This window comes from Phyllobates terribilis, unplaced genomic scaffold (assembly GCF_046119375.1).
Source record: "Phyllobates terribilis strain yellow unplaced genomic scaffold, ASM4611937v1 Scaffold_11__3_contigs__length_659146591, whole genome shotgun sequence".
Taxonomy (NCBI): domain Eukaryota; kingdom Metazoa; phylum Chordata; class Amphibia; order Anura; family Dendrobatidae; genus Phyllobates; species Phyllobates terribilis.
In genome coordinates this window covers 151,329,042-151,452,963 of record NW_027362771.1, presented here as the reverse complement: position 1 = coordinate 151,452,963, position 123,922 = coordinate 151,329,042, and the positions used below count along the sequence as shown (strand labels likewise).

At 44.7% G+C, this 123,922-nt stretch overlaps 1 protein-coding gene across 1 annotated transcript; it reads right to left on the bottom strand.

Moving 5' to 3' along the window:
* Window positions 1-14,350: 14,350 nt before the first annotated feature.
* LOC141165040 (uncharacterized) lies at window positions 14,351-116,094 on the bottom strand. Its single transcript, XM_073650690.1, has 18 exons — window positions 115,973-116,094; window positions 106,551-106,613; window positions 95,209-95,312; window positions 94,074-94,636; window positions 89,919-89,993; window positions 88,268-88,367; window positions 77,271-77,488; window positions 76,796-76,940; window positions 76,447-76,567; window positions 75,914-76,045; window positions 75,715-75,825; window positions 60,861-61,014; window positions 59,095-59,341; window positions 53,249-53,341; window positions 50,737-51,064; window positions 27,261-27,377; window positions 24,647-24,789; window positions 14,351-15,748 (listed from the first exon to the last, which is right to left on the bottom strand). Exons 2-18 carry the CDS (start codon window positions 106,596-106,598, stop codon window positions 15,673-15,675), a joined length of 2,775 nt encoding a protein of 924 aa, XP_073506791.1. The 5' UTR covers window positions 106,599-106,613; window positions 115,973-116,094; the 3' UTR covers window positions 14,351-15,672.
* Between the last annotated feature and the right edge of the window lie 7,828 nt (window positions 116,095-123,922).

Here is a 123,922-nt window from a genome sequence, read left to right as displayed (position 1 = left end):
TAAGATTACATCATAATCTTTTTGTTTTACACTGTCTACCGTTTAACATAGGGAAAATATATATATTATTGTACTGTGTTTCCTACAGTTTAACATCAATTTATCTTTATATTAGACAATGCTTCACAATTCCAGCTGAAAACCCCAGGAATAATAATCATGCAACTTTCTGACTTTTCATGATATTCTCACTTTTTGTGTTTTTATTCTTGCTCTTCCAAATAAAAACCCTGTGCTGTACAAATACTCTATTACTTCTCTTATTGAGAAGCTAAAATACAAGTGACAGCCGGTATGACAGCACTTCCTAATGGCCACCAATGACTATGCCATAGTAAAATAATACCTCTGGATCTAAGAAAACAATGTTGCTGTTACATTTGATTTGCTAATTTAAGGCCCTGTGTAGAAGTTTAAGTTTGCCTCCCAAAACACAACATACAGGGCCACATTAATAAACCTAAAGCAAGAGAATGGTTACTAGTGTTGAGCGAGTATGTTCTATTAACCCTTTCTCCTAGTATGCTCGGGCGAGCTCAGAGAATTTACAGCTGCTCGGTGATCAGGTTAAATCGCTCCCGTGTGCATGATTTGCGACTGTTTGACAGCTTTATTACATGTGAGGATTGTCTATTTCTTACACATTCCTCCCATGTAATAAAACGGTCAAACAGTTGCAAATCATGAGCACGGGAGCGATTCAACCATATCACCGAGCAGCTGTAAATACTCGAAGCTCGGCCCGAGCATACTCGGAACAGATCATACTCGCTCAACACTAAATTGGTTACCCATAGTGGAAAGGAAAGAAAACTTTAACTTTATTAGTGCACATTCACTCGCAGTATGTTTTTTATGTTTTTGCCTGCTTTTTCTTCCTATCTTTCCACTTTATACTGGCAATGTGGCAATCCTACAGATATACAAATTAAAAGGGCCTATTTTTGTAGCAGTAAATTGGGGCAGCGTTCAGTCTTGTTTCTGTTTGCAGACTTTACATTAACAAAAGCTTCTAATTCCTGGCAGTGGAAAAAAAGAAAACATTGGTAATTAATCCCGAAGCTTGCCAGCCCTGCCTAGGGGCTGTGTTGGCACGCAGACACTCAAGGCTGGACGTATGGGATCACACAATACAGCATTTTTGTAAACAGTATTTTCTTCTGCCATTTTACTAAAGAGAAAGAAAATTCAAAATGTGACCGGAATAAATGGATATCTTTTGCACTGAGGTTGTGTGAGGTGAACCCATTTAGTAAGAATTAATAGTCTCCTGGTGTCACATGACCCAAATTATTCTTCCTTGGCGATGCCGAAAACAAAGACAAAATAGCACTATGTTGCTTAAAACTAAAACGTCTTGTGCCAGTTAAAGCCTATCAAACTCAACTGTTAAAATATAAGGTTTTAATTCCTCAAGACCTATGATATGAGTTATTTTCCTCCAAATATGAAGAAAAACAAAACATCTGATGAAAACATTGATATAACGCTAAAAGGCAGATTCAATTTACATTTGTGCTTGAAAGTTTGTGAACACGTCATAGTTTTCAGAAAAGAAAACACATAGTTGCACTCTGAAATGCTAAGAATGGTAAATCTAGAACATTGGAACTGCATTGCTGCCATAGATAATAAGAAAGTGCTACATGATGTACATATGGAATGTTGGAAAAATAGTACTGCAATATTGCTATAGAAAAAAGAAGGTACTTAGCACATAAATTGGCCGATGTATATGAGCCCAGTAGCCACCGTCAAGGCGTACCTCATTACTGGGTCCCTGTCCTGAAAAGACACCTCTCTTAGACTAAAAAGCCTACAATATATGGGGCAAGAAGGAACCAGCTAATTAAAACCACCTAAGGCTAATGGGAGTAGGAGTGCACATGTCACAGGAGTTTGTTACAAACAGAAAAAATGACCAGCACATCCAAGCTAGTGTGAACAGGTGCCAGCTAACACAACAGTTGTAAGAAAAAACATAGCCGCACTCTGAAATGCTAAGAATGGTAAAGCTAGAACATTGGAATTACATTACTGGCATTAATAATAATTTCTACATTATGTGCATATAGAATTTTGTAAAAAATAGAACTGCAATATTGCTATAGAAATATTAGCCTTAGGTGGTTTTAATTAGCTGGTGCTAAATTTTTAAAATTTCCTGGTATAATTCAGAATTCATTGTTCCATAAATGATGACTAGCCATCCTGGTCAGAATACAGCAAAAGAGGCTCAATACATGATACTACCACTGTGCTTCACTGATTGTATGAGTTTTATTTGTGTCCTTCTGATGGTGCACGCATGAACATTAATATTAGCCAATATGAGAGGCCTTGAATTGATTAGAGGTTATCTGGGGTACATTTGTGACCTAGTGGACTATTATACTCTCTGCTTTTGGAGTGATTTTTGCTTGACCATTCATGTGTATTGTAATAATGGTATTGAATTTACTCAATTGGTACATAGTCTGCTTGACTGTGGATTGGTGGAGTCCATAGTCTTTAGAGATGGTTTTGTAACCTTTTCCAACCTGATCATCAAGAACTCTTCTTCTGAGGTGCTCAAAAATCTCCTTTGTTCATGCCATGATACACTTTCATAAACATGTTGTGAAGATCAAAATTTGATAGATCCCTGTTTTTTTTTTTTGTTTTTTTTTTAACTAAAACAGGTTGCCCACCCATACCTGATTGTCATCCCATTGATTGAAAACACCAGACTCTCACCTTCAAATTATCTGCTAGTCCTAAAGGTTCACATACTTTTGCCACTCACACCTGATATTGGATAATTTTCCTTAGTCTAATATTTTTAACTCCTTTTGTTTAATTTGGTTTTCTGTATTGATTTTTAGGATTTGTGTGCAAATCTGATGAAATTTTAGGTCAAACTTATGCAGAAATGTGGAAATTTTGAGGGAGTCACAAACTTTCAAGAACAAGATAAAGTTTAAGAAGCCATTTCTGGCTAGGTAAAGGATAGCTGTAGTGTCCTTCAATAAGATTACTGAAAAATATCTGTCCTATGATGCCTACTTTGCCTTGGTCTGAAACTAAAATTTGGGGGGACACTTAGAAAAATATATCGTATTGTTAAATTTAGACTGGGGTGCAGTGCAGCTATCTCTGCAATGGAGGTAATTGAATTGAGCTGAGCTGAGCGCACCTCCAATGTGTAGCAGCCTCTGCAAGGTACTGCAGCACAGCTCCTGTTCAAAACAGTAGGTGCTGTTCTGCAATACTCATCAGTAGCTGTTACACATTGAACAGAGCAGCTCCATTCAATGTGTTTACATCCAGCGGCCACCAGAGCTGTTTATTAGGACCCCATCCGATCTCATACTGAGGACCTCTTATCAAAGGTCATCAATATTGTCTGCCCGCACAACCTGTTTAATGTGTAAAATCTATTGCATAATAGAAACAAGTGGAAGCAGAGGGGCCCCAATGATTATCATGGGGTCTATATGGGTTTCGTTATGTGTACATGTTTAGAAGTCCTGCATACAAACTTTTTCTTTATTTTAAAAACAGACTTAGAACCCAAATGGACACATTTCTACCTACATACCAGAATGCACTATTACATGGACACACAGAGACACATTATAGAAACACACATACTTACAATTCCATATACATTGTAGGGATTCACAATAAGTAGTAGATGGCATTCACACAGGCACTGGATTCTTGTGTCAAAATAATGTGACATTTATTTCCACAGGTTGCACAGCCCCGAAAAACAAAACCATAAACCTAAAATCCCTAGCCTTGTCAAGGTGCTAAACTATGTAGACCCTGGCTACTCAGACACAGCTGAGCTAGTCTCAGTTCGGTCACACAAGACAGCTATTGTCCATAGCAACCACTGATACTTGCGGTTTGGTGCACACGGCAGCCTGTGCAGTCTCTTTTCAGAGATTCTGGCTTGTCTCCCCTGCCCCTGATGTGCCTAAACAGTGAAAACCCCCGACATATGACCCCATTTTGGAAACTAGACCCCTCAGGGAACTTATCGAGATGTGTGGTGAGCACCTTGAACCCCAAGGTGCTTCACAGAAGTTTATAATGTAGAGCCGTGAAAATAAAGAATCAAACTTTTTCCACAAAAATTATCTTTTAGCCCCAAATTTTTCATTTTTCCAAGAGTAAGAGGAGAAAATTGTTGTGCGATTTCTCCGGTGTACGCCGATACCCTATATGGAAGGAGCACTGTGTGACTTTTTGAACGCAAAATTGGCTGGAATAGAGAGCGGACACCATGACACGTTTGGAGAATTCCTGATGTGCCTAAACAGTGGAAACCCCCCACATGTGACCCCATTTTGGAAACTACACACCCCAAGGATTTTATCAAGGGGTATAGTGAGTATTTTTAACCCATCGGTATGACACAGAATTTGATAACATATTCAATTTGACAATCTAATGTTGTCATTAATGTTGAGCGCAAGTGCTCGCTACTTGAGTTTGCATTGGTTGCTTGGGTATGCACCATGTATCGCGGGTGCTCGAGTGAGATGCTAGAGTCCCAACCCTGCATGTTTTACGGCTGTTAGACACCCCAAAAAAATATACGGGGATAGCCGTTGTTTTTTTTGGCTTATAACAACATGTGGGGTGGGGACTCGAGCATGTCACTCGAGCACCCGTGATACTCGCTGCATACCCAAGCATCCGATGCAAACTCAAGTAGCAAGCACTTGCGCTCAACACTAGTCGTCATATCGTCATCATTTTTTTTTTTTTTTTTTTTTTAAATACCAACCCCAAATACAGTAGAACCCCAACTACAACCCCAACACAACCCTAATACTAACCTCAACCCTAACAGCAAAGAATGGAAAAAAATAAAAATAAAAAATATATATCTAACTAAGGAGGTGACAGAGGCGGATTTGATTTACTATTGTTTTGCTATGATCACTGTGATAGGGTCTATTCCCCATTGTGGCCGGGTACTGGCCGGCAGATCTTGGCAGGCGCACTGAGCCTGCCATTTTCTTTTTTTTTTTTTTACAGGAAGATGACTGAGGGCTGAGGGACAGATCAGGAGGATCTGGGGCACGGCGGAGGTACCGGGTGGGTTTGGGGGGGGGCATCATTTTTCTCTCCTCTGACATGTATATCATGTCAGAGGAGAGAGAAATCATTGTAACCACGAGCGCACCTTTTTTTTTGTGATCACCGTTGTAAACTGAATAACGGCGATCACGTGATCGGGGACTGGAAAAACTGGCTCGGATCATGTTCTCCAGGGTCTCAGCTACCTCTTGGGGTCGACCCCAGAGAATTTTCAACTCTGGGGGATGCTACAGCCTTTTTCCGATAGCTGTTTTAAAACTGCAATGAGGGAATAAGGCCCCTTAATGGCCGCCGTTTTAATGCGTAATGGCGGTTGTTAAGGGTTTACAACATGACATAAAAATGAGATAAAAAACATGTTAAAAATGCATTGAAAAAAATACAAAGTAACCTAATTTGCTTAATCGGTGCAGAAAATCTGCAACATCGAGAACGCACCAAAAGCTCATCATGGGAATGTAGCCTAAAAGTATTTTAGTGCCTGAGTGTTTTGAGGGCTTATTTATGCATTTTAACACTACAAATTGTGATTTAAACATATTCTGTCAAAAGTGAGATAAAAGATACTCTGATCCATTGCACAATGATATTACACTGGTATTCATGTCATGAACAAGTTGGCATAAGCCTCGTGTAGGAACATCACATTAAGCATTAACCTAACGTGATTGTGTGGTAAATGGAGGAAGAGAGAACTAGACTGGATATTAAGTAACCATTGCACAGCTCATAGATGGCTTGCTCATATGCATGAGGGTTTAATTAACGCCAACAATGCTTCCTGCCTACAGATTGGATGAAGAAATCAGCAATATCAACCTACACAGCCATAACAACTTGTTTCTTGATGAGACTGGTTATAATGCAGGTGCATTATGGTACAGATAATGTCTACATTATTCATTTTTCTGAAGCACAATGTTTATTGTTGGGCCATGCACAAATAATTATGCTGTCAATTTTCACATTTATTTATATGGTTAAGTATCAATTTCACCTATTAAAAATAAGGTGCACTATCTTGAATTGTGTATTCACAAAAATATAATAATTGTTGCCCATTGGGCGAAATTTCCCAGGTGACATCTAAATGCACGTCAGCCAAGCTAAAACATGGGTATTACCAGCAATTCAAACATCTTCAATGTTCCCCTATGATAGAAAAAGTCTGCAACAGTGTTCACTTTGGGGAAAGATGGAGTCTGGCACAAATTATGAAAATGCCGGAATTTATCTATGAATGACGAGCATCACTTTGTCACCTACAGCCTCACAGAAAAAGATACATATTTACTAAACACCAGGTCAAAATACCAATGCACTGCAGGATGCAGCAGACCCCCATGATAAAAGTGGGGGCAGCACAGGTGCAAAATACTGATGGAACAACCACTCACAAACCTACCAATTCATGGAGGGGGTGGTTGCCTAGTATTAAAAATGCACACAGATGAGGCTTGCATAGGTCACCAATCACACAGGTACCTGTTGTGATGCACCATGTCTACGGCCTCATTCACACAACGTATTATTATTTATTACACATCCATTATACAGATTTGCAAAAGGAATGTATAATGCAACAAAATGCTTCACTATTTGGTCAATAGTCTGTCAATATTTACATATATATTATTAATAGTTCATTAGTTGCTATTTTTTCTATTGGGCAAAAACTGATCAATTTTTGCTCCATGGATAATAATAGAAATAAATGCAAACAAGGATGCAAAAAAATTGAATACAGAATCATCTATAAGCATTAGCCATAAACTTTAATGGGCGTATTTGATCAGTAAATCAGACTGAAGTAGCACACACTGTTTTGGAAAGACAGACATGGAAAAGCCCATGTGAATAACCCTATTGGGAAAAAAAAAACAACTGAGGCGCACCTCCTAACAGAATCCGAATAAAGCAATTGTGAACAGACACAAGCTACTATAACTGCATAATATACAAACCAAAGAATGCAGCAGCACTCTGTATACGGAAAGATTTAAGCAAACCTTGATTATATGAAATTTAGACTGCATTACTGCTATATAGAATATACTGTATTTTGCGGTATTTTAGAAGCACTGGACAAGACTCAACCCAAATTTTGGGGAGGAAAATAGAAAAAATATATTTTTAATTAAAATGCTTGTGCATCTCCTAGTCCGCTTTTATTGTAGCATACTAGGGGATGCGGCTGTGGTGAAGCGGGGTTCCAGGAAATAGGGTCACTGCTGCAGTAAGCTGGCAGCGGCAGGCGTGGGGCGATGCTGTAGGCCTCTGGCTGGGAGGAGGGGGTGTTCGGCGGTGCCAGGCTGCAGTGGGCACCGGACTTGAAGAAAATGTCGGCTGAGTCCCCGCACTTCCCATCGCTTTCACTGTGGTAGACTTTGGGAAAATGGTCGCCGGAGGTGGAGCATGCGCAGATTGAGATCTCGGTAGCACCCCCTTCCTCCCCGGTAAGCAACATTCGGTTTATAAGACGCACCACCATTTCCCCCCAAATTTGGGGGGAAAAAAGTGTGTCTTATAATCCGAAAAATATGATACTTATAAAAATGAGGGTACTTAGCCCATAAATTGGCCAATTTATGTGATCCCAGCAGCCATGACATGGCGTACCTTTCTCTGGTAGGACCCTAAGCCTAATATTTATCAAACATACCTTTCCTGGGCTGTGAGCTAAGTACCTTCATTTTATAACTTTATTCCATATGACAGTAAAGATAGTTAAATTCCATATAATCAATGTTTACTTACATCTTAAGGCTTACAGAACGCTGCTGTATTCTTTTGTTTGCGTAGCCTTAGTGGTTTACATTAGCACTGCTTTTCGATCTGCAAAAAAAAAGGATGAAATATGAATGAAAAGTTTTTTCGTGTGAAAGAGGCTTTAGATCCCTAGTCTTTTTTTTTTCTATGATGTCAAAGGTGCTGTTAGTGATTTCATCAATAGTAAAATATGGTAGTCAACTCCTAATTTCAAAAATGCTTATGTTATAAACTGGGTAGAAAAAAAGACAAGAAGGGGGAAACAAAAGAAAATGTTTATTTCTTTGACCTTCACCTTATAATAAAATGTACAGTACATATACAGGTCAGATAGTAGTACCAGCATTAATGTCTTGGTCTGAATGATGAACCGTGCTAGATTAATTATGACATGTACAAGATATGAAAAGCAAATTAGAAACAATTTGTCCATTTAAAAGTAGAAACCAATAGTTAATTGATATAAACCACTAGTGATATTTCGGGATTCTGAAGGATGGGCGCTTTTGTGGGCTCATCACATCCTTCTCTACCATGTCTGCTGATTTAATGGAGCAACCTGTGGTGAGATGACAAAACAGAAGTTAAACTCGTGCCTCATGATTCAGTCAGTGATGACTACACATTGTTCTTGTGAATATCCTTAGTGCTGCCACTTAAGCAATCTAAAACATAGATGCTATAAATGCTTATTCCACTTAGGGATTCGCTGACACCACCAATGGTGATTGTCCTCATGGTAACATAATGCTATGTGAATGGCCATCTTAAGTATTGCTGCTTCTCGTGACCATCATAAAAGTCTGCCCATATATATCATTAGTTTTAATTCACTAAGGGGAATCTGTCACTAGGTTTTTGCTACCCCATCTGAGAGTAGCATAATGTAGAGACAGAGACCCCGATTCCAGTGATGTATCACTTACCGAGCTGCTTGCTGCAGTTTTAGGCTATGTGCCCACGAAGCAGAAATGCTGCATATTTTTTCTGCATCATCCTGGCAGGAAAAACACATGCGGATTTTACATGTGTTTTTCCTGCCAGGTAGAAGCGTTTGTCAAGCATTCTTCACTTGCATTTCTGCATGCGGGTTATCAAGCGCTTTTCCAAACGATTTTAGCATCACTTGGAAAGTGCTTGACAACTTAGTCACACTATATAAATCCATGCAACCGGCATGGATTTATATAGTGTGACCAAGTAATAGTTAAAAAAAAAAGAACAAAAATGGTAAAAAATAAAGATTGTACTTACCGTATTTTTCGGACTGTAAGACGCACTTTTTTCCTCCCAAATTTTGGAGGAAAATGGAGGGTGCGTCTTATAGTCAGAATGTTGCTGGGGGGGGGTATATTATTTATATATATATAATATATATATATATATATATACATACACAGTACAGACCAAAAGTTTGGACACACCTCATTTAAAGATTTTTCTGTATTTTCATGACTTTGAAAATTGTACATTCACACTGAAGGCATCAAAACTATGAATTAACACATGTGGAATTATATACTTAACAAAAAAGTGTGAAACAACTGAAAATATGTCTTATAGTCTAGGTTCTTCAAAGAAGCCACCTTTTGCTTTGATGACTGCTTTGCACACTCTTGGCATTCTCTTGATGAGCTTCAAGAGGTAGTCACCGGAAATGGTCTTCCAACAATCTTGAAGGAGTTCCCAGAGATGCTTAGCACTTGTTGGCCCATTTGCCTTCACTCTGTTGTTCAGCTCACCCCAAACCATCTCTATTGGGTTCAGGTCTGGTGACTGTGGAGGCCAGGTCATCTGGTGTAGCACCCCATCATTCTCCATCTTGGTCAAATAGCCCTTACACAGCCTGGAGGTGTGCTTGGGGTTATTGTCCTGTTGAAAAATAAATGATGGCCCAACTAAACGCAAACCGGATGGAATAGCATGCCGCTGCAAGATGCTGTGGTAGCCATGCTGGTTCACTATGCCTTCAATTTTGAATAAATCCCCAGCAGTGTCACCAGCAAAGCACCCCCACACCATCACACCTCCTCCTCCATGCTTCACGGTGGGAACCAGGCATGTAGAGTCCATCCGTTCACCTTTTCTGCGTCGCACAAAGACACGGTGGTTGGAACCAAAGATCTCAAATTTGGACTCATCAGACCAAAGCACAGATTTCCACTGGTCTAATGTCCATTCCTTGTGTTCTTTAGCCCAAACAAGTCTCTTCTGCTTGTTGCCTGTCCTTAGCAGTGGTTTCCTAGCAGCTATTTTACCATGAAGGCCTACTGCACAAAGTCTCCTCTTAACAGTTGTTGTAGAGTTGTGTCTGCTGCTAGAACTCTGTGTGGCATTGACCTGGTCTCTAATCTGAGCTGCCAAGAGAATGCCAAGAGTGTGCAAAGCAGTCATCAAAGCAAAAGGTGGCTACTTTGAAGAACCTAGAATATATGACATATTTTCAGTTGTTTCACACTTTTTTGTTAAGTGTATAATTCCACATGTGTTAATTCATAGTTTTGATGCCTTCAGTGTGAATGTACAATTTTCATAGTCCTTAAAATACAGAAAAATCTTTAAATGAGAAGGTGTGTCCAAACTTTTGGTCTGTACTGTATATGTATATATATATATATATATATATATATATATATATATATATATATATATATATATACACACATACACACACACACACACACACACACACACACACACACACACATATATATACACTGTGCTGGGGGGAGTGGTTGGGGCGGAGGAGCGGGCACAAGAGGCAGCCTACACTGTCCCCACTGCTAAAGAAAATGATTATTCAGTGCCCCCCATGCCCATAGGCATGGGGAGCACTGAATATTCATGCTCTTTAATAGCGGCACACAGTGTATCAGCAGCGCGGCTCCTGCTGGGCGATCGCGTGTGCCCGCTATTAAAGGGCATGAATATTCAACCCTCTCCACGCCCATGGGCGTGGGGAGGGGGTGAATATTCATGCCCTTTAACAACCGCGCTGTGGCTACGCTGTTTGCCGGCTATTAAGGAGCATGAAGTCACTGCTCCCTGCGCACACAGTTCCGGGGTGGGGAGCAGTGACTTCCGGCAGCTGATCTCTCCTTGTGAGCCACGCATGGCACCGCAGCTCACTGTCAATAGCTTTGGTGTGGGCGGGGTTAGCTTTTGAGCTCTGCTACATCTAAAAACTCTGATAGTTTACTGGGTGCAGGAGTTGTGACACAAAGTGATACATTGTTGGAATCAGGGTCTCTTTTCCTACATTATGCTGCTCTCAGATGAGGTAGCAAAAACTTGGTGACTGATTCCCTTTAAAGGGCTAACAGCATGTGATCTTACTTAGCCACCCAAAATCAGTGAAAACAGCATCAAATAAAGTAGATACCGTATTTTTCGGACTATAAGACACACTTTTTTCCTCCAAAATTTTGGAGGAAAATGGGGAGTGCATCTTATAGTCCGAATGTTGGGGGGGTGTATATATTTGTGGGGTGTGGGGGGAGCGGTAGCAGTGGAGGAGCGGGGCACAGGAGGCAGCAGCCACCCGCTGCAGCCAACACTGTCCCCGCTGCTAAAGAAAATGAATATTCACTGCTCCCCACGCCCATAGGCCTGGGGAGCACTGAATATTCATGCTCCTTAATAGCAGCACACACTGTAGCCGCGCTGCGGCTCCTGCTGTTGCCAGAATCGCCTGTGCCTGCTGTTTAAGGGCATGAATATTCAACCTCTCTCATATTCATGCCCTTTAATAAGCGCGGCTACACTGTGTGCCGTCTATTAAGCAGCATGAAGTCACTGCTCTGCGCACACAGTTCCGGGGTGGGGAGCAGTGACTTCCGGCAGCTGATCTCTCCATGTGAGCCGCGCATGGTAGTGACGCCATGCGTGGCTCACATGGTGAGATCAGTGCGGGCAGACAGGATGCAGCGCTGGAGGAGAGAGAAGAAAGGTGAGTAGGAGTGTTGATTTTTTTATGTGCAGCCTGATAAGGATGAGGGGTGTCATGCATACCAGGATAAGGATGAGGGGTGTCATGCATACCAGGATAAGGATGAGGGGTGCCATGCATACCAGGATAAGGATGAGGGGTGCCATGCATACCAGGATAGGGATGAGGAGTGCCATGCATACCAGGATAAGGATGCAGGGTGCCATGCATATCAGGATGGAGGGGTGCCATGCATATCAGGATGGGGATGGGAGCCACGTATAATAGGAATGGGGGACTTATCTACCAGGATGGGGGATATCAGAATTGGGGGACATTACCCCTATTCCAGTGTCAGCAGCAGACCTGCTCTCCCTTAACAGTGCATCGTGACCACATTTTTTGCTTAAAGTTTTTTCTATTTTCCTCCTTTAAAACCTAGGTGCGTCTTATGGTCCGGTGAATCTTATAGTCCGAAAAATACGGTACCTTCCGATGGCCCCCGGTATTTTCTCCGCTCCGTCCGGTTTGTTGGATGGGTCACGGTGGTGTGAAAGGACCTGCGATGACGTCATTGAGTCATGTGATGACAGGTCACGCGACCGCCAACGTCAGCGGTCGCGTGACCTGTCACATAACTAAATGACGTCATGGTAGGTCCTTTCACACCACCGCGACCCATACAACAGACCAGACGGAGCGGAGAAAACACGGGGGCCATCAGAAGGTAAGTATAATCTTTATTTTTTATTTTAAATTCTTTTTTTTACAGGTTCTATGGTACCCGGGTCCGGAGGAGAGTCTCCTCTTCTCCAAACCCGGGTACCATCCGCACATAGAATCGCATAATATCCGTATGTGCAAATGTGCTGACACGGATAATATGCGTTTCAATGCAAGTCAATGGCGGCAATTACGCTGCGTGTCCGCAAAATTAATGGACATGCTGCGTATTTTTCCACAATGATAATCCGCAGCAGAAATTTCCGCAGCATGTGCACAGCACATGCGGATTATCATTGGGGACCATGGGGCACATATTACCAAGCGTTTTTTTAAGCGTTTTCGCTGTGGAAATTCCGCGGCAAAAACGCTTGAAAAAATGCATAGTGGGCACGCAGCCTCTATAAAATCACTTATCTGCTACAGATCTAGCAGTTCTCTGAAGTCTGAGCTCTATAAAACCCCGCCCACATCACTGATTGGCAGCTTTCTGCATATGCACAGTGTACACAGAAAGCTTTCAATCAGTGGTGGGGTCGGGGTTATACAGAGATCAGGAACATAGAGGACTACATGGCAGCAGGTTTACTAGTCCTCCTGTGATAAGTTCCTGCTGATAAAACAGTGATTTTATCAAAACTACAGGAAGCTGCCCAATAAGTGACACATTGCTGGAATCAGAGCTTCTATATCTACATTACGCTGCTCTCAGATTAGGTGAAAAAAAAAACTGGTGGCAGATTCACTATTAATCTCCAATGGTTTGGTCCTGGTGGTCAGTTGTCCTGACGATTACAATAGGATTAAATGAAATCTTTACTCTTTGAATCATTGCACAATAGTATATACACTGATTAGTGTCATGTTCTAGTTAGTATACATAAGTGTGTGTCTACAAGATAGATATGACGTTGAAGGTAAATTCAAAAGGGTTTGGTAAATATATTACATTAATTAAAGGGAACCTGTGATGTCTTATCTACTAAGTAAACTGCCCCCATAGTGATGTTAATGATGAAATGTGCATCACTAACACACTTTTTTCATTAAAATTAGTGATGATATAATTAGGAAATAACATGTTATCTATAATATAACCGGGGATGTGTACCTCTGTCTGAAGCCTCGATAGACTGCGCATGCGTGACGCGCAGTCTGGCTCCAGAGAGAAGCAGGCATCCAGCCGTTACAGGTAAGAGGAGGTGTATGGCGCCGGAGATTGCGGTATGCGTAGACACTGAACGCATACCGCGATCTCCGGCGCCATACTTACATACTTACCTGACCAGGAGGAGCGTTGCCGCGGCGCCTCTCTTCTGGCCGGAGACCAGGGGCAGGAGTGAGGCGTCGGATCGTCACGTGCGCATAGCGCTATCCTTCGCCATTTTACTGAAGACACATTTACAGTGTGTCTTCAGCAAAATGGCGCTGGACAGCGCGGTTCTCCGGCGCCGCTCTCCTCCCCCGGCCTCCGGCAGAACAGGATGCAGCAGTGCTGGAGCACAGAGAAGAAAGGTGAGTATAACTGTTTATTTTTTTTGTATGTGTGTACAGTGTGAAAGGAATGAGGGGTACCACGCATACTGGAATTGGAGGGTGAGGGGTACCACGCATACCGGGATTGGGGGGTGAGGGGAGCCAAGCATACCGGGATTGGGGGTGAGGGGTGCCACGCATACCGGGATTGGGGATGAGGGGAGCCACGCATACCGGGATTGGGGATGAGGGGAGCCACGCATACCGGGATTGGGGATGAGGGGAGCCACGCATACCGGGATTGGGGATGTGGGGTGCCACGCATACCGGGAATGGGGATGAGGGGGGCCACGCATATCGGGATTCGGATGAGGGGCCACGCATACCAGGATAGGGATGAGGAGTGCCACGCATACCAGGATTCGGATGTGGGGCCATGCATACCAGTATGGGGATGAGGGATGAGGTACCATGCATACCAGTATGGGGATGAGGGATGAGGTACCATGCATACCAGTATGGGGATGAGGGATGGGGTACCATAAATACCAGGATAGGGGATGAGGGGTGCCACGCATACCGGGATTCGGATGTGGGGCCATGCATACCAGTATGGGGATGAGGGATGAGGTACCATGCATACCAGTATGGGGATGAGGGATGAGGTACCATGCATACCAGTATGGGGATGAGGGATGGGGTACCATGCATACCGGGATAGGGGATGAGGGGTGCCACGCATACCGGGATTGGGGATGAGGGGTGCCATGCATACCAGAATAGGGATGAGGGGTGCCATGCATACCAGAATAGGATGATGGGGGCAGCACATACCACACATACCAGCATGGGAGACCATATACCAATAAAATTGCTCGCCACCCGGACGTAGGACGGGTTCAATAGCTAGTGTACTTATAATCTTACCTGCTCTTTCAGTCATAGGGGTGTGATACTCACATTCAGTCAGGGCTGGCGCCGCCCACGTATTTGAATTTTGCTCCCGGCAAGCGCTGAAGTTGTGGGGCGCTTGGCTGGTAACTACACAGCCTCACTGTGCAGGCGCGGGGAGCCGCTCATCATAAAGGATGCGTGGCTCCCAGCGCTGAAAGCTTTACTACCTGGCCATAAATTTTTTTTTTATAATATAGAGAGGGAAATGGAAAAGCTTATCAACATGGAGAACAAATGAATCTGGTGTTATAATTCAGACTACCAATCCTTATCTCCTACAAAATAATGTGCAAGGTTAGAGTCGGATGACCTCCATAAACATTAGTGGGTCTGATGTTGCGGTCGAATTGGTGAATTGGGTCAACTTTAATGTGCATAGGAACACTTTATTTTGTTCATTTGTCATTAAATAATGAGTTAACAGGCAACACCAGGACACAAAACAGCCTATCAGTTAATTGTCCAATTTGATCCAGTGAAAATAGTGAGACTATAAAACAAAAACTTGCCAAAATTTCCAGTCTAATAATGTAATATTCTGTAAACACTTCAACCACATCTTGATGACTTTATTTCTAATCCATGCTACTGCTGTACAAAGGCTATAATATGACATTTGTCACTATCTAAATACTTCTGGACACAACTGAGTGTGCATACATGTATAGAATACACATACAAGCTGTGAGATGCTACACAATATTGCCTACAATGATTTGTAATACCTAGGGGCAGACTTCCTCAACAGTTCTGGTTGTTCGGGGTATATCTGAAGATGAATAGTCCACATGTTCTTCGTAGCTTTAAAAAACAAAATAACTATGAAATCAGTATTACTAAATAGTTAAATTAACTTTAGAAATAAAAAAAGCAGCCAATATATAATGCAGTAAACTGATATGATCTTTAGGTTACCTTCACATGTTGCGCCACTTTGTGTGTGTGTGTGGGGGGTGTTTCTGCAAAAACTGTGGTTTTACAACAATTGCAGAAGAAAATGTTCCACGGTCGCAATGGTTAAATACAGCCTTATGGTTGTGCACATCTTTATCAACAGTGTTTTACTTGTAGAATTAGTTGAATAGACTTAGACTGGACCATAGCATAGTTAGTATTGGCAACAGGCTTGGTCTGGCCCACAGAACAGGAGCATCCTCTGGTAGGCCCCTGTGAAGAAGCGCTAATGAGCAGTGTAGAAAAAATATCATCTTATCATTAATTAAACAAGCTAGCCAAATTAATATTACATAGAAGAAAAAGTACATTTGTTTACTAGGGTCAGGCTATTTTTGCATGTAGCTGAACAGTGGGCCCCAAGAATCACTGTTACTGGTGGGCCTTTGTCAAGCCAGTCCAAAACCGACTGGCAATGAACCTTAAAAAAGTGGAGGGTTGACACATCTGTTTTGAGAGTTTCAATTTTTCAGAGAACTCATCAAAATAACTTTTTTTTTTATCATATCTACTATCCCGGCTTATCCCGTCTGTCTGTCCCTCCACGAAATCCTGCGTCGCTGATTGGTCCGGCCGCGGCCAATCAGCGACGCGGGATTTCAGAACAAGATGGCGGCCGTTAGCGGCTCATCTGCCGCACGGAGGTCAGCGGCGATGCAGCCGGGAGATGACCAATCAGCGATTTTGGCGCCAAATTTAAACACGCTCTCCGGCCAATTGCCGCCGGATTTAAAATAAGTAGGCCACCGTCGGGAGATAGCTGGGCTGACTCCGCCCTTGTGGTCATGTGACTCACCAACTGCCCATGACGTACTGAACATGTTTTGTCAGTCACAGTGTATGATGTACTTCTGTCACGTTCAGTGAACACGTTCTGTCTGTCACAGCGCGCTGAACAGATACTTCTTTACTGCACGTTATCACGATTTACGCTTCCTGTCTTCCAATGGGTCGTAAGCGAAAATACGCCACTGAGTATGACAGAAAAGCAGCAAGGAAACAACAACGTCGAGAGCAACAGACACCACAACACACTGCTGCCACAGAAGCCCAGAATGCGGCATCTCAATTCATTAGGGGCCCCGGGGGGATACATTGACGTGTTAATTTAAAGTAGTGCACAACCCATTTAAAATCTGCTTTGCTGATTAGTCGCGCCCGGTCGGACGCATACATATTCTAGAATACCCGATGAGTTAGAATCGGGCCACCATCTAGTTTATTATAACTAGGCACCAACCTTAATTTGTAATTGTATCATTCACAGAAATGCGAATGGACAAGTGTGCACAAGTACGGAGAAGGCTAAAAGCCTAAAAAGTAGGTGGCAAATTGTAACAGGGCGAATAGTATTTGTATGTGATTCTTTACTATGCAGCATAAAAGCACTCAAAGAGTTCACAAGTGCAAACGACACTGAACATCTGGTAGGACGCAACGTTCCAGGCTGCTGGACATTGGCGGGAGTCCATATGTAACACAGAGATGTTTTACAAGCAGGGGAAAATAATGAGCTCAGAATCTGTTTAAGGGATTCAGATTTCAGTCTCTTCAGTTTGTAGATGATTGGACTTTGTGTAATGTGCTACCTGCTGTTTTCTGGTTTGAGTCACAGTGTGACTCTACAGTGGGCATTAATAGATGCCTCCAGGTCATGGTCCTACCTCTCTGATCTTTACACGCCTTAAGCAACTAGCATGTATCAAAGCACAGGATATCTTACAGGACCATAATCTAAGTAGTAAAGAGCAAACAAAGGGCTATGTGCCCTCCTAAATGGAATGACATTGTTTCATTAATATCTGATACATTTTCAAAATGTAACACGTGCAAAATATAAATGTATGCACCCATTATTTCTATTGGCCAGCTATACCACACGTCATGCAATTTGCCAGACAAATGATTTCATTTATTCTCATTTATTTTCATTACAATACGATCTGCAATTTTGACAAACAAAATTTAGGTTTTTCACTCAAGTTATTAATGAGCTCTTGGAACAAAGTTTACCTTCTTGGAGTCAGAGGCTCTAACAGATTCTGTATATAGGCCAAGAGCTACTTACTGCAATGTTTGCACTTTATATACTTACTCCTTTCCCTCTTGAAAATACAGATGGCAATGTCGCTGTACAAAAATATTTTTTCCAGCTAAGTCACAGTGTAATGAACACTAGTCTCTCTGCTCAGGGAAGATAAAGTTGGCCATACACACTAGATAGCAGGATTGATATCTCTCCCAACCAACAGTTGGCCGGCGGCCCCATTAGACCGTGAGCCGAACCCATCGATATCTGCGGGTTCAGCTAACTTAAGCTTAATGTGTATGGGGCATGTAGTGATGTCACAACGCAGGAGCAATGGCTTAAGTGAGCTTATTGTTTTGGAATTATAGTCACAGTCAGTGGCGTACCGCCAATGGCGGCAGACCACGCGACTGCTATGGGGCCCGTGAGCCGGGGGGGCCCCATAGCAGTTCAGGGGTGGACATAACGCTGCCGGTGCAGCTGCGCCGGGTCCCCACCATGCAGCTGCACCAAGGGGCCCGCAAGGTGCAGCAGTCTCTGCACACGGCGGTCAGGGAGCGATCCCTGCAGCTCCGCTGCTGTCAGGAGGAGAATAGCAGCGGAGATGGAGGGTTCGTCCTCTGCTTCCTCCCTGACCCAGGCGCGCGCAGCTTGATGACGTCATCATGCAGCGCACGCCTGGGTCAGGAAGAAAGCTGCCGGCAACCAGGAGGATGCTGCTGCAGGGGAGCGAGCTAAGGTAAGTTGTTGGTTTTTTTTTTTTTTTTTTTTTTACTGAAATGCTGGGGAGGGGAGGTGGAGGGAGAGCAATGGTGGAATGGTGGGGCTGGGGAGAGGAATGATGGGGCTGGGAAGAGCAATAATGGGGCTGATGGGACTGGGGAGAGCAATGATGGGGCTGGGGAGAGGGCTGATGGGGCTGGGGAGAGGAATAATGGGGTTGATGGGGCTGGGGAGAGCAATAATGGGGCTGATGGGGCTGGGGAGAGGAATAATGGGGTTGATGGGGCCGGGGAGAGCAATAATGGGGCGGCTGGGGAGAGGAATGATGGGGCTTGGAATAGGAATAATGGGACTAATAGGGCTGGGAAGAGGAATAATGGGACTGGGGAGAGGAATAATGGGGTTGATGGGGCTGGGGAGAGGAATAATGGGGTTGATGTGGCTGGGGAGAGGAATAATGGGATGGTGGGGCTAGGGAGAGCAATGATGGGGCTGGGGAGAGGAATGATGGGGCTGGGGAGAGGAATGATGGGGATGGTGGGGCTGGGGGGAGCAATAATGGGGCTGATGGGGCTGGGGAGAGGAATAATTGAGTTGATGGGGCTGGGGAGAGGAATGATGGGATGATGGGGCTGGGGAGAGCAATAATGGGATGGTGGGGCTAGGGAGAGCAATGATGGGGCTGGGGAGTGGAATGATGGGGCTGCGGAGAGGAATGATGGGGATGGTGGGGCTGGGGAGAGCAATGATGGGATGGTGGGGCTGGGGGGAGTAATAATGGGGCTGATGGGGCTGGGGAGAGGAATAATTGAGTTGATGGGGCTGGGAAGAGGAATGATGGGATGATGGGGCTGGGGAGAGCAATAATGGGCCTAATGGGGCTGGGGAGAGGAATAATGGAGTTGATGGGGCTGGGGAGAGCAATAATGGGGCTGATGGGGCTGGGGAGAGCAATAATGGGGCTGGGGAGAGGAATGATGGGGCTGGGAAGAGCAATAATGGGGCTGATAGGGCTGGGGAGAGCAATGATGGGGATGGTGGGGAAGGGGAGAGCAATGACGTGTTGCTGGGAGAGAGCAATGATGGGGGTGCTGGGAGAGAGCAATGATGGGGGTGCTGGGACAGCGCAATGGTGGGGGGCTGGGAGAGAGCAATGATGTGGGGCTGGGAGAGAGTAATGATGGGGGTGCTGAGAGGAAATGATGGGGGTACTGGGAGAGCGCAATGATGGGGGTGCTGGGAGAGCGCAATGATGGGGGTGCTGGGAGAGCGCAATGATGGGGGTGCTGGGAGAGCGCAATGATGGGGGTGCTGGGAGAGCGCCATGATGGGGGTGCTGGGACAGAGCAATGATGGGAGTGCTGGGACAGAGCAATGATGGGGTGCTGGGACAGAGCAATGATGCGGGTGCTGAGAGAGAGCAATGATGGGGGTGCTGGGAGAGAGCAACGATGAGGGTGCTGGGACAGAGCAATGACGGAGGGTGCTGGGACAGAGCAATGACGGGGGTGCTGGGAGAGAGTAATGATGGGGGTGCTGAGAGAGAGCAATGATGGAGGTGGTGGGAGAGAGCAATGACAGGGGTGCTGGGAGAGAGCAATTAAGGGGGTTTCACTTTGCTTGTACTGTGAAGCCTTGTATGTTTTCCTTGTGCACATAGCCTTACAGTTAATTGGGAAGAGTCACAGAGACTGAATAATTTATATTATTGGCCGGTGCAGATTATAGTTAATGGGGGGCACAGTGCTGCTTACCACTTTATATTTTGATTACTAAGTGGCTAATAGTATATTACTGGGGGGGGGGGGGGTTACATATCTGTATTCGAGGACGCAGAGCGGGGGAGACACGCGTATGCATACAATATGTGACCCTGTTATTTTCTAGGCTGGAGATCATCGTGACAAGACAAGTCGTGGCTGGGAGATGTCGACATTAAGGTCTGACCAGATGGAGAAGAAGCAGCAGAAACCGACTCTGATCAGATGAGACGTCAGTGGTAAGTGCCTGGATGTAAATATTATTCTGTATCTGCACTGTGTGACTTGAAGTGATAATGTTATCTGTAAAATTCCTTAGGCCACATTCTCACATTTGTGTGAAATGTCCGTGTGCTGCCAGATCTTTTTATCGGATGGTCCACGGACTCGTACAGTTTTATAGATCCATTCACACATCCATGAAAATCATGGATCTGAGAATGAGATCTAAGAGGGTCAGAGAATGTCCTGTTCTGATCCGATTTTGAGGATCAGAATAGGACATGCTCAATGCGTCAGTAAAACAGGGCAGCACACCGACACTGCACACAGATGCAGGAATGTAGCCTTATTATGTATAGCACAGTCCCTTAGTATATAGTGTACTCACTTATTATGTGTAGCGCCATCCTTAGTTATATAGCTTCCTCTTTTATTATGTTTAACACCCTCCCTTATTATGTACCATCCTCTCTAGTGGCTCACAGTTTGGGGATCATACTGTGTTGGGGTCAGCATACTTTACCCTGGGAGTTGAGGTGGGGTACAGTAGGGTCATTATACTGTGCATGTGGAGGAATTCACCATGGGGGTTTCATACTGTGTTTGGGGGGCCCTTTTATTGGCATCACACTTTATGGGGCAATGAAAGATCTAGGACGTCAGCAGGAGGAAAATTACTATGTAAAGGATGGAAAGTTGTGAGATCTGATCTTTGGTGACCCCGACAATTATTTAATTTTTTTTTTTGGGGGGGGGGCCCAATTAGAGCTTCTGCTATGGGGCCCCATGATTCCTATGTACACCCCTGGTCACAGTGATATCATGGTGTGATGATGATTCATATAAAAATTAATTGTCTATGCTATTATACAGAAATAATGCACAAAGCGATGTCGCAAAAAGAAATAAACAGTGATTGTCATAAAAGAATGGAAAAAAAACAAAGCATCACGATACAAGGATTATGCACATATTGATGTCATAGAACAGTTGTAATAAACATGGTGATGTCATAGTGCAGGAATAAACACCATTGGGTCCCCCCCCCCCCCTCAGGACCTAGGGTTCAAATGCAATGGCAACTCTGGCAGTTCAATGATGCAAGGATTGTGTCCCACCTATACCATTAATGGAGGATAAGGCTGTGCTCAACCGATAATTATTCTGGTGCTGAGGAAAAAGACGTCCAATATATAGTATACTATCCTGGCACACAAATTAGGAAGACAAGGAGATAATATGCAAAAAGAAGATCCTTTTATTAATTTGATCCAAAAAAAATCCGACGATCATTTCAATCATAACATGATTTTCATCAGGGATGAGGATCTGTGCATATGAACGGTTCTGTTTAGACAGGATCAGTGTTCCATTACTTTCAGCATAGGGTATGCAGTAGATACCAGGCTTTCGTGTGCCACGTCTCGGGTATGCGTGCCGCCGCGCAGTGTTAGACATCCTATTCAGGTCAGAAAAAAAGGCATTCATCGATGTTGCATCTCCCTGCCACACTAGGAAAATGTCGTCTATATAACGTTTCCATGTTATCACATGAGCTCTAAAGGCATGGTGCGCATAGACGAATATCTCCTCAAAGTGTGACATAAATATGTTCGCATAGGGTGGTGCGACATTGGAACCCATTGCTGTACCCCTGCGTTGGAGATAAAATTGGTCACCAAATAGAAAAAAATTCTGTTCTAAAACGATTTGGAGAGCTTCGAGACAGAATGTTTTTTGCTTTGAATTCAATGAGTCACATTTATCAAGAAACCAGGAAACCGCTGTGAGTCCCTGGTGGTGGTGAATACTCGTGTATAGACTATTGACGTCCAACATCACGAGAATGCAGTGGTCTGGTGGAAAGACCAATTGTTTAATTTGAGCGAAAAAGTCGTTTGTGTCCTTAATATAGGATGGTATTCGAGGACTCAGAATTTTTTCTAGTGTGACCACCAATGGTGACAATATGGATTCTGTCGAGGCCACTATAGGGCGTCCTGGTGGCCTCCACAGATTTTTGTGCACTTTGGGCAGTGTATAGAACACTGGAGTAATTGGGTACTTTTTTATTAAAAACTCTGCGAGTTTAGTATCTATTGAGCCCAATGAAAGGTGTCTTTCAACGAGTGCCTTAATGAGAGTTTGGATGGACGCTGTGGGATTATTAGGAATGGCGGAATAGGTGTTAGTGTCAGATAGCTGTGATTTGATTTCATTCACATAATATGTCTTATCCAATATCACCAATGAACCACCTTTATCGGCAGGATTTATAATAATGTTTTTATTAGACTGGAGGGATTTAATGGCCTGTAATTCCACCTTACTTTGATTATGTTTGAGGGGTAGATCACCCTTCGAGATAGAGGACATGATATCTTTGGCTTCCGCTGAGACTAAACCAATATATGTCTCTATTGGGTGATAATGCCGTGGGGGACAGAAGTTACTTGGAATACGTAAATTTAATGCGTCTAGTGAAAAACTAGAGCGATCATGGGTGGGTAGTGGCTCCCCAGGGGCCCCAACCTGTGTGGAAAAATGGGCCTTCAAACGTAGCGTCCTGAAGAAGCGTCTAAGTTCCTGGTCCAAGGTAAATGTACTGAAACTGGGGGTGGGGCAGAACATGAGGCCCTTCTGAGGGACCCCAAGTTCGCTCGGTGACAAGATGTAGGATGAGACGTTGTACACCAAGTTTGACCCATCTGTGACCGTGTTTTGACCCCGTTCTGTCTTGGACGAACGCCTCTGCCCCTGCCTCGTCTTCCCTTTCTTGTTGGCCTAAAAAATTCGAAGAGTTGTCCGATCCGTACTCGCTGCCGCTGCTTGATGGTCCATAAGTGGTCTTTGATGTAGACGGAAAATCGCCACAGCGCCATCGATATACACGTTTGTTTGTATAATTGTCCTGATCTCGGATGAATTTGTTACGTTTCCTTGATTGTAGGACTTTTTTGAAATCCGCAACCGTAGTTGTGGTCAAAGTTTTTAAGTCTGTAAATTCAGAGCTGGAAAGAGTTCCTGATAACTGATCTTTCATTGCACGTATTGAGTTCTCTAGTGTAGAGATTTCTTTACAGAGTCTCTCTATGGTCAAAAGGATAATGTCCATAGAGCATTTGTTTAATATTTGTTTGAATCTGTCACAGAACTCATCATCATCAGAAAAAAGTGTCGGTCTCAGTTGTACACGAAGACCTCGTGGTATCCTTTGGGCTCGGTGGTATTCTGCCAAAGTAAAGCAGTGAAGTTCTAACGCTATCCGGCGTTTGTTGATATTGATGTATTCTTTTGTTCTGGTTTCAGCAGGAGGTATAGTCAAAAAAGGGTCTGTCGAAACAGCTCTAGACAGAATTGCAGTCGTCTCCTCATCATTATAGGAGAAAACTGAAAAGGACATTTATGTAGATCGGGTGCTACAGCGAAAAGACAGTCAATAATAGAGGATAAGGCTGAGCTCAACCGATAATTATTCTGGTGCTCAGGAAAAAGACGTCCAATATATAGTATACTATCCTGGCACACAAATTAGGAAGACAAGGAGATAATATGCAAAAAGAAGATCCTATACCATTGTCACCTGCTCTGAGCGGTGTCACAATCTCTCCAATCCCCTTTAAAAAATACATATCACAGGAAGAGGTCGGGAGGGGGAGTATGTATAATGCATCACACTAGGGGCCCAGGTCAATATATCAAAGGGTTTACCAGCAAGAAATATTTATCACCAGTCTGCTGGGTGGATGACAAATAACAATTCATTAGGGGTTTGACTATTTGGACCCCACAATGGTAAATTTGTTTCTGTGGAGCATGCATGGTGCCACTCCATATAATTCCAAGAGAGTTATGGAAATAGCAGTGACAGATCACGTAAACATTTTTCTTAAAATAAAAGTTAACAAACTTAGCATATGAACCGATATGCCATTGAAAATATTTTGCCACGTGAAAAGTTAAAAAGGAAATTTGCACATAAGGGATTACATGTCAAAAAATTATAGATACCTAAATTTGAAATCCTTGGGTAAATAGCATCCAGTTTGGTAGTCGCTCCTAGTTTTTATTATCTGTTTCTGAAGGTCTTTTACTGATCGGCTGTAGCCATTGAAAATGTAGTTTGCAAACATCAATTTGCCACATATATACATCTAGAAAACAAAATACAAGAAAAAAGTATAAGTGTGGCTGGAGTACTTTTGGCATATGGAAGCTCTTCTCAAGCCTCTGTCACTCCAGCTCTATTCCTCGTCCAGCACTGCTCATCCTACTTGGCTTATGGCTCCTTTGCCTGAAGTTGGAGGAGTTGGCAAATGAGTTGTCAAACAAGCAGGAGCAAGCAGTACGCTGACCGGGATATAGAGCTGGAGTGACAAAGGCTTGAGAAGAGCTTCCAAGCGCCAAAAGCGCTCCAGCCTCATTTGCATATAATTTCAAACGCTGATTTCTCAGTAATGGAGGAACGGACTGTCCATGTATTGCTGGACATTTCTTTGGAAGAGCTACATGTGCATATAAACAGTTTATTTTTGATGGGAAGGGGTGAAATCTTGCTGATAGATTCCTTTTAAATACTACTAGTCCCCATATCTTTCAAATAGAGAGATCAATACTCAGCTTGTTTATCAGAAGACCTCATTCACATAGTTGTTACACATGACACCCTGTGTAAGGGCCTTTTGTTTTGTATCAATAGTAGGATTGGATCACATCAGATGATATTGGAGAAGCCTGCTTTTTGGTGAAGGATCTCAGTGCTTTCCTCTGGCAGACTCCATCTCCTGTTTTGGCAGATAACTTACAGTTCTCACATGGACACAGTACATCTTTCTCTCTACATATGGCATTTGTACTGTGCTACGCTACGTCAGGGACTTGGTTAGCAATGTATACATTCACATTGCAATGTTTGCTCATATTTGTAACAATCACTCATGGATTATATCATGTAATGGGCCATGCACTTAGTTAATTCAGGGGCAGCACCTTACAAGTGTGGACTATTGATTGGGATGTATTCATACAGCCAAGTATGAAAAAAACATGCAGCAAAACAATCAATATGGAAAACCATGGCAAAACCTGAGATGAGTTTTTTGACTAGGTGTTTTTACACCTGCCCATGTGAATAAACTCCTATTAAAAAGAAAACACGTTTTCCTAAATACAAGTTTGCAGGAGTGTATTTCCGGTCTGAGTGTGCAAAGGCTCACACACGGATCAATGTTAGCAGGTCAATAGAAGGCAGCTGGTGCATCCATCCGCTATGTGGCCGAGCACACGAACTGCACACCACACAACCGGTCATGATATTTGCAGATGTGACAGGTCCATAAGGTTCAGCTCACATCTAAACTCAGCAGTAAAGCTAATAATTAGTGTTGAGCGAGTATGTTCTATTAACCCTTTCGCTGAGTATGCTCGGGCCGAGCTCAGAGTATTTACAGCTGCTCGGTGATATGGTTGAATCACTCCCGTGTGCATGATTTGCGACTGTTTGACAGCTTTATTACATGTGAGGAATGTCTATTTCTTACACATTCCTCACATGTAATAAAGCAATCAAACAGTTGCAAATCATGCACACGGGAGCGATTCAACCATATCACCGAGCAGCTGTAAATACTCTGAGCTCGGCCCGAGCATACTCGGACAGAACATACTTGCTCAACCCTACTAATAATCCTTCCACACACTTCTAGCTACTATGTAATTAGCTAAATTGCTGAGTCTGGAAGAATATAACTACAAGTATCTGCAGGCTCCATGTCACCTGCTGGTGCTCCGACTCCATAACTCAAGGGTGCATGGGTGATGTTTTATGCTACGTCCTCATGTGTACCCTTCTTTGACCTAGGACTAAACAGTGCAAGTTAAACACAGTGGGACTGAAATGAGGTCAGCACTAAATCCCATTCTTCTGTACACAATGTTTTCAAGATTATTCCTGCTGGATCTCGGCCAAATATTAGGTCCTTGACTGAAGAATGCACTTAGCAATGTACGTGGAAATATGCTCACTCTATGGGACGAGTCTGTGTATAAAGTCTGTGTATATATACAATGCTGAAAACTATAATATAATATAATATAGCAATTAAAGTTCATTGAAATGTCATTGAAGACACATTATGTAAAATTAACAAAGGATTGGGAAAGACAACTTACATTCTACATTGAAAAAAAATCATTGTTAAAAGGAACAATGGAAAAAAAAATTGCAAGGCAAAAAGTGCATAAAAGGAAAAATGAGTATACAGCTCTCAATGGTACAATAAAATGCTCTGTGAGCTGTGGCTGACTAATGACTGCACTGCCACCCAGTGGACACCATGAGAAGGCCTCATACATGACCACATAATATCATATTATATACACGGGGTTATTATGTCTCAGCCTGGGTCTGTGGTTGTCTGGTTGTGCTGCGTTGTACATATAAACACACACTTGTGCTGGATTGTAATACAAGTATGAAAAACCTATTTAAACACATGTTTTGGAACCAACATAGAAGGCAACATGATAGTAAATTGGCCCCATAATAGGGCGCCCCATTCATTTCACACCCACATCTATGGTTAATGCATGAGTATATAGAACACACCAAAAAATCTGCTCTTACCAGAATCATTCCTGAAGCAGCATTGTGTCGCTGAACCAGTAAAGGTTGTTTATGGCCTGTGGCAATATTGCATGTGTTTATGTCATACTTTAATAGACGGAAGGAGTCCACTCGGCTCTGTAACAGAAAGACATTTAATTACAAGTGTAGAAACTGAAACACCGCAGAAGCTATATAATCTATATGCAACTCTAGAGGCGCGTCTACACTGCGCGATAAACGACCGCTGAACGGGTAACGTGCGAGCCGGTCGGAAATGGTTTAATAACCTGTTTATACACAATAAGGGCTCTTTCACAAGTCCGTGTTTCCAGTACGTGTGGTGACAGTTTCCACACGTACTGGAGACATTGACCCATTGAAATCTATAGGTCTGCGCACGTCAGTGTGTTTCCACCGACCGTGTGTCCATGTGATCCACACGCTGACATGTCAGTTTTTTTGCGGATGCACATCCCGCAAAAGTGTCTCACGCTGAACACACACGGATGTCATCAGTGTGTCATCATTGTGACACGTACCAGCTCCTGGGGATCAGTGTACAGTTAGCGCAGTTTCCAAGCGCCGGGTGCTGAACGCTGCCCTTATCATGGTTACCTGCTAAGCAACAGCAGGGACAATTATGAGGGTAGTCATAGGCGGATTATAATGAGGGCAATCCGGGCGACCGCCCGGGGCCCCGAGCCTCCGGAGGGCCCGCGGCTCCGGGCGGGGTATCTAATGCCGGATTGCCCTCATTATATGTGCGGGCCGCCGCGGCACATACCGGTAGCAGTGGCGGGAGGGGGGGCCCCGTAAAGCTCCCCCAGCAGCGGCCGCCGCTACTTCTTCATCGGCCGGGCCAGCACTGCAGCAGTTAACTTCCCTGTACTGGCCCGGCCGCGTCACTGCTAGGAGACACGGCCCTGTGACGTCACGCAGTGCGCACCCGGCCTGCACTGCTGCACCGAAGAGCCTGAGGACTGGAGCCGAGCCGGGGGATGGTGTGTGTGTGTGTATGTGTGTGTGTGTGTGTGTGTGTGTGTGTGTATGTATGTATGTATGTATGTATGTATGTATGTATGTATGTATGTGTGTGTGTGTGTGTGTGTGTGTGTGTGTGGGCAGATGTCATTGTGTGATGTCTGTGTGTGGGCAGATGTCATTGTGTGATGTCTGTTTGTGTGATGTCTGTGTGTGTGTGTGTAGGCAGATGTCATTGTGTGATGTCTGTTTGTGTGTGTGTGTGTGTGTGTGGGCAGATGTCATTGTGTGATGTCTGTTTGTGTGTGTGTGGGCAGATGTCATTGTGTGATGTCTGTTTGTATGTGTGTGGGGGGGCAGATATCATTGTGTGATGTCTGTTTGTGTGTGTGTGGGCAGATATGATTGTGTGATGTCTGTTTATATGTATTTTTGTGTTTCAAATGTGTTTATGCGTGTATGTTTATGTCTGTATATGTTTGTGTGTGTGCGTGACTGCGTGCGGCCACCTGCTGAGTATAGTTGGCGCCGTGCGGCCTCCTGCTGTATCTGGGGGGGGCGCCGTGCGGCCCCCCGCTGTGTATAGATGGCTACGTGCGGCCCCCCGCTGTGTATAGATGGCTACGTGCGGCCCCCCGCTGTGTATAGATGGCTACGTGCGGCCCCCCTCTGTGTATAGATGGCGCCGTGCGGCCCCCCGCCGTGTATTGATGGCGCCGTGCGGCCCCCTGCTGTGTAGAGATGGCACCGTGCAGCTCCCCGCTGTGTATAGATGGCTACGTGCGGCCTCCCGCTGAGTATAGATGGCACTGTGCGGCCTCCTGCTGTCTCTGGGGGGGCGCCGTGTGGCCTCCCGCTGTGTATAGATGGCTACGTGCGGCCTCCCACTGAGTATAGATGGCGCTGTGCGGCCTCCTGCTGTCTCTGGGGGGGGCGCCGTGCGGCCTCCCGCTGTGTATAGATGGCTACGTGCGGCCTCCCGCTGAGTATAGATGGCGCTGTGCGGCCTCCTGCTGTCTCTGGGGGGGGGCGCCATGCGGCCTCCCGCTGTGTATAGATGGCTACGTGCGGCCTCCCGCTGAGTATAGATGGCGCTGTGCGGCCTCCTGCTGTCTCTGGGGGGGGCGCTGTGCGGCATCTATACTCAGCAGAAGACCGCACGTAGCCATCTATACACGTATACTCAACAGGAGGCCGCACGTAGCCATCTATACGGTGCCATCTATACACAGCGGGAGGCCGCACGTAGCCATCTATACACAGCGGGAGGCCGCACGGCGCCATCTATACACAGCGGGAGGCCGCACGGCGCCATCTATACACAGCGGGAGGCCGCACGGCGCCATCTATACACAGCGGGAGGCCGCACGGCGCCATCTATACACAGCGGGAGGCCGCACGGCGCCATCTATACACAGCGGGAGGCCGCACGGCGCCATCTATACACAGCGGGAGGCCACACGTAGCCATCTATACACAGCGGGAGGCCGCACGGCGCCATCTATACACAGCGGGAGGCCACACGGCGCCATCTATACACCGCGGGAGTCTCAGTGCTTTGCAAGAGCAGTCAATAAAATCTGCTTGACTAATTCTGAGCACCATAAAGTCTGGTTCGCTTCTAACCTGCTGTCTTCATTTTCAGCTTGCTGAATTCTAACTCATTTACTGTCATTCGAGACAATGCCTTTGCTGGTCTCTTTCACCTTGAATACCTGTAAGTGCTCCACTTAATGTCATATTTTAGATTCTGTTCTTCTTCATCTTTTGGCATGTGCAATTGTATGAGCAAGTATTCATATGAATTTATGACCTATTTAAACCTTCGAGGACCTTAAATTTTATTCAATCAAATTTTTGTCCAGTTTAAAGCTATGGGACATATATGTGCCTTGGTCCTCAAAGGGTTTTTAAAGGGGCTGTAAACATAAATACGAAAAAAATAATTCAATTAGTGCTTTTTGTGTTCATTTAATTTTTATTTGAAGTCCATTTTTTTTTATATACCTTGAAATTAAGCCCTACCCCATGGAATGAAGCCCTACCTACACGACATCTGAGAGCTACATGGATCCCGCTTGTGAGGTGCCTGTCCGTCACTACTATTCAGTTTTAGGGTCCACTCACTAAGCCATATATTCTCTCATGCAAGAGAATAAGGCCAATTATGCTAATGACACTCGGCTCAAACTCTGTCAGAGCTTCAACTGAGTGTGATCCGATTCTCTCGCAGCACAGATATGGAGAAGATGGAGAACTTACTTTCTCCATCTTCTCCATAGTCTCTGTGAGTGTTCATCAGACTGCACTTGGATGACATCCGAGTGCAGTCTAATGTTTTACGTGCACCCATAGACTTGTATGGGTGCACATGGTCCGAATATCGAATGAGATTATTTTCTTATGCCGATAATCGCAGATCTGCACTGTCCCATAGTATAACATAGGGCCGAGTCCTATCCGATAAAACATCACATAGCATTCGGCCGTGTTATACGACAGTGTGAGCGAGCCCTTAGAGTCAAGGAATATTTACATGCAGATTATGATATTACTCTCCCAGTGTATATTTTTTTAGGCGAGTTCATAGTAAATGCTTTGCCTTTTTGACATGTGATCAACTAAAGAACAAGAAAGATTTAGGACCTCCCCTATAGAGAAACGGAAAATAGTTTGGAGGACTTGCATGTCCTTTTTTATTTATTATGAAAAAATCATAAAAGATCCCATTTTTTAACCATGCTGTGACTTTCTGCTGAGGGAGAGGAAGAGAGCTGCCCTATTCAGAGTCTGTAATAAGACCTGCTGACAAAAGTGTTGAAGATACAGTCTAATGTGAATTAACAATGAAAAAAAGTTAATTTCACAAATGGCTTGTATTTTTTTTAATACAAACTTTTTTGTGTTTACAGCTCCTTTAAAGGGAATCTGTCATCAGGTTTTTGCCACCTAATCTGAGAGCAGCATAATGTAGGGTTAGAGGCACTGATTCCAGTAATGTGTCACTTACTGGGCTGCTTAGTGTTGTTTTGATAAAATCATTGATTTGTCAGAAGGTAATTATCACTAGATGACTAGTAAGTTCTGTAGGACCCCACCCCCATCACTGATCAGTAGATTTCTGTGTACACTGAGCATGGGCAGAAAGCTGCCAATCAGTGGTGTGGGTGGGGCTATACAGAGCGCAGCATTCAGAGAGCTGCTAGATCTGCAGCAGATGAAACGGTGATTTTCTCAAAATGACAACAAGCAGCTGAAAAAGTGACACATCGCTGGAATCAGGGTATCTGCCCCAATATTGTGCTGCTCTCAGATGAGGCAGCACAATTAATATTCTGCCAAATTAATTTCCCATGAACTATCACATGATCTATCACAGGGGATCATGTGACATGTCATGTGATAATTCAGGTGTGGGGGGGGGGGGGCCCGCGCCTTCTAAACTGCCCGGGGCCCTTGCTACTCTTAATCCACCCCTGAGGGTAGTAGTGTCTTCTCCCGCAGTGTCCCTGTGTAAAAATAAAATAATAAAATCCATATACTCACCTAAGTGTCCCCCGCTGTAATCCATGTGACCAATCAGCAGAGGAGTCGGGGAGAATGAGCCACTGCAGGAGAGGCCCCAGAGCTGCGCTCAGTGAGTGACAGGACACCGCTCCTGAGCTCAACGCAGCTCCGGGCCCCGCTCCAGCTCATTCTCCCCGGCTCCTCGGCATCAGCAGTCAGAGCATTACAGTGGGGGACACCTAGGACAGGTGACTATATGGATTTTATTATTTTAATCTTATTTTTACACAGGGACACTGCGGGAGCAGACTACTACTACCCTCATAATTGTCCCTGCTGGTCCTGTTCGCAGCACCGGCAGGAACCATGATGAGGTCAGCGTTCAGCACCCGGCGCTTGGGAACAACGCTAACTGTAGTGCTGATTCCCAGGCGCCGGTACATGTGACCCTGATGCGGCACATGGGCGGCACACAGCTGACAACATGTGTGACACACACAGACACTCAGGACATGGGTATCTCCAGTACTGTTTTTTCCGGTGCCGGAAATATACGGACATGTGAAACCGGCCTTAGTGCCAGTGTCATTGCTCAGTTCACACAGTATGATGTACTAAGGACTGGTCTTTTGTGCAGCACAAAAGATCATTTCACCTGATGAACGAGCAGTTTACACATTCATCAGGATGATCAGCAGACTACACGACTAACGTGAATGAGCATTCATAGGTACACTCATTCACAATAATCATTCAGTGTATATATTCACCTTAATTTTTCCATTCATAGTCTGCTCCATAAATCTGACCAAACTAGCACAAAATGCGATTTTTTTTAATGGAGACCTGAGGTGCATGTGGCAAACCCACCATGTGTACTGGCAGGTAGACTAACACTGGTCTGTGTGGGGTCCATTGCACACACAGACAGCACCCAGACCGGAAATACGCTTGTCTGAACTTTGTAATATTTTTTTGCCCTCTAAGGCTGTGTGCCCACGTAGCGTTTTTCAAGCGTTTATGCTGCGGAATTTCCGCAGCGGAAACGCTAGGTAATCAGCACCCCATGGTCCCCAAGGGGATTCCGCATGTTCTATGCACATGCTGCGGATTTTTCCGCAGCGTTAATGCTGCGTACAAAAATCCGCAGCATGTCATTTAATTTTGCGGAAGCGCAGCGGAACTCCCGCCATTGACTTGCATTGAGACGCACAGAAACCGCGACTGTACATTTTTACAAGCGGCTTCTATGCGTCTCTATGTGCGGATGGTACCCAGTTCTGGAGGAGAGGAGACTCTCATCCAGACCTGGGTACCATTGTACCTGTAAAAAAAGAATAAAATAACAAATAAATTTTATACTTACCTGTCCGGCGTCTTCTCTCTGAATGCCAGCAGCGCTGAAGGACCTTCGGTGACGTCACAGTCATGTGACCGCAGGCCCTTCACCGCTCTGTCTCGCGATATGCCGGCAACCGGGAACCAGCCAGGAAGCAGCGCTGCAGCCACGCCGGGGCCTCGGGGGTGAGTATAGCTTTATTTGTTTTAATTTTTACGGTTCACACTGTATAAATCCATGCTGTTTGCATGGATTTATACAGTGTGACCTAGTTGTCAAGCACTTTCCAAGTGATGCTATCGCCTGGAAAGCGCTTGTCAATCTGCATGCGGAAACGCATGTATTCCGCATCTATTCTGCAGGAAAAACGCATGCACAATCTGCATGTGTTTTTTTCTGCCAGGGAGATGCAGAAATGCTGCAGAAATTTTCTGCTTCATTTCTGCATCGTGGGCACATAGCCTTAATGGCAAGCAGATCGGTGGAGGGCCAAGTCCTGAGAGCCCCACTGATCATTCAGAAAACCCCTGTGAAGTGTGCAGTTCAGGAGGCAGGCGTGCACAGCTTCTGCATTAGCGGGCACACAGAGCGGAGTATGGATGCAATAGAAAGCATACACTACAAAGCCTATGCTTCAGATTGAATCACTTCTGTGTGTGCGTGCCTGTCTCCTGAGCTGCGCACTTCACAGGGGTTTGTCTGAGTGATAGACAAACTAAGGTCACGACCCCACTATCAGTACTTGGTCAGTATTCGGTCAGTACTTTACATCAGTATTTGTAAGCCAAAACGTGGTGAGGAACAATCAGAGAAAAGCTTTTTTTTTTTTTTTTTTTTAAGCTTTTTTCACTGTTTTCAGAACATTAACAATAAGAACATGGAAGAGTCCAGGAGCCATTTGGTGAGCTGCATATCCTGCTACATGTTCACAGACTTGCCAGTGGAAAAGCCAAACTTCACATGCCAGAAATGCAAGCTTGTGTCCCTGTTGGAGGAAAAGTTGCGAAATCTAGAAGAGAGGTTAACTACCTTGAAAATCATTAAGGAAGGTGAAGAGTTCTTAGACAGAGCAGAATTATCTCTTCATGATTCAGAAAGAGAAGAAATTCGAACTGCACCTGACGAAACAGAGGAATGGAAGCATGTGACCCAGAGAAGCAGGAGGATCGAGAGGCAGTCAGCACCCATACTGCTCAGGAACCAGTACCAGGCTCTCACGCAGGAGAACCATGAAGAAATACAGCAAAATAAGACTTTGCCAGCAATGAATAACCTTGTAAGCCCTCAGAATCCTCCTGGATGGAGAAAGAAGAATGTTGTGAAGAAAAAACGGAGAGTGGTGGTCATACAGGATTCCCTGTTAAGAGGAACAGAGGCCGCTATCTGCAGACCAGACATAACCTCAAGAGAAATGTGCTGTCTTCCAGGAGCAAAAATTAAAGATGTGTCTGACAGGATATCAAGACTTTTCAGACCTACAGATCACTACCCATTCCTGCTAATACATGTGGGGACAAATGACACCGCAAGAAAGGACCTGGAAACCATCTGCAGTGACTTTGAAGACTTAGGCAAGAAAGTGAAAGAATTGGGAGCGCAGGTGGTCTTCTCATCCATCCTCCCAGTGGATGGCCATGGAACAATGAGGTGGAATAAGATTCTACAGGTGAACAACTGGCTACGTCGATGGTGCCGTCAACATGGATTTGGATTTCTGGATCACGGAATGAATTACCTATACGATGGACTACTTGCTAGAGATGGGGTGTACCTTACGAAGACTGGAAAACATGTATTTGGAAGTCGCCTTGCTACACTCATCAGAAGAGCTTTAAACTAGAACAATGTGGGAAGGGAAGCAAAAGGCCAGAAAAAGCCATACAGCTGACAAATACTATTGAGATCTCTGCTACTGGAAGCGGAAAAGAAGAACAAAGACAAAACAATTTAAATAATAAAAATATGGGAGGAAGAGAAAACAAACACAAACTAAAATGTTTTTATACAAATGCACAAAGCATGGGAAACAAACAAGGAGAATTGGAACTACTAATGCAGGAAAAGGAATATGATGTCATTGGAATCACTGAAACTTGGTGGGACGATACACATGATTGGAATAAAAGGCTAAAAGGATACAACTTATTTGCAAGAAACAGACTTGATAAACGAGGAGGAGGTGTTGCATTGTATGTTAGAAAAGCGTATATCTGCACAGAGATTGAAGCTTCAGAGACTGGTAGTTCTGTGGAAACTGTTTGGGTAAGAATTCAAGGAGAGAACAATGGAAAGGACACCATTATAGGCATTTACTACAGGCCACCTGGGCAAGCTGAAGATATGGATGAACTCTTTATGTATCAAATGACCAAGTTCTCCAAAAAATATGACGTAGTGGTCATGGGAGATTTCAACTATCCAGACATTTGTTGGGAATCTCTCTCGAGTAAAACTAACAGGTCAAGCAAATTCTTATCCTCTCTTGCTGACAACTTTATCTTCCAAAAGGTAGGGGAGAAAACAAGGGGATCTGCTACTTTGGATCTAATCCTTATAAACAGGGAGGAAATGGTTGAGGAGGTAAAGGTGGCTGGGACCCTAGGAGGCAGCGATCATGCTATTATAGAATTTTGGATAACTAGAGGAGGAAGACATGTGAAGACTCAAACTTCAAGGTTAGATTTTAGAAAGGCAGATTTTAAGAGACTCAGAAAGAGAATAGGAGGGATCCAATGGCTGGATGTCCTTAAGGACAAAAATGTCCAGGATGGATGGGAAATTTTTAAAAATTAGATTCTCAAAGCACAATCGTTAACAATCCCGAAAAGTAGGAAGAATGGGAAGCATTTAAGGAAACCAGGATGGATGAACACAGAACTTAAACACATGCTAAAAAGAAAGAAAGAAATGTTTATTAAATGGAAAGAGGGAGGCATATCTAAAGAAGATTATAATGCAGTCTGCAGATCCTGTAGGGCACGTATCAGGTTAGCTAAAGCTGACAATGAATTAAGGCTTGCAAGAGATGTCAAAAGCAATAAAAAAGGATTTTGGGGGTATGTCAAAAGTAAAAGAAAAGTCAAAGATGCTATAGGATTTTTACAGGATGAAAAATGGAGAAATGGTAAGAGAGGATGTTGAGAAGGCCGAACTTTTTAATTCCTATTTTGCATCTGTTTTCTCTCAGAAAGAAAATGTAACATCAACTGATCTTCACTGTCCTTTTAAAGGAATAGAAGAATCCAAGTTATCTGTAAACAGAAAGATTGTGAGGGAATATTTAGCTAACATAAATGAGTTCAAGTCTCCAGGTCCAGATGAATTACACCCCAGAGTACTGAAGGAGATCGTAGAAGAAATTTTAGAACCACTCTCCATAATCTTTGAAAATTCTTGGAGAACAGGAGAAGTCCCAGAAGACTGGAGAAGAGCAAATGTTGTTCCTATCTTCAAAAAGGGGAAGAAGGTGGACCCAGGGAACTATAGGCCGGTGAGTCTGACTTCTATACCAGGAAAGATCTTTGAACAAATTATTAAACAACATGTATGCAAGTACATGGATAAGAATGAAGTGATTAACCAGAGTCAGCATGGGTTTGTAACTAACAAGTCATGTCAGACTAACTTAATTTCCTTCTATGACAGAATCACTGACTGGGTGGATCAGGGAAATGCTGTAGATATAGTATAACTGTTATGTTCTGCTACCAGAGCTAAGGAAAGAGAGGAGATCTGTCCCTACGATAGAACTCAGCTTAATCCCTACGATGTAACAGGGAACCTGATCCTGCGATCAGACCTGCTAAAGTCCTAAGCTAGTCTGTACGGAGACCTATAGATGTGGGGAAGGAATCCCTACAAGTACTAAGGACTGGGAGGAAAATGGGACACCTCCTAACAGAAATAGTAGCAGACAGACGAACAAACAAAATATATAGAACATAGAGGTCCGTAGACCAAGCAAACTAACAGAGTTAGATACAGGGCACAGGCTAGCTAGAAAGTAGTTAAACAATGAAGTCCAGCAAAGCCAGAAGGGCGGAGCAGGATTAAATAGGCCAACAAGGTCATGTGACCAGCAAAGGAAAAAAAACTAAGAACAAGGTTCTAACAGTACCCCCCCTTCTAAGAGGATCCTCCGGATCCCCTAGGACCAGGCTTATCAGGAAATCTCCTGTGAAATGCTCTGATAAGTCTGGACGCGGAAACATCATCCGACCTCACCCAAGAGTTATCCTCGGGTCCGAAACCTTTCCAGGCCACAAGATACTGCAAACTACCTCTATACTGTCTAGAGTTAAGGATGCGAGAAATTTCATATTCCCCGTCCTCCACCACCGGAGGAACAGAGGCAGAGGCGTCACAATCCGATACAACAGCTTTTTTCAACAGAGAGACATGAAATACCGGATTAATTCTCCAGGAGGTAGGAACCTCTAACCTAACAGCAGATTGGTTGACAACCTGAAGCACCTTAAAGGGCCCTACAAACTTGGGACCCAATTTCTTAGAAGGAATCCTCAACCGCAGATTCCTAGAGGACAACCAAACCATGTCACCAACAGCGAACAAAACCTCCTGTCGTTTCCTATCAAAGTAGTCTTTAGATTTTCTGTTGGCCTCCTGAAGATTACCACGCACATCCGTCCAAACTCTCTCCAAATCACCGGAAAAATTCTCCTCCTCAGGCACGGCAGATCCCAACTTGGAGAACGACCCAAACGACGGATGTCTCCCAGAACAACAAAAAAAAGGCGAACAACCAGCAGAAGAAGATGTATGATTGTTCAGAGCAAATTCAGCAAGTGGCAGAAACTCAGACCACCCCTCTTGATTGTCTGCCACAAAACAACGCAAGAACTGCTCAACATCCTGGTTTTTCCTTTCTGTCTGGCCATTAGATTCAGGATGATATCCGGACGAGAACGACAAATGAACTCCCAACCTGTCACAAAAGGCACGCCAAAAACGAGCCACGAACTGAGGACCTCTATCAGAAACAATGTCAGTAGGAACGCCATGAAGTCTGACAATTTCCTTGACAAAGGCCTTAGCGAGAGTTTTAGCGCAGGGCAGTTTGACGAAGGGAACCAAGTGACACATCTTGCTAAAACGGTCCACGACCACCCAGATGACAGTAAAACCCTCAGAGGGGGGAAGGTCAGTTATAAAGTCCATAGCCAAATGTGTCCAAGGAGCACTGGGAACCTCCAAAGGACAAAGCAACCCCGCAGCAGGAGTATGTGAGGACTTAGATCTAGCACAAATAGTACATTGGCGCACCCACTTAATGACTTCCTTCTGCCATCCAGGCCACCAAAAACTGCAACCCACCAGTCTCTTGGTCTCAGAGATTCCGGGATGACCTGCCAACCGAGATTCGTGACACTCAACAAACAAATCTCTCCTAAAGGTCCCAGGCACAAACAACCTCCCATGAGGAGTGTTAGATGGGGCATTCTCCTGTGCTTTAAGAATCTCATCTTCCAAAACGGAGTCCAAAGCAGCTATCACAACACCTTCTTGTAAAATGTTCTCCTCTTTCTCAGCACCGACTATGGGAGAAAAACTGCGAGACAAGGCATCCGCCTTAACATTCTTAGTACCAGGGATGTAAGTAACGGAGAAATTAAACCGCGAGAAAAACAGTGCCCACCTAGCCTGACGGGCATTCGGGCGCTTGGCAGCATCAAGATATATCAGATTTTTATGATCCGTAAGAACCTGAACGGGAAATTCCGCACCTTCCAAGAAGTGGCGCCAGTGTTCAAATGCGAGTTTAATAGCCAATAATTCCCGATTACCAATATCGTAATTCAGTTCAGTCTCCGAAAATTTTTTTGAAAAAAAGGCACAGGGATGTAATCCATCCCCGTTATCCTGAGACAATACTGCGCCAACCCCCACAGAGGAAGCATCAACCTCAACCAAAAACGGTTTAGTCACATCAGGCTGCATAAGGATGGGAGCAGAGGTGAACCTCTCCTTGAGATACACAAAAGCTTCAATGGCCTCAGAAGACCACTGAACCGCATCAGCACCTTTCCTGGTGAGATCGGTCAGAGGTTTGACAATACTAGAAAATTTTTTTATGAATTTTCTGTAATAATTGGCGAAACCCAAAAACCTCTGTATCGATTTCAAACCAATAGGCCTAGGCCATTCCTGTACAGCTTGAACTTTAACCGGGTCCATCTCAAAACCTTCGCTGGAGATAATGTAGCCCAAAAAACTAATTCTCTGTACAGCGAACTCACATTTCTCCAGCTTAGCAAAAAGCGAATTGTCCATTAACAACTGTAATACCTCACGTACGCTCCGCCAATGAGACTCCAGATCTGGCGAATAAATCAAAATGTCATCCAAATACACAACCACATTTTTGCCGATCAAAGGTCTAAGGATGTCATTAATAAGATTCTGAAAAAATGCAGGAGCATTAGTAAGACCAAAAGGCATAACCAGATTCTCAAAATGACCCACAGGAGTGTTAAAAGCAGTCTTCCATTCGTCACCCTCCTTCATGCGCAACAGATTGTATGCCCCCTTAAGGTCAATTTTAGAGAACCACTTGGCCCCCATTAACTGGTTAAACAGATCAGGAATCAATGGCAGTGGGTAAGGATTGCGTACAGTAATTTTGTTAATCTCACGAAAATCCAGACAAGGACGTAAACCGCCGTCCTTTTTTTTTACAAAAAAAAATCCAACCGCCACAGGAGACTTAGAGGGCCTAATGTGACCGGCGGCCAAACTTGTCTGTATGTATTCCTCCAAAGCCTTCCTCTCAGGAATAGTAAGGTTAAATAAACGACTTTTAGGAAGAGTCGCTCCAGGGACAAATTCAATAGAACAATCATAGTCTCTATGGGGAGGCAAAACCTGCGATTCCTTCTCAGAAAAAAACTCTCCAAAAATCCTGAATAGGAACAGGCAATTCTCCCCTATCCAAAGCTGCAATACGCCCGTTACAACACTTGTCATAACATTTATGGCTCCAGGATTTAATTTCACTGGTAGACCAATCCAGTACAGGATTGTGAAATTTTAACCAGGGCAATCCCAATATTACTGGAGAAGGCAAGTTATTCAACACTACCAAATCCAATTTCTCATGGTGAACACCATTAATAGTGAGAGGAAATTCACAGACCTTGAGAGTAATATTCTTCAAAGGGGAACCATCCACAGAGACCACAGCAATGGGGGATGATAAAGGTTCGGGTTTTAAATTGAGTCTTTCCAAGAATCCCCCATCAATTACATTCAGAGTAGACCCACAATCAACAAACACCCGAAATTCCATTAATTTTTCCTGAGCAATCGTGGAAGCAGCTAAAAATACACCCTTGGAATTTAAACAGGCAATACGGGCATGACTGACCATTTTTTTTTCTTTCTTGATACGAAGCTCACAGTCTTTAATCAAATGACCAGATTTTACGCAATAGAAACACAAGCCTTCAGAAAATCTGCGATCTTTTTCTTGAGAGCGAGGTGCCATCGCTCCAATCTCCATCGATTCACCACTGTTAGTACACACATTCTCATAACCAGAAACTGACATAGCAGAGGATTTGCTCTCATTAACCCTTGCACGCAGTCTCCTATCCACCCGTATAGCTAATTGCATAGCCTGTTGCAAATCTTCAGGTGTAGGATAAGCAATTAGCAGGTCTTTAACCCTTTCACTGAGCCCAGCAAGAAATAGACTTTTCAGAGCAGAATCGTTCCACCCTGTTTGAGTAGACCATCGACGGAAATGAGTACAATATTTTTCCACATTACCTGATCCCTGTCTCAAACGTCTTAACTCAGTCTCAGCTGATGCGAAACGGTCAGGATCATCATATAATAGTCCCAAAGCAGAAAAAAAACTATCCACTGATCTGAAGCATGTATCACTAGGTTGCAAAGAAAAGGCCCACTCCTGAGGCTCTTTGCGCAAAAGTGACATTATAAACCCTATGCACTGGGAATCATCCCCAGAGGACTTGGGTCTCAAACGAAAATACAATAAGCAAGCATTTTTAAATGAAAAAAATTCTCGGTGTTCACCAAAAAATAAATCCGGCAAACGTACCTTAGGCTCCAAGAAATGTGCTCCAGGACAGTTACTCACGTGCTGACGGAGCTCAGTCACCTCCAAAGAGAGTCCCTGCAGGTGTTTAGCCAAATCCAGAACCGACACCATGATGGAACAGAAAAAAAAATCTTTCCTTAGAGCATTTGCTGGGCTGGACTTACTGTTATGTTCTGCTACCAGAGCTAAGGAAAGAGAGGAGATCTGTCCCTACGATAGAACTCAGCTTAATCCCTATGATGTAACAGGGAACCTGATCCTGCGATCAGACCTGCTAAAGTCCTAAGCTAGTCTGTACGGAGACCTATAGATGTGGGGAAGGAATCCCTACAAGTACTAAGGACTGGGAGGAAAATGGGACACCTCCTAACAGAAATAGTAGCAGACAAACGAACAAACAAAATATATAGAACATAGAGGTCCGTAGACCAAGCAAACTAACAGAGTTAGATACAGGGCACAGGCTAGCTAGAAAGTAGTTAAACAATGAAGTCCAGCAAAGCCAGAAGGGCGGAGCAGGATTAAATAGGCCAACAAGGTCATGTGACCAGCAAAGGAAAAAAAACTAAGAACAAGGTTCTAACAATATCTTGACTTCAGCAAAGCATTTGACAAAGTATCTCACACCATCCTTATTGAAAAAATGACCAAGTATGCAATGGACCAGGCAACTGTTAGGTGGATTCATAACTGGCTTAGTGATCGGACTCAAAGGGTGGTTGTAAATGGCTTCACATCCAGCTGGATGAATGTCTCAAGTGGGGTACCACAGGGCTCCGTCCTGGGACCTGTATTGTTCAACATCTTTATCAATGATTTAGATGAAGGAATTGAGGGTAAACTGATTAAATTTGCTGATGACACAAAGCTAGGAGGGATAGCTAATACTAGAGAAGAGAGAGAGAGGATTCAAAAAGACCTAAATAAACTGGAGCAGTGGGCAGCAACCAACAGAATGGTTTTTAACAGGGAAAAATGCAAAGTACTACATCTGGGCAATAAAAATGAAAAAAGCATATACAGAATGGGAGGAATAGAGCTAAGCAACAGTACATGTGAAAAAGACTTAGGTATACTAATAGATCATAGACTGAACATGAGTCAACAGTGTGATGCAGCAGCAAAAAAGGCAAATACAATTCTGGGATGTATTAACAGAAGCATACAGTCTAGATCACGTGAAGTCATTATCGGTCTTTACTCCTCTTTGGTCAGACCTCATCTGGAATACTGTGTACAGTTTTGGGCACCACATTTTAAAAAAGACATAGACAAACTGGAGCAAGTTCAGAGAAGAGCGACCAGAATGGTGACTGGTCTGCAAACCATGTCCTATGAGGAACGGTTGCAGGATTTGGGAATGTTTAGCTTGCAAAAAAGAAGACTGAGAGGAGACTTAATAGCGGTCTACAAATATGTCAAGGGCTGTCACATTGTAGAAGGATCATCTTTATTCTCATTTGCACAAGGAAAGACTAGAAGCAATGGGATGAAACTAAATGGGAGGAGACACAGATTAGATATTAGAAAAAACTTTTTGACAGTTAGGGTGATTAATGAGTGGAACAGGCTGCCACGAGAGGTGGTGAGTTCCCCTTCAATGGACGTCTTCAAACAGAGGCTGGACAGACATCTGTCTGAGATGATCTAGAGAATCCTGCTTTGAGCAGGGGGTTGGACCAGATGACCGAGGAGGTCCCTTCCAACTCTACCATTCTATGATTCTATGAAAAGGTATAATAGAAACAAGTGCATCAATTCTGCATTTATCACCCACTCCTGGATTTGGCTCCCACTCCTGATAAAAAATACTGACCAAATACCGACTAAATACTGATAGTGGGGCTATGGCCTAATCCTGAATATATAGTGGAGTATATGTGATTTATCAGTTTAACTTTTGGTAAAATAATATGTTCCTCTATTGATAAGAAATATACACGTGTAAAATCGTACACAGAAATCTATCATTACCATTGCAATTGGCAAAACCACTTTCATAGTTTCACTTCTTACAAAATGAATGAGTACAACATTTTGTAGTCTGGTCTGTTCACACCCGTATAGCTTGCTCTTTTCTTTTATTTTATATGCTTAAGCAATAAGGCATAAACATATAATTCTAAGTAACTACAAATATGTTATTTATTGCAAACTCCTGAGAATTTAATTGTGGCAAGGACTGGATACAGAAATTAGAGGCCCTTCCTAATTCATAGGGCACCTTCTATATCACCAGTATGCCAATCCTCAGTATTAGGCCGCGGCCCCACAATCAGTATTTAGTCAGTATTCGGTCAGTATTTTTTCTCAGGAGTGGGAGCCGAAACCAGGTGAGGAACAATCAGAGAAAAGGTATAATACAAACAAGTCACCAATTCTGCATTTATCACCCACTCCTGGTTTTGGCTCCCACACCTGAGAAAAAATACTGACCGAATGCTGACAAAATACTGATAGTGGAGCCATGGCCTTATTATTACTGTTATAGCGACATTTATTCCATGGTGCTTTACATGTGAAAGGGGTATACTTAAAGAACAAGTACAATAGTCTTGAACAATACAAGTCATTGACTGGTACAGGAGGAGAGAGGATCCTGCCCACGAGGGCTCACTGTCTACAAGCAATGGGTAAGGATAGAGTAGGTGAGGGAAGAACTGGTCGTGCAGTAGTATTGTGGGGCGAGGGTTACTGCAGATTGTAGGCTTGTCGGAAGAGGTGGATCTTCAGGTTCCTTTTGAAGGTTTCCATGGTAGGCGAGAGTCTGATATGTTGGTTTAGAGAGTTCCAGAGTAGAGGGGATGCACGGGAAAAAAATTGTGTGAGATTGTGGGGAGAGGAAATAAGAGGGGAGTGCTGAAAGAGATCTTGTGAGGATCGGAGGTTGCGTGCAGGTGAGTACCAGGAGACAGGTTGTGGATGGCTTTGTATGCCATGGTTAGGGTTTTGAACTGGAGTGTCTACGCAATGGGGAGTCAGTGAAGGGATTGACAGAGAAGAGAGGCTGAGGAATAGCAGGGGGACAGGTGGATTAGTCGGGCAGCAGAGTTTAGGATAGATTGGATGGGTGCGAGAGTGTAAGAAGGGAGGCCACAGAGCAGAAGGTTGCAGTAGTCGAGGGAGATGATGAGGGCATGCAATAGTGTTTTTGCAGATTCTTGATTAAAGAATGTACGGATCCGGGAAATATCTTTGAGTTGGCAGGAAGTAGAAAGGGCTTGGATATGTGGTTTGAAGGAGAGATCAGAGTCAAGGGTTATCCCAAGGCAGCGTGATTGCGGGACTGGGGAGAGTGAGCAGCCATTGACTTTGTTGGATAGGTCTGTTGGGGGGAGTTGAATGAGATGGTGGAAAGATGACAAATTCCGTTTTGTCCATGTTAAGTTTTAGAAATCGAGTAGAGAAGAAGGATGAAATAGCGGACATAAAGTACAGACCAAAAGTTTGGACACACTTTCTCATTTAAAGATTTTTCTGTATTTTCATGACTATGAAAATTGTACATTCACACTGAAGGCATCAAAACTATGAATTAACACATGTGGAATTATATACTTAACAAAGAAGTGTGAAACAACTGAAAATATGTCTTATATTCTAGGTTCTTCAAAGTAGCCACCTTTTGCTTTGATGACTGCTTTGTACACTCTTGGCATTCTCTTGATTAGCTTCAAGAGGTAGTCACTGGAAATGGTCTTCCAACAATCTTGAAGGAGTTCCCAGAGATGCTTTGCACTTGTTGGCCCTTTTGCCTTCACTCTGTGGTCCAGCTCACCCCAAACCATTTCGACTGGGTTCAGGTCTGGTGACTGTGGAGGTCAGGTCATCTGGCGTAGCACCCCATCACTCTCCTGCTTGGTCAAATAGCCCTTACACAGCCTGGAGGTGTGTTTGGGGTCATTGTCCTGTTGAAAAATAAATGATGGTCCAACTAAACGCAAACTGTATGGAATAGCATGCCGCTGCAAGATGCTGTGGTAGCTATGCTGGTTCAGTATGCCTTCAATTTTGAATAAATCCGCAACAGTGTCACCAGCAAAGCACCCCCACACCATCACACTTCCTCCTCCATGCTTCACGGTGGGAACCAGGCATGTAGAGTCCATCCGTTCACCTTTCCTGTGTCACACAAAGACACGGTGGTTGGAACCAAAGATCTCAAATTTGGACTCATCAGACCAAAGCACAGATTTCCACTGGTCTAATGTCCATTCCTTGTGTTCCTTAGCCCAAACAAGTCTCTTCTGCTTGTTGCCTGTCCTTAGCAGTGGTTTCCTAGCAGCTATTTTACCATGAAGGCCTGCTGCACAAAGTCTCCTCTTAACAGTTGTTGTAGAGATGTGTCTGCTGCTAGAACTCTGTGTGGCATTGACCTGGTCTCTAATCTGAGCTGCTGTTAACCTGCGATTTCTGAGGCTGGTCACTCGGATAAACTTATCCTCAGAAGCAGAGGTGACTCTTGGTCTTCCTTTCCTGGGGCGGTCCTCATGTGAGCCAGTTTCTTTGTAGCGCTTGTTGGTTTTGCAACTGCACTTGGGGACACTTTCAAAGTTTGCCCAATTTTTCGGACTGACTGACCTTCATTTCTTAAAGTAATGATGGCCACTCGTTTTTCTTTACTTAGCTGCTTTTTCTTGCCGTAATACAAATTCTAACAGTCTATTCAGTAGGACTATCAACTGTGTATCCACCTGACTTCTGCACAACACAACTGATGGTCCCAACCCCATTTATAAGGCAAGAAATCCCACTTATTAAACCTGACAGGGCACACATGTGAAGTGAAAACCATTTCTGGTGACTACCTCCTCTTGAAGCTCATCAAGAGAATGCCAAGAGTGTGCAAAGCAGTCATCAAAGCAAAAGGTGGCTACTTTGAAGAACCTAGAATATAAGGCATATTTTCAGTTGTTTCACACTTTTTTGTTAAGTATATAATTCCACATGTGTTAATTCATAGTTTTGATGCCTTCAGTGTGAATATATAATTTTCATAGTCATGAAAATACAGAAAAATCTTCAAATGAGAAGGTGTGTCAAAACTTTTGGTCTGTACTCTACATTGTGGGATTCTGGTTAGTAATGAGATGATATCGGGTCCAGAGAGGAAGATCTGTGTGTGTCATCAGCATAAAGAGGATACTGAACGCCATGGGACTCTATGAGCTGTCCCAGGCTGAAGGTGTAGATGGAGAAGAGCAGGGGTCCTAGAACTGAACCTTGGGGGACATCGACAGATAGGGGATGAGATGAGGAGGTGGTGTGTGAGTGGGAGATGCTGAATGTCCGGTCTGTTAGGTATGAAGAGATCCAAGATATGGCCAAGTATATGATGCCAATAGATGAGAGAATCTGTAGTAAGAGGGAATGGTCCACTGTGTTGAAGGCAGATGACAGGTCCAGGAGGAGGAGGACAGAGTAATGTCGCTTGGATTTGGTAGTTAGTAGGTCATTGGTGACTTTAGTCAGGGCAGTTTCAGTGGAATAATGCGGTCGGAAGGCAGTTTGTAAGCGGTCAAAGAGGGAGCAGGAGGACAGGTGGGAGGACAGTTCAAGATGGACATGTTGTTTCAGTAGTTTTGAAGCATAAAGGAGAAGTGATAAGGGCTGATATCTAGACACAGAGGATGGGTCAAGGGAGGGCTTTTTGAGGATGGGTGTGATTGAGGCATGTTTAAAGCATGAAGGGAAGACACCAGTTGTTAGTAATAGACTGAAGAGATGGGTTAGGGTTGGTATGAAGACTGTAGTGAGGCTTGGGATGAGGTGGGAAGGGATCGGGTCAAGTGAACGGGTGGTGAGATGTGATCTGGAGAGTACAGAGGAAAGTTGGTCTTCTGTAATGGTGGAGAAGGAGGACTGAGTAGTTATGAGGAGGAGCTGTGCGGACTGTAGGCCAAAGCTTTCTCTGATGTTATCAGTCTTCTGCTTGAAGAATGAGGCAAAGCCTTCAGCTAAGATGAGAGGAGAGGGGGGAGGTGCTGGGGGACATAGAACATTGAAAGTGTTGAATAGCTGTTTAGGTATGTGTGACAGGGAGGATATGAGAGATGAGAAGTAGGTTTGTTTTGCTGCAGTGAGTGTAGACTTGAAAGTGGGAGGGAATGTTTGAATGTGATAAAGTCTTCGTTGGAATGGGATCTTTTCCATCTCCGCTCAGCAACCCTGGAAGCCCGCTTCAGTTCTTTAGTCAGGCTGGTGTGCCAGGGTTGCCTGTTGATTGTTCGGGCTTTGGTGTGTGTGAGGGAGCAGACTGATTCGAGAGCTGTAGCTGTTGTGGTGTTATATAAAGTGGCGGTTTCATCTGCATTGTGTAAGGAACCTATGTCTGCAAGAGGGAGAAGGGACTCAGAAAGTGAGTGGTAAATCAAGGTGAGATTTCTGCGAGGGTGAGCAAGTTTGTGGAGTGGGGATTGTGCACCTAGAGAGGAGAGAGAAGAGAATGTGAGTAGGTTGTGGTCAGAGAGGGGGAGAGGCGCGTTAGATAGGTTAGATAGGGAACAGGCGGGTGTTAAAAAGGTTGAACAGCAGAGGTGGGGAACCTCCAGACGTCCTTTTCTCTGGACCCCGAGCAGATTCCTGGTGACTGCAGTGCTTGGGCCGGGGATTGGAGAGCTTGGGCCGACGACCAGCAAAACTACAACTACTAATCGCTGCGGCACGTGCAATGAAGGCTTTCATCCTGACGTCTCCTGTGATGTATGTACCCTTAGAGTCTCCTGTAATGTATGTGCCCTGACGTCTCCTGTGATATACTGATGCAGTCCCTTCTTAATATATGTGCCTCAGCTCCTCCTGTGATGTATATGCCCCCTGCTCGTCCTGTGATGTATCTGTCCCAGCCCTTCCTGTGATGTATATGCCTCCAGTGCCTTCTGTGACGTATAATTGCCCCCTGCGTCTCCTGTGATGTATATGCTCCCAGTGTCTCCTGTGATGTATATGCCCAAACGTATCCTATGTGATGTATGTGTTCCAGTCACAGCGTCTCCTGTGTGATATATATGCTCCAGCCCAGGTATCTCCTATGTGAATTATATTCTGTAGACCTTCCACTGCTTGAGTTCTAGAAATGTCACATAAGCAGTGAGACCTGCCGTGTGATGTTCATCTGAGTTCAAAACTTACTGCTGCGAATTCTTTTCAAAATTCATCGCAAAGAGTCGCCTGTTGTCACGGGTGTGTCAGATGTGACAGTCAGTCGCCCCGCAGTTGGTTGCAGGAGATCTCTTCGTTTGGCATTACAGACACCTTCTTAGAAGCTGTCTCATTCTAGGACCCAGCGGCTACCTCCATCCTGCTCTAATTATCACCCTGGCCTGGGTGTTTAAATACTTTCAGTTTGCTATAGGGCGGTGTCGGTGATATTCACATGACCCCTTGTGAAGGCTTGGAGCTGTTGCAGTCTGTTTACTTCCTCTTTGGTGCTAAGAGGCCGTGTGTATAATCTCTCTAAAGTCTGCTCAAGCTAAGTTACTTCCTCATTTCTGTCTCCCCTTGCTGTCTTTAGTAGTTAGTGGGGACTGACTAGCGCACATAACCCACTTCCCTAGCTAGGGCCTAGCTGAAGGGTGATACAGGGTTTTAGGATCGGTGATTGGTGAGAAACCAATATAGGGACGATAGAGAAGACAGGGTGATATCAGATCAGCCTAGGCGGTCTCCACCCCCTCTTTCCTTAGTGTCTGAGCTCCCTTCCCCTTATCCCTTCGTGTTGCACTTTGTCTTTCCTACGTGCATAACACCTGTGCTCCAGACCGACGCAAATCTGGAAAAGCAGTTGTGAGCAACAACATCATCAATACTACCTAACATCTATAAGAGGGTGTGCCATGAAAGATAAAATTCCTCAGGGCTGTACGGAGACTGTCACCTACTGTCCAACCAGGACCCTGCGAAACCAATAACAGCTGGGAGTGTTTTGAAAAGGAGGCGTCTAGATGGAGGACCAGGTCGGGTGACATTCATGACGCAGTCACCCAATATAAAAGGCTAGAATGGCAAGGCGGGAAGTTTCTTGGCACAAAGAGAGAGAGCAGCAGGACGTGTGCTCGGAGGGATGTTGTGGTCGAGATACCGGGATGCACTCGAGATACCATACCAGCGGGCTGCTGCGCGCCCGCGAGTGAAATGCAGACTACGCCAAGCTAGATCCGTGGACCAGACCACATCGGTTAAGACCTGAGGCCCAGCCCTGCGCCAGTCAAGATCCAGAGACCAGACTACGACAGACAAGACCCAAGGCCCAGCCCTTGTTCATCCGGACCCTAAAGACGCCCGACGCAGGTCATGTCCCAAAGATCTGGCGAGGACCCTAATTTGGAGGTGAACGTCTGCGGCAGTGAACAGGAGGCGCAAGTGAACCTGGCCGTTACTTCCGACATTGACGTACGGTACAGGGAACAATCAGGAGTGGTACAGCAGGCCCAGAGAGCATTGATTGATTTTATCAAAAGGACTTGTGGCCTAGCGGGAAGAACCAGAGACCCCAGCTAGGGCCTGGAAGATAAAGAGAATCGTTATAGCGACACCCTTGTTACTGTGAACATTGTTCTCATTAGAAATTAGTGAAGAGTTATAGTTCTTGATAACAACTTTGCTATTATTGTATATTGAATATTGTACTCTGTAAATACCCTGTTAGGAATTACTCTTTGTTCCAATCACCCCCTTCCTATTTTCGCAGCAGAAGAATTAATAGTTTAGCAGCTGGTTACTTCTGCCTTGCCCTTCTCTGCGTATTGCATCCAGTTACCTGCTTACACATCATCACACCAAAGTGAAGCAGTTCCAGTCATTACATTAGAGGTGAATTAATTAAATGTTTGACCAAATATAGCAGATTAAATTTCAAGTTCATAATTTTGTACGACCCCCGAAGGATGGTATAAATATCCAAATGTCTTTTGGCAGAAAAAAGGTTCCCCACCCGTTGTACAGAATTAGAAATATGTGGCTACTTTCTTCCAATAACAGTGCCAAGCCTGTCCCCAGGTTATGTGTGATATTGCAGCTTAGCCAAATTCACTTCAATACAGCTGCGCTGAAATACCAGAAGCAACATGTGGACAGATATGGTTCTTGGAAGTTATGATTTCCTAGTTTTCCAAAAGCCATTGAACCATTAGCACAATGCCTTGCAATGTAATAGATAGTAGGAATCATATTTTTCTCTGAATCAGTGGTGCCTTGAATACATTTTCACAGCTTCCACATATGGCAATCTCACCCTTGAGTGATAGACTTATGAATGCACCCACGTTACATATACTGTAGAATGGTGCTTGGAATCTTGGTTTAGAAACCAAACTAAACCAGGTATAATTTAAAAATGTACAGAACTGTAAGGGTATGTTCACATCACGCAATTTTTGCGATACTTTTGGAAAATTACAGCAAAAACTAACAGTGGCAAAAAAAAAATTTCAACACAAATGCATCATGTGAACTAATTAATTTGGGCAAAAGACATGCTTGAAAAAGTACCTTTAATGCCTCCTGCTTAAAATTTGTATGTAGGCATGGTGCTATACAGTTTGTGAAATAATAATGTACCATAAACCACCATTTGAGTTACTTACCTGCATACATGGCATACTTCTATAGCGGTTCTTCTTTTCATATAACTGGTCTAGCAAATCCTTATTGTCAGTTTTCTCGCAGCCCAAGGATGACACCATACACACTACAATGATCTGCTCCAAGGATGAAGTCTTACTTATCAGCTGGTCAAACTCCAGGTCTGTCACATAGGGAACCTGGTGACTACTACACCTACAAATACTGCTGTCTTCACCCAACATCATTTTCTGTAAGACAACGGGGCAGGTATAATGTGATGTGTGCCAAATCTTCTCCGGACACTGTTCTAAAGGAACCGGGGGATTGGTAAGAGTTGCTGCATGCGTCCTACAGGAATGTTAGGGGAGCACAAAGAAAAATTCAGCTGAAGTCTAAAATTGGTTTTAAATACACAATCTTAATGAGTTGACAAACCAAGAAATAAGAATAATCTAAAATTATCCTCATCAAAGCCAATAAATATAATTTGGTGAAAAAAACTGAGCTCTATCAGTGTTTTCACATTGTGTTCTGGCACCCGTTCGGTGGCCCAGTCGGGGCTTATGTCCGAACTCCCGCAAAATGGGATTCGGACGTATACGCCGACAGGGCCATAGATTATAAAGGTGCTAGCAAAGCGAACGTGCGCTCTGCCGCTGTGCATCATTTTCGGGCGTACATGCCTGCTGGAGGCGTAGACTCAGATGCAGTCTACTACGTCTGAGTGTCCGCCTCCAGTATACACGCTCGAAAATGATGCACGGCAGAGCACACGTTTGCTCTGCCGACATCATTGTAGTCTATGGCCTCCAATGGGGCCACCGAACAGGTGCTGGAACACAATGTGAAAGCACCCTTACGCTACGTTCCAAAGATGAGCTTTTAGTCAGTGTTTTATGTTGCAGATTTTATGCACCATTTCTGCACCCATTAAGTAAAATAGGTTATTTGCATTTTTTTAAAAATACATGTGGCACCCCTGAGGGTTCAGTCGCCACAGAGGTACTGCATCTCACCCAGAGGTGTGGTATCTCACTCTCAGGTAAGGAAGGAGTATGGCTCGGGACCCTAACACCTGCATTCACTACACCACATTTCCGGGGGACAGGGCGAGATTGCTCCTACAGGAGAGCACAGTCCCTGGTCCCTGGCTGGAGTGGGGGGAACCACCTAGAGAGGGGGAACTATGTAGTGGATGGGGTGGAGGACGTAGATCCTGGGAGCACTTGTAGTAGGAGGTATAAAATAGAGACACCATCTTAGATCAAAGAAGGAGTTTCAGTCAGGCAGTGAGAGGAAGAGAAGTGACAGGAGCAGAGGCTCTGCACGAGCTCTGCTCTAGAGGCGGGCCTGGACAGTGAGGCCCAAGTCTGGGAAGAGAAGGAGAGGGAGCAGGACGGCTCCAGGAATGAGGAGAGAAGGGACCCTAGGGGTACGGGCCGTGCAGCAAGCCCTCAACTAGTGGAGAAAACTACTAAGGCTCAACTAGAAACCGGAGGCTGCAGCACTGTATGTACTGTAAGTCAGAAGTCCACGCCAGCTTCACTAAGAAGGTAGCCACATATGATCCAGGGGACAGAACATACGTCGCCCGCCAAGGCCCAAGGGTACCGGATAGAAGTGTCGCTAGGTGTGAGGTGCAGGGAGCAGGCCAGAGAGAGGACACACAGAAGGGGGTCCTGCTAAATACTCCAGAGATACCTGAGGGTGGACTGAGCCCCTCACTGAGTATGCGCAGCACGACGTGGGAAGTTGCTTGGACGTCTGTAACTTGAACTGCAATAACTATGAGTAAAGACCCTGGGACTGCACTATCTAGTCTCTGTGTTCCTTGCTGCGCCAGCACTCACTGCACTGGAACGCCCTGCGCAACCACCATCATCCACGCACACTGCCCTGAAGCTACACTCTTCCTGTAGGGAGTTATATCACCCTTGCTGCCAAACCATCAGCTTCAAAGGACTGCTCCATAGCGGCGGCCTCATTAGCTGCACTCCACAGGTGGCGTAGTCGGACATTTACACCCATATATATAAATACGCCTTAGATTGACCACCTGGGTCACGGACCGGGTCACCGCCACGGTGACTACAACACCCAGCATCTACAGGCTCGGCTCTGGGTACCTCACGGCCCAGGGGGCGCGTCATACACAGCGTAAAAAACTCACCAAAACTCCTTGTGGGAATATAGCCTTAATGTTCTAGTATCCATAAATTTACAATGCACATCAGCTTGCAAGTCTTTATACATGCATTTTTAGGGCAGAGACAAACAGCTGTATTTATCGCAATCCTTGTACTGGCCGTCAGCTCTCCTCACCTGAGCGAGACAGCCGCATAGAAATCCATCACGCTGTCATGCTCAGGTCAGGGGATGTGCCAGCCAGTCCGTTCGGAGCGATGTGATCATCGCACGAGTTATACGGCAGTCTGTCTCTGCCCTTACATCATGCTATTGAATAGAAATTCATATAATGTATAGTTCATGGTAAAATAAAATTGTTACTTAAGGCAAACTGTGGTTCCTTACCCTGATTTATTAACACTTAATCCATTTTCAGTTTTGCTTAAGTTTGGATCAGCAGCAGTTTGTTCCCTTCTTGTGCTTGATAAAGATGAAGGTCTAAATCAGACATCAATAAAGAAATTCAATGCAATACAGACACAAAAACAGTCATCACTTTGTTTTTGGGCAGCAAGTCTAATATCTTAGCTAAATTGGCCGTAGCCACACTTTATTCCCATAGAGAGAGAGGGAAGGTGACCGTTGAAAGCTATGGTGCTGCCAGTTAAGATATGTTCACGTCGCATTTTTCCCATGGTTTTCCATACATTTCTGTCACGAAAAAAACCACAGCATTTTATTGTCCCAGAAAAGTAAATGAGATTTAAAAAAAAAAAAATTGCCTTGCAAATTTAAAGCAGTTTCAGATCTGCAGTATTTTTCATCCATTCTACTGAATGGGAAAATTAATGCATCAAAAAAGTGCTTTTTTATGCGGTGCTTTTCTGGCCAGATGGTATTTTAAAGTATATTGCTTTTTATTTTGCACTAGTTTTAATAAAGCATCCTCTGGATATTTTCTAGAGTTTTCATTTACATATAACTCGTTTCTGATTCAGATATATCATAAAATGTTTGCTGTAAGGTGTTATACAAACATAAAAAAAATGTACACTACTGTTCAAAAGTTTGGGGTCTTTTAGAAATTTCATTATTTTTTAAAGAAAAGCACATTTTTTTCAATGAAGCTAACATTAATGAATCAGAAATATACTCTATACATTGTTAATGTGGTAAATGACTATTCTAGCGGCAAAAGTCTTGTTTTTATTGCAATATCTACATAGGTGTATAGAGGCCCATTTCCAACAACCACCACTCCAGTGATTTAATGGTACATTGTGTTTGCTAACTGTGTAAGAAGGCTAATTGATGTCTAGAAAACCCTAGAAATCCCTGGTACAAGTATGTTAGCCCAGCGGAAAACGGTTTGGCTGATTTGAGAAGCTATAAAATTGACCTTCCTTTGAGCTAGTTGAGAATCTGGAGCATTACATTTGTTTATTCTATGAAACTCTCAAAATGGCCAGAAAAAGAAAACTTTCATGTGAAACTCGACAGTCTATTCTTGTTCTTAGAAATGAAGGCTATTCCATGGGAGAAATTGCCAAGAAACTGAAGATTTCCTTCAACGGTGTGTACTACTCCCTTCAGAGGAGAGCACAAACAGGCTCTAACCAGAGTAGAAAGAGAAGTGGGAGGCCCCGCTGCACAACCGAGCAACAAGACATGTACATTAGAGTCTCTAGTTTGAGAAATAGACGCCTCACAGCTCCTCAGTTGGCAGCTTCATTAAATAGTACATGCAAAACGCCAGTGTCAACGTCTACAGTGAAGAGGCGACTCCGGGATGCTGGCCTTCAGGGCAAAGTGGCAAAGAAAAAGCCATATCTGAGACTGACTAATAAAAGCAAAAGATTAATATGGGCAAAAGAACACAGACATTGGACAGAGGAAGATTGGAAAAAAGTTTTATGGACAGATGAATCAAAGTTTGAGGTGTTTGGATCACACAGAAGAACATTTGAGAGATGCAGAACAACTCAAAAGATGCTGAAAGAGTGCCTGATGCCATATGTCAAGCATGGTGGAGGTAATGTGATGGTCTGGGGTTGCTTTGGTGCTGGTAAAGTGGGAGATTTGTCCAAGGTAAATGGGATTTTGAATAAGGAAGGCTATCACTCCATTTTGCAACGCCATGCCATACCCTGTTGACAGCGCTTGATTGGAGCCAATTTCATCCTCCAACAAGACAATGACCCAAAGCACACCTCCAACTTATGAATGAACTATTTAGGGAAGAAGCAGGCAGCTGGTATTCTATCTGTAATGGAGTGGCCAGCACAGTCACCAGATCTCAACCCCATTGAGCTGTTGTGGGAGCAGCTTGACCGTATGGTACTCAAAAAGTGCCCATCAAGCCAATCCAACTTGTAGGAGGGGCTTCAGGAAGCATGGGGGGAAATTTCTCAAGATTACCTCAGCAAATTAACAGCTAGAATTCCAAAGGTCTGCAACGCTGTAATTGCTGCAAAGGGAGCATTCTTTGACGAAAGCAAAGTTTGAAGGAAAAAAATATTCTTTCAAATAAAAATCTATTCATTTTGCTACTCATTTGATAAATAAAAGTATGAGTTTTCATGGAAAACACAAAATTGTCTGGGTGACCCCAAACTTTTGAACAGTAGTGTATATGTCCAACTGTGAGTCATTTGTCATTCATAAGATCCCATTTAAAAAAGAAAAAAAAGAACTTAATGTATATTTTAGCACTATTGGTGGCTATGGGTAATTTTTCATTAAACATGGAAAACCCTTTAAATGGGGTTGTCCGTGATTATACTTTTTTTTCTGGTATTGCAGTTCAGTTCTATTCACTTGAGTGGATTTCAGCTTCAATACCAAACGTACCCCATAGACAAATTCTCCCTATTTAATGATAAAGACAATTTTTTTTTTTAACCCTGAAAACATTTTATGTATTTGCACCATTTTTGCATCTCTTGGCAGGAAAAACGCTGGGTAAAATAGTCGTACTTTTTCCGCATTTTTTTACATGCGTTTTTAACCACTCATCTCATTAGGTTACTTTCCCTTTTTGGTGAAATACTCACCAAAAAGCTCATCATGTAGTAAAATCTGCAGCAAAAACGCTGAAAGAATTGACATGCTGCAGATTTAAATCTGCTCCAAATCTGCAAGTCAAAAATAAGTAATGTGTGCACGAGACCGGATTCTCATTAAGTTTGCTGGTATTCAGGTTTTGTGACAAATATGCTCAGAAAAAAAAGTGACAAATCTGCAGCGGGTGCATAGGCCCTTAATGGATAGGATCCATTGTATAAAAGATTGAGGTTGGGTGTGCTAGCAATAAAATAGAGATATTCGGTGGTAGCTGTTGAGTAAAATATTTTACTCTTAATAAGGCCACGTTCACACATACAGTATTTGGTCAGTATTTTACATCAGTATTTGTAAGCTAAAACCAGAAGTGGGTGATAAATACAGAAGTGGTGACATGTTTCTATTATACTTTTCCTCTGATTGTTCCACTCCTGATTTTGGCTTACAAATACTGATGTAAAATACTGACCAAATACTGAATGTGTGAATGTGGCCTAAAGGCATTTTACCCCACAACTGGGCCCTGAGCAGGTGGGGGGGCCCACTCGCCGTCGGGAACCTCGCCGCGTAATAGACCCGTGAGCGAAGGAGAGCGGTGCCAGCGCCCGCTCCCTCTCGCTTGCTCAGGGCCCCGGCACCCGGCACAATACTTACCTCTCCCCATGCCTCCGCAGCAGCTCCGGTCTCTTCCGCGTCCTCTGACTGTGGCGTCTCAGGTCAGAGGGCGCGGTGACGTCTTTCCACCGCGCTCTCTCTTGAGCCGTCACAGCGCAGAGCGAGAAGACGCCAGCGACGCTGGAGTCCGGAGCAGCGGCAGCAGGTGAGAAGTGAGGTGAGTATTTGATTTTTTTTCAATTTTTTTTATTGTATGGGGCCATGGGGCATTATATGGTGGGGTGGGGGTGTCTGACATCCTGCATGGGGCATTATAAGCGAGTGGGGTGTGCGACATCCTGCATGGAGCATTATAAGGGAGGGGGGGTGTGACATACTGTATGGGGCATTGTAACGGAGGGGGGGGGGTGTGACATCCTGCATGGGTCATTATAAGGGAGGGGGGGTGACATCCTGCATGGGGCATTATAAGGGAGGGGGGGATGACATCCTGCATGGGGCATTATAAGGGAGGGGGGGTGACATCCTGCATGGGGCATTATAAGGGAGGGGGGGGTGACATCCTGCATGGGGCATTATAAGGGAGGGAGGGGTGGCATCCTGCATGGGGCATTATAAGGGAGGGGGGCTGTGACATCCTGCATGGGGCATTATAAGGGAGGGGGTGTGTGACATCCTACATGGGGCATTATAAGGGGGGGTGACATCCTGCATGGGGCATTATAAGGGAGGGGGGGGGTGACATCCTGCATGAGGCATTATAAGGGAAGGGGGGGGTTACATCTTGCATAGGGCATTATAAGGGAGGGGGTGTGTGTGACATCCTGCATGGGGCATTATAAGGGAGGGGGGGTGTGACATCCTGCATGGGGCATTATAAGGGAGGGGGGGTGTGACATCCTGCATGGGGCATTATAAGGGAGGGGGTGTGTGACATCCTGCATGGGGCATTATAAGGGGGGACATCCTACATGGGGCACTATATGGGGGAGGAACAGCCTGCATGGGGCACTATATGGGGGAGAACAGCCTGTATGGGGCATTATTTGGGGGGGGGACAGCCTGTGTGGGGCATTATGTGGGGGGAACAGCCTGCATGAGGCTTTATGTGGGGGGAACAGCCTGCATGGAGCACTATGTGGGGGCACAGCCTGCATGGAGCATCATGTGGGGGCCAGTATTCTGTATGGAGCGTTATATGGGGGCCAGTATCCTGTATGGAGCATTATATGGGGGCCAGTATCCAGTATGGAGCATTTTATGGGGGCCAGTATGCTGTGCGGAGCGATTCGCCCGGGGCCCACAAAAACCTGGAGCCGGCCCTGGAGTTTTCCACTGTTTTATTAACAACGCACCCATCCTCAATTGCTTTTACTTTAGATCTCACTTGCCTACCCTTAGGCCGGTTTCACACGTCCGCATATCTCCGATACTGGAAAAACCGGTACTGGAGATATCCGTGTCCCGTGTGTGCTTTACGTGTTGCATCCATGTGCGGCACGTGTGCCGCATCAGGCTCACATAGACAGACGGCTGGGAATCAGCACTACAGTTAGCGCTGTTCCCGAGCGCCAGTGCTAAACACTGCCCTGATCATGATTCCCTGCCGATGTTGCGATCAGCACCAGCAGGGACAGTGATGAGGGTAGTAGTAGTCTGTTCCCGGTGTCCACCTGTGTAAAAATAATAAAATAATAAAATCCATGTACTCACCTCTCCTAGGTGTCCCCCGCTGTAATCGATGCGACCGCTGCTGCCGAGGAGCCGGGGAGAATGAGCCCCCCCCGGCACTGCAGCTCAGAAGTGGTGTCTTGTCACTCACTGAGCTGCAGCTCCGGAGTGGCTCATTCTCCCTGGTTCCTCGGCGGCAGCAGTCGCATGGATTACAGCGGGGGACACCTAGGAGAGGTGAGTACATGGATTTTATTATTTTATTTTTATTTTACACAGGTGAAAACCGGGAGAAGACTTCCACTACCCTCATCATAGTCCCTGCTGATGCTGATCGCAGCACCGGCAGGGAACCATGATGAGGGCAGTGTTCAGTACCCGGCGCTTGGGAGCAGCCCCAACTGTAGAGCTGACTCCCAGGCGCCGTTACGTGTCACTTGGATGACACACGGATGTCATCCGTGTGGTATGTTTTACGGACTGTGTGTCCTCAAAAAAACAGACTTGTCTCCGTGTGTAGCACATGGACACACGGTCCGTCAAAACACACTGAGGTGTGCAAATACACATTCATTTGAATGGGTATGCATGTGTCAGTGTCTCCAGTACTTGTGGAAACTGTCACCACTCATACCGGAGATACTGACGTGTGAAAGAGCCCAAAAGCTTAGTCCAGTTGATGTTTGTAGGCTCAGAGCAGGTATAATTCAGCATTCAATATGGTTGTGCCTATATATTGCACAACTACACCAGGTGAGCGAATCCATGGCTCTCCTTCCCCATCCTCCCTTTTCTCCTACATTTTTACCCTATATTGTGTTTTGTCTTTCTCTTCTTAACCCCTTTATTGGAGCAGCTGCATAAGGGTCTTGTAACCCTTTCAGTGCTTCATGTTTCCATACCTAGGTGAAGCTGGGCTCAGTGATGTATCCCATCTCATAGTATGAGAATGAGCAGGTGCCGATAGAAAGCGGCCATGTAGTAGGGCACTTTCTTTCTGCAGTGCACTCTCTACATCTGTTTCTGTGACAGGCTGGGATTTTACAACAGGTGATATAATGGCGAATACAGCAGCAGACTGGACTTTTCGTTTTCTTGCCATTTTTGGAGGGGCATCAGACATTTTCCGTATATGTGGTGAATCAACACCTGCAAAATTAAATTGTATCACAATCAACTACACATTACTTACATAGACCTATAATACAAATGCATAGCAATAAACAATAGCATACTATAGGCATACAAAAAACATATTGATGCCATTAAAATGAATCTAAATGTGAATTACCCATCACTATCAAGCTAAAATACAAGCATCACGCCAATCTCTGATGTTTATAACTTGGTTTTATGACATTGGTATCCCAGAAAACAAATGATCACAGGCTGTCCCACTGCTAGGACCCCCAAAGATCATCTGATGTCATCCAGAGAACCACTAAGCAGGATGTATAGCCAAACAGGCACCTGCCTACGTTGCAACTGCATTTGCTAATCTGCTCTTTTATCAAAGTAATTGATAGAAATGCTAACAGCATGTAACCACAGATCACCAAGAAATATATAGCTCTATCCCTTAGAGGGTATACCCATCTCATACATTTATGGCATATCACCAAGATAGTCCACCATCTTGTCAAATGTATCCCACCAATGGCATATGTATTGATTTTAAAAATAGGGAACTGACATATGCCGCAATCATTAGAGAGATGGTTAGAATTCCTATTCATGGTTCAGAATTCTGACCACCACACCACATTTATATCACACTTAATGGGGCCCCATTCTTGGGATAGAAGTGGGTTCCATTGGTGAGACCCGCATATCTTGCTGATATGTCATAAATGTACAAGATCAGAATATCTCTTTAAAGGGGTTTCCAGGTTTTTTTTTTATATATATAAAATTGCCACAAAGCTGTGAATGTGAAAGTTTAACAAAATAACTATTACTCCCCTGGTAAACTACGGCCACTTCGTAGGTTCCTCTGATTACTACACTCCATCACTGATCTCTGCAATCTATTTTTGCAGTGCAACGAGGCATCACCACTGGGCCAGTAAAAAGGTTTGCAGTGGTCTGGGGGGCATGTATTCATTGGAAAAATCCAGAAAACAGCGGTACAACTAGGGCAGCATCCATGGAGCACTGGGAATTTCATGTTGACTTGACAGTTATTTTTGTACTTTATTTTCCCTCCTTTAAGGCAACTTTATTATAAGAAAAAAAAAAAGAGCTGGACAACTCCTCTAGCTATGTGCCCACGATCAGGTTACAACAGCACTTTGGACGCAACGTATTTTTGCTGCGTCCAAAGTGCTGCGTTCGATCACGCAGGTAAATCCGCGTGTGTTCACTGAACCATGCGGAGTTACCGCATCCAAAACATTCTATTGTGGAAATTTCTGTTGCGGAGACCAGCGTCTCCGCAACAGAAGATGACATGCTGCGGCTCGTACAGCCGCGCCGTGGGTGAATTAGCGCGGCATCAAATAGAAGCACAGTGGGCATGAGATTTCTATAAATCCATCCACTGTGCTTCTAATATAGACAGCAGCGTTTTGGACGTGGCACAGGTGAACTGCGTCCAAAACACTGCTATTACGGATCATGGGTACATAGCATATATCATTTCTGAATAAAAATATAACAAACAACTTGCCTGCAGCCAAGCGATAATGCTCCATCCAATCATCTACAATATTTCGGATTTTTCTCTGAAGCTTTCTGAGCTCAACAGCGGCATTGAAGTCATTTGAAGGACTAATATGATCCTCGGGAATGACAAGCGTCTTTGCCAGCTCTGATAAAATTGTCTTATTTAGAAAATTAAGATATTTGGTTAGAAATCATTGGCTTTTAAAAGAAATATCCAGTGGATAAAAAATATTTTTAAAAGACACAGACTTTTATTGAAAAAAAAAAAAAATAAATGAAGCAATACTCACCACTGGTTCACAGTTTCTATTCAGACACTTTTGAGATCCCTACTGATCTCTACTTCTCGTCCTGACATATCAGAAGTGGCAGCAAATGCCAATCACTTCTCTAGCAGTGACCAACCTCAGTAGAGACCAGCAGGGACCTAGAAAGTGTATGAGCAGGAATGCAGGGGAGGTTTGCTGAATATCATCTGATCTGAGCCATTTTAAAAACTGTTTTTATCCACTAACAACCTCTTCACCCCCTTCACAAGTTAATTTATTGGTAGCCATTAGCCATCCCTGGTTGTCAAGGCTGCTGTATTATGTGCTAAATTTTTAAAAGTGTTTAATAAAAAAAAATTAAAAAAAAAAATATATTTGTAAGCTGAGGCGTATCTAGGGGAAGGTAGCCGGTGTATGTGCCCCCTGTTGCAGCCGGTGAGGGGGCGCTGTCGGGCTGCCTAATGCGCAGTCCGAGATGCCTCCCCCGGCGACAGCATCCTGCTGTCCCCCAGACCGGGATTCAGCAGTTCTCTGAGCAGACTGTCAAGCTGATAGCCCGCTTAGAGAAGCAGCAGTGCGCGGCTCCCAGCATTCAATTATACTTGCCTTTAGACGCAAGTACAATTGAAGCGCTGACCGTCGGCTTAGAGCTACGTCAGCAGCATGATCAGGTCATGTGATCGCGCTGCTGACGCCACTCGCCGGCACACAGAAGAGAGAAGACCATGGTGGTAAGTGCTCCTATGGCTATGGAGCTGAAGACACCGAAGATTCAGCTAGGGGGTGGGGGTATGTAGTAATTATGCAGGGGGGCTATTTATTAATTGTGCAGGGGGGCTATTAATTGTGCAGGGGGCTATTAATTGCGCAGGGAGCTATTAATTGCGCAGGGGGCTATTAATTGTGCAGGGGGCTATTAATTGTGCAGGGGGTATTTATTAATTGTGCAGGGGACTATTAATTGTGCAGGGGACTATTAATTGTGCAGGGGGGTATTAACTGTGCAGGGGGCTATTAATTGTGCATGGGCTATTAATTGTGCAGAGAGGCTATTAATTGTGCAGGGAGGCTATTTATTCAGTGTGGAGGGGGGATTTATTGTGTGTTGAAGGGAGATTTATTCTGTGTGGAGGGGGGAATTTATTCAGTGTGGAGGGGGGAATTATTCTGTGTGAAAGGGGAGATTTAAACTGAGGGGAGCGAGTGGGGAGTCGGTGCAGACACATTATTGGTATCGAGGGAAAAAATGTGTGCAGACACAGTATGGGGAGTTGGGGGGGGGGGGGGGGAGTCTGAGGAGGAAATATGAGGAGGTAGGGGGAAACGTGTAAGGAGACTATTGAGTGGAATAGCGTGAGGAGACAGTATGGGGGAAGAAAAGTGAGAGTGGGCTCAGAATAGAGACTGAGTAGTGGGTGGGAGGTAGCATGGGGAAGACAGTGTAAGGTCACAGCCAGGAGGGAACAGTATGCTAAGGAGGGGGAGTGTGATGGGGGGGCACAGTACAGAGACTGGGCCCTATAGTAGGGGGGATACAGTGTGAGGACAGAGGGGTGAAGAGGGGGCCCAGTATGGAAAGGAAAGGGCAGTGTGGAGGGCATGTACCATAAGAGGGACAGTATGGGGGTGATATTTTGTGCAGGGAATATAGTGAGGGACAATTATATATTCAGGGGCTCAGCATAGGGCAGATATTTTTATTCAAGAGCATTATAATGACACTGCTATCTTTCAGGGCATCGTGTGGGGATGTGCTGCAGAAGGCCGGAGAAAAAAGAAGTCTGCAGAGACGAGCTGTGGATGAGAAAACTCATCATGGAGACTGGACAAGGGGAAGAAAAGAAAGAACGACTCCGGAGACAACGTCATCTATAAGGTACCTGGATGTAAATGTTTTTTATGATGCTGACATTTTTATATTTTTATTTATGTTAGGAGCATTAAAGACGTTGTCCACGTTTATGATAAGTCTGCAATCATTCTATGTGACTGCAGACTTCTGAATTCTCACAGTGCGCACTGCACACTGTCAAGATTCTCTGGTGCGGGCAGTTTACATACATGCAGTCATGTGCTGACTGGACATGCGTGGCCTCACTCAATGAAAATGAATTGAGCGAGGCCGGACATGTCTAGTCGTTATGTGTCCAGAAGTATACAAATCTCATACTTGGGCTCACATGACCGTCCACTCTTGCCACAGCAAGGGAGAATCCTAAAAGTGTGCAGTGCATGTGCTGTGAGAATTCAGAAGCCTGCAGTCACATACAGTGACTGCAGACGTTCATCTCAAACCTCAACGAGCCCTTTAATTATAAAATAAAGCCCTGTAGCCAATCCTAACAACGTGTAATATACTCACTGTCAGGATTCAGCTCTGCTTGCAGGTTCCATCAGTCATCACATGGCTCCTTCACTCACGTGCGATTTTCATATTTATGGTCACGTGACAGCGAGCTTTTCTTCCTGCTTCTCTCAGAGAGAATTAGGAAGAGCAGCTCGTCGGCATGTGACTAAGGCCACAGCCCCACTATCAGTATTTGGTCAGTATTCGGTCAGTATTTTTCTCAGGAGTGGGAGCCAAAACCAGGTGAGGAACAATCAGAGAAAAGGTATAATAGAAACAAGTCACTAATTCTGCATTTATCACCCACTCCTGGTTATGGCTCCCACTCCTGAGAAAAAATACTGACCGAATACTGACAAAATACTGATAGTGGGGCCGTGGCTTTAGTGTTCAAATCGCATATGAGCTGGGGGAGGTGTGTGTGTGTGTGTGGGGGGGGCACCGCCAAACTGAATTCTTGCCCCGGGTGCTGGAAGACCTAGATACACCTCTGTTTGTAAGAAAGTTCTGTTTGTTGTTATCATCTTTGTGCACTTTCTGCAATCTTTGGCTCTTCACTAGTATATAAACTATGCCGTATGAACCCCAGAGAGTAACAGTGTCAGATCTTAGGGGATAAAGTTCTAACACGGTATTGTAATGACACCTGGGAAAGTGGTCTGCAACAGGATGTCAGAGCCAAAAGTGGGGCTTTCAGATGTAACTTGTACCATGAAGATGACTTGTATTAGGGTATATGACAACGATTAGCAACAAAGCTGTCATCAATAATGTATCCCACAAGAAGAAAGAGTCAGTAATGGTATCTGCTGTGAAAACAAAGACACATACATCTGTGAAGCAGAAGGTGACATAGGGGTAATCATTATTTCAGAATATAGATTATACCCTTCCCCGCATAGTCATCTAACACCTAACAATCTTCTATTCTTGAATCATGTATGAAAAATTTAAATATAAAAAATAATTATTTCATTTTATGCCATGCTATCTGGTATAATTAATTAGTGTTGAGCCACCCCCGTAGTGTTCGAGTTCGGTTCGGTTCGTCGAACACCCGTGTGTTCGCCGAACTGTTCGTCGAACTGTTCGTCGAACACCTTCGAACACCGTTAAAACCAATGGCAGGCAAACAAAAACACATAGAAAACACCTTCAAGGGTGTCCAAAAGCTGACAAACTGCTCAGAAGACACAACTAACACATGGAAAAGTGACAAGTACATATAGTCATGCGAAAAGAAAAGAGGTGGAGGAGTAAAAGGAGGGGGAGACACAGATATAGGCATGTCATGCCCTTCTAAAATCCAAAAAGTGAGAAGCCGACACGGCCAGTCCGCTCCTGCCCGTGCCACCTCCGTGTCGCCGGGTTTGTGCCAGAGCCGCGGTGAACCCCGACGGCCAGCCCCCTCTCCCAATACTGGTGCCTGTCCGCTGGTGGGTCGAGCGAGCCCCCCTGTGGTGGAGGCAGCTCTAAGCTTTTTAATTTAAATTGTCTCTCTAATTTGAATGAATACACTTTAAATCCATTTACAAGGATCTATTGGAGGGCAAGTCTCATGCCAGCAACCGCGTAATTCCAGCTCCAGTAGCGTCCACTAAAGCTGCTGCAGTTAAAAAGCTTTTATAAGGATCGAGCTCGGCTGTCCACCGCAAGGCATCCTACTGCCAGTCCCAGCCCCTATGCCTTGGGGTGCCTCCTGATGCTCTTCACTGAGTATCCCGTGGTCCCGAAGCATTTCCTTTGAAAAAATTAAGTGTCCAAACTACAGGTGGTGAAGCTTGCTTAACAGCCGGGATAATCCGCTGACTAGCAGACACTGCTACTAGGCACAAAGTATTTCCTGGGCTAGATGCAGTTAAAAATTTGTAATTAGATACTCTCGTTGGATGCTGAGAAAGCATTCCATAGAGTCTCCTGGCACAACATATATGATTCACTTAAAAAGCTTGGGGTAGGGGTCTAGGGGACCCTTTTATAGCCAAAATCACGGCCCTGTATCACAATACGTCACCTAGGCTGAAGATAAATGGAACTGTAGCACCCTGAGGGCTCTGTTGCTACAGAGGTATTGCACCTCACCCAGAGGTGTGATATCTCACTCTCAGGTAAGGATGGAGTGTGGATCAGGACCCGACACCTGCATGCATTACACCACATTGCCGTGGGGCAGGGCGACCAATATGCCTCTGAGATGAGCACGACAGTCCCTGTCCCTGGCTGGAGTGGGGGAGGGAACACTGAGGAAGGGGAACCCTGTAGTGCAGGAGCAGGGAGGAAGCAGTTCCTGGGTGCATTGAGAAGGGAGTATAAAAGGTGGGCACCATCTTAGTTCAGTGCAGAGAAGTCTGAGCAGAAGTGGCAGGGAGCAGGGGCTCTGCATGAGCTCTGCTCCGGAGGCGGGCCTAGTAACAGAGGCCCAGGCCTGGAAGAGGGAGAAGGAAGGAAGAGGAGCGGAGAAGGCTCCAGGAACGAGGAATGAAGGGATCCCAGGGGTGCGGACGGGCGAGTCGCCACCGCACGCCCGAATCCACCTGCGTGGAGGGGTCAGGCCAAAGGGGGAGACCGGTCCCCGAAACTAGTGGAGGCAGGAAACGACCCTCAGCTAGAAACCGGAGGCTGTGACATTTTATGTGGCGCAGCCCCTCGCTACACCCGCTAGGAAGGCACCACATAGGGTCAGGGAAACTGGCGCCAAGTTTACCAAGAGGAGGCCCGAGGCAGCCCGGACAGAAGGGTTGGTAAGAAAGGCCAGACAAAGGACACACAAAGGGGGTCCTGTGAAGCGCTCCAAAGTTATCTGGGAGTTGTCTGAGCCCCTCACCTGGTGAGCACAGTACGACGTGGGCAGCCGTTACCTGCAGACGTGGTCTGGATAATAAGAACTGTGAGTAAAGGCCCTGGACTGCATCACTGACTCCGTGTCGTTACTGCTGCTGCCCTGCACCATCACCCCCATCCTCCGCATACACTGCCCTGAGGCTATACTCCTCCCGTGGGGAGTTATGCTACGCTCTGCTGCACCCACAACACCAGCCTCAGCGGTCTGCCCTGCAGCGGCGGTTCACTCTGACCGCAATCCACGGGTGGCGTAGTCGGACATTTAAACATCAAAACCACATAAATAGTTCCGCCACTGGTTTGACCACCCTGAGCCACGGAACCGGGTCGCCACCACGAAGACTACAACCACCAGCATCCACCAAAAAGGGTCCGGCTCCGGGTGTCCCAAGGCCCAGGGGGTGCATCAGAACATTTTCATCACCTTTCACAATCACCAATGGGACAAGGCAGGGATGTCCTCTGTCCCCTCTCTTATACATCCTAGTGACGGAGCACCTGCTCTCATCAATTCGCCATAACCCCAATATTAGGTGGATTGAGGTGGGAGGCACCGAGTACAAGTGCTCTATATTTGCTGATGATGTCCTAGTATATATCACTCAATCACATATATCCATCCATGCTGTTATGGCTGAAATAGATCACTTTGTTACATGGTCAAATTTTAAAATCAATGCAGCGAAGTCTGAGGCCCTCGATGTCTCCCTCCCCAAATCCATATAGGATTCCATCCAGTCCAACTTTCCCTTTGCCTGGCCCTCACAGGGTATCAAATACTTAGGAATTCCTATTCATAGAAACCTCTCCCATCTATGTTATCTTAATTTTGGGCCCTTTATTGAACAACTCCATACAGACCACGGTTGGCAAGTTAGAACTGTAAGATTCACTACGTGAACCACTGGTGTTTTGTGGAAAAGCACATGTACACTGTGTTCCAAATTATTATGCAAAAAGTGTTTAGGAGTGATAAGGTAAGAATTTGTTTGTTTGTCAGTTAAACTCATTGATGGTGATGTGTGTCAGGGCTCTTTATATCACTGTAAGCAATTGCAGACACCTGTGCTAATTAGTTTGGCAGGTGTGTCCAATGAAAGGCAAGACTACTTAAGAAGGCTGTCTCACATTATTAAGCAGCCTACATTTTCTGCCAAAATGGGAAAGAAAAAGGATGTGTCAGCTGCTGAGAAGCAACAAATTGTGGAGTGTTTAGGTCAAGGCATGACTACAATCAACATTGTGTGATGATCAGGATGAAGTGTCTTGGCAATCAAGAAGTATGTAGCTGATTCACAGTACACACGTGTGCGTGCTGATAAGGGCAAATTGAGGACTCTTTCCTACAGGCAATTACGTCAGGTTAAAAGAGCAGCGGCAAAAAAGCCTTGTCATAGCAGCAGACAAGTTTTTGAAGCTGCTGGTGCCTCCAACGTCCCCCGAACAACAAGATGCAGGGTCCTTCAGAGGTTTGCAGCTGTGCATACGCCATCCTGTCGACCTCCTCTATCCACTTCACACAAGCAGAAACGGCTCCAGTGGGCCAAACATTACATGAAGACTGATTTCAAAACTGTTTTGTTCACGGATGAGTGCCGTGCAGCGCTCGATGGTCCAGATGGATGGAGTGGAGGATGGCTGGTTGATGGACACCCCACGCAAACACGGCTACAGCGCCAACAAGGAGGAGGTGGAGTAATGTTTTGGGCTGGAATCATGGGGAGAGAGATTGTCGGCCCCTTTAGGATCCCTGAAGGCGCTAAAGATGAACTCCATAATGTATGTGGATTTTCTCAAACAGCACTTCCTGCCATGGTTCAAGAAGAAGAACCGTGTATTTCACAGCAAGATCATTTTTTTGCATGATAATGCACCATCTCATGCTGCACATAAAACATCTGCATCTCTGGCTGATATGGGCATAAAAGGGGACAAACTTATGGTGTGACACCCATGCTCCCCTGACCTCTACCCCATTCAGAACCTCTGGAGCATCATCAAAAGGAGTGTCTATGATGGCGGGAGGCAGTTCACATCTAAGCAACAGCTCTGGGAGGGTATTCTGTCCTCATGCAAAACAATTGAAGCAGAAACCATCCAAAACCTGACAAATTCAATGGACGAGAGAGTTCAGAAGCTCCTTTCGAACAAGGGGTCCTATGTGAAAATGTAACATCACCTAGAATAAAGTTTTGAGTTGAAAACTGTTTGATTTTAGTTTCTAATAACCTGCTAATGCTTATAATTTCAAAAATGACCATTTTTTTGGTCTTTATTAAAATGAAATGGTTGATCGAAAAGTTTGGGGGATCTAAGAGTGTGGCAACCCAGTAGTCATGATTACTTCGAATTCTGACAATATGAGGGTCATGTTGCAGGTAGTGCAGCAAGAAGGCACTTATGTGTCTTGCGCATCTCGGAGCCCCAAAATTATTTTCCGGGCTAGATGCAGCTAAAAATTATTATTAATTTTAAATCTGGTGGAGCTTAGTATAGATGGCCTAATAGGATCAGTGCTGCACACTGCTACAAAGCCCAAATTATTTTCCAGTCAAGATACAGATAAACATGATTAGTAATTTTAAATCTGGTGGAGCTTATTATAGATGGCCTAATAGAATCAGTGCTGCACACTGCTACAAAGCCCAAATTATTTTCCAGCCAAGATACAGATAAACATGATTAGTAATTTGAAAGCTTAAAACGGTTGGTAGGGTGATTTTCACCAATCATCAAGCTTTTACTCTCCCCAGGATGACACAGGGGTAGAAAAGTCGTTTCGGATCCATGATTTGTTCATCTTTATGAACGTGAGTCTGTCTACATTATCAGTGGAGAGCCGCGTGCGCTTATCTGTCAGCACACCACCAGCAGCGCTGAACACACGTTCAGACAGAACGCTGGCTGCGGGGCATGACAAGATCTCCAAGGCGTAAGTGGCTAGCTCCGGCCATTTATCCAGATTGGAAGCCCAAAAAGAGCAAGGGTCCAGTGACACAGTCATGGCTTCAATGTTTACTTGGAGATACTCCTGTACCATCGTCTCTAGGCGTTGACTATGTGTCAGACTTCTTGTCTCCTGTGGCCTTGCAAAGGATGGGCTAAAAAAGTGGTGAAATGATTCCGCAAAATTGATGTTACCAGCAGATACTGTGGTTCTGTTACGGTTTGAGTGCTGAACACTTGACGGTCCCACGGTTGGCAAGTTGGAACTGTGAGATTCACTACGTGCACCACTGGTGTTTTGTGGAAAAGCACATGTAAGATTCTGCAACAGTCTCTGCTGATACTCCTGCATGCGTGCATCCCTTTCTATGGCAGGAATAATTTCTGCAAATTTACTTTTGTACCGGGGATCTAACAGTGTGGCAACCCAGTAGTCAGGATTATTTCTAATTCTCACAATTCGAGGGTCATGTTGCAGGTAGTGCAGCAAGAAGGCACTAATGTGTGTTGCGCATCCAGGAGCACCAAGTCCCTGTTGTGTTGGTGGCGAGGTAACAATCATGCTTCCTTCCTCTGTCCTCTCCCCCCAACCTCGCACAACAGAAATGTGATCAAGGTCTCCCTCATCTGATGAGTCTTCCATCAGTTCGTCCTCCACTTCTTCCTGGGCTCCTGCACCTTCCTCACTAGTTTGGCTGCTACCATGCGCCCTGGTAAAACCATCTCCCCCACCCTCACATGCCTGCCGCCTTGGTGCTGCCGACCGTCTGGACCTTGCAGATGTTAGCCCTTCCGCATACAACTCCTCCTCCTCTACTTCCTCCACCTCCTCTTGTGCCACCACCTGACTCCGAATTCTGTTTAACATGTGCTCCAGCATGTAAATCACCGGAATAGTCATGCTGATAATGGCATCGTCAGCACTAAACATCTTCGTCGCCATTTCAAAACTGTGCAGAAGGGTGCATAGGTCCCTGATCTGAGACCACTCCTCCAGCTTGATTTGCCCCACCTCTGGATCTCGTTGGCCCAGGCTATACGTCAGAACGTATTGCACCAGGGCTTGTCGGTGCTGCCACAGTCGCTGCAACATGTGCAGAGTTGAATTCCACCGGGTAGGCACATCGCATTTTATCCGGTGAAGTGGCAGGCCCAACGATTTCTGTAGAGATGTAAGTCGCTGAGCTGCGGGATGCGAACGGCGGAAGTGAGCACACAGCGACCGTGCCCTCTGCAGAAGGCCATCTAGTCTGGGATAGTGGGCTAAAAATTGCTGGACAACCAGCTTCAACACGTGAGCCATACAAGGCACGTGTGTGACATTGCCCCGGCGAAGGGCCGCACCCAGGTTTGCAGCATTGTCGCACACGGCCTTCCCTGGTTTCAGGTCCAGTGGAGACAACCATTCATGAAATTGGTTCTCCAGAGCTGACCACAACTCCTCAGCTGTGTGACTCACATTTCCCAGACATTTCAAAGTAAAAACCGCCTGATGACGTTGAGCCCTACTGCCAGCATAGTAAGCAGGTGTGCAGGATCCCTTCTGCGCAGTTAGAAAGCTTGTGGCATGACCAGACAGGCTTTGGGTGCAGGTGGAAGACCGAGAGGAGGTTGAGGAGGCAGAAACAGTGGAGGAACTTTGACATAAAGAGGATTGACGCACAACTCGTGGGGACGGCAAGACTTGGACAGCAGCCCCTTGTCCTGCTGTCACCATAGTTACCCAGTGCCCAGTCAGCGACATGTAACGCCCCTGTCCATGCCTACTCGTCCAAGTGTCTGTGGTGAAATGCACCCTGTCACACACAGAGTTTCTCAAAGAAGCGGTGATGTTGTGTGCGACATGCTGGTGGAGCGCAGGCACACCTTTCTTTGAGAAGTAGTGCCGACTGGGCATCTGATACTGGGGCACTGCGACGGACATAAGGTCTCGAAAATCCTCTGTGTCCACCAGGCGGAAAGGCAGCATTTCTGTAGCCAAGAGCTTGCAGATGGTGAAATTCAACCTCTTAGCTTTCTCATGGCTAGGAGGAAATGGTCTTTTACTTGTCCACATCTGAGGGACCGAGGGCTGGCTATTGTGCTTAGACGGGGTTGATAAGGGTGTCCCCGGCAAACTGCCGGTCTGTGAGGAAGATGCAGGCGGACATGTTAGCACCACCTTTGGATCAAGAAGAGGCCGCGGATGCACAAGATATGGCAGACGGTGGTTGGCCCGGCCGGCTAGGCCGCATTGTAGCACACTGAGCTTCCCACTGCAACTTATGCTTCATGTCCATGTGCCGGTTCATGCATGAAGTACTCAAACTATGTATTTTTTGGCCTCTACTTAGCTTTTGCTGACAAATGTTACAGATAACACGAGTTGGGTCATCTTTATCGATCTGAAAAAATGCCCAGGCTATGCAAGGCTTAGCACCCATGCGACCTGAAGAGCCACCACGACTTGTGGTGAGAGGCAGAGTTGTGTTTGAGGATGCAGTTGTTGACGTGCTTCCAGTACTACGTCTCTGTCCAGGAAGGCGCAACCTGACCTCGTCGTCACTAGCATCTTCCTCCACCTCCTCTGCTGACCTCATCTCTTGGCTGACTGTGGGTTGACAGTAAGTGGGATCTCCAACCTCATCATCATCACCCTGTGCGTTATCACACCCGTCGTCCTCAGAGCCAACCTGTTCCTGCCCTGACAAAAAACTAAAGTTGTCGCTCCAATCAGGTATTTGAGTCTCATCATCGTCTTCCTCATTGTCTCCACCAACAGGAGTTACAGTTTGGGAATGAGGGTCTACATTATGGTCAGAACCTTCTGCGTCTGGTCCTGGATCCGACTCAAAGATTCTGGGCATCAGTGCAGATCATTTCCTCGTCTGGATTCACAGAAGCGCTGGAGTCGACCTCTGATTCCCAGGCTATAGTATGAGTAAACAGCTCTGCAGACTCAACCATCTGTTCTACCTCATACTCAGACGGGCAGCTGGAGATTTGGGAGCTGTGAGGAAGCAAGTGCGATTGGGGTGACACCTTTGAGGACTGGAGTATTTGTGATGTTGAAGTTGATGTGGAGGAGAGCCCACTTAAAGGAGCACTTGATATCCGTTGAAGCACCTGCTGTTTTTGTGCCTCATCTGGAATTTGTAGCGATTGGCGTGGCCGTAAGAAAGGGATCTTATCACATTGTCCGCTAAAAGAAGTAGACATTTTAGTTTGGCTGGAAGATGGTCTTTCTTCTGCAGATGTTACTGTTGCTTTAACACCTACCCCACGGACACAACCTTTTTTCCCCTTCCCAACACGCCTATTCCCCTTTCCACCAGCAGCAGGCCTTTTTCCACTCATTTTGGTGGTTAACTAATTCACAACTCTGGAGTTGTTTGCACAAAAAAACAATGGATGGGAACCGAGCAGAGCTGAGTGGCCAAACTGTGGTATTAGGCCAAAACTATTGGCTGGGTTAGATGCAGAAAAAAAATTATATTCAATTTGCAACCTGATGGAGGTCAGTATAGATGGACTAATAGAACAAGTCCCACACACAGCTAGAAGCCCAAATATTTTTTTAGAGGTAGATGCAGAAAAAAATTGTATTCAGTTTGCAGCCTGATGGAGGTCAGTATAGATGGACTAATAGAGAAAGTCCCACACACTGCTAGAAGGCCAAATATTTTTTCAGAGCTAGATGCAGAAAAAAATTATATTCAGTTTGCAACCTGATGGAGGTCAGTATAGGTGGACTAATAGAACAAGTCCCACACACAGCTAGAAGGCCAAATATTTTTTCAGAGGTAGATGCAGATAAAAATTATTTTTAATTTGCAGCCTGATGGAGGTCAGTATAGATGGACTAATAGAGAAAGTCCCACACACTGCTAGAAGGCCAAATATTTTTTCAGAGCTAGATGCAGAAAAAAATTATATTCAGTTTGCAACCTGATGGAGGTCAGTATAGATGGACTAATAGAACAAGTCCCACACACAGCTAGAAGCCCAAATATTTTTTCAGAGCTAGATGCAGAAAAAAATTATATTCAGTTTGCAACCTGATGGAGGTCAGTATAGATGGACTAATAGAACAAGTCCCACACACTGCTAGAAGGCCAAATATTTTTTCAGAGCTAGATGCAGAAAAAAATTATTTTGAATTTGCAGCGTGATGGAGGTCAGTATAGATGGACTAATAGAACAAGTCCCACACACTGCTAGAAGGCCAAATATTTTTTCAGAGCTAGATGCAGAAAAAAATTATATTCAGTTTGCAACCTGATGGAGGTCAGTATAGATGGACTAATAGAACAAGTCCCACACACTGCTAGAAGCCCAAATATTTTTTCAGAGCTAGATGCAGAAAAAAATTATATTCAATTTGCAACCTGATGGAGGTCAGTATAGATGGACTAATAGAATGATGCTATGCCTAAAAGATTTTACTTCACTAGGTGCAGTAAAAAAATTGGTATTCTATACACAGGTGGTATATCTTGCAACACAGATAGGCTACTCCACTGACTAACACACTCTGCAATAGGCCAAAAAAGGATTAGCTTTGCTAGATTCAGCCAAATGCTGTGAAAAAAACTTGCACAGCACTGGCACAGACCTGCCTGGCAAAAACTGATAGGAACTGATGTAACCTAGTCCTGAAAAGGACTCCAATTACAATTAGTCTTTACTCCCACAACCTATCTATTTAAGAGCACAGACCTCCCTGATAAAAGTCGTAGGAAATGCTGTAACCTAGTCCTTAAAAGGACTGCAATCATAACTATTCCCTACTCCCAAGCTATCTGTATATTTGTGCGAAAATTGGCTTGAAATTAACAAGGTATAGCGCACACAGCAACAGCGGTGCCGTCTAACACGCAGCTGCAGCAGTGAGAAAATGGTGGCGACGGGGAAAATGGCTTGGTCTTATAGGGCAAGGACATGTGACATACACTGCCAATGACACATGCCCTTGCTTGTGTGAAAAAAAGCACTTCGCTCCGTGTGTGCGCTGGTGATAGGCTGACAGATTGCACCTCCCCACTGCAAATGCGGGAAAGAGAAAAAAAAATGGAGATCTTCATTGTTCCTGCAGAGATCCATCCCCTGCCCCTCCCCCCGCCCCGCTGTACACTCAAACTGCGTATTAACATTAATTTTCATCATTACTGAGAAAAAATCCAGTTATGATTTTGGTGCACGAACAGTTATCGAACATAACCTCGAACAGCCGAATTTTTCTCAAATCGTTCGTGTTCGCCGAACGGCTCGAACACCGCCCAAAACAGCTCGAATTTGAGATTGGCGAACAGTTCGAGTCGAACAACGCTCATCTCTATAATTAATATTTGAACTGGCAATGAGGTTAATAAATTATCATTCTTAAAGGGAATGTGTCATTAGAAAATTACCTAATGTTTAAGGAGGACCTGTCATCAGATCAAAAGTGGGCAGTTTTTGCTCTTATTTTATTTCCTCTCCTCCCCCCAAGTATCCCGTTTTTTGTTTTTAGAAATTTTCCATACGGTTCCAGAGATATGGGCTTTTTTATTTAGTACTATTTTTTATGGTCTTTACCATCTTTACCAAAGGGGAGGTGCATATGATGCATTGCCCGTGCAATCTATATTGCACTTTGTATCAGCCAGGAGCACTGCACTCCTGCCTCCCAAGCTGTGCACTTCTCAGCAATCTTTTGAGTGATCAGTGGGAGTCTCAGGACCGGACCTCCACCATTCTACAGGCAAAGTGCCTAAAATATATATAAAAAACTATTAAATAGAGATGATCGTATCAAAATCGAGGCAAATTGATTTAGAGGTAAATTTTATGAAGTTTCCATTTCCTAGCAAATTTGAAAGGTTTGCGATTCGATTCATGCGAATTGCCAAATAAATCCCATCACTTTTTTTACACATTGCAGAAGACTGCATCAGTCACAAAAGGCTAGTATGATTTTAGGCTTGACCACATGGGCTTATCCATAATGCCTTGCAGATATCACATCACATGGTATAAAATAGCCAATCAGGAGAGACTATCATAGTTTGTATAAAAGCCTAAGCAGGGAATGCAGCAATCATTTTAGAATAGTGAAGGTACGTCAGAGCTCAGAACAAATTAAATTTTTGGGAAAACTTTGCAGAACCTGGCAAATTAAAATTTCAAAAGATTCAATCATCTTTATTGTTAACATTTTTCTTACTCTTTAAAGACTCTGGACACAAATCTAAAATAGTGCCCCATTTGCCTTTTTTAAGGCAAAGGGGCTACTTACACACACATAAAAATGAAGATGCAGGAGAAATGTTATAAGAAAACTTGAGTCTTTTCACAGTTGTCAGCCATTAATCCACTGTATGCTGATGGCTCAAAACAAATGTGCTGACATAATTATAGTAGCTAAAATGTCAATAAAGTCAATGCCATGGAGCTAGAAAACTCAAGTATACATAAGAAATCATAATTTTGCTTACAGTTTTCTTTGGACTCCTCTTTGTATCCTTTTCTTTTGCTTTCTTTTTGTTGGCTTTGGCCATTTCTCTTGCGGTTTTTGAGGAAAAGTTCTCACTTGTCATAATCTGGCCCTATAACAAAGAGTGTACTATGCAATATCTCAACCACTGTGCCAAAAATTATTATAAAGAGTATCCTCCTATATTTATATAGGCTTACCAAATCTTCAATCTGTGGAGGAGGAAAGTCCAAGATTGGTGAGAGAGATAAACGAACCAATTCTTGCTGCCATCGGAAAGTCAAGCTAATGGCGTACTGGCCAGCAACTTTAACAGAAACTTGTTCATTAACCTAAATAGGAAGACAAAAGGTACTCACATGAGGAGTGCAAAAATAAAGAAATAAATATTTATATAACATGAACATATATACATATATTTTTGCTTTGCGGGTTGTAAAGAGATAAAAAAGGAGAAAAAACATAGTTGTCCACAAAATAATAATTAAGTGTCTAGTTCTTATAGCATTTATCATTGGGTACACTTTATACAATGCTAAGGCTATTTATTTTACAATAATTTTTCACTTTAGAGAATGCCTTGTGTTGTGTTCCCAAAATGATCATCTGATCACCGGTTTCCTGCTGCTCCCTGCCTCAGCTATCAGCTCAGATCTATGGGGGAACATAAAGGCAATGTTGGACTGTTGCTTATTTTAGGAATGAATTACCTTATTTTCATTGGTCATATTACCTGCACTGTAAAGGGATCGGACAGTTTGCCTTTTTTTGGCCAGGTCCATTCCTTTATTTTATCTCCTTCTTTATTAGTCAATACTCCTCCAACTTGGTTGTAATGCAGTAGAAAAACATTGCTATAATAATAAAAGTGACATGTGGTCACATAAAAAATACAATAGCTGAAAAAGATAGGTATAAAATGATATAACTGCAGTATGAAGACAAGTTGATACGCAATATGCAATCTAGCATTATTAATATCTAAAGAAACCATGGAGGATTACTGAATGAGTCAATTCACTAGTTTAACAGATTTACTCAGGAATATCTGCCTTATATATTCTAATTACTCCAGGACTAACCTCTCAGGAGAATGAATGCTGCCATGTCCAAATGGAGTGAATGTGCCCAGCATGCTCTGCTCCGGGGAAAATATATTAGTATAAAACCCTCCGCATGATAATCCAGAATGGCTATGACACACAGCCAGATGTCCAGAAGGATAATTAGATTGTGAGTTAGGGAAAACGTCATATAATAAAATGTTATTATGATCATGATACATGCCATATGTGCTACGATAAATCTATGCTATAATTGTGGGTAGGTGTGCAAAGGTTTGTCTGTAATGGGAATCTTTGGTATGCGGCAGGACCTTTCACTAGTATTACTATACAAGATATGTGTTCAAGGACCAGCCTTTACGCACTTGTCACTTCAGCTGTACTCTGCTAAAATGTAGTGTCCTTTACTTCTATATATATTTTTATAATAATTTTAGAAATAAAATCTTGCAAATTGTTCATCAGAACACAGTGTGCACATTGAGAGGATATTAAACCATTGCAGAACCATCAATGAGGGCATAATGAAGTTTGCGCAGAGAAGAGTTTTCCCGTATGCTGTCTGGAATATGTGGCTTTCCATTTGTCAGCACAGCTGGAGACTTCATATGCTTCTTTTGCTTTGTGGGATCTTTTTTAGTACTTTCATAGTGGCGGAGGATAATTGGTTTACAGAATCCTTTCTCGTTTAGCAAGGATACCTGTTTGTTTCTGTAAAAAGATAATAGTTGTTTAATATAAGAGCACAACATGACCAGATAACATAAAGCTATGGAACATCTAATATCAATACCATGGGACACAATTGATAACAGTATGCCATGTTAAAAGGATGACTGACGTGCCCATAGCAGCTAATCACAGTGCAGCTTTCATTTTTAGAGAGTATTGTAGTTAGTTAAAGCTGAGCTTTCATTGGTTATCTTCTTGGTTTCTAGGCCATTTTTTTCTTAGAATGTTTTAAATGAACCAAAATATGAAAACACATTTTGTTACATATGGAAATAGACCTAATCTTGCAAGCAACAATATATATGTATGAAATTTTAAGCATGGCTGACCATAAATATGTAATTGTTGCATATGGATCATTAATCATAACTGTGCCAATAGAGAATTAGGAATATTTTTCTATTTTAGCTTTTAGCGTAATTCCGCCATTATTTTGTTTTTTTTTGTCGGAACTCAATGTGCAGTAAATTTGACCAGGCAACATAACTCTCCAGGTCAATATGACTATGGAGACATCAAATTTATACAGTTATTTACGTATTTTACTGGTTTTCAAAAATATCCTTAGTTAAAAAAAAAATTATATATTTTTTATATGTTGTTAACTGCAAGTAGGTTGATGAAGGTCTGGGTCCTGAGTCCCTCACTGATGGCTCAAAAATGCCTAAAGAAGTGCTCAGCGAAGTAGACAGGAGTGCACAGATCCTGCCCAGCATGCACCTAGAGCTGGGTACAAATGCAGTAGAAAGCATAGGCTCCTATTTCCTGAGCTGAGTATTAGCGTTGAGCAAACGTGCTCGGGTAACGTGCTATCCGAGCATGCTCAAGTGTTATCCGAGTATCTTCGGCGTGCTCGGCAAATATGTTTGACTCCCTGCGGCTGCATGTTTTGCAGCAGCATACAGATGCAACATATGAGGGGATTGCCAGTTTGTTAGCCAATCCCCGCATGTGTTGGGTCTGTCTACCACCGCAAAACATGCAGCCACAGGGAGTTAAACATATTAGCCGAGCACGCCGAAGATGCTCGGATAAGATCGAGCATGCTCAGATAGCATGTTATCTGAGCACGTTCGCTCAATACTACTGAGTACCTCTCGAGACGCAACAACATATAAATAATATGATTTTTTTTTTTCAACTTAAGACATTTTTTTAAACTGTATTCTGCTCCCGCTGTCTCCAAGTGTAAAAATAAGAATATATAAAAAAAAAATCAATATACTCATGTTACACGCGCGCCGCTAGGTTCAGATAGGACAAGACAGGCTTCACGAATTCTTTGGAATCCTGGGGGAACCATTACTCAGGACGTCCATAGGCTGCAGCTTCTCTCAGGCACACAATAGATTCAATTGCTGACCAGACACATCTGACAAGAGTCTTTTTCAACAGTTTAACAGTGGAATTTAATCTGAAGCACGGCCAGTGCAATTCAGGGATATTACAGCAACAATCTTCATTACAGTACAGTCTGAGTTTCTTGAGCAACCGGCTCCAGTAACAATACAGTAGTTTCTTCACAAGGCACAGTATTACAGTCTCTTCAGTAACATATTTCAGCATAGATTAGATCTCTTAGCAGCACACTTCTAAGTATACACAACCACAAGCTTTTCCTTCACAAGGACACAATCGTACACAGCATTCTTTATCCTACATGGAGATGGAGGGAGGGGGGAAGTCTGATGAGGGAGATGATCCCTGTGACACAATTCCTCCCAGTCCTTATCTTCCTGCCCGATAATACTCTACACTGTTAGTTCAGGGAGTTTATCTGACTGGTGTTTAGTTTCTCTCCTGATCTGAATCCTGTTCAATTGCCTTCTGTCAGATCCAGATAACACACCACCTTTCTCTTAGGCTTCAGCCAGACTACTATAACAAGTTCCCCACAATCCCCTTGGGGCTCTGCTAAACACTCCCAGTCTCCTGTGACTGTGCTAACCCCTCTAGTTGCTGGATGCTTCTGAAGCACAACACTTCCTGTCTCCTGTGCTTGTGTTATTTGTAACAGTTGCTGGATGCTTTTGAAGCAACAGCACTACTTCGGCATGTCACACTCTTCCCTCCTTTTTGAATGTCGTCCTCGACATAAGTCTTAATTGGTCTGGCCAATTCTGAGACAGTGGTGAAAGGTGAGTAACTTTATATACAAATTGTCATTGTCAAATTGGCATAACATTTATAAACATTTATAACAACCTATTCTAGCGACCTTTTACTTGTAGGATGCCTGTAAGAAATAAACAATTAACACAATTAAAAAGATCACCATCTCTTCAGCTGGAGCTTTGTCTTCAACCATTCAACCAGCTCTCTGTCACTTGGCTTTAACAGTTCTTTATTTCTACAAAGTATTTTAAAGAAAAATCAAAGCATGAAAACAAGTCTTTCCAGTAGGCAACATCTTCCATACTGTCTCTCGGTGGTGAATACCACTCCAATGGGCTTACCAGGTCCGTAGGCAGAGATACCTGTATCAAGTCGACAGTCCTTGGCACTTGACTCGGTTCACCAAGTGTCTCATACGTCACCATCATGGGCCGCCTCACTTCTCAAGTCGACAACCTCCTGGTAGATTGTTCCTCAGATACCACGGGTTCTTTGGTCACAGGAGTTTCTTCCGCCGCACTAATTTCCCATGATTCCTCAGATGCTCTTGGAGCTGAGCTTCCTCTGTAAGTTCCCGTACTTCTCCTGAATAGCCTGTTTCCGCATGGTCTGGTAATTCCGCTCCTCTTGAGTGTCGATCGGACTCTTCAGGGACCGGTGGTGTGTTAGTCATCGGAACTTTCAAGGTCACTATCCACCTCCGGAGCTTCAGTCTGTGGTGGTGCCTTAGTCAATCTCGGAAGATGTCGGTCTACTTTCGGGAAGTCTTGTTGTGGTGGGAGATAATCACAGGGTAGTAGTAAATTGCGATGGAATATTCTGGTTTTCTTGTCTCCCGTTTCCAATCGGATTTCATACACTGGGCTGACCTCAGCTTTTCTCCTTACGACCACATACACCTTGTCTTCCCAGTATGAACAAAGTTTTCCTGGACTGCCTTTCTCACGTACGTTCTTGACTAGCACCCGACTTCCCAGTGCCAATTCTGCTCCATATCAGTTTCGATCATAGTACTCCTTACTTTTGCTCTGTCCTTGCGTAACCACTTTGGACGCTATGTTGTGTGCCGCTGCCACCCGTTCCTTCCATTTCCGAACATATTCCGGATGCGTTCTGTAAGTCTCTGACACCGGAATATCGAACATGATGTCGATTGGCAGTCTTGGCGATCGTCCATACAATAGGAAGAAGGGTGATTAACCCGTTGCATCGCTCTTTGTAAAGTTATAGGCATGAACCACTTTTGAAAGAGAACTCTTCCAGTCTTTCTTCTTGTCAGCTGTTAAAGTGCGCAAAATAGACAATAATGTCCGGTTAAAACGTTCCACTTGTCCATTATCCTCTGGGTGATAGGGCGTTGTGTGGGATCTCTGAATTCTACAGTACTCTCCTAGCTTGGAAAAGAGCTGGTTCTCAAATTCTCTTCCTTGGTCATGGTGTAACCTCGTAGGGAACCCAAACCTCAAAGCAAAATCATTGAAGATCTTCTCTACCTCTGTTCAACCAGCTTTATTGGTGGTGGCATATGCTTGGGCAAATCTAGTAAAATTGTCCATCACCACCAATATGTATTCGTAACCACCCTTGCACGTCTCGAGATGTAGAAAGTCTATTGAGACCATCTCAAACATTTACATAGTTTGGATGTTGCTCATAGGTGCCAGGGTTGATGTGTTAGGACGTTTATCTTTCAGACACCCACACTCCCTGGTCACTGTCACGCTGTCTCTGACTACTGGAGGAGGGGGGCCTAAGCTGACCCTAAGCTGGGGCCCTGACTAATCCCTCAACCTGGAGGTACTGTTAAAGGTACAGAGGTCCAGGCCACCAGCGTAACCCCTACCTCCTGAGGATCCCTGCACCTAAGTAATCTAGTCCTGAGAAGGACCCCGATCACAACAAAAGGGGACAAGTAATAATATGCCCACACACAGTACTTAGACGAACGAGACAGTACAAGGGAAAAACCAAAACCACCTTGCATACAAAAACTACACAACTACAACAGAGGGAACACCAACGGGAAAGGAGATAAATGATAAAGCGAGGAAGGGAAAAAACTCTCCAAATACACTTATCTCTGAAACTCCAAAAACCACGATCCGCTCTGTTAGTCTGCATGAAATGCTTTCACCGACACTTCCCTAACAGACCAGCAGGCATTTGAAGGAGTCTCACTACAGCAGCATTGATTGCAGCTGGGCGAGGCTGGACCTCGTCTAGCACAGAGAGAGAGAGAGAATTAACTCCCTCACTGCCGAAAAACACAAAGCACCAAAAAGTCAGCTGCGAGAAGTCAGGCTGTGTAATCGTGACGATCTTCGTGGCGACACACCCGTGACAGTCACGTACCTCTCAATATCTCTCTGCATGTATGGCCAGAAGAAAAGTGCACGGATCAAGTTGGTTGTCCTTTCCACTCCCAGGTGTCCAATGTTTTCATGGAGTTCTTTGAAGACCAACCTACGGAATACTCTGGGTAGTACAAACTTCCGGTTTTGTCCTCCTTTATGATACAGGATACCGTCTTCACTGAGGTAGAGCGTCATCCATTCTTTAACTAAAACAGATACTGCTGGTGACTCATGATCTCTCTCCCGTTTACTTGGAAACTGATTTTGGTCGACATAAAGTAGTATTCCACCAACTATCTGATCTTCCCGTTGTGCTCTACGGATTTTTCCTTTTGCTAAATGGACAGGGGGTGATCTTGTTCTCTCGCTTTTATGGTGGTTTCCACCGTCAACGGACATCACAATGGTGTGTCTTCCTCCTGATAAGCTTGCACTGCTTGGGTAGCACTCTCAATTGCTTCCAGATTGACTTCCTCCGAGCATTCTTGCATGAACTCCTCAGGCTCTAGGGCATGTTCGACAATCCATCAGCATCCGCATTGCATTTTCCTGGCCTGTACTTGATGCTGAAATTGAAGTCAGCTAGTTCAGCGACCCATCTCTGACCCGTTGCATTCAGTTTGGCTGTAGTGAGGACATAGGTCAAAGGGTTGTTGTCAGTGTATACCTCAAACTCTTTGCTGTAGTAGAGATAATCTCTAATTTGTTCACAGACAGCCCATTTCAATGCCAGGAACTCCAATTTTCCAGAATGTAGATGGTAATTCTACTCAGCGTCAGTCAACATTCTAGAACCATAACCGATGACTCTCAATTTTCCATCTTGATGCTGATACAGGGCAGCTCCCAGTTCAACTTGAGAAGCGTCAATGAAGAACAAATGGTAAGTTGAAATCAGGATATCCCAAGATGGGTGGTTTTACCAGGTAGTCTACTAGTTGTTCCAATACCTCCTGGTGGTCTGCTGTCCATAGAATGGGCTGTTGGGACGAATTGGCATTGTTTCTCTTAAGCCCGGTCCTACCCGCGTTCTTCTTTTTCTCCATGGGTGATGTTGACTCTGTCATCCCCCCCAAGAGGAGGTAAAGCGGGACGGCAATCCTGAAGAAGTTCCGTACGCAAGTACAATAGTGGAAGAGGAATCCTAAGATCTGCCTCAACTTCTCGACACTAGAGGGCCGCTTGTCTTTTAAGGCCAGTACCAGAGTGATTTCTGCTGTGTCCATGGTATATCCTTCACCAAACACAATTTTCCCTAGAAATCGGATTTGCCTTTTGAACAGTTCACACTTCTTTGGGGTCAACTTAACTCCGTGTTGTTGATACCGCTGTAATACGGTCCTCACGTGGTCAACATACTCCCGGAAGGTTTTTGCTGTGTACCACATTGTCATCCAAGTACGGCTGATAGATATCGTCCTTCAATCCTTCCAAACACGTCTCCATGCTCCTCTGAAATTCTGCTGGAGCTGAATTGAGCCCAAACGGTATGCGGATTCACTCATATAACCCCCACGGTGTGATGAATGCTGTCAAGGGTCTACTGAACTCTTCAACAAACCCTTGATGGTATGCTTTACCCTGATCGAAGACAGAGAACCAGGTACTTCCTGATAGGCTATACAGCCTATCTTGAATCTTTGGTATCGGGTGCCGATCAGGTGCTGACTTTCGGTTTAGTTCCCGGTAAGCACAGCAGAGTGTCAACGTACCGTCCTACTTCCTAACACAAACAATAGGAGAGAAATAAGACGACTTCGATTTTTGGACCCAACCTCTGTTGATTAGATCTTATAAATACTGTTTCATTTCACGGTGTAATGGTTTCGGCACAGACATGTAACTTCTGGTTACTGGGGTCGTGTCATTCAAATTGATTTTCAATTACAACAACGGGATACAGCCTATATCAGAGTCATCTTTAGAGAATGCATGACACTGTTCTCTCTCAGCATCTGTTTTGCTATCACTATATCTTCAGCACACAAGTGTTCCAGGGATACTGGGGGATCCCAGGACCCTGGGGGATCCCAGGACCCTGAGGTGGGTCGTGCAATTTCCTCCCCGGGGCAACTCCTGTTTCTTGGTGGGGAGACCGAATTCACGGTAGACCCCTGGGCGGGTCTCACACTGGCTGGATATACCGTTTTATCAGTTTCAATGTGACCTAACACAGTCTTTGGATCCAGTCTAATTTTGTGTTTCGTAGTATTCATCACCGGTACGGTCACTCGAGCAAACCCACCAGTAGGAATCGCAAGCACAGTCTCACCTTGAACTAGGCCTTCCGGATGTTCTGAGGAGTCTTTTGGCATGAACAGTCTTTTCTGGACTTTTCTTCCCGGTTCTACCCGGACTCCATACCTCACCTCCACCAGTTGGTTTGCATGGATGATGGTTGGGCGCCAGCCTACCTTGACTTATTTTAGGTCATTGTATTCTGTGCATTCTTTACTCTATGAATCACATTTTCCACCACGGCGTTTGGTATGGCAAGTGATGTGGCAATTGCATCTACCACCAGCGTCCCTGACTTGTGTTTCGTGATGACCTCACTGATTACACTATAACCCAGTATAGGGTTCTCTGCCACATTCTGATCACTGGTCACGAGAAAAGGTAACAAAAACTCAATGGTGTTGCTGTTCTTTGTGGCCCTCAGTTGGAAAGTCACTTCCACCCAGCCTATGAAAAGGATTTTGGTCCGGTTGACAGCTTTGCCATGGAGTTCCACTGGTCCTAAAAGTTCCTTTAGTAACCGAAGGCAGGTATGTGGCAGGTAGCGCCTTCTCCATTCTTCATTTAAAAGGCTCGCTTGGGCTCCCGTGTCCCACAGTGCTTTTACTAGGATTTCATCTAGCTGGCACGGTATAAAGCACCTTTCACCGATTAGTCTGATGAGGCTATCTTTACTGACCGAGGAATCTTCCTCCGAGGAGTACATTGTTTGACCTCCACACTGGGCATTGAGTAACTGATGCCCCTGTCTCGTTTGCAGCTGTTGTAGACGAGAACACACTTGGGGATAGTACCGACACAGCCGTTTTACCTCATGCGCCGTTCTGGGTTTGGTGAGATTTGGATTTGCTTCTGAGGCCTCCTCCGTGTCGCGGTTACCATTCGCCCCGCACTGGTAACCTCCTGTCTTTTAACCCAAACGACCATGACCATTGGCGTTCCTTGGCATAATGTCCTTCCTCACCACATGTTAGACAGTGGACACACATCGTACGCTGATTTGATAAATGGCACGCTTCACAAGTCGGGTACCTTCTGTTTTGGAACCCACTCCTGGGTCTGAGGGATACAGGTTCTGGCATGGAACGAATCAACTTTTTCACCTCAATCAACTTGGCTCGCAGTTCTCCTATTACTTCCTCCCAGTCAGCACTGGCGGTCCTCTCTTTTGTTGGTGATTTAAGGTTCCCTCTAGGAGGTGGCACTGGAGGGTATCCATGATGATCTTTGGCTTGGCCACCGGGGGTCTCCAACTTCAGCTGACTCACTTTGGTGATTTTAGAAGCAGAGCCTTTCTTTAACTTCTGTTCGCTCTCTGACTCCAAACTAGCTGCCTCATTCATGTTTTCAATTAGGACTTTGTCCAGAATGCCAGGATCTTCTAGGTACTGTTTCAGCTGTAACTTGATGTCTTTGCTCATTAACCACGTTCCCAATGATCTCAAGAACTTATTCTGGATTAGTCCAGCATCACACTTCTCCTCCGCTTCTACATCTCTGGATGCAAACAGCAGTTTATCCTTCAGTTCAATTGCTCTGAACAAGAAACTTTGGGGTGATTCATTATTTTTCTGTGAGAGGTTAATGAGTGGGTGGAACAATTCTGAAGTACTCTCTTCTTTATAGTGCCCTTTAGAATCATCTTCAGCTGTTGCAATGTTAACAGACTCTTCATTTCTAGCATACTACGGAGGTTCAGTCCTGGGCTGATCGCTTTCACCACCCCTCAACGATCTCATCTGGCTGGTAGCCTTTCTGTAAGCCTGCATCGATCTGGTGCAGCAAGTTCATATAAGACAGTTTCTCTTTCTGTTCACACTCTCCAATCTGTCCCAGGATCTTGAATTCTTTCCTTATGGTGATTTGTGGTTTTAGAGAGGACTGTCTCCCTGATTTATCTAACCCGAGCAGGGTAAAGGTTCTGTCTAAGTCTGTCACCCATTCAGAGGTTTTGGTCGATTCCTGCAGGGCTGTTGTTCGGGCTTTGAATTGTTCTTTTAATTCCTGTAGTTTTGACTGCGGATGGAGATTCCCGCTTTTGGTAATTGGTGCCGCCCCTCCATCCTCCAACTTCAACCTGGTTAGAAACTGTGTTAGCTCTTGGAGGAACGTCCACATGACGTCTTTAGCTTCTGTTTCCCCCAGCTCATCCATTTTTGCATTAATGGCAGCTAACAGTTGCCTGCGGTTGTGTGCTTTAGAAATCTGTTTTTCTGACATCTTTATATGTTCTACTAGTGTTCTCAATTCTTCACAGGTTAACTGAAGTAGCAGCTCACTAATTCTGTCCATTTGCATTTCCACATCCATTGCTGCTAGTGAGTTTTATTTAGGGCTGGTCCCCTTTAACTGGTGTAGCAGAGTTGAATTGAGGTGCTGTGCTGCTGTGTTTTTCCAGACACTTTTCCTCTTCTCCCTCTACACGCTAATTCCCGCTCAGGATTCCCTGTACGGGCCACCAATGTTACACGCGCGCCGCTAGGTTCAGATAGGACAAGACAGGTTTCATGAATTCTTTGGAATCCTGGGGGAACCGTTACTCAGGACGTCCATAGGCTGCAGCTTCTCTCAGGCACACAATAGATTCAATTGCTGACCAGACACATCTGACAAGTATCTTTTTCAACAGTTTAACAGTGGAATTTAATCTGAAGCACGGCCAGTGCAATTCAGGGATATTACAGCAACAACCTTCATTACAGTACGGTCTGAGTTTCTTGAGTAGCCGGCTCCAGTAACAATATAGTAGTTTCTTCACAAGGCACAGTATTACAGTCTCTTCAGTAGCATAATTCAGCATAGATTAGATCTCTTAGCAGCACACTTCTATGCATACACAACCACAGGCTTTTCCTTCACAGGGACACAATTGTACACAGCATTCTTTATCCTGCATGGAGATGGAGCGGGGGGGGGGGTCTGATGAGGGAGATGATCCCTGTGACACAATTCCTTCCAGTAATTTTCTTCCTGCCCAATAATACTCTGCACTGTTAGTTAAGGGAGTTTATCTGACCTATGTTTAGTTTCTCTCCTCATCTGAATCCTGTTCAGTTGCCTTCTGTCAGATCCAGATAACACACCACTTTTCTCTTAGGCTTCAGCCAGACTGCAATAACAAGTTCCCCACAATCTCCCTGGGACTCTGCTAAAACACTCCCTGTCTCCTGTGACTGTGTTAACCCCTCTAGTTGCTGGATTTTTCTTAAGCACAACACTTCCTGTCTCCTGGGCTTGTGTTATTTGTAACAGTTGCTGGATGCTTTTGAAGCAACAGCACTACTTTTGCATGTCACACTTACCTGTCCGAAGATTAAATAAGTGTGCCACACCATAATCCATCTGACCTGCATTTCTGCCTCAACATGCGCGGTGACTTCAGGCAATCGCATACGCTGAGGAGCAGGGAAGAATGACTCGCTGCAGCGAGTGGGCCCCTGAACTGTGCTGAGCTCAGTGAGCAGTGTCCTGTCACTCAGTGAACTCAAAGCAGTTGACTGGTCCGCTTGCTACAGTGAGTCAATCTCCTCTGCTCCTCAGCGTTTGCGGTCACCTCAAGCCACTGCGTACGCTGATGCAGAATTTCCGGTAAGATGGATTACAGCGTGGAGCACTTATTTAATCTTCGGACAGGTGAATATAAGGATTTTTTTATTTTATTCTTGTTTTTACATTTGGAGACAGTGGGAGCAGAATACTACTCTCATCATTGTCCCTTGCTCGCGCTGATCGCAGCGCCGACAGGGAACAATGATGAGAGATGCCTTCAGCACTCGGCGCTTGGGATTCCCAGGCACCGGCACATGTGATCCTGATGCGGCACATGGTTGCCATACAAGGAAACACGGATATCTCCGGTATGGGGTTTTCCAGTACTGGAAATATCTGAACGTCTGAAAGAGGCCTAAAAAGCTAAAATTTGGTGTACTGATTTTATAAACATGTACCAACTACATTTATTTTTGTATGGCGTTTTAAAGCTACAAAAAAACACCAATTTCTTTATACAGTAACCATATAATTTATTACACAAAAGGTCCATAGTCCTTACATTTGGATCTGTGCAAGTTGCAGCCTCTCCAGGGCCCAGGAAATCAATCCTTTCCATGCTATAGCTTCAGATTTGGATTCATTTGTTTGTGAAATCCATCCTTATTAAACGACATCAAGCAAAAACATGCATACTGAGCAAAGGTAGTACAAAGAAGTGCAAGGAATATAAACTTGTGTCTAGAACCACCTCAGATAATGTGCACGTGGTGTCATTTTGATGCCACTTCAGGAAAACGCTGGTGGTCATTTTCCTGAAGTGACTTCACTGCCAGCTTCATCGCCAACCTTGCGGCTGCTGTGCCGTCAGCGGCTTTCACTCTAAATTGCTAATGGGAATCTGTCAGCAGGTTTTTGCTACCTCATCTAAGAGCAGCATAATGTAGAGAAAGAAACCCTGATTCCAGGGATGTATCACTTACTTTACTGGGTGCAGGAGTTGTGACACAATCAGAGTTTTCTCTGCTGTAGATGCAGCAGTGCTCAAAAAGCTGACCCCACCCACACCCCTCATAAGCAGCTTTCAATGTACATTGGATATTGCCAGTAAGCTACTAATGAGAGGCGGCTTCTGCTAGAAAGAAGCCGAACAATGAGCATGTCACTGCTTTTAACCGCTTCAGGGTTTTCAAACCCTGAAGCGACAGTTAAAAGAAGTAACACAGGATAGAATGTGTGCACAACAATATAGTTTTCACATTTCTGTACACTATATTCATTTTCTGGGGCGCTTTTTTATGTGGATCTTGGGCATAATTCGTCTGAAAAAGACACCGTGTGCACATTTCCTAAGGCTATGTGAACACGGATTCTTTTTTCTGAGTTTTTGGAGCAAAAACTCAAAGTTTTTCAGACGATTTGAAATTTGAAGGCGGATTTGGAAAAGTTCCACTCAGTTTCTGCTCAAAAAAAATCCTTGAAAAAGGAATGGCTTTAAACTTAACTCAGTTAATGCACCACTTCAGCGTTTTTGTTATTTCAGCGCTGGAATGGTGCTACTAATGTAAGCTCCATGCCCCTAGTATTATGCTTACCAGCTGCCATCTTCTCTTGTTATTCACTTCGGTCCTTTTCTGCAGGTTGGCACATGACAGATCACTCCAGTGTTTGCTGGGGTGAGCAGAAGGTCAGTTCTCAATGTAAGTCTATGAAAGCCAGATCGAGGATCTCATAGACTTAGGCCAGGCCCCACTATCAGTATTCGGTCAGTATTTTTTCTCAGGAGTGGGAAACAATACCAGGAGTGGGTGATAAATGCAGAATTGGTGACTTGTTTCTATTATACCTTTTCTCTGATTGTTCCTCACCTGGTTTTGGCTCCCACTCCTGAGAAAAAATACTGACCAAATACTGATAGTGGGGCCTTGGCCTTATACGGAGAGTTTGTGACCGTTACCTCTGACTTCCGGTTAGTCAGAAACTGTGGTCACAAGATGGCGTAGTGTGAATGGAGCGGCGCCAAGTAGAGCAGAAGATGACGGCTAGTATGTATAAGACTCGTGGCAGGGACCTTACATTAGTGGCACGATTCCAGCGTTGAAATAAAAAAAACGTTGGAGTGGTGCCTTAACAGATCATAGAAGGGAAATGAAATCTTTTGTGCTATCTACCAGTTTACCATAGTTGTAGAGAAAATAAAGGACTTTGTCTACCTTTGTCTTCACATACTCTAGATGACATTGAGAAACTGATGGTCACTGGTAAATGGGCTGCCGCATTCTGAGGGGCTGGACAAATAGAAAAACAAGATGAGCATTATTGATAGATATAAAACGAAAGTATATATAAAAATCAATGAAACAACACACTGCACTTATACTTAAAGGGGGTTGTCCAAGATTAGGAAAACATGGCTGCATTCTTTAAAAACAGCACCACACCTGACAACATATTGCAGCTCAGCTGTATTCACTTCAATGAGTTTGCAATCTCAGATACAACTCATGGTCAGGGGTGGGGCTGGTTCTGAAAAAAAGGCAGTCAAGCATCTCTTGTGTGGGAGCTGTAATAATGATGAATCTGTGTCATAAAACATTGCTGGAGACAACTATAATTAAACAATGGCTGGTCAGAGCTTTGACAGATTAAAAGAAGAGAACAATACAAGACTCTTTTTTTTTTTACTTTATAGAGAATGCTACTTAAAGGAGCTGTAATTTAGCCCAACCCTTATTAAACTGCCTAATACAGTTATATGAAAATTAAAGGGGTTGTCCAGGCAAAATAAAAACATGTAACAAAAATATCAAATTCAGTCATACTCACCTTTGGTACCCACCTGCAGGCCAATCTGTAGCCTGCCCAAAGACAAAAAGCAGTTTCCTATTTTACTATCCGCTGGATTGCTGAAGTCTGTGAGTGGCTGCAGCAATCAGGTGACTTTCAGTAGGACGTCATTATAAAACATCTGATACCACACTTCTCAAGTCACCTGAACGTATTAGCCAATCACAGGCCACAGCAGTCTGGTGGTCAGTGGAATGGTGACATCACTGCTTCCTGTCTCTACATAGACCATGGCGGGCTGCACTAGATCCAAGTGGGTACCAATAGGTAAGCAAGACTTAGTTTGATATTTTTTTACAGTTTCATTTTGCCCAGAACAACCCCTTTAATTGATGTCCACTACTTTTAATAGGTGCTCTGCCTTGCTTTGCTTTACCTATAGCAGAAACATCATAGCATTAAAAGGAATGTGTCATCAGAAAATTACCTATTGTTTAAATCAGGTATTTTTGTTAAAGACACCTTTCACCAGTTTAAGCATGTTAAACTGGGCACATTTTGAAATAGTAGTTGCAGAGCTGAGAATAATGTAAATTTTTATTTTTTAATATCTGCTCTCCATTGAGGAGATATAACATGTAAAGGTTAGGTTATAAATTATCTTATAGCTCAACTTGAGCTGTTACTTGAGATGTGTCTCATGGTCTTGTAATTCTTCCCCTGCATGATGTTGATCAATCATAAGCAGGCAGCATCATGCATGGGAGAAAAGGACATGCCCTCCTCTTCTAACGGATTTCCACAGCTACAGTGGGTATGGAAAGTATTCAGACCCCAGACCAAGTGATATTTCAGTTTTTCTTTTTTAATAAATTTTCAAAAATTTCTACATTTCTGTTTTGTTTCAGTCAAGATGGGGTGCAGAGTGTACTTTAATGAGAAAATAAATGAACTTTTTAGAATTTACCAAATGCCTGCAATGAAACAAAGTGTGAAAAATTTAAAGGGGTCTGAATACTTTCCATGCCCACTGTACTGTGTAGATACAGCTGAGCTGAATTTTCTATCATTACAAACACTTCCAGATCTTATCTCAGGCAGTCAGTGTGGAGGAAGGTTCAAAACAGCACTGTGAAATGAGATCTGGAAGTGTTTGTAATGATCAGGGCCCATTTAGACAAAATGGGGCAGTTGGACAAAAGTTTAAAGTGGAACCCCAAATGCTAACATGTTGCATCATCACACAGAAATATTTTGGTTGTATTTACATGCTCTGAGTTCAGGCCATTAAACGAGCGTGATCGACAAAGTTGAAGTCGTTCAACGCTTGTTTCCCGGCCTATTTGCACCGGCTGAGGAAGAAAAATGAGCACAGAATGTTCACTAGTAGATAACATGGTACTGTATTGGGGACAGATTTATCAGCAGCACATCTGCAGTTTTCACTGGGCGATGTGCTACTGAGAACAATGATTTTTGTTCCAGCATAAACAATCCAATCACTCAATGAATAGGCAACATTTTGCTCGTTTAGTATAATCCACCCTATAGTCCTCCACATAGTATAATGAACCCCATAGTCCTCCATATAGTATTATGCACGCCCCATAGTCTTCCACATAGTATAATGTGCCCCACAGTCCTTTATATAGTATAATACACTCCCATAGTACTCCATATAGTAAAATACACTCTCCATAATCCCCAATATAGTATAATGCATCCTATAGTCCTCCATATAGTATAATGCACCCCAATAGTCCTCAATACAGAATAATGCACACCCCATAGTCCTCCATATAGTTTAATACACTACCCATAGTCCTCCAAATAGTACAATACATCCCGTAGTCCTCCATACAGTACAATGTACTCCCCATAGTATAATGCACTCCATACTCCTTCATGTAGTATAATGCATTCCCCATAATCCTCCATACAGTATAATGCACTTCCCATAGTTCTCGATAGAGTATAATGAAGCCCCCATATAGAACATATAGTATAATGCACTCCCCATTGTCTTTAATAGAGTAAAATGCAGCCCCCATATAATACATATAGTATAATGCACTCCCCATGCAGCCCCATTGAGTATAATGCTGCCCAATAGAGTACACATAGCATAATGCCGCCCCATAGAGTATATAGAGTATAATGCAGCCCCCATAGTCCTCAAGTATCATGGCCACCACATACTCACTGATTAAAAAAATAAAAATACTACACTCACCTCTCTCCGTTCCCCCGCTGCTCCGGCCTCTGCAGCTCGTCTACTCAGCACCTCCACAACCCGGCACAGCGTGGCTCGCGATGAAGTGAAATTATCGCGCCTGCTAAGTCAGACGCAAAGGGGGACTGATGGGAGAGGGAGCATCACCTGATGCTCTCTCTTCCATCATTGGTTTCAACTGTATCGGCATCTATGACGTCAAAACAGTTGAATGCACGATGTAGGGGGAGCCGAAACTGGCACCGGGCCCCCCTGACTCACAGGCCCCATAGCGACCACGTGATTTGCCGCCATTAGCGGCACGCCACTGGCTGGGGGCCCCTGAGAGAGTGGGGGCCCTAGGCAAATGCTTAGTTTGCTGGCCCTGGTAAGGATATATAACTCAGCTCAGCTGTATCTCTACACTGCACCTGCAGAGTTATGTATTATTACAAACAATTCCAGATCTAATCTCACAGTCCTTGTCAGCTCTCACTCTCCCCCCACACTGACTACCGTGAGATGAGATCTGCATGTGTTTGTAATGATACATAAGTCAGCTCAGCTTTGTAGTTAGGAGAGGAGGGCATGTACTTTTCTACCCTGCATAACACTGCCTGCTTATGATTGGTCAATCTCATGTTGGGACAGAAGTACACACCCCCAGAGACAAATCTCTGGTAGCGCCCAGTTGAACTATAGCATAAATTATCTAAATTTTACAAGCTAGTATCTCCGCAACGGGAAGGAGAAATTAAAAAATAAAAACTATGTTTTACCCACCATGAAGCTACTATTCTATTATGTGGCCAGTTTACCATGCTCAACCTGGTGAAATGTACTATTTAAATGTTTTGTGTTTTTTTTTTAAAACAGCAATGGTATTTTTTACCATATCAAAGTCTTTATCAAAAATAAAAATTAGAAATCTTGCAATTTTCACACCAACCACTTTGTTTTTTTTAGACCTTAACTTCCTGTTAATTCAGGAATGATTAGGCCCTGACCCTGTCTTTTCTACTGAAGCATCTAATGAGCATGTGAGAAGGTCATTGTGAAGGGAGGGAGAGCAGGGTCAGCTGTGACATTTATTGTAATTGGTGGATCCTGTGTTGTCTCTGATAAGGACAATTTTGACAAAATTCATGTAACACAAAAACGTGATTTAAACAATAGGTCATTTTCTGAAGAAACATTGACTTTAACATTACCAGTGTCTATCCTCTGTGGATAATAGCTGACAGCAGCCAAACCCTTGACTGTAGGGAACCAGAGGGTTTCTTGCATCGGACAGCTCCCTAACCCTGTTGATCCCCCACAAGGTGAATCTGTGGTCTATTGTACTAGTATTTCCAGCTGATAAACGTACATTTGTTTCCTGCTGGCTTAGTATGGCTTAGTTCTTGTCCCACTTTATCCTTGGTGCCCTCCATCAGTGTAGTGTTGACTTTATTTTTTTTACTCTTGATATTGTCTACACTCTCCAGATTGCCAGGCGTTTTGTAGTCATCCTCCTCTGCACTGAATTGTGCACTCATTTCTGCAGCCTTCTTGGAGGCCACTGATTGCCCCTGCTTTTTGGGGTACACTGCTCCTTCAATAAGCTCTTGCCAGCTGTAGTTTAGCACATTCACCACACCTTGAGGGAAGACAATCTCATACTGTGAGAAGAAATGCAAAAGCTTCCCAAGCTCATAAAGCAAAGTTGGAGCAACATATTTATAGTCCTCAAATGGGTTCATGAACGGGTCCTCATCATAGATGCCCTGATTTAGCTTCTGGTTATGGACTTCTCCACCATTCTTCACAAAGCTAGGGGCGCCAATGTCTGGCAGCACGGCATACTTCTCCTTATGCAGCTTGTCTTCTTTTGGAGATGCGTCTGTCTTCTTCTCAGCTTGAGAAGAAACCCCTTTTCTATTTTTGTTCAAGCTGGTGTAAAAAAAAATGTAATAATTATATTTTCCAATCAAGATATTTAAGAGATATTATAGAAAATTGATATTATCACAAAGAGAAATACTCATTAATTAATTTCAAGGAAAATTGTATGTACCGCAGATTAATAAATAATAAACTACCTGCCCCGTGTGCATGGAATACCACTAACCAAATGAGAGTGCAATAGAAAGGTAAGAACATTAAAGGGGTTGTCCCCTTTCATAAAATCCCAGTCCCCAGGTGCAGTTTGTTATAAAACAAACAAACTGTGCTTTACTCACCGTCCCCAGGACCAGTGCTGAGTACCTGCCTCTGTGTTATTGGCTGCAGTACTGACATCATGTCGGCAGGTGGCAGCACATAATGGAGCTCAGTGGTTCTCAGGGGAGTATTCTGTCTACATGGGCAAAGACGCTGTACGATTTCAGAAATGCAGGCAGTAGTGCTGGACACTCAGCATTGGACCTAGGGATGGTGAATACAACACTGTTTGGTTGTTTTTTACAACAAACTGTGCCCAGGGGCTTGGATTTTCTGAAAGGAGACAATCTTTTTAAACCTACCTGTTAATGAAGCTTGCAAGACGAGGATTGATGTTCATGTACTTCATATCTGAGGGTAATTCCTCAGGCACTTTCTTAGTTCTTTTAACTGTTTTTGTTTTCATCTGAAATATAAAGTCATAAATAAAGCAACATCACTAAAAGGTATGGACAAATTTGGGAACTTCTTTTTTTTATGTATGTATTTTGGGCTAAAACTAATTTTTGCGATTGGTTTTGATTAAAAATGTTTTGTCTTTTCCAGGATCTCTGTTTGCATGTCCATTGCTAGCTGCAGAATGAGCTGATCATCCACTTCATTCTAAGAACAAAGAAATGGAATTCATGTGGAATACAGATTTGCTAAATAATGGATGCAAATGAAAGCAGAAGGGCCCCATTGACAATAATGGGGACTGGCTGGTTTCTGCTGTGCCTGTTTTTAATATAACAGAGAGCACAGTAGAGTTACTCTTAGTATGCCAGTTCTGTACAATATCAGGCATGTGGAATTTCAGATCATTCATCACATGTACTTGTTTTGATGTGTTAGAGTCTTAGGCCACAGCCCCACTATTAGTATTTGGTCAGTATTCAGTCAGTATTTTTTCTCAGGAGTGGGAGCCAAAACCAGGAGTGGGTGATAAATGAAGAATTGGTGACTTGTTTCTATTATATCTTTTCTCTGATTGTTCCTCACCTGGTTTTGGCTCCCACTCCTGAGAAAAAATACTGACTGAATACTGACCAAATACTGATAGTGCGGCCGTGGCCTTAAAGGAGTTGTCCCGCCTCAGGCTACAAGTAGGCAGTCACTCTATAAGACTGCAGACTTGTGAATCCTCACATTGTGCATACTGCACTCTGTGAGGATTCTCTGGTGCCGGCGCTGGGAGCGGTGGGCATGTAACCGCATGTATGTGCTGAGTAGACAGGCGCAAACTCGCTCAAATCAAGTGTATTAAGCGAGGCCGAACACAGTCTAGTGGATTGAGCTTCAGTCCAAGTATGTATCCTGTCTCAAAAATAAGGTGGGCAATGTAATTATTTTCTGTGGACAGGATAACTATGTTGAATCTGGAAAGTCAGGGGATTTCCTAGTAAACTTAATGGGAGATATGGTCGGCACTCATGCTGTGTGCAGATGCTCAGTGGCAGAGATAAAACCACTGCACACAGAATTGCAAATAAGGAAATTTGTTTTATTGCTACATTAATATATGTGAAACCTGGAAAGGGAAAATGGCTAATGTTTTGGTTGCCATTTGGTACATGAGGGGTTTATCGCTTATATTTAAGTGTATGAAGATTGCTTTATAGTCTACAGCAGTTTGGATGTAGGGAGGGCCACCAGATTGTCACTGGATGCTGTTAAGGCATTTCCTCTGGGCTGTCCTCCATTAGTTTGACTTTTATTTGCTACCTGAAATTATTGTACAAAGGTGGCTCTTATTGGTACTTTGTCTTTATCGGCACCTTCTTAAAAACTCAGCAAACAATAGAGGGGGTAGAGGATAGCAAGATTGTCCTCTCCCCCTCAATTATTTGTTATCAAGCTTTTAGCTTGTTTAACTTACTCTGCTAAGTGTCCTAGTTGTTTTTTGCACAACAGGAGAGATTAAAAAATTTCCTTCAATGCGAGTTTCCATTTCTTCCATGTTGCATGACTATAACATTCTCAATATAAGGATTTTATTTGGAACTTGCCAGAAGGCAGTTAAGCTCTAGAATAGACTCCCACCAGGGGTGTAACTGACGCGCCCCTGGGCCTGTGTCGCGCTGCGTTGCGCACGCGGGAGCTTACCCGGAGCCGGATCTGTTGAGGGTTGTAGTCTCGTGGCGGTGACCCGGTCCGTGCCCAGGGAGTCAAACTGAGCGGCGATGTATCAGCGGTAGATGTTGGACGACTACGCCACCCGTTGAGTACAGCTAAGGAGCTGCTGCTGCAGGGCAGACCGCTGAGGCCGGTGGTAGGATTGTGCAGCGTGATAGTATAACCCCCAACGGGAGGGGTATGGCCTCAGGGCAGCCGACGTGGATGATGGGGGTAGCAGGAACCACTCGGAGACAGTACGGTGTAGTTCAGGGTCTTTACTGGTGACAAAGATAGACCCTCCCGGAGTACTGGCTAGCGATTGGGGCCTGGTCAGTCCTTGAGCAGATGGGATCTCCCCTGGCCAGGCGGAGTTGTAGGCCTCCCAAACTAACTGTACTCTTCTGGCTACCTTGCTAGAGGCGGGTATAAGTAGCCCACGTCCCTGAGTGTACCGTGTGGTGCTCACCCGTATGGCCGGTGACTCGGGGCCTTCTAGTAGCTTCCGCTCTACGACGGCGGTGCTGGTCCCATGCGTGTGACCGTGCCTTCGGGTTTCTTGGCCAGAGGACCTGGAATCCCCTGCCTGACGGATTCTGCTGCTGGGTAGGAGTTAGTCCCCACAGCCTCGGACTCCGGGTCCGGTAAGAAATCTTCTCAGTCAGGGCGAGCTCTGCAGCTGCCAGCCCCTGACTCCTTGTAACACTGCTCCCACAGAGCTCCTGATGTTCTGTTCCTATATTTGCTTCTTTTCTCTGTCTCTACTTCTTCTCTACTCACTAACCCTGCCTCAGCCCTAGGTTTATATAGGGGAAGTTCTTCCCCTCGCAGGACTGTGCAGGAGGTGTGGCATGCATAGGATTCCTGACCAAGAGACCTCCCACCTGCTCTCAGACGTAATATCTCTATCACTGTGGCAACCAGACCCCTGGGGTGTCACATAACGACCGAGGTCACAACTGCAACTGAGCCCGTGCGGGTGGGTGGCCGCCGACTCCAGCAGAAATTTCAACTGGATGTGCGTCTTCGGACGCACATCCAGTTGAAGTGTATTGAGGCGCACAGATTCACCAGTCATGCGCTCCCGTCGTTTGCACGTTTAAGTCAGTTGCCGGCTTCAGAATAGGATGCCGTGCGGCGGGGGAGCAGAGAGAAGGTGAGTATTTTTTTTTTTTTTTTTTTAAATCAGTGAGTACACCGCGGCCACACTACTATATGGGTGACTATGGGCTGTGCATTATACTGTATGGAGGATATGGGCTGTGCATTATATTATATGAAGGATAGTGGCGCCGATAATAGATGAAGACGATGACTGGTAAGTATAAGACTAAGTGCAGGGAACTTAGATTAGTAGCACCACTCCAGCGCTGCAATTTAAAAACACTGGAGTGCTGCTTAAGGTTTTTTTTCATTGTATGTTATTGAAATTTAAGAAAAATAATAAAACATTCCAAAACATTAGTCTGTTTTGAGATCGTAATTATCAGTAGTCAAAGTCCAGAGTGCCAAGTTGCATAATCTCGTTAACCTTTAATGACCAGAGTGCTGAAATTTCATAAAACTTCAAATTTCATTGATAAGGAAGGCGCTACATGGCAATTGTCAGAAAAGGGTCACAATAAACACAACTGTGCTACTTGTCAGCGACTTACTGTCACTTGTAGTAGCATAGAAGTTGTATGCAAGTTGTAGTTGCATGTGACTTACTTGCCAAAACTGGAATGTGAGTTGCATGCGACTTGCAACCAGTGACAGAAAATCCATCACATTTGGAAATATTTGTGACTCTGTGTCATTAGATGCGATGTTGTAATGTGACACTGTGATTTGAGTGCGGTGAGACACGTATGTAGCCGTGTAGCCCTAGCCTTATTCTTACATAATATATTTAATTTGACAGTGGAAAATTTTACTTTACTAATACAATAGAATAAACCCACAAAACGTAGAGAATTTTCAGGATTGCATACTTTCAGGGCCAGCGTCAGCACCCGGGCAAGTGCCGGGGCACTGAGCAGGCAGGGGGCCCACTCACCGTCGGGCACCCCTGCACGCTATGGGACCCGTGAGGGGTGTGGTGCCGATGCCAGCGCCCGCTCCCCCCCGCTTGCTCAGGGCCCCGGCAGCCGGCGAAACAATACTTACCTCTCCCCGTACCTCTCCCTGTGACGTCTCGGGTCAGAGGGTGCAGTGACGTCTTTCCACTGCACTCTCTCCTGAGCCGTCACAGCGCAGAGCGGGAAGACGCTGGAGTCCGCAGCAGCGGCAGCAGGTGAGAAATGAGGTGACTGAGTATTTGATTTTTTTTTTTTAATGTATGGAGGCATGGGGCATTATAAGGGAGGGGTGTGACATCCTGCATGGGGCATTATAAGGGGGGGGTGACATAATGCATGGGGCATTATAAGGGGGGGGTGACATCCTGCAAGGGGCATTATAAAGGGGGGTGACATCCTGCATGGGGCATTATGTGGGGGCACAGCCTCCATAGAGCATTTTATGGGGGCCAGTATTCTGTATGAAGCGTTATATGGGGGTCAGTATCCTGTATGGAGCATTTTATGGGGGACAGTATTCTGTATAGAGCGATTCGCCGGTTTCTGAGCTATTGTGGAATTTTCAATCAAACTTATTAACCAAAGGAGGCCTGGATTTGAAGTCACCCCCAGAATTAAAGTGGAAAAACACACTACAGGCTGATCCAACTTTGATGTATTGTCCTTAAAACAAGTCAAAATGAGGCTCAGTATTGTGTGTGGCCTCCACGTGCCTGTATGACCTCCCTACAATGCCTGGGCGTGCTCCTCATGAGGTTGCAGATGGTCTCCTGTGGGATCTCCTCCCAGACCTGGACTAAAGCATCCGCCAACTCCTGGACAGTCTGTGGTGCATCCATGTTGGTAGATGGAGCGAGACATGATGTCCCAGATGTGCTCAATCAGTTTCAGGTCTGGGGAACGGGCGGGCCAGTCCATAGCTTCAATGCCTTCATCTTGCAGGAGCTGCTGACATACTCCAGCCACATGAGGTCTGGCATTGTCCTACATTAGGAGGAACCCAGGGCCAACCGCACCAGCATATGGTCTCACAAGGGGTCTGAGGATGTCATCTCAGTACCTAATGGCAGTCAGGCTACCTCTGGCGAGCACATGGAGGGCTGTGCGGCCCTCCAAAGAAATGTCACCCCACACCATTATTGACCCACTGCCAAACCGGCCATGCTGAAGGATGTTGCAGGCAGCAGATCGCTCTCCACGGCGTCTCCAGACTCTCACATCTGTCACATGTGCTCAGTGTGAACCTGCTTTCATCTGTGAAGAGCACAGGGCGCCAATGGCGACTTTTCCAATCCTGGTGTTCTGTGGCAAATGCAAAGCATCCTGCACGGTGTTGGGCTGTGAGCACAACCCCCATCTGTGGACGTCGTGCCCTGATACCATCCTCATGGAGTTGGTTTCTAACCATTTGTGCAGACACATGCACATTTGTGGCCTGCTGGAGGTCATTTTGCAGGGCTCTGGCAGTGCTCCTCCTGTTCCTCCTTGCACAAAGGCGGAGGTAGCGGTCCTGCTGCTGGGTTGTTGCCCTCCTACAGCCCCCTCCACGTCTCCTAGTGTACTGGCCTGTCTCCTGGTAGCGCCTCCAGCCTCTGGACACTACGCTGACAGACACGGCAAACCTTCTTGCCACAGCTCGCATTGGTGTGCCATCCTGCATGAGCTGCACTACCTGAGCTGCTTCTGTGGGTTGTAGAGTCCTTCTCATGCTACCACGAGTGTGAAAGCACAACCAACATTCAAAAGTGACCAAAACATCAGCCAGAAAGCATTGGTACTGAGATGTGGTCTGTGGTCCCCACCTGCAGAACCACTCCTTTATTGAGGGTGTCTTGATAATTGCCAATAATTTCCATCTATTGTCTATTCCATCTGCACAACAGCATGTGAAATTGATTGTCAATCAGTGTTGCTTCCTAAGTGGACAGTTTGATTTCACAGAAGTTTGATTTACCTGGAGTTATATTCTGTTGTTTAAGTGTTCCCTTTATTTTTTTGAGCAGTTTATAATAAGATTTAACCCCATAATATTGAAAATGTAAGAGTATTTCACGTTTACAGTTTTTAATGATTGTAATACCCTAATAATAATAAGACCAATGCTAGTGACCACCTTCAAATCTTACGCTCCATTGCAAGATGAGTTAGAACTGTCCCATCCATTTTCTGGTGAAAAAAAGTGAGACAGAAACTCATGCACTATTAAACAGTAGTAAATAGTAGTTATTGCAATATATACAATAATACACATTATGGGACTAACAGGATAAGAAGTTGTTCAGTAAGGGTGTTGGAATAAAGTTCTGAATTCTTCAAATTGGCTCCTGGAAGTTGCTTTGTCAGAACATTAGCTATCATCTCGTCAGTCTCGCAATAAACAAACTCAATTATGCCATGTTCTATCAAATCACGCAGGTGATGATACTTAACATCAATGTGTTTGGTTATCGCATTGATCTTCTCGCTGCATACAAGTTTAATGCATCCTTGGTTGTCTTCATAAAACACTGTCGGTTGAGTTGATGGCTTACCAAGATCGCCTAACAATTGGTTTAACTCAATGACCTCTTGACTTTCGTGGGCTGCAGACACATACTCTGCTTCTGTAGATGACAAGGCTAAAGACACTTGTTTTCTGCTAGACCAAGAAATTTAACTTTCTCCAAGCTTGAACAAATAGCCGCTTGTTGATTTATGATCACTTAAGTCACCGGCCCAGTCTGCATCCACATAGCCTGTGAGTTTTGGATCTTCTGTTGCAGATATCCTTAAATTATCCTTAAATTTAAGTCTTGAGTCTTTTTCAAATATTGAAGAACTCTCTTAACAGCATTCTAGTCTTTTTGGCGCTGTTTTTCCACATATCTGCAGAGAATTCCAATTGTTACTGCGATATCCAGTCGAGTTATAGTTGCTATGTATAGAAGTGTCTCCACTGCCTGTCTGTATTTCTCATTGTTAGGTAACAGATCATCTTCTCCTTCCAACTTTAAGTAGGACGGTTACATTAGGGTTGATATAGCTTTGGCTTCTGACATTCGAAACGGATTCAGAATTGAGTTGATTTTTGCACTTTGGTTTAGAAGAAAGCTTCCATCTTCTTCTTTGGATGTTGATTTCTGGATAATATATGTCACATTTCCAAGGTCTTTAGTTTCAAAATGCTGATTCTGAATTTTAGTCATCTTTGCAAAGTCTGTTTCTTCCTGAAGAACCATAATCACATCGTCCACATATAAAAGAATATACATCCACTTTCAGTCTGTACATTTTGTGTATAAACACTGATCTGCTTGACCTTTTTTAAATCCTTCTTTCAATAAGACTTTGTTCATTTTGGTATTCCATGCTCTTGCCGATTGCTTAAGACTAGTGTTGAGCGAGTATGTTCTGTCCGAGTACGCTCGGGCCGAGCACCTAGTATTTATAGCTGCTCGGTGATATGGTTGAATCGCTCCCGTGTGCATGATTTGCGACTGTTTAGCAGCTTTATTACATGTGAGGAATGTGTAAGAAATAGACATTCCTCCCATGTAATAAAACTGTCAAACAGTCGCAAATCATGCACACGGGAGTGATTCAAGCATATCACCGAGCAGCTGTAAATACTCGGAGCTCGGCCCGAGCGTACTCGGCGAAAGGGTTAACAGAACATACTCGCTCAACACTGCTTAAGACCATTGAGTGATTTTTTTAGTTTGCAAACGAGATTCTCTTCACCCTCTTTGATATAACCCTCAGGTTGAGTCATGTGCAGGTCCTCTTCAACGTCAACATTTAAAAAGGCAGTTTTGATGTCCAAATGTCTGACAAACATATTTTGTACAGCAGCTATAGCCATTAGAGTCCTAAATGTGGTCTGCTTAGTACCTGGAGAAAAAAAAATCTTCACCATAAGTCTGAGAATATCCTTTTGCGACTAATCTTGCTTTAAATCTGTGAACTTTGCCTTCAGAGTTATACTTGGTCTTAAAAACCCGTTGTCATTTGATTGCTTTCTTGCCTTATGGTAGTTTGGTGAGTTTCCAAGTTTGAAGTTGATGAAGGGATTTCATTTGCTCATTAGCAGCATTAAGCCACTTCAGCTTTTCTTGGACAGGTAGTTGTTGCATCTTATTCCATGACTGCGGCTCTGACTGTGTTTTGACAAAGTAGGATCGCTTAGCTGGTATACCATTGTTTGATCTCTGCTTGTGACCTAGTTCGTTTCTGGGTGCAGGATTCTATATCTTTTCTGGGTTTCACTGTAGCTCACGAAGGTACCTCCTTTTGCAGGAGATTCCCACTTGGTACATTTTTGTTTGCAAATATGTACAAATACTTCTCAATATTCTTATGTGTTGTAGTTCAGTCTTCTTGCTGTTCTGGTACATTTTTGTTTGGAAATATGTACAAATACTTCTCAATATTTTTATGTGTCGTAGTTCAGTCTTCTTGCTGTTCTATTGCTCAAATGGAGTTTTCTCAGTAGCTTTACCTACTAGTCTACTTTGAAGATAGCAAGCTGTCATGATTGCTTCACCCCAATATGTAGTTGGCAAATCTGTGTCGAATAGCATACTTCTTCCACAACGTGTCCGTTTCCTTCTTTCTGCTACACCATTCTGTTCAGGGTTGTATGGTACAGTGGTCTGAAACACGATTTCATTTTTCATTAAAATGCTTTGTGTTTCATTACTTGCATATTCAGTTTCATTATCTGCACAAAGAATGTTTGGCATTCTCCCAAATTTGTTATATACTTCAGCAAGATATATTTCAAGTTTCTCTGGAACTTCATCTTTGCTGTGAAGCAGATAGACAACTGTTTATCTTGAATAATCATTGAGAAATGTGAGAAAAATCTCTCTTCTTTCCAGGTATTTGAGTACTCATTGGACCACAAACATCTGTGTGTATTAAGTCTAGAGGCTGTTCTGATTTTGTAGTACTTGACATTTTCTCCTTAAGACAGCTAGTACATTTCATTGTCTGATTACACAGATCGACTGTAATACTATCAGCAAGTTGCTTTTAAACTAACTTTCTTATTGCTTCTGGGTCTCTATGTTCAAGATGCCTGTGCCATACATGAATATAATTATTGTGCTGTGTTCCTGTTTAGCAGTGTATACACTTTACTTGCATTTTAGCTGGTACAACTCATCTTTGATCTTTCCTTCTGCATCCACAGTAAACACAGCTTCAGTACTTCACGTGTTATATTCTTCAATAATGGCACTTTTAATCGTTTAATGATTATTTTGCCTTTTCAGCTGATTCATTCTAGCTTTCCAAATTTTGCAGTGAGCCTTTAGGGGCCCTGATTTCTTGCACATAAAATACTCATGTACTTCCTTCAAATTATTTTAATTTTTCGGTAGATCTTGGGTTTTTAAAGTGGATTCTGCTTTGGATAGCCCACTGCTGCTTACAATTTCTGTCTTTCGCTTATACTCATCTACAAGCTTTCCTCTGACATACTCCAATGTAAGCTTATAATCTGGCAGCGTATCAAGTGCAGTTACAAGTGTGTCAAAGCTTTCTGGTAGACCACTTAGTAGTAGTGCAGCAACAAGGAAATATTTTAGATCTTCCCCAATGCCCCGCAGGGGCTCCACAATTTCTAGAGTATTTCTCATGTAAGCATGCATATCTTAGCCTTTGTTTAGCTTAGATTTATACAGCTTTTTCATTAAATAGAGCTTATTGCTGAGATTTATCCTTTCATACACTCTCTGCAGCTGTTTGCGCATTTCTTTTGCAGTTTCACATTTACATACAGTACATGCACAATCGGATCATCATCTATACTGAGGGAGATACTGCTTTGTGCTTTTTGATCCTTCTCTACCCAGTCTTCTAGTAGTGGGTCAGGTCTAGACGTCTGTGTATTTCCAAGTACCTTCTCTTATCAGCAGCATCTTTACCTTGAATTTCCAGGATTGGTAGTTCTGGTTAGACAGATTTGGCACTGTGAACTTCACAGCGTTGCTGCTGGTGGTCATCTTTGGTTCTTCTTCTTAGTACACTGTTGTTCTCTCTCCTCTGGGCTGTTCTCTGGGTATTTGGGTCTATAACCTGTTGGCAGAGGTACTGTCCAACCGTTCAACAGTGAATATATGTTTATTCAGGAACAAAGATAACATAGCTTACAACTGGTATTTCTTATGTCTTAGGATCTTAGATTCTTGCCTGTCAGCTTGCAAAGTGAAAGTAAAATGTGTTCCAGCTACACACACATAGTGAACAGTGAAACTTCCTGGGCTTTTTTTGTTTGGGGGGGGGGGGGGTTAACGTTGCTTTACCGGCAATATAACACTATTGCTGGAGACAAACTCATGCACTATTAAACACTAGTAAATAGTAGTTAATACAATATATACAATAATAAGCATTATTCCAACAACAAGAAAATACAAAAACAAAGTAAAAACAGATGCCCATATTCATTTTAGATTAAATGAAACACTACATCAGTGGTCCCCAACCTTTCTTATCTTGAGAGCCTCATTTAGCAGGACCCCTCTCACTTACACCATAGTGACACCAAGAGCCCCACTATCTATAATGACAGCCAAAGATTTCCCATTGAAAGCACATTGAAACATTGTGCCCCCCTCACTTATAGACAGTATATTTACGTCCAAAGGTTACCATTTTACTCCCTTTCGGTATTCTTGCATCATACACATTCACCATCCTATCACACCCACCTTAAAGCACGACTCTAGCTGGCATTATCCTCGTATCCCACATTTACTATATTTATCCTCCCCACCAGTATATGCGCATCCAGATCTGCTCTTCTGTGCAGCGCTACTCACAAAAGTCACCATCAGGCAACCTCCTCTACATAGTTGTTTACTAAACCTCGTGCCAATGCCATAGCTACCAGATAGCTGCGAGCCACACAATATGGTCTTGCAAGCCACATGTGGCTCCGAAGCCACAAGTTGGGTACCCCTGCACTACATAACTCACATGTAGATGTCTCAATTGAATACGCAGCCTGGTAGATAGGCTTTTCTTGATGCAGAGTAGATTCTGTTTGTTCTCTTGGTATCACAATATTTTAGCATTTTTAACCTCTTTCCATTTGCACATGTTCCATTTGTCTGCTCTGTTCAGAGGAACGGCTACATTATATTACTTATACAAATGGAAGAAGAGGGAACCATTCTGGTATTATGGGCTTGGTCTGGATTCTGTTGTGTGTTCATTTTTATAAGGGAAGAAAAAGCAAATTATGCAGAACTTTTTCATTCGTTCTAAAAAAAAAACACAAAACAGAACCCAGATGGATACAATAATAATAAATGTGGCCCCTCTGCTACAGTTTGCATCAATAATGCAACAGGTCTATTTAGCACACAAATTCTGTTTGTTCTACTAAACATAACAGACAAAAAGAATTTTCAAATGGAAATGTGAACTTCGCCTTAAGCATTTTTAAAACTGAAGAACTAGAAAACTAATCTACAGGATAGGGCGGTGAGCATAACATGTACCTGGTCATAGAAATACAGGGGTCCTGTCTTCGGCATCATGGATGACATTGGTATTATGACACACTGGAAAAGATGTAAAACAAATTATTTTGAAATCTATGATTCTTATAAGACACAAAACAAATCTCTATACTGTATATTGGCCTCCTCCAGTGCTGCAATTGCAATTCTGCAGGTTTCAATACCAAAACGTCCTAGCATTCCTTGTGGGCTCGATGTCTGCACAGATACTGGCTATTATATTATAGGCTCTAAGATCATGTAAAGCCAATTTCATATTTAAAAAAATGAAAGAGGCAAAAATAAGTATTTAGATGTCATTTCGAATAAAATATTGATATGGCTGTTATTACCCCAACATACTGTATATAGAAATAATCTAAGAAAAAGGGTATCACTATGCCAACACACCCAAAAAAAAAACCCACTAAAGTAAAAAAACAACAACAATTTATTAGAGAAAATATATTATTAAAAAATAAAAATTCATGAATCTATACACAGCATATATGCATTCATTGTTCATACATGCAACCATGATAACTCATACTGGCCAGTAGATGCAATTGAAATTCATAGAATATGTAAATATTTATTTACTACCTCCTTATTCCATCCTCTCTCTGTCAGTGTCCCTCAAGACTCTTTCCTGGGACCCCTACTATTCTCCATCTATACCTTTGGCCTGGGACAAATCATAAAGTCCCATGGCTTTCAGAACCACCAATATGCTAATGACACTCAAATCTATCTTTCTGGCCCAGATGTCATCTCATTACTGGCCAAAGTCCCAGAGTGTCTATAAGCCATATCCTCCTTCTCATCATGCTTTCTAAAACTCGGTGTGGACCAAACTATAATCTTTCCTCCACCTCACTCAACGTCCCCATCAGATCTATCACAATTAATGACATCACACTTTTCCTTGTATCAGAAGTCTGATGCCTTGGAGTAACCCTTGTCTCTGCAATGACCTCCAAACCACAAATCCAAGTTCTTACCACCTCCTGCTGCCTCCAACTTTAAAAGAAAACAACCCAGAATCTACTAAAATGCTAGTGCATGTGTATAGTGCTGCAGAGCGGTAGTCGCGACTAAGCTACTGTTTGGTTTCGCTCTGGCACTTTACAGACAAGGGGTGTCCAAGTCCCAGTCCCAGTGTGCTCTAGGGTGTGGGGTGCATCACATTCACTTGTAGGGCGCAGGTCTCCGCTGCCTCCAGGCTTCTGTCCACACACAATGCATGGGACACCAGGTTCTTTCCAACAGTCAAACTTTAACTAAACAGTCCAAGTTCATCAGGTGGATACAAATGGGAAAGGGCACAGCAATTCAGACTTCCTTCCTTCTTAGCACAACTCTTCTTCTGTTCTGCCACATGTTCAATCTGGACTACCCCCAAGCCCACTGACTCCATCAGCCTCAGGGAGTAGTTGTCCACTCCGGCAGTGCACCTGGGACCCACCACCTGTCCCCATGTAACTCCATGTCCACCAACCTCGTGATGTCGGAAGACTAGGCCCGCTCCATGATACCTGGCCCGAATCCTAGGCTCCAGACATGGTTGGAATGTCCATCAGGGATCTCCATTTGGCCGCCCACTGCCTTGAACGTTTGGCACATGCTGCCCCTAGCAACCCACCACATCTGAACTCTCCTCCACACTTCACTGGGTGACACTGAACCCCCTCTAACCAGAAAGTGCACCCCCCCCCTTCTTATCAGCACTAGTGCCCTCCCGCTGGGCTAATCCTATTCTTAACCATTTCCTATCTTACATGCTAAACCTATTAACCCTACTCTATATCCTATGCTGTCCTAAGCTTATCCTTATGCTATATTCACATTATGCGCTAACACTTTATATATTGTACATCACCATAATACATTATATTACATTACATTAGAGACACTTTGCTTCACATATAAAATCGCACGACGGTATTCACATAGTGCGTCTGTTGTCTTCAGGAGCAAGAACAGGGTAAGACAGTCCACATCTCTACACATGCCCTCTTGACAGCTGCAATATCCTTCTCTGTGGTCTCCCATCTTACACTCCTGCACCTCTCCAATCCATTCTTCACTTCATTGCCTGATTAACCAACCTCTCCCCTCTCTACTCCTCTGCCAATCCATTCACTGGCGCTGGTTTCCAGTTCCCCAGAAAATACAGTTTAAACTAATAATGAACTACAAGGACATCCATAATTCGTCTCCTCCATATGTGGCGCCCCTGAGGGTTCGACCGCCACAGGGATGCTGCACTTCTCTAATGGAGTGCAGTGTTCCTCCTCTGAGGTAAGAACAGTGTGATAGTCGTGACCCAACCTTTGCATCCAACACCACATTTCTCCACCAGAGGGGGCTAGTATGCACTAGGTGCTGCTCCCCTGGTTACAGTGAGACTGGGGAACCAAGAGTTAGGGGAACCAGTTAGTGGGTGCGGGTGGAGGACTTACAAGTTAGTTACACTTTAGATTTCATATTTAACCCCTTAACACCCGAGGGTGGTTTGCACGTTAATGACCAGGCCAATTTTTACAATTCTGACCACTGTCACTTTATGAGGTAATTACTCTGGAACGCTTCAACGGATCCCCCTGATTTTGAGATTGTTTTTTTCGTGACAAATTGTACTTCATGATTTTGGTAAAATTTCTTCGATATCACTTGCGTTTATTTGTGAAAAAAATGGAAATTTGGCGAAAATTTTGAAAATTTTGCAATTTTCAAAATTTGAATTTTTATGCCCTTAAATCAGAGAGATATGTCACACAAAATACTTAATAAATAACATTTCCCACATGTCTACTTTACATCAGCACAATTTTGTAACCAAGTTTTTTTTTTGTTATGGAGCTATAAGGGTTAAAAGTTGACCAGCGATTTCTCATTTTTCCAACAAAATTTACAAAACCATTTTTTTAGGGACCACATCACATTTGAAGTCACTTTGAGAGATCTTTATGACAGAAAATACCCAAAAGTGACACCATTCTAAAAACTGCACCCCTCAAGGAGCTCAAAACCACATTCAAGAACTTTATTAACCCTTCAGGTGTTTCACAGGAATTTTTGGAATGTGGAAGAAAAAAATGAACATTTAACTTTTTTCACAAAAATGTTACTTTAGACCCAATTTTTTTTATTTTCACAGGGGTAACAAGAAAAAATGGACCCCAAAATTTGTTGTGCAATTTCCCCTGGGCACGCAGATACCCCATATGTGGGGAAAAAACACTGTTTGGACGCACGGCAGGGCTCGGAAGGGAAGGAGCGCCATTTGACTTTTTGATTGTAAAATTAGCTTGAATAATTAGGGGACACCATGTTGCGTTTGGAGAGTCCCTGATGTGCCTAAACATTGGAGCTCCCCCACAAGTGACCCCATTTTGGAAACTAGACCCCCGCTTGGGGGGGGGGTCTAGTTTCCAAAATGGGGTCACTTGTGGGGGAGCTCCAATGTTTGGGCACACAGGGACTCTCCAAATGCAACATGGTGTCCGCTAACAAATTGAATGGAAAATCGGCTCAAATTGTTAGCGGACACCATGTTGCGTTTGGAGAGCCCCTGTGTGCCCAAACATTGGAGCTCCCCCACAAGTGACCCCATTTTGGAAACTAGACCCCCCAAGGCACCTATCTAGATGCATATTGAGCACTTGGAACCCCCAGGTGCTTCACAAATTGATTTGTAGAAATGAAAAAGTGAAAAAAAAAAACACACACAGGGGCTCTCCAAACGCAACATGGTGTCCGCTAACAATTTGAGCCGATTTTCCATTCAATTTGTTAGCGGACACCATGTTGCATTTGGAGAGTCCCTTAGTGAACATTTTGAACCCAGAGGTACGACACAGAATTTGATAACATTAGGTCATCATATTGAATAAGTTGTCATTAGTCTTGAGCGCAAGTGCTCGCTACTTGAGTTTGCATCGGGTACTCAGGTATGCACCATGTACTGCGTGTGCTCGAGTGACATGCTCGAGTCCCCGCCCGGATGTTTCACGGTTATTAGACACCCAAAAAAAAACATGCGGGGATCGCTCGTGCATGGCAGGCAATCCCCGCAAAGTTTTTTGGGCCGTGAAGTATATGGGGCGGAGACTCGAGCATGTCACTCAAATACCCACAATACTCAATGCATACCAGAACACCCGATGCAAACTCAAGTAGCGAGCACTTGCGCCCAACACTAGTCGCCATATCGTCATCTTTTTTTCTTTCTTTTGAAAAAAATCACAACCCCATCACAACCCTAACCCCAACCCCAGCCCTAACCCTAACACAACCCTAACCCTAGCACAACCCTAACCCTAGCACAACCCTAACCCTAGCACAACCCTAGCCTGAGAGTTTATTTTTTACGCCGTTCCTCATGCGGTATAAGTGATTAGACGACCTTATTCTTCGGGTCGGTGAGACTACAGCGATACCAGAATCATATGGGGTTTTTATGACTGACAGCTGTCATACACTCAAAGACGCATTTTTTGTAAAATCTAGTTTTTGCATCGTCATATTTTGAGAGCTATAATTTTTCCAGATTTTGGCAGACAGTCATTTGACGGCTTTTTTTTTGCGGGATGAGTTGACGTTGTTATTGGTGCCATTTTCAGGCACGTGACATTTTTTGATCGCTTTCTATTCCGATTTTTGGGAGGCAGAATAAACAAAAACCAACAATTCAGGAATTGTTTTTTTTGTTTTTTTTTATTCTGTTCCGAGTGTGGTAAAATTGATAAGGCAGCTTTATTCTTCGGGTCAGTACGTTTACAGCGGTACCACATTTATATCGTATTTCTATGTTTTGCACTTTTACATAATAAAAGCAATTTTATAGAAAAAATTATTTTTTAGCATAGCTTTATTCTGAGAGCTATAACTTTTATTTTTCGGCTGATGGAGCTGTATGGCAGCTTGTTTTTTGTGGGACGAGATGACGTTTTCAGCGGTACCATTTTTATTTATATTTGTCTTTTTGATCGCGTGTTATTCCATTTTTTGTTTGGCAGTATGGTGATAAAGCATTGTTTTTTGCTTTGTTTTTTATTTTTATTTTTTTACCGTGTTCACTGAAGGGGGTTAACTAGTGGGACAGTTTTATAGGTCAGGTTGTTCCGGACGCGGCGATACCAAATATGTGTACTTTTATTGTTTTTTTTTGTTGTTTTTTTTTTTTTATAATAATATTTATTGATGGGTACATTATATTTTTATTTTTGGTGGATTATTTTTTTTATAAATATTTTTACAATTTTTTTTTTTATTTTTTTTCACTTTGATAGTTTTTATACTTTATTACTTTGTCCCACTATGGGACTTTCACTTTTTTTTCTCTGATCGCCTGCATGGCACAGGAATGCAGCACCATCCCTGTGCCATGCAGGCTGTCAGCGCTGGACAGGGAGAAGATTGTTTGGAGATGCACTGCGCATGTCCAAAAAATCTTCCTGCTGTCTGGTGACCCAGATGTTGTCATGACGACATCGGGTCGTCATGGCAACATCCTGGAAGCCACGGCAGACAGCGCTGGAAGCCGGAAGAGGAGGTGAGTATCTGCGATCACCTCCCCTTGCCACCGCAATGCTGCGATCGACTTTGATCGCAGCATCGCGGGGGTTAATGTGCTGGGAGCGGTGCGTGACCGCTCCCTGCACATAGTACCGGGTGTCAGCTGTGACAATCAGCTGACACCCGGCGTCGATCGCGCCCGCACAGCCTGTGTGCGCACGCGATCGCCATGACGTACTAATACGGGTCTGGCTCTTAAGTCCCAGGGCACAGATGCGTATTAGTACGTCTAATGTTGTTAAGGGGTTAATAAAAAGCCATCTTTGGTCTTGGTCTTTCGCTGGTCCTTGATAGTCAAGGTCTTTCGGCTGTTCTCTGTGCTGTCATAGACTGTGTAAATGTGACCTCCCTCCCGGAGCCCAGATCCTGTGTGGGCCTGCACCGGCAAGGGACACAGCCCTCGTACCTTAGCCTTGGGACGAGAGGCAGGTGGTAGACGAGGAATGTCTCAACCCGGCCAATGACCAGGACCAAGAAGGCCCGGAGCTCAAGAGTGTGGCTCCACAGCAAATGGATCCCAGGCAGGATGCAGACGGAGCGGAGTACGCCACCTGTCCTCGCCCTGCTGATATATTCAGAGGGACTCCGGCTGCAAGTGGGGTACCGGCCCCCGACCTTGCTACTCTATGTCCTGGTCGGGAAAGCCCGGTAGGCCCTGAGGATCCCACCGAGTATCGTACGGAGCGGAGCTGCCACCCGTGCCCTTGTTCTGAGAGGAGCTCAGAGGGAGTCCCGGCCTATTTGCACACACACGGACAGGAAAGGATTTGGTCTGTAGTTCAGGAACACTCTGGTGTAGGGTCCCGACTGAACGCTGGACTTACTCAGAGGTTGTCGGACCCCCGTCGCTGGTGACCGCAGGACTCCGCGGGGAGCAGGGAGTCGCCTTCCTACTGCCATCTCTAAAGTGAGTAAAGCCTTGGAAGTTCACCCCTATGGCCTCCGGACTGTTTATTCTGCGCTACAACGCACGACGCGGCGCCCGTCTCCATCTACTACTATCCCCCTCCATCTTGTCCTTCTGCCCTGAGGCCCTGCTCCGCCTGTGGGGAGTAGTAAGAACTTTGGCCGCCATAACACCATGCCTCAGCGGACTGCGGCGGCGCTGGTGGCCTTCACCAGGTGCCACAGGTGACGTAGTCGTTAAATCAGCCACTCAACCCGGATGAGCCCACACCATCTCTTTTAATGTGACGGCCCTGAGCACGGGTCGGGTTGGGTCGGGTCTGGGCCACGGCTGCACCCCATCTCTCCATCACAGGACCCGACTCCGAGTCCCCCATCACCCAGGGTAAACTAAAGGGCTTTTTCGAGCATGAGGCGTCACACATACACATCACCAAATTAATCTCCCTATATTTCCCCACCAGTAATCTCCAGTCCTCACAAGATCTCCTTCTCTCCTCCACTCTCATGTGTTCCTCACCCAATTGCCTCCAAGATTTTTCCCGAACATCATCTTCTGGATTTCATTGCCTCAACATGTACGATTGTCTCCCGCACTTGGAACCTTCAGACACAACCTGAAAATTCATCTCTTCAGGAAAGCCTACAGCCTGCAATTACACCACTGCCACTTCACTGCGGGCAGGGCTGTTCCAACTCTGCTCCCCATTACCCTGTAGATTGTAAGCATGTATAGCCAGGGCGTCCCCGCCCTCTGTACCAGTCTGTCAGTTTGTTATCTGAATCATATACAAAATAAAGTTATGTTATATGTATGTAACCCCTTTTACACATGTACGGCTCCCTGGAATTAATAGTGCTTCAATAATAATAAATTGTGTAAATAGTGCAAATACAGTACACATGATTGAATAGAATTACAAATAGATAAATAAGTACATGGCCAGAAGGTAACTCAATACTCCTCCATAAAAAAGGCCAAAGAAGAATGCTTGGTAAGTATGAACAGATCAGATGCTATGACTTGCCCAATAAGCAGGCTAACCAACCATATCCTTATTCCAGAGAAATTGTAACGCCAAATGCCGGCGTCCCTGCGTGTCCCTTTTCCTCCATTCGACAGGGACGCTGACATACTCACTGGCCTGGTAGCGCAGCGGTGTCCCCGTTCCCTGATGTGGCTTCCTGCTTCTCTAGGCCTGGTCTCCCGGCGGCGCGCCTATTGCGCGCGCTCCCCGATTTTTAAAGGGCCAGCACACGCACTTTGGAAATGCTAATGGCTGGGAGGCATCAGGCACCATCCCTAGTAGGGAGGTACCTGAGCAACACCTGTAGTTTTCCTACTTAGTTTTTGCAACTAGTATGTTGCCAGGTCCCTATCGTTGAGTCCCTTCCCTTCTTGTCTGAACCAGAACCTGTCCCTGAAACCCATGTTGTCTAATCCAGAACCTGTTCCCGTTACCCGTGTTGGTTGAACCTGAAACCGCTGCAGCGGTACCTGAACCTGAAACCATTCCGGCGGTACCAATGGTACCTGAATCAGTACCAGTGTCTGTCCCGTCTAGTGATCCAGAATCTGTACTGTCTGTACCTGCTCAGATATCTGTTATACCAGTATCCGAATCCTGTCCTGCCGAGTCTCTGTCTGTGACTGCGATCCTGACCCTTGGGGTCAGCTGCTGCAGTACTAGGGACTGCTCAGGAGAGGTACCTGGTGGCTGCCTTCTGCGCAAGCCTAACTACACCATAAGAAGCTCTAGCGAAAACCAGGTAGCTGCTTAGCCATGCCCCTCCTGGGTAAGCCCAGCTTGTGGCACAGTGGGTCCATGATCCACATGTGTGACAGAAATCCATGTTTTTCTTATATGTAAATGACCTCATCAGGCTATTGGGAGGATAACTCTGCCTCTAAGCTGTCAGGTATAATCGCACACAGCTCTGCAGTGAGATCAGGAGAGCAGAGAGCAGCAATTACACATCACACTGGTAACTCCCACTTCATGTAAAACAAGCTCTGGAGGCAGAGTTATCTTCCAGGCAGTGCCTTCCCCATAGCCTGAAAGAGGTAAGTTACATAAAGTGCTAAAAGATGATTTATCCAAAACAAGACATCTGATATGAGGCATATAGGGAGGACTCTCCTCAGCAGTCTATAACCTGTATGCCCATATTAATAGTTTACATAGGTGAAATGTGGTGACAGGTTCCTTTTAACAGATCACAAGTGAAGCATTCTGCTATAGTGATTCTTTTCATAATACATTTTATTTATGCTTACTTATATAAATAAAATAGAAAAAACATTAAACACAAAACATTTGTAAATACATGATTCATAATAACTGTTTAATGAAACATTACTTTCCTTTTCCTATGGTCTTTTCCATTGACTACATTACAGTGCTCTAAATCAGGGTTCCCCAACTCCAGTCCTCAAGGCCCACCAACAGGTCATGTTTTCAGGATTTCCTTAGTATTGCACAGGTGATGGAATTATTGCCTGTGCAGGTGATGCAATTATCACCTGTGTAATACTAAGGAAATCCTGAAAACATGACCTGTTGGTGGGCCTTGAGGACTGGAGTTGGGGAACCCTGCTCTAAATCATATATTTTTATATTGTGCTCAAATCAACAAGCCAAATAACTAAGCTAGTTTGACTTTCTACTGTGTCCCAAAGCAACCTCTGAACTTGGATCTACAGTGAATCCATACATACAGTCTAAGACTCTAGAGATCTTATTAGTAATATATGATTTCAGATGTAGTATATAAATATATTGCTGTTACTATGCATTTTATTTTACTTTCTGCATAAACGGTAACAACCCTACATACACGACTGCTGGTATGCAAACAATTATACAAACAGTTCCCCATTCTACTATCCATGAAGCCTAGGAAAGATAACTTTATGCAAGAAATATATAACTTACATTGAGAAGACCACCTTGTCCGCAAGTTCCAAGTAATACCACTATAGAGATCTGTGGTGGCAGAGCAGGGGAGCATTGCTCAGTACACAGTGCTTGCCCTGCAGAGTTTGAAGGGTTGTTGCTTGGTTACATAGGCATTCAACCTGGCTGTGGATTTAGTTTCTACACTACATACTGGCTCTTTGTGTTATTATCAAGTACCTGCTCTCAGATCCCGGAGACTTTCTTGGTGGAGAACAAAAGATGCACACGATTGATTTTGAGTGTATGGTAATATAATAGATTGCATAAAATATGCATAAGGCTCGGCTGACACAGCTTTTTGGGGTCAATGATCAGAGAGATTGTTTAAAACAGTTGCCAGGCATATTCTTCTAATATATGTGATAATATTAATATGCAGTTGGATACATCTGATAATTACTGACTTTTCAGTACAATTGAAGCAATGACAAACATACTAAACAAGTTTATGCCAAAATTAGATCTTAAACTATTAAATTTGGTGAAATTTCCTTACTTACTAATGTGTCATTTTTAAAGGGAACCAGGCAGCAGGGTTTACTTCTAATTACAGGGCTGTATTTGTCATTTAACCCCTTAGTGACTGAGCAAATTTGGACCTTAATGACCAGGTGAAATTTTACAATTTTACATACTCCAGTGATTCTGAGACTATCTTTTCATGACATATTGTACTTCATGATAGTGGTAAAATTTGTTTGATATAACTTGCGTTTATTTGTGAAAATATTGGAATTTTTCAAAAAAAAATTAAAATTTTCAAACTTTCAATCTTTATATCCTTAAACTACCGGTAGTTAGTTATGTTGTACAAAATAATTAATAAATAACATTTCCCATATGTCTACTTTACATCTGCATCATTTTTCAAACACAGTTTTATTTTGTTAGGATGTTAGAGGGGTTAAAAGTTTAGCAGCAATTTCTCTTTGTTGAAAAAAAAAAATTTACAAAACCTGTTTCTTTATGGACCTATTCAGATTTCAATGGACCTTGAGGGGCCTATATATTGGAAACTCCCCAAAAGTGATAACATTTTAAAAACTGCACCCCTCAAATACTTCAAAACTATTGTTGGGAATTTTTTTAACCCTTCACATGCTACACATGAATTAATGCAAAGTGGAATGAAAAAAAAAATTTAATTTTACCTCTAAAATGTTGGTTTAGCTCAAATTTTTTCACTTTTGCAGGAGGTAACACCAAAAAATGGACCCCACAGTTTGTTACCCACTTTCTTTCTAGCACAGCGATACCCCACATGTAGTCAAAAAGTTCTGTTTGGACAAATGGCAGGGCTTGGAACGGAAGGAGCAATATTTCAATTTTGGAACACCAATTGGCAGAAAAAAATTGTGGGCGACATGTCACATTTGCATGGCCCCTAAGGTGCCTAAACAGCAGAACCCCCCACAACTGAACCCATTTTGAAAACTACACTCCCTCAAGAATTTTATCCAGGGGTATAGTGAGGATTTTTAACCCAAAGGTACGACACAGAATTTTATAACAGGTCGTCATATTGAATATGTCGTCATTAGTGTTGAGCGCACATGCTCACTACTCGAGTTTGCACAGAGTATCGTGGGTAGTTGAGTTTTTATTACTTTTTAAAAAACCCTATGCCTAAACATAACTTTAACCCCAACCCTAACCCTAAACCTAAACCTAACTGCAAAGAATTAAAGAAATAAAAATTATAAAATAAAAAAAATTATCTAAGGGGATGACACAGGAATGCTTTACTTATTATAGGGCTTTTGATCACTGTGATAGTCTATCACAGGGATCAAAAGTCTAGAACCAATAGGAAAATTCCCTGCTGTTGCCGGGTGCTGGCCGGCAGATCTCAACAGGTGCACTGTGCATGCGCCCGCCATTTTTCTTCATGAGCAGGAAGCGGAGGGCCGGACAACGGAGCAGGGGGGCTGGGGGATGACGGAAGTACTGAGGGCGGCTTGGGGACATAATTTCTCTATCCTCTGACTTGTTATATCATGTCAGAAGAGAGAGAAATTATTTTTATACTGGACACACTTTTTTTGTTTGAATGATTGGGGACCGGAAAAACTGGCCCCGATTGTGTTCTCCAGGGGGTAGCTGAGACCCCAGAGATTTTTGAACTCTGGGGACTGCTATAGACTTATTACCAATTGCCATTTTAAAACGGCGATGAGAGAATAAGGCCTGACGCGCCCCCTGGGCCATATTCTTTAGGGGGAATATCCGGAGCCGGATCAGATGGGAGTTGTAGTCTTCCGAGTGGCGGTGACCCGGTCCGTGCCCAGGGTGTCAAACTCAGTTGTATGTGGCAGTCCTACAGATGTTATTAAGTTCTTTATTGTCGACTACGCCACCCGTTGTATTGCGGTCACTATGGCCGCCGCTGCAGCAGGGTCCGCTGAGGCTGATGGTGTAGGTGCAGCTTTTGGTGGTATAACCCCCAACGGGTGGGGTATAGCCTCAGGGGGTCAGGTGCAGAGGATGGGGGTTGTGGTGGTGCAGCGTAGATGTAAAATGAAGACAGAGTCGGGTTGTGCAGTTTAGGGTATTTACTCACTGCTGATGTTCCGGTCACTCCAGCTTCAAGTGACCACCCGAGCCGTGCTGCGTCCACCAGGTCCTGGATCCAGCCAACCCCCAAGCAAGTCCGGAGCGTGACCCTGAGCTCTCCTTCTGTCCTTTCCTCTGGCCGTCCCCACTAGTGATCCACCCAGGTCCAGCTCCCTCGGGCCTTCTGTTGGGAGACCCTTGGCCTTGGGTTCCCTGACCCTCCACGTGGTATGCCTTCGGGGTGGATATGGTGGGTGGCCGTGGCAGACGCTGCCCACGGCCTCCGGTCTCTGGCTGGGGTGTGTTTTTGCCCCCACCAGCTTGGGTTCCGGTACCCTAATGCCGACTCTTCACCCGTGGATTGGATTTGGGGTCTTAGAGTCCTCTCTTTGTCCCCTCTCTGGGTCTTTCCTTCTTTCTCCTCTCTTTCTCTCTAGGGCTGCTCTGCTCCTCTTCCTCTGGCTCCTCACAGACTGACTGACTGTGGCTGACTGACCCTGATCTCTGATGGTGCCCACCTTATATACACCCTCTATGTGTGAGCTCAGGTGATCAGCACCCAATGAGCTCCTATCTTTACCCAGGCTGCTCCCCCTATCTGCCCCTACACTACTTGGGATGTACCACCCCCCTCCCACTCCAGCCAGGAACAGACTCGGTCGTACCTGCACATTTCTAAGTGGGAGTACCGTCGGTCTGCTCCTCGGAAATGGGATGTGTGTAGTGCATGCAGCCTACCGAGCTCAGGTCCACACTCCATCCTTACCCGGGAGTGGAATATCACACCTCTGGGTTGAGGTGCAATACCCCTGTAGCAGCCGAATCCTCAGGGTGCTACATTCCCCCCTGGTAAATCACAGCACGTCCTCGGGCTGTAAGATAAAAACAACAAAAACATACAAATTTTTGCATAAACATAATAAAACATCATATAAAACTTTTCATAAAAAAACATTCTCGTCGCCTCTGGCTCCTCCTCCGGTCACTGTGCAACGTGTGACCGGGTAAAGCGCGACAGTCTCTCTGGAAAACTGGTTTTCCCTATAAAACCGGTAGGGGGCGCTTTAGGACGCGCAACTATTTACAGGGATTATGGCCGCTCTCAGTCCTCGGTCAGTGGGATTTAGGGGTTAATCGGGTAACAGTTCACACTTGCTGGTCCCAACGGGGACTATATTTAGCAACAGTTACAGTTTCAGTTTATGGTGCCCCGACGGGCAACTATATACAGCTCCTGCTTCGCTGTACTTAACGACGGCGTCCTCCTGCTCTTTCTTTATTGTTACCTTTGGCTCTAGTTTCAGACCCGTCCGGGTCCTCTTGTTCTTCCTCCTCACACCGCAGCTCTTCCTCCGTCAGACGATGCACATGGAGGGCGTAGGGTCCTTTGGCACACTTGTGCCGGGTGAAGGTGACCTCGTCCCCGATGTAAAGGTCACGACCTCTGTGTCCCTCCGGTAGGTGGGACTCAACGTCTCTCCTGGTCACGAAGACGTCGCCTAGGGTGCGGTGGTCTCGGATGAAGCCCCACCCATGCTGCATATTAAACTTTATCACAGTCCCGGTGGTGCGGGGACTATGCGCTGCACGGGGGTCTCTCCTGGCCCGGCTCTTCTGCTCCGCGCTCCTTACTTGAGCTTGCTGTTCCCGGACCCGCCTCTCTCTCCGCTCCCTCTCAAAGTCCTCGAGCTGTTGGCGGCAGCACTCAGCACGCTCCGCTGCAGCTGCCCGAGTCTCTTGAGTGAACCCCATGAGATCTTCTCCGGTGGGGTCCCACTCGAACTGCGCTTCTGCTAGCGGGGGCGAGATCCTCTTAACGGGCTTTGGAGCCGGGATCAGGGGTTCATCCAGGGGTCTCTCTCTCCGGAGTCGGGGATGGTGGAACTCCGGTGGCCATATAAATGGCTGCCCATCCGGGCACGTGTGCTGGGCGTACAGGTCCTCTCCCAGATGCGGCACTTTAGGTCTTATGGGCGCGGTGGTGTTAGCGCCCGGGTTGCCCGGGCCTTGCGGCCAGGCCTGGGGTATCTGGAAAGTGAAGGGCACCGTAAGGACGGCGGCGCCCTGGGCTACTTGGCCCTGCGACCAGGCCGGGGGCTCCGCGGAGGTAGGGGGCGCTGTTGGTATTGCGGCGCCCGGGGGTACTAGGCCTTGCGACCAGGCTGGTGGTACTTCCTGCTTGGTCACGCTCAGGGTCGAGGCGTGTGACGTCACAGGGGTCGCGGCTCCCGTTTGAGGCCTAGTCTGCGGCGGTGACGTTGCAGCGACGGGCACGGCAGGATAGACTTCGGGCTCTGCGACGGGGAGCTGGGGCAGGTACGCGGTTTCCCGGTTTGGGGTATAGACGTCCCCTTTACCTGCCTCCACTCGTTCGGCTCCCTTCTCGGCGCCGTCTCCGGCCTTCAGTCCTCCCGCGCCATCCTCAGAGGCGGTCGGTCTCCTCGTCTTGGGTGGCGTGCTCCGCTGACGGGTCTCGGTCTGCTGGGCCATCTCTCGGCTCCACTCCGCCAACGTCTCTCGCTGCACCCGGGCCATCCTCCTTGCGAGGCCCTCCAGAGCGGTCTGCGCACACTCCCGATCTCGGGGGAGCTGTGCTAGGACCTCCACTAGGCCTAGTGGGGTCGTTGTTTCCAGCAGGCTCCTGACCAACGGGTCGGTGCTGCTCTGCTCTCCTTCTGTTGTTTCCAGCAGGCTCCTGGCCAGCGGGCCGGTGCTGCTCTGCTCTCCCTCTTCTGTTTCTAGCAGGCTCCTGGCCAACGGGCCGGTGCTGCTCTGCTTTCTCGCCATCTCCGGGTAAGCTCCTCCGATATTCTTCTCCCGGCTTCTTGCCTCCGGGTGCGCTCGCTCCAGACTGCTCCAAGCGACACCCATCTTTGTTCTCTCCTTTCGTCTCCTCCCCCTTCGAGGGCGGTCCCGGGGCCACTTGGTGACTGTCAGCTCCAGGGGCTGTTCTTTCACGCTGACAGACACCTCTAGCATCACAGTCTCTGTTGGTGGGGGCGGTTTCCACTTTTGGCGCCATTTTCGGTCCTGGCCCACGATGGGAGGCGGCCTCTTGCCACCCTCTGGCACGCCCATAATGGCGTCCGCTCTTCCAAGGCGGGAAACCTTTGGAAATGGTGGGAATCGCTTCCCAGTGGCGGGAAACTCTGCAGATGGCGGGAAAACGCTGTTAATGGCGGACAACCGGCGGGAATCGACCTGTGATGGGGTCCGATGGCGGGGACCCTCCGGAACCGGCAGGAGACTTCTTTTTGAGGTAAACTTGTTCTTTTCTTCAGGCACGCAGTACCCGGGTGTTGCGGGCACGTAATCCTGCCGACTACGCCAAAGTTGACGCGCCCCCTGGGCCATATTCTTTAGGGGGAATATCCGGAGCCGGATCAGATGGGAGTTGTAGTCTTCCGAGTGGCGGTGACCCGGTCCGTGCCCAGGGTGTCAAACTCAGTTGTATGTGGCAGTCCTACAGATGTTATTAAGTTCTTTATTGTCGACTACGCCACCCGTTGTATTGCGGTCACTATGGCCGCCGCTGCAGCAGGGTCCGCTGAGGCTGATGGTGTAGGTGCAGCTTTTGGTGGTATAACCCCCAACGGGTGGGGTATAGTCTCAGGGGGTCAGGTGCAGAGGATGGGGGTTGTGGTGGTGCAGCGTAGATGTAAAATGAAGACAGAGTCGGGTTGTGCAGTTTAGGGTATTTACTCACTGCTGATGTTCCGGTCACTCCAGCTTCAAGTGACCACCCGAGCCGTGCTGCGTCCACCAGGTCCTGGATCCAGCCAACCCCCAAGCAAGTCCGGAGCGTGACCCTGAGCTCTCCTTCTGTCCTTTCCTCTGGCCGTCCCCACTAGTGATCCACCCAGGTCCAGCTCCCTCGGGCCTTCTGTTGGGAGACCCTTGGCCTTGGGTTCCCTGACCCTCCACGTGGTATGCCTTCGGGGTGGATATGGTGGGTGGCCGTGGCAGACGCTGCCCACGGCCTCCGGTCTCTGGCTGGGGTGTGTTTTTGCCCCCACCAGCTTGGGTTCCGGTACCCTAATGCCGACTCTTCACCCGTGGATTGGATTTGGGGTCTTAGAGTCCTCTCTTTGTCCCCTCTCTGGGTCTTTCCTTCTTTCTCCTCTCTCTCTCTCTAGGGCTGCTCTGCTCCTCACAGACTGACTGACTGTGGCTGACTGACCCTGATCTCTGATGGTGCCCACCTTATATACACCCTCTATGTGTGAGCTCAGGTGACCAGCACCCAATGAGCTCCTATCTTTACCCAGGCTGCTCCCCCTATCTGCCCCTACACTACTTGGGATGTACCACCCCCCTCCCACTCCAGCCAGGAACAGACTCGGTCGTACCTGCACATTTCTAAGTGGGAGTACCGTCGGTCTGCTCCTCGGAAATGGGATGTGTGTAGTGCATGCAGCCTACCGAGCTCAGGTCCACACTCCATCCTTACCCGGGAGTGGAATATCACACCTCTGGGTTGAGGTGCAATACCCCTGTAGCAGCCGAATCCTCAGGGTGCTACAGGCCCCTTAGCGGGGCCTAATGTGCCCACGATGCAGAAAATTTCCGCAGCGTTTCTGCATGTTCTTGGCAGTAAAAACGCTTGTGGATTTTACACGCGTTTTTACATGCGGATTTGACTTGTGTTTTTTAAATGCATTGTGACCTCAAATCCGCATGCAGAAACGCACAAATAATGGACATGCTGTGGATTTTTCCGCAAGGAAATTCCGCAGCATGTGCACAGAACATGCGGATTTTCATTGGGAATCATGGGGCACGGATTACCAAGCGTTTTTCAAGCGTTTACGCTGCGGAAATTCCGCATCAAAATCGCTTGAAAAACGCATAGTGGGCACGCAGCCTTAATGTGTATCGGTGGTCGTTAAGGGGGTTAAAGGTAATTTTCTGAATTTTTTTAATTCTCCCTCCAAACTATTAATATAATTGTGCTGTCTTTAAATCAGGGGTGCACAATATTTTTTGGTTCAAGGGCCACATTGCCATAATGAACCAATTCCAAAGGCCACAAATTTTTGCTTTTGTTTGTAGACAGGAATTTTGTTTCTTCCTTGTACAGAAGAGATCAATGGAAATGGACGTTTGTACTTAGGCTGTCTTCACATGTCCAATTTTTCCCTTGGCCTGTTCCTTTTAGAACAAACGGAACCGATAACCAGAATTAGCCTCCTGTGCATTCCTGCGTCAAACGGAAGCAGATGGGCCCATTGCTTTCTATGGGGTCTGTCTGGTTTATGTTTTTTTTTAACGGGAAAATAAAGCCCCGCTTGCAGAAAATGTTCTTTTTAACCGAATGTCTTCATATAAGAATAATGGGTAATAGAAATATATCACTTAAAGGGGTTTCCCAGT

What these genes read in the sequence shown, in the direction of transcription:
- LOC141165040 (XM_073650690.1), bottom strand. Translation starts at nt 106,598, where the DNA reads ATGTCATCCATGATGCCGAAGACAGGACCCCTGTATTTCTATGACCAG. An exon ending in CAACTTGCACAGATCCAAAT is followed by an intron (nt 77,489 to 88,267) that starts GTAAGGACTATG and finishes ATCTTTTTACAG; the next exon opens with AAACAAACAGGTATCCTTGC. An exon ending in CTGCTTCAGGAATGATTCTG is followed by an intron (nt 24,790 to 27,260) that starts GTAAGAGCAGAT and finishes TTTGTTTTCTAG; the next exon opens with ATGTATATATGTGGCAAATT.